The sequence below is a fragment of the Malaya genurostris genome, chromosome 2 (genome assembly GCF_030247185.1).
Source record: "Malaya genurostris strain Urasoe2022 chromosome 2, Malgen_1.1, whole genome shotgun sequence".
Lineage (NCBI taxonomy): Eukaryota > Metazoa > Arthropoda > Insecta > Diptera > Culicidae > Malaya > Malaya genurostris.
The window spans coordinates 100,572,511-100,716,689 of NC_080571.1; the positions used below are offsets into that span (position 1 = coordinate 100,572,511).

General features: G+C 36.4%; 2 protein-coding genes across 4 annotated transcripts; both read right to left on the reverse strand.

The window, feature by feature from the left end:
* Nucleotides 1-600: 600 nt before the first annotated feature.
* On the reverse strand, nucleotides 601-77,243 carry LOC131432716 (fructose-bisphosphate aldolase). Of its 3 annotated transcripts, none has more exons than XM_058599182.1 (6): nucleotides 77,086-77,242; nucleotides 67,723-67,876; nucleotides 55,405-55,648; nucleotides 41,972-42,162; nucleotides 41,470-41,898; nucleotides 601-1,406 (listed from the first exon to the last, which is right to left on the reverse strand). In XM_058599182.1, the coding sequence occupies exons 2-6, from the start codon at nucleotides 67,855-67,857 to the stop codon at nucleotides 1,314-1,316; spliced, it is 1,092 nt and encodes a 363-aa protein (XP_058455165.1). In that variant the 5' UTR covers nucleotides 67,858-67,876; nucleotides 77,086-77,242; the 3' UTR covers nucleotides 601-1,313. The 3 variants fall into 3 exon arrangements, with proteins under 3 accessions (XP_058455165.1, XP_058455163.1, XP_058455164.1); XM_058599180.1 differs by lacking the exon at nucleotides 601-1,406 and adding an exon at nucleotides 27,817-28,665 and having other exon boundaries at nucleotides 77,086-77,243; XM_058599181.1 differs by lacking the exon at nucleotides 601-1,406 and adding an exon at nucleotides 27,817-28,665 and having other exon boundaries at nucleotides 77,050-77,176.
* Nucleotides 77,244-91,402: 14,159 nt separating this feature from the next.
* Nucleotides 91,403-106,681, reverse strand: LOC131432808 (ras-like protein family member 10B). The gene is given in 6 exon segments (XM_058599335.1): nucleotides 91,403-96,181; nucleotides 96,252-96,319; nucleotides 96,440-96,553; nucleotides 96,640-96,876; nucleotides 102,420-103,296; nucleotides 106,517-106,681. Coding segments are annotated over 5 exon segments (1,020 nt in total). The 5' UTR covers nucleotides 102,900-103,296; nucleotides 106,517-106,681; the 3' UTR covers nucleotides 91,403-96,060.
* Between the last annotated feature and the right edge of the window lie 37,498 nt (nucleotides 106,682-144,179).

Here is a 144,179-nt window from a genome sequence, read left to right on the forward strand (position 1 = left end):
CAGAACGAAAATTATTTTCGAGTATAAACCAGTGATGTCCGAGCTCAGCACACGAGCTGCTCTATACCTGCAGTGTGTGCCTATTAAACTCGTGTGCTGTGCTTTTCAAACCAGACTCATGAGCGTGTGCTATTTGTGTACTGACAAGAGACAATACAAGAGCGGACATTGTGTGCTTAAAAATTATATTATATTATTAAATAAAAAAAAATACGGACACTCAACTCAGCTCGTGAGCTAGCTCCCCATTCCAGCTCATGAGCCCTCAGATGAGCCAGCATCGCGAGCTGGTTCTTCGAAGCATACGACTCTCGATCTAGTAGCAACACGGCACACGAGCGTGTCCTTCAGACTTCGTGTGCGTGTTTTTGAAAAGGTACAGCACATGGACTGTATGAGAGCTGGCTCGTGTGCTGGGCCATCACTGGTATAAACCGCACTCTTGGAAATTTCTTTTTCCTGTAAAGTGCTGTCAGATAGTTGGGCTTGGAATAGGTTGAACATACACACTTACGAGATTTGTCGATCCCGAGGAATGGATTCGAACAGTGTGCGACACTCGACCAGAATTTTCGGACTTTTTGGAAAACGCAAATTCAGTTTTGTCTGTAACATTATAATTTATTTTACGATGTTTTTCTTGTAAATTTATTGACTGTCTTGTCTTGTGATAACCATTGTTTTCTTTTTAATTACATACAACTAATGATTACAAAAATTAAAATCTAATAATCATCTTTTAGACTGGCTCGATGGTTTTGATAACGGTATTGCCATATTGCATTTCTTTGTATTGGTTTCAACATGATTTCGCATTTTCTTGGATGTACAGATTAAAAACAAAAACGATACTAAATGTTGGTCATGACTATTTCTCAAACAAAACAACTATGACACAGTGCTGATTTCGAATTTATGCCTACGACAACTTGATGAAGCGACTCGATAAGCGCTCAGTACTACAGTTTTATAATTTAGCAACTATCCCACGGTTGACAACTGTTGAACGGGTGTTGGAAACGATCCTTTTCTGTCCTGCCGCCCTGTCGGTCATCTACGAGATATTCTTTTTTGTTTTGGTATTATTTTCAGTAAACATGCATCATCCCGATTTGCGAAGTGAGTGCAACATATTTGTTTCTAACGGATACATTTATTTATGCTGAGGTTATTAGTTATGCCACGTGTGTACACACGGGCGGTCGGTGGCAGCAGAAACAGCAGCCTGTTAGTTAGTTCAGCCGACTCCTGCCACCGCTCTGTTACATGCGTGTTTGTGGTGTATGTTTTGGGGTGATACTGCGCTGGTGCTCTTAGTAGGCGTGGTTGGCGACAAATAAGCTGCCAGCTCCGGCGGCGCCAACGACACCACCACCGTACTTGCCCTGGGATGCATCACCGTTGGCCTGCAATGAAAAAAAGGGAAGAAAAATAGTTGACCCGTTAGTGGTTGGAAAATTTTGCTATTATCTTGCATTCCGTTGACGGCGCCAGCTGTAGGAAGGATGCGGATCGGATATAGACAAACGGGCATCAAGCTGTGATGTTTTTTTCTTAGATATTGTTTATGTGCAAGCGGAGCTCTGTTAGTGCTTCGAGTTTACTGCGAGATGTGGGCAAAATGTTAGCTATATTTGAATGTGTAATTGATTTGCTGCTGGTTTGAGAAAGTTTGTAATTTAAATAATTCAAAAGCTTTTAAAACTGGATTAGAATGCTACGAAAACAAATAAAATTGAATCACGGTGCATTAATTATTCTCAGACGATAACTTATATGTATTTTGAAAATTGAAGAATTGATTCATGAAATTCAAACATAAATTATTTTGGCGAAAACATTGTTGGCATCGGCCCTCGCCAAATGCTAATGTGTTGAAGGTCGTCACGACAATTGCGTGGATTTTGTAGATCGAAAAAATAAACTTCCAATCTAAATCTATTCACGAAGCATCCATGGCTCACGTCGTAGTGTTTTGAAAAAAAAAAACAAAAATCGGACTGCTCTGTAATACGGGTCATTTCCATTCCGTTAATACTTCACTGAACTTTCCGGCTGACATTTGCATCAGTATTTATCGATGCAAATCACGCAACCCCGCAGACCATGCGAAGCTAGTGTCCAGTGAAGCGTACTTCCACAAGTCACAGAGAGCACCCAAACCCAAACTGAACGTGATCGACGGTACGGCCGGTAGACAAATCAGGGCAACTGATTGGAATCAACTATTAGAATTTTAATTGCAAATCCGCTACTGATGATGCTACAGCTTGTCACTGTGTACAGGATATACGGTGAGTGGGTGATTGCTTTGGCAGGATCCAGTTTTCAGGCGAGTAACGTTCGAGAAACCTGGTGGTATTTTGTGTCAGATGTTTCCGTGATGTAGAGATGATGTTCATCTGACCATACCGCTAGGGTCAGGATTTGTTTGGAATAATGTCAGAGCACATTGCATGAAGATTATCAGAATTAGCGGTTCACAAAACGCTCTGTTGCCTCCCAGCGTTTAGTGAATTTAATGAAACATTGCGATTTATAATCATGTTCAAAATTTGCGAATTTCCAGTTGACTAAGCGGCAATCTAATTTAGCAACCCGAAAGCAGGCATACAATGGATACACAGTACGGAAGTGCATTCGTGCGCAAAACTGAAACAGATGGCCCCCATTTCAAGAGGGTTATACAGCTTTATCAAACAACGCATGACTAGACCAAGCAGGCGCGTGTATTGATCACGTGAACACCGATTTTTCCATAGTGACTTGTTTCGAGTGCTATCATAAAGTGGTTACTAATCAAGATTGTAAAGACAGATTATTGGTTAAAATTTTATTTAAAGATATACAACTTAAAAATGTGTTTTCCTATATTACGACAACAGTTACCAAACAGGAATTATACCCATCTCTAATCATACCACCGACTAATCTTGACAACCTACACCGAACGAGCAAACACAGGATAAAATAAATTTATCATCCGTAACCAAACTGACGATTAGCACCTGCGATACACACATACGCACAGCAGATTTATGTGGCCACGACGGTTGCTAATGACTTTGTTGATCATGTTTGCCTAACCGACAGGTAACGAGACTGATTATCTACAGATCTACAGATCTCGATTAGCGTCCAAGTGCAATCACAATAATGTACTACACACAGCTGAAAACACCAATCGTGGCGCGAATGGAGGGCGTTCTAACGGCAAGAGGCAAGTTCCATATTGAGAGTGGAGTGTCTAAGCAAACAATCTTGAGTTCTGGTCGCCAGGAAACTGCAGATCTTTTGTTTTGGTGTTCTAAGGAGGAAGGAAGTAAATATTTTTCGAACAACCGTATTTTAATACATTAAGCTTCAGTCGATCAAAAGTATGATTAACTAACAAGATGTGTGTAGGTTTGCCCATAAAACCGATCTGAAGAACACAACATTCGTGAAGGAACGGTCAGAGTCAAGTTGAAGGAACCATTCGATAGGATTGCTATTTAGAAGTATTTCTTCAGGTAAAAGCGCGTTCTGAAAGGGAATAACGACTTTCGTTAATAATTCACATTAGAATTTTCTTCAACAATTCTGCCACTTTACCGGTTTTTATTCTAAACAAGTTGCATGAAAGTAGACCCTGCTAGCTTAGAGAGAAATCAGTATTCAGTTCAAATACGCCATCGCTCGACATCACATTGAATTTATCAGGTCAATTGTATGCGTTCGCAGTGCTGCTATTTTGGTGCGCACGATGTTTTGACATTTCTCTAATACCAGGCCCGCACTGAGGATTTCGTTTTCGGAGGGGCCAAAAACAAGCTATCTTACTGGTGATCTTGCTTAGGTATCAAATTCTTGGTACGCTTTCAATAACCTAATTTTCAAGTTTAAGTTGTTATTATTCTTTATTAGAAATTTATATGGTGTAAATTTTATGTAAAATAATCAAGTTGATCCTGACATATGGTTGCTCGAAGTGAACTAGCAAAAATCTCTTAGTGTTGAAGGGTAAAAGATTATATTTTCTTAGGTTTCGATTGTAGATGTTTTAACAATAAGGTCATTCATCTCCTCAGACCAGCAAAACTTCCGACGCTATGCACGAGGTTGAAAATCGCACCCAGGTTGGCTTCGTGAAAGACATCATCTAACCCATGAACCCATTAAAGGGTGTAGCCGGGTTTGCATATACAAACTGCCCCCAAACAGAAAAAAAAATTAATATCCGCTGTTTGAAAGGGTTTATATTGGAGATGATTTTCCCATAATATTATCCCTTTAACTGTCATATTGCTGGAATTAGGATGATTCTTCTGATTATCATTTTATTTAAAATTTTAAACCATTCAAACCAAAAACATTGAAAAAAATTAGGAATATTTAAGGGTTTATGGGAAACCTTTCTGATTTTTTTCAGAATTTTTCAAAATGTACTTCATGCGAAAAAAAAATTTCAAAATTTTCGAATATTTTTTATTGGCGCTTACAATTTTGGTACCACTCTAGATTTTACATCAAAAATAAATCATTTATGAGTACATTACGCTGTATTTTTTTCAGACTTTTAAAATATGTGGTCGGATATAATACCAGACTTTAAAAAAATAAATCAGACTGTCTTGTTGAGCTATTTTAGGCAACTTGGTTATTCATACCATGTGATACAGAACGGCGACGAACAGTTTACCCAAAAACTGATAGTTTTTCAGATTTCGCTTAGTTTCGAATTTTTCTTGATTTTGCGCTTGGTATCTAGGAATACTTTTTTATGTAAAAGAACTATAATTTAATTGCCCTTTGGAACTTTTATTAAGTGTACAACTTTGCTTCCGCCGTTTTCCGATAGGTGACTGTACCGACTGAGGCTGGTCAAAATACATAGATGATAATGCCTTTAAAGTGAGTGTGTACAGTGCCTAACGCGGTTTCAGTGACAGTTGTTCTTGTTTTCGTATTATTCACGCTCGAAAATGTCTGTTTATGTGCCCAATTCTCGCCATTTACGGGAAGTTTTACTTTTCTGTTACAATTCGAAAAAATGCAGCTGAAGCACATGTTCTCAGAAACTTACGGTGATGCTGCTCTGAGCAAAATAGAATGTGTCGGGAGTAGTTTCAACGTTTTAAAAATGGTGATTTCGATGTCGAAGAGAAAAAACCTCCAAAGATGAACAAATAGAAGCATTGTTTGATGAAGATTCGTCCCAAATCCAAGTAGAGCTTGCCGAATCGTTAGGAGTGAGTCAGCAAGCCATTTCTAAACGTCTCGAGGCCCTGGGTATGATTCAGAAAGAAGGAAACTGGGTGCCGTACGAGTTGAAACCGAGGGACATCGAGCGCCGTCTATTTGCATGTGAGCAACTGCTTCAAAGACAAAATCGTAAGGAATTTTTACATCGAATCGTAACCGGTGGTTCGATACGATAATCCTAAACGCAGAAAATCATGGGGAATGCCCGGGCATGCTACTTCGTCGAAGGCAAAACCGAATATTCACGGCGCTAAGGTGTTGATTTGTATTTTGGTGGGATCAGCTCGGTATGATTTACTACGAGCTCTCAAAACCGGGTGAAACCATCACAGAAGATCGCTATCGAACGCAACTGATGCGCCTTAGTCGCGCGCTAAAAGAAAAGCGGCCACAGTATCAAGAGCGACATGACAAAGTCATCCTTCAACACGACAATGCTCATGGAATGATGGAAGAAAGTTGTCGCTAGACGGACAATACTTTGAATAATACATCTGTAAGCAATAAAGCTTTTAATTTTGGAAAAAAACGGCGGAGGCATAGTTGTACATCTTATACTAAATATAGCAAAAATGTGATATTGAAATTGACTTCAGTGTATTTGTAGATTTATTTGATTTGAATACAATAAATTTAAAATAAATTTAAAATGACTTATCAGTTCATAAATATGAACTTTAAACAGTACATTCAAACCAAAATAATTGGCATTCCATTAGTTCTGATTCATGTTTCTCACACTGGTCCTTCCTTATGAAATCGTCCGCTGGCAACATGTTAAATAATATGTTCAAATGATCTGTTTCCCTACATAATTACTAGCTAAATCGAGACAGACGTACGGGCGTGTGTAAATAACTTTAGGAATAAAATTCTTTCTTAAGCCCTGAACTCAAGTTGTAGATGGAAACGCATGGTATTTAGTTCTAAGGGCTAGCGATATATGATTGAAGAACTAAATACCATGCGTCTCCATTGGATGATGACAATTTGATGGAGGCGCATGGTTTTTCGCATGATTTTTTTTAAAGCCTGATATTATACCCGTCCACATTAAAAAAAAATACAGCGTAATGTACTCATAAATGATTTAATTTTGATGTAAAATCTGGTACCACTTTAGATTATACATAAAAAATAAATCATTACCCGATCAGATGGTAATAATAGAATTATAACAACTGGAGTAATTCATTTCAGAAATATTTTGTAACAATTTTTGAAATACTTTTGGCTGGTAAACTGTTAAAATAAAAAAAAATCATTACATAACAGACTCTAGCGGGAACAATATCATAACAGTATATCAACAGTTGATATGTATAACAATGTGTGTTATTTTGAGATATTTAACGAATGAAAACAGTTGAAGGTTAAAATTTATGATAACAATATAATAACAAAATCAGTTATGAAGTTTTATTTTCATTTGCAAGACTCATGATGAAGTTCATTTATTGAACAAATGAGTTCTTCCGTAGCTTTATATCGAAATATAATGATCAGAATTTAAATTCAATAATAATTGTGATACAAACGTTTCAAAATCTGTTACTATATTGTTCCCGCTAGAGTCTTTTTTGTTATTTTAACAGCTTACCAGGTAAAAGTATTTCAAAATTTGTTACAAAATATTTCTGAAATAAATTACTCCAGTTGTTATAAATCTGTTATTACCATCTGATCGGGAATAATCGGGTTCTAATAAATTAGATAGCAAATTTAACACAGAAAAACTATATACCAGCTAACCTTTAACATCGTTTTAATCCAAAATTATTGAATGATTTTTTAAATTGAATGAATAATTTATTTGGTGATCTGATTTCTGCTTTTAGTTTTTTGAAATTCTGATCTTTATATTTCGATATAAAGCTACGGAAGAACTCATTTTTTTAATTAATGAACTTCATCATGTTATTATATTGTTATCATAAGTTTTAGCTTTCAACTGTTTTCATTTGTTGAATATCTTATAAACATGACAAATTGTTATACATATCAACTGTTGATATACTTGTGTTATATGCATCTGATCGGGTACGATGTATTTTTTTTTATTTGTAAGTATTGTAAGTGCGAATAAAAAAAATCGCAAATTTTGAAAAATTTTTCCACATGAAATACATTTTGAAAAATCCTGAAAAAATCGGAAAAATTTTCTCATAACTCCTAAAATTTTCCTGAATTTTTTTTCAATGGTTTTGCTAGAGAGGTTTTTGAAAAATTTAAATAAATGAAAATCAGAAGAACCACCCTAACTCCACCAATATGGCAGTTAAAGGGTTAAAATTTTGGGAAAATCATCTCCAATATAAACTCTTTCAAACAGCGTATATCATTTTTTATGTTTGGGGGCAGTTATTATATGCAAACCCGGCTACCCCCTTTTGTCCAGATTCGACTTCTCGTTTTGGAATACACTGAAGTCTTTTTTTATTCGAATTTACGTACCGCATAAAAAAACCGCATGACTTTGAAAATTCGCATAAAAAAACCGCATAACTCTGAAACTTCGCATAAAAAAAACCGCATAACTCTGAAAATTCGCATAAAAAAGGTCGCGTAAAAAAACGTAAATAGTGATTAGTGTTTAAACCATCAATTTGAATTTAAAAATACCTTAAAACTATTCAGTAAACCCTTCTAGTTTGCAAATTTTTAATGGTAATTAACTGAAAAAATTTACTTCCGCTATACCTTTCTAGGGTAGTCTACAAAAAGTATACTATGGCAATGCCAGAAAACAGACGTCATGACGTTTCCGACCCATGGAGTCTTACTAGGCCGCTTCGGTGTACTCGTAACGGTTTCAGTTCATTATCGGGTAATTGAGCGCAAAATAATGAATCTAGGTTTCATGAACAAATACTCATCGACACCAAAAATTCAACAATATCTCCATCAGCATAGCCAAACATGCTTCCGAAATGTACTCGCGTTCGCCCGAATAAGCATATTTTTGCACCCAGAAGCAGGAAAGCTTTCCAATCTGCAGAATGTGTGCGCTTAGTAGTAATCCATTTAACATCTGTTACTTCGCGCACAGTCACATTAGAATCACCCAGATCTATTTTAACTAGTTTCGAGACTAGCTAATGAAACCGTAGTTTCTTTCGCTGAGAGCTTGATCGGTAGTGGAGTTTTACGAAACCACTATTTCACGGGGTGTAATCTGAAGAAGCATTTTCTATGTTTTTTGGCGGGTTGACCTCAAATGAGAATGTGAGAATCAATCAAATTGGCTGATTTCGGGAGGGGCCAGGGCCATCTTCAAGTTTTTCGGATATACATAGTTCTAGTTCTTCTTAGAATTCCAGCATAAACTATTGAAATTCGCTTGAAATTAACAAAAAGGCCTACCTTAGTCAGCATCATTCATTCCTCTGGCTGGAGTGTAGTAAAATGGCGTAAATCGCTTAACTTTTAAACTAACACATTCATAAAATGAGCGAATATGCAATGACATTTATAATGTTACTGTCAACCGGGTTGATCGAGCACCCAACTAAGGCGAAAATTCTAGCACTGAACCGATCGAGCATTGAAAAATCATGCAGTCAAGTAAGAATTCATTGCCCATTCCGTCATTTCGATAATGTGGGTGTTTTTGACAGAAGGCATAAAAGATCAATAATCCCTGGTGCTCTTAAGATCACGTCATGTAAAAATCATTTCAGATTCTATTGCAAGTTTAAACACAAGATATTCATCGTTACACAATCGCGCTGATGATAATGATAGTTGAAATAAGGGAACCGGAGAAGACATCAATTACGAAAAAATCGCTACTGATTTCATTGTAAATGATAAGCGTAGAAAATCGTTGAAGATCAGCCAGAAATGCAAAGAGCTCAAGAAACAATTCGAATATTTTTAGGTTTTTATTATAATTAATTAGAGTTTTGTGGTTGATTCAGCAATGACTACATGTGATTACAACAGCTTTAAGAAATTCGTCTTTTGACAGTTAATTGAATAGTTTTGCCTTTCTCTATTGAAAGGTATTAGAATTGCAGGAAAAACCGACTTTTAAACCGAGCCTTGGAGACCCATAGTGTTATATACCATTTGACTCAGTTCGACGAGATCGGAAAATCTCTCTCTCTCTCTTTGTGTGTGTGTGTGTGTGTGAAACTTACCCACATACACATCTTTTAGAAGATTTTTATACGCGCTCAATTTTCTCAGAGATGGCTGAAACGATTTTAACAAACTTATGTTAGTTTGAAAGCTACTATCGGACCATTGATCCGATTCGAATACCAAATGGCTGTGACTTTTGGTTCCAGAGATATAATGGTATAAGTGACGTAACCGACAAAACACGTTGATTTTTACCGCTCTTATATATAAGGGTGCCAATATTTTGGGATCACCTCTATTTTCGTAAAACTCTAGTGCTCAAAAGTTTCAGAAATTTTTTCATAAAATGCTAAAAAATTCAAGAGACTGCTTTGAAGAAAGAGAAAGGCATTATCACCCCACTAGGTGGATTAAGAAGGGTTTTTTTTAATTGTATTAAAGTATCTATAAAACCGTTTACACGGACTAACAACTTAGTGTGATTCTCGTATTATCATTGGTTTTGTAGTTGCATCGCAACTCGCCAAAAACAAGCGAATTAGTGTTCAAGTATGTTTGTATCGATGAGCTAATTTGATGGTAATTTGAAGGGAAAAAAGTTTAAAGGGGAAATTTGATGGTTCTAAAGTAGAGCGAAAATAACCACGTTTCTCTCACAATCTGATTCACTGTCTGGTTCAGAGAAGCAAATTAACGCATGTGTCCCAGTAAACGCAACATTTTTCCAAATCATTCGACGGTTTGGAATCTTCGTTAATCCTTCGTACTGCCGATCGCAGCAGCATACCAAACAAAACGTTTCGTCACCAAAACTCGAGCTCGGGAATTGTACCAGCAGTTTTGACGAAGTATCAAAGATGTCTGCTCATCGACAATGAAACCTACGTCAAAATTTATTAATGGCAGCTTCCTGGCCAAAAATTCCACACGACGATGGCACAAGGATATGTTTCTGCGAAGTTTCAGGTTGCTTTTATGGACAAATTTGTCAAAAAATCTGTTGATCTGGCAAGGAATATGCAGCTGCGCAGCAAAGACCAAAGTGTTTGTGATGAATAAGACGATGGACGCGAAGCTGTACAACGAAAAATGCCTCAAAAACCGCGTACTACCTTTCGTTAAAGCCCATAAAGTTCCCGTGAGTTTTGGTGAGATTTGGCGAGTTGCCACTGCAGCCGGGAATTCATCCAATAACAACGTATGTTTCATCGATAAAAACATAAATCCACCCAACTGCCCGTAGTTCCGGCTTATCGAGCAATTTTGGGCAACAATGAAGCGGGAATTTAAGAAAAGCGGATAAACGGCTCGGGAAGGAAGTTGCCTCCGGAGGTGTGCAGCATTTGACGGGAGGAATCGTGAATTTTCATTAGAATCGACGAGAAATGATTTGTATTGATATTTTACTTTGAAGTACAGTGCATTAGCTTTGTTTTGATGTATTAACCTAATTTGGACATTCGTTCCCGAGATACATATGGTTTTATTATTCCGGATTCTAAATGGACATAGCTTTATCTGTGATCATCGATTAAGCCCGAGGTTTGGGGATTTTCGGATTATTTTGTTGGTACGTATTCAAAGCTAGTGTGGAAATGCATAAGATCATAATTGTAGCTGAAGAACAACGAGAATTCAGGTTATAACTTTAGTTCTAGAATAAGTCCACTTTCCAAATTTATTTCCAGCAAGCAGCTTCTGAATTCTGGAAATTAATACTGAAATTGAATTTAAGAAATAAATTCTGAAACTGCATTCAGCAATTAAGTTCTGGTTTAGAAGTCAGTTCTAAAATTCAGGTTCGTATTCAGATCTTACATTTAGTTCTAGAATCTAGATCTAACATTCATATTTATATTTTGTTCACGAATTCTGAATTTTATATCCTAAGTCAGAATTCTGAATTCGAATCCCGAACACAAATTAAGGAACTAAATTCAGTTCTATAATCTAGTCAAGAGACCAGTTCGAGAAGCCAGAATCAGGATTCAGTTCCAGAGTTATACTAATTTGTCATTTGAGCGATTAGTAGAAAAATTTCACTAGCATAATATTTTAACGCCATTCAATTCTACTAAATATCTACTATCCCAGATACGTATTTCGAATATATTATGCATTCATGTTCAGTGTATCAGGTTTTAAGTTTATTGAAAGAATGCTGCATCCTTTATATGAAACAGAAATAGGTAGAATCCTATCAGCAGGTACAAAATCTTGATGTTTTCTTTACTCCAATTTGTTCAGGGTTATTTAATTGTGTGGTAGAAAATATTTGTCGCCAATACGACAATCTTTAGTATAAATGCACCGTTACAACTCTGAAAACGAAACAGTAAAAGTTGCGAAATTCACACAATGAACTAATATCTTTTTTATTCGTATTCTCATCTTCCAGTTATGTATGTGACATTACTCACCCTATCATATTTTATGGAGCATCATTCTTTTTCGCCACACTTGGTTCTTGAAGAGTAAACCTTTCTGACACAACGCAAAAGGGTATCGGAAATCACACACAGGTGGGTGGCATCAGAAAGGTCACATCTCTTGTGCCATGAAAAGTTTATCCATTCAATCCAACACCTGTTCAATTAGTGTATTCAATTCGAACATCTGGATCGACCATTCATCGTTGTGCAACTATTGCACCATAGTACGAACCAAATGCAATCGAATAAATATAGGTGAAGCACTTTGTTTGTCTTCCGAACACTGACCTTGTTTGCTTGTAGAAACTATTTCCAAGTAGGATGACTAAAGTCGTAAAGTTGTTTTCCTTAATGTGGGTTCGATCCACCCACAATTTCTACTGAAGACACTTGGTCTGGCATGGTCAGAGGCACAGTGAGGTAAAATTGCTAAACTTATAAACTTTCAAATTAAGCAGATCATTTTCCAATTCGGATTTAGGGACGAGCGAACCAAGAGTAATTACTTTTTCGAACTGGTTCTCCATTCATGATTACTCGTCGATGGCATTCGTTATTTATTTGTGTGCAGAAGTTTATGGCATTGTGCAGCCAAGTGCAAAAGGACATAAAAGTTTGTAATTGCACAACTCACCAACCCAGAACGGCTTCGTGTGAACAAGGAACCGATCTACTTCAAGGCCACTTCTGGGTGGCGTTGTTATTCCTTCTACAGTTCCCCGGTTCGACCGGGGTCGCCTTTGGATAAACATAATCAATCTGGGAAATGTGAATAATGTTTTTTTTTCTCTCTCTATCTGCATCGAAACCATAGTTCAACTTCGATGACTTTTTTCACGCTTTGTTTCTGTTGACTCTTAGTTTATACTTTGTGTGTGTGTAACATATGCACTGTAAGCCGTTAGTGGTTTAGTTTTGCAACCGCCATTCGTACTGAACGAAATCTTAACTTTATTGATTTGTGTTATTTTCTCTCCAATTAGATCGGAGAGCCACCGCGCCACACCGCACAGTTATGCCAACGTCACAGAAACCCAAAGAAACCCTTTTTTAATTCATCTAGTGGTGTAATGATGCCTTTCTCATATTACTTATATTTCCAAACATATCACTAGATGATTGTGTCAAAAATTCTTTTTTGATGTGGAACACATCTTTATTTTCTATATAGTGGTGCAAATCAGAAACTCAAGAAAAACTACACGTAGAAATGTTGTCAGGTTTTAAACTCTTACAGCTCAGTCTATTTTGTATCAATTATTAATATTATTTCATCATTTGATAGGAAATATTTCTACGTTTCGATTTGAATGTATCAAGCCACGTATTTGCAATTGTAAATGATTGAATTATTTATTAGTAGAGGGCAGTGTCTTATTTGGCTGCTAAAAATCTTTGACATACCGGATTTTCTTGCCATAGACGACTGTTTTGAAGGAGTAAGCGATGTATCAAAGAGAGAGCATCGCTCTGATTGGTCAATCGATGCAAAAGTGAAGCTGTTTGAAGCACACGAATCTATAAATAGAAGCGAAATTAAAGCTAACGTTTCAGTCCTACAGTAGCATGCTAGAGGTAGGTTGTTGCTAGAGTGCAAGACAAAAACATGTCATAAAACGATTTGAAGCTTTAAGGGCTAAGGCCAGTTGTTAGCGTAAAACCGTGTCGCTCGCTGTGCGTAATAATTTTCTCTCCATGCTCTCTCGTAAATGTGTAAAATGACTCTCGATGTGGCCGGGTGGCCAAGAAAGTTTTGATATTTTCGGTTACAAGTTTGACTACATCACATAAAATCCAACAAAGCTACCGCTTGTTTGGCTGCCTTGATGAGCCGATTTTATTTCTCTCTCATGTTTCGTTACGTTACCAGAATACAAGAGCAGGAATAAATGGATCCGCCATAGAAATAGACAAAAATAACATTCACTTAATTTTTATCGCGACAATATATATGTTTTTATGCACTCATCGCATCTAAACTAAATTATCTAGACATTGTTAGCATAGATTTTTGATCCATGCTTTTGAAGGCGAGATATTCAATGAACAAGTTGAATGTTGCCGTTTTCAGCTATGCAATCCTTTCTCAGAAAAAAGCCTTTACCGACCGCTAAAGTCAAACAATCATTCTGAAATTTTCACAGAATAACTAATTTTCTAAGAGATTGTCAGTTGGGTTTTTGATATTCGTCACCGTTCCTGAGAAAATCAGATTTGAAGCGTGAAAATAGACCTTTAAAACGTCCTAAAATACACTGGCCTCAGCCCTTAATTGGTATGCTCTCATCTTGTGTCATGCAAGCTCGGAATTCCATGTTAAGTCGTTTCCCCATGAGAAATTGACAACTACCCCTGGATAAATTTTGAGTGCTTAAGATTAATTTCTAGTTTATATTAGATGAACTCGATTGATAATGAGAAATAGTTAATCGCTTCAACCGAAATCGCAAGTATGTACAAAGATATAATTGCATACATTTGGAATAATGGTGCAATTTCGTCGGTTATAAAACAAATGCAAATCAAGACTAATCTCGATGAACATTAGAAAAGGTCCCAAGTGCAAGTGACAGTTTCTCTTGGTTTACTTTCTCTTTCAATTATTACGGCAAATTTCAGTAGTTTCTAACAAATTCTACAGTGCATTTCGAAAGTTGCTATAGTTGGTTTTTGCTATAATCCTATGTAAAGAGTTAGATGGGAAGATTGCTGATCGGACAGTTATACTCGAAAGAGAAAGTAAACAAAGAGAAACTGTCATTTGCACTTAAAACCTTTTCTCGTGTTTGTCTTCAAATGATGGGTTGGTTCGGATTGATTGAACTTTTTTTATTGTAGATCATTAGAAATTTTGGTTGCCTTGTTCCACATCAATGGCTCAAACAACCCCATGGGGCTGATCCTTGTAGTTTTTTTCAACTTTGAATAAAATTAGAAACTTTCTTTGGGTATGAACTAATATAACCTTTTTTTTTAATTTGTAAACAGTTAATTTTCTTTATTTTACATCGTCGCACTAAATGATTAAACACACTTTACCTTATAGTTCTGGAACTGGAAGTCGGACTCGGATAAAATTAAACAGTAACCATCGAGACTATATGAACATTTATTTGAGCCCGTTTGTGGAAATCGATCAAATCATCTCTGAGTAAATTCAGTGAGTCTCGTTTTAGAGTTTTTGACCAACATTTCCAGTACTTCTGGAACCGGCAACTTAGAACCAGTACAGCAGAAGTCAGCTCGTTCAATAAGTAACTAACATAGCTTAAAAATTGAATCAGTTTTGAACCAAATCTAAAAAAAAAATTACCCTCGCACGTACCGACGCATACCAGTTTTGCATCGTCATTTTGAATGACGATTCATATATTTTGACACTCATCGCCCTATAATTTTGTAACCGAAAGTCGGGTCTGGATGAAATATTCATTAAAATTTATAAAAAAACTCGTTTCGCCATCGCTTGTGAAAAATTACTCATGAAATTGAAAATTTTCACTAATCGCACTGTAATGCCGCAACCGGAAGTCGGATCTGGATCAACTTTTCAAGAGCTTTTTAAAGAATTTTAAGACCTTTTATTTGCTTCTTAGTTTGTGAAAATAGGTTAAGAAATTTACGAGAAATTGAGTGCGCTTTTTTCAAACATTTCCGCATATTTCCATGTAATTCCGGAGCCGAAAGTCGGATGCAAATGAAATTTAAAAAAATATATATATATGAGGTCATAAGGCCATTCATTTGATTCTAAATTTGTGAAAATCGGTTTAGCCATCTCTGAGAAACGTGTGTGACTATTTTTTTTCTTTTTTTTTTTGTGCATATCACCCTGTAATTCCGGAATCGGAAATCGGGTTGGGATAAAATTCAATAGCAGTCTGCGGGAATGAATCTGAGTTTGTGTAAATCCGTTCGGTAATCTCTGAAAAAATCGAGTGACATTATTTATCACATACACACATACATACACAGACATTTTGTGATCTCGACGAACTGAGTTGAATGGTATATGAAACTCGGCCTCGGTTGTATAGTCGGTTTTCACAGCGATTTCATAGCCTTTGTATACGAGAAAGACAAAAAAATATTCTTGAATTACTGTATTTTTTTGTAATTCTTAGATAAGTGAAGAATTACAGCTTTAAATATAACTAATTTCGAAAAAGAAATAAACTTTCCATATCTTTTCAAAGATATAGTATTTTCATCCTTCAATGCAAAATATATGGCGTAATGATGATGTTTTAAATAGGTAGGAAATGAAAACACTGATTACAATAATATAATCCTGATCTACATTAGCTAGATTAATGATTAGCACTATCTTCATGAGTTGATACTAACAACATTTTCATATTTAGTTCATGCGACTAAATGAAATCGGTGTGAATAAAATTTAAATTCTAAATGGCTGTTTGAAACATGAATGAATGCAAAGTATTTATAATGTAGTTAAATAACAGAACATACATAACATCAAACACCAGCGTTTTCTTACAATGCTTCATTTATTGTGAGAGTACAATGTTTCAAAATATATAGCGAGAGTACAACTTTCTGCCATTTTTCTGGTAAAACTCATAAACCACGTTGGAAAAATGCATTTTCTTTAGATTCGACGAATGAATCGATCCAGTTTTTGGTGGTTTCGTAGTTTTTGAAACTGCTCTGACAAACCCTGCGCCATGGATTGAAGCAAATGGCAATCGGGTGGAGTAATGTCTGGTTAGTTTGGTGGGTAGGGCAGAGCTTCTTATTGCAGCGTTGACAAATAAGCTTTTGAAACTTTCGAAGACTTGCATTGCCATGAAACAAAACAAAAACTTTGTCGTGATGTTCTTGATATTGCATGCGATTTTCTTGCAATGCTCTGTTCAAACGCATCAAGTGTCGTCTGTATATGTCACCTTTGATGGTGTAACATGTTTAGAGCAGCTCATAATAAATAGCGCCCAGTTGATCTCCATGCACTTTTTTGGTTGTCCGGGACGTTTCTTGTCTTCCATGTCACAATTTGCAAATTGCAAAACCGCGTAAAACATTTTCTGCGCACTTTTTTCGTAATTTTTCAGTTTTCCACCCATATTTTATTTTGTTCTTCTCTTATTAAAAACTTTGCGTTCATTCTTAAAATCGAGTCGAAAAACATTTTTCAAAAATCCACATTTTATGTGCAAAAATGTCTATTACTCTCCCATTTTTACGGATAGTACGATAATCTTCATCAGTTGAAAGTTACAACATATCAAAAAATTTAAATATTAAGATTATCCCCTTTTAAGAAAATTGGCACTAAATTGATATTTTCAAAATAAAATAAAAAGCTTTTTTCCAGCCAGCTTTAATCATTATTTGAAACAATGCTGAAAACACCAGATCAATCACTCGATTTCGATATTCTGGATTGGTGCACAGCTCTATCTGCAACTACTTTATACTTGTCGAACGAGAGATGTTTCTACGCTGGAAATCATATTTCCAGCGCATATATAAAAGACATGGAATAAATCTTACAATTCTACTATAGTTGGAAACTTTTCCAGGCCATGACGAAAAGAGGGATGTGTGGCAATTTGGCCGATGTAATTCAATCAAAACTAACGAAATACGTCTACTATGATCCGAAAGCAGAACTGAACCGAAATCAAATGTCAACCAAAAGATTTTCAATATCGTATTTCATTTTTCGTTTTCCTTTACTTTCAGAGTGAATTAAAACTTTAAATTGAATCAATGAAAAGCTTCAAAAACATCATTTCTTTTCTTCATTGTTATACATCTCACTTAAACCGAATCCCAGGCGTCACCGAAAACCATCCCCAACAAACCCAAGATACGATGATGTATTTTTTTCAGAAACAAACGGAAAAGAATTCTTTTTTCTTGGCTATTGTGAAAAGCACGGAACGCCACGGCTGCCATTTTCGTCTTCGTAATTGTATTATTTGTACCGAAAGTTTCTAGCAGATGCCAATATCCGACTAATCCGAATCCGACTACAAACACATACGGGCTACTAGGAAGGTCAGCCAGAAGCGACAAGGACATTTTCTTTGCAGCGCGTGCATCGAATCGATATCTATGTGCCGGTCCCGTGGAGACTACCGAACGAATGTTGAATTTCGGTTTGGTGAGCTTTTTTTTGTCCGTAACTCGTACGAGGAACTAAACGGGAATGTCGTGTGAGTTTTATGTGTCTGACTGGAGATTGGACCGGGAGATAACTGGTTTCGTGCGTTGGCATCATTGCTGGTAGATAACCTATATAGATATCTATATGTAGGATAAGATTGGTCACACAGTTCAAAAGCATCTATCAAGAGGTCAGAAAGTTGGAGTGGGGTTGGGGGTTGGTAGGTAGCACGGTTCGAAAGCATTTGTGTTAAAGGGAAGTTCTGTGAAAATGGGGTTGCACGCGCTGGCATTGTCAATGGGGATGACACGATTTGTGAAAGCTTTGCCTGACACCATCCGGAAGGTCGTATTTGTATCTGTGCATGCTTTATCGGATGAAGTAAATTTGGAGCGGTTGTATCATGATAAAACTACCAGCTCTACTTCTAGTGTAGCAATAGGATGTAGGTTGATAACCTATTTCAAAGACCAGATGAGTTCACATAAAACTAAAATCTTTCAAGTAATATTAAAGCTTTATATAACATCTTTGTGCGAATAATTCGCGTTCCAATGGAAAAACTTAACGGTAGCTGAAGATTCTTCGAAACACTAAAACGATGCTCTAATGTTCAATACAAACCGAACCGAAATTCAAAATATATCTACCACGCAAATCGGTATCATTCGCCTTCAGTAAAGTAAAAAAAAACCGTCAGAGCGACGAAAATGTAGAAGTGTCATCAGATAGCTAATGTCTTTCGGTGATCTACTTTCACATCTTCAAGCAAAATGTCAGTTCAGCTCTGACATCAATCAGCCAGCTGTCATTTTATGAACTGAAGAATGGAGACGCGAATCGGTTTGACAGACGTTCGCATTGCTTTGTATTTGCTACACTGTACAAAAAAACCAGCTGAAATCAGTTCAAGATTTTCACTTCCATACGTAACAAAACGATGCTTGTTCTCATTCGTGTGCGTGCGTTACATAAAATATAAGCAATGTAGAAATGGGAAACGAAACGGAACGCCACTTGTCAAAGGCTAAGGTTAGAAAGAACAGTTTCTGCTCACGTTATCGATGTAACGGCTGTAACGTGATCGATGTATGTTGACAGTATCGCTTCAAATCAATCCAATCGCAGACGGTTGAAATGACAGCATTATCCGGACCACAATTCGTCAATTCGTTTCTGTGAGTGGTTTTGGCATACAAGTTGCCCATCAATGTTGGATTTATTGGCTTTAATCGAGTGCTGTGGGGAATCTTTGCTCTATAGGCGCTACTGTGCAATAAACCACTACATGTGTTATTAAAACAAGAAGCATTATCTTGTGCATACCGTCTTAAGGTTACAGGGCTTTGGAGCAGTCCCCCATTAGATTATACTACTAGCCACACTCGCTTGTGGTCTCAAATGGTTACGTGGGATGAGTATTTACTAGCTCCTAGTAACCTAACTCTCACCTGCAGTTTTCCTTTCAAAACATTCAATGTGAGCTATCCTCTTCGTGAGGAATGGTTGTCTGGTTGTTTGGAACGACAACTTGATGAACACATAGTTTGTTATACGGACGGTTCTCTGTTGAATGGTCGTGGTGGTGCTGGTGTCTACTGTCTTGAAATGAGACTAGAGCAGTCTCATTCACTTGGTAGATACTGTACTGAGTTTCAAGAAGAAATCTACGCGATTCTGTGTGGAGTACAATCGGCACTTCAGCAGAGAATCTGTGGTAAACGAATTTATTTTTGTTCCGACAGTCAGGCAGCTTTAAAAGCACTCAGTTCGAATGATTCACGGTCGAATCTAGTGATCGCATGTTGAACTCAAATTGAGGACCTCAGCATTTCAAATGCTGTTTACTTCTTATGGGTACCCGGCCATTCTGGTATTACTGGAAATGAATGGGCTGATGAGTTGGCTAGAGCTGGTGCAACGAATGATTTCGTTGGTTCTGAACCAGCTTTACCACTTTCAACTAGTTGGATAAAGCACAAGATTCGTTCTTGGGTTGCATCCAAACATGCCAGCTATTGGCGCAGCTTGCAAACATGCGTTCAGACAAAAGCATTTCTACCAGATTTAAATCTGAAAATGTCAAAGTGTGTATTGCATTTTTCCAAGCATCATTGCAGTATTCTGGTCAGAGCTCTGACTGCACATTGCAAACTTAATTATCACATGGCTACTATTCAACGTGCTGAGTATTATTCGTGTGATTTGTGTGAATGCGATTATGGTACTTCATATCATCTGATATGTAACTGTCCCGCATTGACGCAACTACGTATCCGGGTTTTTGGTTCTCCATACATGGTTGAGTCTGTGTATGCGGAGCTAAAATTGAACGATATTCTCTCGTTTCTCACCCAATGTGGTAAGGAGCTATAGTCAGAAGGGTTCATCGTTCTTTCTGAAGTGAATCAATCCTTTCTGTATTCACCTTAAATAGGGTTTAGCAGATTGTTTGGATCCTTTAGGGGGTACCGAATTTATTTCTGCTCGTACGCGAATCGTTCTGCATTCTTCCGGGAGTGCAGAATGGTGTCGCTTTTGTAAGATCTCTAAATCCTCTCGGGGGTTGGAGGTTTTATTAACAGCAGACTGTTCGGGACCTCGTAGAGGTTCAGAATTTACTTCTGCTTCCACTAAATGTGATTCCCAGCAGATTGTTCAGCATCCCTTAGGGGTGCAGAATTTACTTTTGCTTTTATGTGTTTTTGTGTCGTCAATTTTCCCCATCCTCCTAGTCCAAACCTTACCATTTCCTTTCAATCATTCCCTCTTATATATCGGGAAAATGATGCTAAAAACAAATTGATGGCAAGGCACAAATCTCCAAATATCAAGGGGAATGTGCCACTTGAGCCAATTTTTTCTGATTCTTGATGATTCCTGCATATCAATGTTGGATTTATTGGCTTAAATAGAGTGCTGTTGGAAATCTTTTCAAATACATAGCTGTTATCGGGGATAAAATTCTCGCCCAGCTAGTTGTTTACTAGATATTTATTAAATATTCGTCAACTAAAGTGAACTCTGATTGGAGTAAATTTTGAATGAAATACGAAAGGATGGAAATTTTTTATTCAGAATTCCACGTTGAATCGCCAAACCCGCGACACCTAAGGAAGAGAATGATTCGCCACAACAAATCAAAACAGGAAGCATCGAACGGATTTAATGTTTCCAGTCCTGTCTGACCAAATTCCGGTTGATACAAAATCGTTAATAATCACCAGGCGAAGATTTCCATAGGAAATTGTTGATGCATCGTGACCAGACTTTCGTCGGAACTCTACTAAAATGCAACCTTTCTGGTAGACAATCCAGTCGTCTGGGAGCAAATCTGTCCGCCTTGAATCAGTTGGCTATACTACCTAACTATTCCATTCCATCAGCTATTGCTCACCTAAAGCCCCAGTCTTCTTTTAAAATAACTATCCACCTCTTAGCAAACTTGAAAATACAGAACAAGTTTCGCGTGTACTTTTGAGCAGAGTGAAAGTTCACACGAAACTTGGTCCTGTACTTTTAAGTTACCGAAAGAGCCACGTGTACTATAATTGAACTAAAACTAAACTTTAGAAAAATTTATCCTACTTCCAGAGAATGCAGGAACTTGAGCCATAAGTAATGTTGTGTAAAAGTGTATCAACAGAGATAGAATTTCGAGACAAATCAAAAATTCTTATTTGAATGATGTAAGATTTACTTATTGAGTAAAGTTAGCAATCAGTAAGAATGATCGAGTGATATCTGATTGACGTTGTTTCTCCATTTTTAACTAACTTGGGAAGGCTCAACTAGACTAAAACTCTACAGATTTATTTTAGGAGAAAGGCAGGCAAAGCGGGGTCAGGATCAAAGCGGAGTTTTCTTGAAATTTCTTCTGGTTTATGGTGCCAGTTATCGAAAAAAAAAATTGAATTTGGTTTTCAAACACTCTCGAGCTGTATCATGCATTTTTGTCAATTTTCTTGTAGAAGTATTATATTTATGACCCTAGTTATTTGCTTCGGTGTGTCGTTTTAATCGTTCAAAATTTTCAATCGCACGTGAAGTATTCCAAAAAAAAGTTTCGTTGTATTTCATAGTGCTCTTTTTTGCACTTCAATAACGTATTATGTATTTCGTTTCCGAGCATTATTGTGTTTGATACGAGTCGGAAAGAAAAACGGTTTCTCGGGGCAAAACGACATGTAATCTTACTTCGCTCGAAAGGGGGCAAACTCTGGTAAACCATTCTAATACAATTTCTATGAGCCAAAAAACAATTTAATTTACTTTATATTCATCGTAATCGTTTCTTTAATTATTTATTTTTCGACAGAATGTTGCGCAAAATTTAATTTTCTACTCGATATAATTGTTATGAAGTTTTTGTAAAAATGAAATTCAGTGATGTCTCGTGATAAAATTTACTGGTTGTGCATTGTTTGTCTGGTATGATATCAGATGTAACAGCAAAGATAAACTCAAGATGGAGTAGTCTGCGATTTCTTATGTATCATTTGAATAGGACCCCTCGATGAGCTCGGTTCACTGTCAGTTTCAGTCTGTTGAAGCAAAACAACAAGCGTCTGATCGCTAGATGCGTCGTAACTATGACAATGATTGTTTATGTTTGAAAAAATATCAAGTTACAATATGAACGATATTATGCAATTTTGCTTCATATCCTGTCATTCTTACGATAAGAAAGTAAAAACTACTTATAACCATTGCCTAGAATTAATTTAGTTTGTTATTTCATCATCCCATGAAGCATTAAAGTCAATTGGGGCATGAAATCATTATGTGCTGGATGTAAACATATGCTAGCTTCCTTTGTAACTAGTATTGTTTCCATGGCATTTTGTCGAAACTAGTCGACGCTTATTAACGGAGGGTAAAAAAAATTACATTATTACTGAACTAACTGCGGTTCACGATTACTGACCCAAAATTTTTCAATGAATCGTATGGAACATTGTAATCTTGAGTTTATTTTTGGTAACAGTTCGTTGTAAGTGAAAACTAAATATTAAGGTATGAATATTCGCTTGGATTTTTCAATACAAAGAAATAGCAATACACTAAGGTCTCTTTTTACACGGCTTTTTTTACACGGATTCCGGAATTAACACGGTTTTCGCAATAACCATGATTTCTGATGAGAGTTTAAAAAGCACTGTCATTTGTTTTTTTGAGAAAAATTTAAAAAAAGGGAACAGGTTGTTTGTAAGAAAACGATTATGAGAGTTAATTTAAAGTTTGAAAGTTAACTAAAATCATTCATTCAACAATTCACGGGAGTATTGACTGTCGTTCCATAAAATGATTAATCAGTCTTCAGATCTTGAATCCCTGTCGTAAATTACACGACAACGTCTCTTCCACTCAGTTGTGGTGTATGATGTCAGCATCGTCATTGATATCATCGAGAATTTCGTAGCGTTGAAGAAATAGTCGGATCTACGAATCTCTTCAACTCTTCATCATATCGAGAAGTAATACTGTACTATTATTTATACCCATTTGAATGATATAGCTCTAGTAGTATTATGAGTTACGCCGAGTTTCTTCAGCATGACACATAGTAATACCTTTTCTAATTTGATTCATATTCATCTCTATGAATTCTTTCCCTTTGATTCTGTCGCTGCGTGCATAGATCTTCCTCCAATACCCATGTCTCCCCACTCAGTTTAGTTGAGAATGACTGTTAAGATCGTTAGTGTTTACTACACATCGTTCCTTCGGAATCGAAAAAAACTTATTCTCAAGCTTTTTTGTAGTGAAAGTGTTTATGGATTCTAATTGTTCGTATTATCGTTCTTTTGAAAACTGAATGCATTATACAGAAGGCATGAGCCATTTAGAATAATTTGTTTATCGTGCAACACGTTTCCTAAGTATTCTAATTTGAATTTGTCATCCAATGTGTTTTATCAAGTATGACTGGACCCTCCTCGTAACCTCTGGCTGTTTTTCAGATTTCCGTTTTTTTGTGAAACAACAGTCACATTTTCACCGTTATGTGCACCTTGCATAAATTTGGGGGTTAAGAAATAAACTTTTTTCCCCCTTCAAATTATCAAAAGTTACATTTTATCCAAAACAAAACGAACAAATAATCAAATTTACGATTTTTTGGAATTATTACGTCATATTTTCCAAGCCGTTTTGTTGCACGATTCCGCAACTAATACGGTTTCTTTTACACGGATTTTTTTAACACGGTACGTAACCCCCGTGTAAAAACAGACCTTATTGTATACTTCTGAATGGGAATATGCGGTATAAAACTTATTTCGTATCATCGATACAATAGAATAATTCGGTCGTTTCGTCGTTGCAACTGAAACAGCAATTTGTTTTCAACTGCTATAAGCATAAGCCACTGAAGTCCCCTACATGGGGCAGGAAATTTTTTTATCGTTCTAAACAATTACTTAACGTGATAAATTTCTAAAGATAAAAATAGTTTGTAGTCGGGTTATTAGTTACTAAAGAAAAATTATGATACGCAATAAATATTTCATTTGAATAGTGACAATAATCATTAAGACCCCCTACCACCCCTCTCCCCAGGTATAGAAATTCTGTAGCCTGCTTGTGTTATTTCATATTTTATCTTGTTTCATCTTGTTATATTTCATCTTATTTTTATCCTCATAGGATTTATGTCCTCTTAACACAAAAAAACAGCAAAAGAAATTGGACTTCTAATGCAACTTAAACAGTGAGCGTAGAAAGTAATCACAATTGAAATACAATGGTATCGTCTGGAACAATGCATTTTTTGTAGATCAAAGAACAGCAGTATTAGCCATCATGTTTCAGTCACATTGCATGTCATCTTTCACAGTACTAGTGGGAATAGCAGAACGAAACCCTTTCTTGGAAGATTAAACCAATCAACTCGTGTATCGCCGAATCACGAAAAGAAATAAAATTAGTTTGATTATTTTTCCGTTGCAAATACGTCGATTTGATTCTAGATAGTTCAAATCATCAACGGATCAGAAAAAAACTGTTCGACACTAACAAAGAGGAGATCAAACGATATCAGAATATTTTCTTCCATTGTAGCATTTTTAGACGTATATCACACCACCAAACAGACATGTCAGATAAAAAAACTTCAGACACGATTGTAAAAGTCTGCAGATCTAATAAAATGTCTGCGGGCTTTCATCTATTTATATATACCAGAGCTTAAAATTGTCACGCATTCTCAATGAAAGGAACCATTCCAACAACCCCATCTTTAATATTTTTCTGTCTCATTCGTAAATGAGCGACACCAGAACAAACGAAGAGAGACGAAACATTTTCGTTTCACATTGAAAAAATGAGAGAGCATAATTGCCAACGTCACTTTTTGCTCTATGACAAGACGAAACCAAACTTACGTCTGCAGGGACCATCAGCAGAATTTCAATTCACATTCGTTCATCGATGTATTGAAAATCTGTGACGCTTGGCTATAAAGAAAGACAAAAATATGACAAATCGAATAATTACATCCAAGAACCTCTTTGGAAACCAAAATTACTACAGAATCGAACACCAACAGGTAAAAATCATTGTGAAACCTTTTTCTATCATTTTCGATTCTCAAAGCTTCGGTTGAATATCGACACTGCACACTACAAGATTTTCATTGAAAACCGCAAATGTCTGAAAGTGCAAATGAAAGAAAGAACACAATTTTTAAACTACTGTTCCGCTTATGTCATTGACTGGACATGGATTTCGTTCTCATAGTTTCCAAGCGAAACTGAGTTACATTAATATCTCGTCATTTTCGTATATTTTGATTCCACAAAAATGACTTTTATTAGCTCTGATTGATATATACAAAGATGAACGTAGGTATGTATGTTTGTATGTTTGTATGTTTGTATGTTTGTATGTTTGTATGTTTGTATGTTTGTATGTTTGTATGTTTGTATGTTTGTATGTTTGTATGTTTGTATGTTTGTATGTTTGTATGTTTGTATGTTTGTATGTTTGTATGTTTGTATGTTTGTATGTTTGTATGTTTGTATGTTTGTATGTTTGTATGTTTGTATGTTTGTATGTTTGTATGTTTGTATGTTTGTATGTTTGTATGTTTGTATGTTTGTATGTTTGTATGTTTGTATGTTTGTATGTTTGTATGTTTGTATGTTTGTATGTTTGTATGTTTGTATGTTTGTATGTTTGTATGTTTGTATGTTTGTATGTTTGTATGTTTGTATGTTTGTATGTTTGTATGTTTGTATGTTTGTATGTTTGTATGTTTGTATGTTTGTATGTTTGTATGTTTGTATGTTTGTATGTTTGTATGTTTGTATGTTTGTATGTTTGTATGTTTGTATGTTTGTATGTTTGTATGTTTGTATGTTTGTATGTTTGTATGTTTGTATGTTTGTATGTTTGTATGTTTGTATGTTTGTATGTTTGTATGTTTGTATGTTTGTATGTTTGTATGTTTGTATGTTTGTATGTTTGTATGTTTGTATGTTTGTATGTTTGTATGTTTGTATGTTTGTATGTTTGTATGTTTGTATGTTTGTATGTTTGTATGTTTGTATGTTTGTATGTTTGTATGTTTGTATGTTTGTATGTTTGTATGTTTGTATGTTTGTATGTTTGTATGTTTGTATGTTTGTATGTTTGTATGTTTGTATGTTTGTATGTTTGTATGTTTGTATGTTTGTATGTTTGTATGTTTGTATGTTTGTATGTTTGTATGTTTGTATGTTTGTATGTTTGTATGTTTGTATGTTTGTATGTTTGTATGTTTGCTTGTAGTACAAAATTTATTCGAGTACCATAAATCCTTTTTCTAAAAATCAGATATAGTCTTTAAAGTATTTGTGGAGGTGGGTGTAGTGAAAGCCTTTAAAAGGAAGGTTTAAGGTCTGCGGCCAGTGTGTTTCAGGAAGTTTGAGAAGGCTATTTTCACGTTTCAAATGTAATATTCTCAGAAACGGTGACGAATATCAAAAAAACCTAACTAACAATGTCTTGAAAATTAATTTAGATTGTCCTATGAAAATTTCAGAATGATTCATTAACTTCAGCGGTTGGGAAGGTCTTTTTTCTGAAGGAACAATTGTAGATCTGAAAACGACATTATTCGACTTGTTTAATAAATATCTCGACTGCAAGAGATTGTATCAAAATTCTACCCTGACAATGTCTAAATAGATCATTCAGAGTGTAACAAATGCCTCAAACATGAGAAGTGTAAGATAAAATTGGTTGAATTGTACAAAAAATGGTACTTCACGACGAGTACAGCATATTTCTAGCAACTAAATGATGATCACAAAAATATTAACAAGAAGAAGAAGGAATAAGTATTCTTAACAGAGGGAAGTGTCATTGAAATGAAATGACAAAGAAATCATATAATCAATGTAAGTTATTAAAAAGTCTGTGAAGTAAATTTTGACGAAAAAATTAAAATGAAGTACATCGTCTCTCAGGATAATTTTAAAGATTATTCCATTCTTCAACATATTAGGTATGAATATGTACATAATTTTAATTACTACCAAATATATGAGCCAAATTATATTAAAGGAGGGGGGGGGGGGGAATTATATTAGAGCGGCCAAAATACCTCCCCATACGTTATCCCATTCGTACAATGCACAAAAAATGTCACAGAATACACCTTAGTCCGAAGTTTTGCCCAGTTTTTCAACGGTACAATATGTCACTAGATTTGATTTTTGTCAATAGCTTTAAAGTGCATACCTTCAAGCCATGGATTTGTTTCTAATTCGAATTATATTTTAAAATTCTTACCTGTGACGTAATATGGAACCTTTGTAAAACTTTTTAGAAATATTACCAATGTTTCTCAAACCAGTAGCTATACTATTATTAGATGGAGAAAATATATAAACAAAAGGATCATAGCACTTAGAGCAAAAGAAAAACACCATGCAGTCAGCCAATTATAATGTATTTTTTTTACGAAGCCAATAATTTTTATTAAAACAAGCTCACTCGAATTAACAGTCTAGCAAAATTTAAAAGAAAAAGATAACATTTGAATTTTGAACAACTCTACCACAAATTTAAAACACATTTACACCAGAAACCTGAAGCAATAGTTCCCTTAGAAAGTGGATGCGACAACACAAGTATCCGCGTTTGGTTCTGAGCCAACCGTTTGTGGTGCCAAGTGCAGTTTTGCTGTACCGATGCCAAATTCGTTTCCCAGACGACGCGCCACTTTTAGCCGGGATTGCTTCAGCCTCCTTAGACAAAAACGATTTGAAGGTTAACTTTCTATCACTACAAACTAAACACCGTAATTTTCTGTGCCAATGTCTAGGTCTGATTCAAAAATAAAAATAAAAGTCCGGTAGTAGACCACGTTGTTATTTTTCTGCCGGCTGGTCACCGGGTCCAGGTTGTAATTCCGGAACGGTCAGTGCACGTGTTGTGTTTAGAACGAAGGTAAATAAACATATATGTGGGTGTGTAGGTCTGCCATGTGTGTTTGTTAGTGGAAGTGAAAGCGCATTTAGAATGCTCGATCCACAAGTCTTTTGTTGTTGCCAACGCTGTCACCGCCATTTGTGGATAATGTTTACTTTTCATACAGACAGTGTCGTTTTAAGTATTAACTAGTTTGACAGTTGTTCAGTTGCTGCTACCGGTGTTCCTGCTGTTGCTGCTGTGCTGCATCTTTTAATAGGCATGTGCTTTCACAAACAGACTGGCGTTGGCAGCGTAGGAAGGAATCGATCCGGCGACGTATTTTGCTTGACATGCCAATCCGTTTGCCTGAATTTTTAAAGATTGTGGTTGTGGTGGTTGTGGTTGTTGTTTTTGTTGTGATTAGAATCAATTGTTAGCACTGAATTTATTTACAGGGTGAAGGATGAAATGGTGAGGACAGTTATGCATTACACGAGGGATAGATTTGTTGAGGTATAAATGGCTGTCAGTGGAACTGTCTGTCATGTTTGTCATCATTACACTCGAGCAAAACAGTTGTCTTCTCCAATTCTCTCAAATTGAGAGGAAAAGCCTTAGTATTACATTCCCGTAGTGGAGTTTGACCTTTTGTATCAACAGACTTTGCAGCCGATTCAGAGTGTACAGAACCAGTGCATGGCTGGTGCTACGATTTTACTGACACTACGAATCCTTCCAGGTCGGGGCTCGAACATACGACAACTGGTTTGTTAGACAAGTGTCCTATGCATTGAACCGCCAACCCGGGACGAGAGGTACAATCCTCAAAAAGTCTGTATTGATTTTTGGCTTCGTTGACGGCGTTGATATCATGACACACTACTTTGAGATGATGATGGAAACATACATCGGACTGAAAGCCGAGGTGAGTAATGCGTCTGAGAAACCTACACGAAAGGACGAGACTCTAGGGAAGAAAAGTGGCGCCTCCCTCCACGAAAATTCATAGATAGCGAAATCATCGATGCGGTTGACGAAATCATGTATTTTGACCGCCGGAATGATACTTGCAGAGTAATATTGAATCGTATTTGAACAGGACACGTTGGACTCAAATACTCTCAAAGTTTTAATGATTAAATAAGAATTGGAACATTTACAAATCGATCATAAGACCATATGTTCTCTTTGGCCAGAAGACTTTTGATGTAATTTTACATCGATTTTTTCAACTGTGATTTTTTATCATCGGTTAAAATTAGTGATTTTTTAAAAACGGTAATTCGAATTTCGCGGAAGACAGAACTCTCTCGGATTATAATGAAAATGAACTCTCTCGGATTTCGGGAAGACATAAGAAGACATAACACAACGGATTATAATGAAACTTTCTGTACATGGAAACTGTCTCACAAACGACCGCATTTCTGAAAAGGACCAAAGGCTATAGTTGAATAATGACAAATCTCACACATATCTTAATGAAAATATTGACAAAATTCTTAATCGACTTCAAATTTTTTTCGATGTAGGACATTGAAAAAAAATTTATGTTAAAAATATAAAATTGACTTACAGAAAATAAAAACATTTGATTTGGATAAAATTTTAAGAATAAGAAGTTTTTCCGCAAATGGTCTGTCTCGTTCAAATTTGAATTTATTATCCCGTGTATTTTTATCTAAAACTAAACTCAACTGAAAGTCTATATCAATCAAGATTCTAACAAAATTTAATCTGTTATAAAGGTACACTAAATACCTTATTGCCCGATATTAAAAAATCTGTATTCCTCTTTATTTAGGATATTCACGATATCTACGATATTATTGTTTTTCGCGATATTTCCGATATTTACGATATTTACGATATTGACGATATTAACGATATTTACGATATTTACGATATTTACGATATTTACTATATTTACTATATTTACGATATTTACGATATTTACGATATTTACAATATTTACAATATTTACGATATTTACGATATTTACGATATTTACGATATTTACGATATTTACGATATTTACGATATTTACGATATTTACGATATTTACGATATTAACAATATTAACGATATTTACGATATTTACGATATTTACGATATTTACGATATTTACGATATTTACGATATTTACGATATTTACGATATTTACGATATTTACGATATTTACGATATTTACGATATTTACGATATTTACGATATTTACGATATTTACGATATTTACGATATTTACGATATTTACGATATTTACGATATTCACGATATTTACGATATTTACGATATTTACGATATTTACGATATTTACGATATTTACGATATTTACGATATTTACGATATTTACGATATTTACGATATTTACGATATTTACGATATTTACGATATTTACGATATTTACGGTATTTACGATATTTACGATATTTACGATATTTACGATATTTACGATATTTACGATATTTACGATATTTACGATATTTACGATATTTACGATATTTACGATATTTACGATATTTACGATATTTACGATATTTACGATATTTACGATATTTACGATATTTACGATATTTACGATATTTACGATATTTACGATATTTACGATATTTACGATATTTACGATATTTACGATATTTACGATATTTACGATATTTACGATATTTACGATATTTACGATATTTACGATATTTACGATATTTACGATATTTACGATATTTACGATATTTACGATATTTACGATATTTACGATATTTACGATATTTACGATATTTACGATATTTACGATATTTACGATATTTACGATATTTACGATATTTACGATATTAACGATATTTACGATATTTACGATATTTACGATATTTACGATATTTACGATATTTACGATATTTACGATATTTACGATATTTACGATATTTACGATATTTACGATATTTACGATATTTACGATATTTACGATATTTACGATATTTACGATATTTACGATATTTACGATATTCACGATATTTACGATATTTGCGATATTCACGATATTTACGATATTTACGATATTTACGATATTTACGATATTAACAATATTAACGATATTTACGATATTTACGATATTTACGATATTTACGATATTTACGATATTTACGATATTTACGATATTTACGATATTTACGATATTTACGATATTTACGATATTTACGATATTTACGATATTTACGATATTTACGATATTTACGATATTTACGATATTTACGATATTTACGATATTTACGATATTTACGATATTTACGATATTTACGATATTTACGATATTTACGATATTTACGATATTTACGATATTTACGATATTTACGATATTTACGATATTTACGATATTTACGATATTTACGATATTTACGATATTTACGATATTTACGATATTTACGATATTTACGATATTTACGATATTTACGGTATTTACGATATTTACGATATTTACGATATTTACGATATTTACGATATTTACGATATTTACGATATTTACGATATTTACGATATTTACGATATTTACGATATTTACGATATTTACGATATTTACGATATTTACGATATTTACGATATTTACGATATTTACGATATTTACGATATTTACGATATTTACGATATTTACGATATTTACGATATTTACGATATTTACGATATTTACGATATTTACGATATTTACGATATTTACGATATTTACGATATTTACGATATTTACGATATTTACGATATTTACGATATTTACGATATTTACGATATTTACGATATTTACGATATTTACGATATTTACGATATTTACGATATTTACGATATTTACGATATTTACGATATTTACGATATTTACGATATTTACGATATTTACGATATTTACGATATTTACGATATTTACGATATTTACGATATTTACGATATTTACGATATTTACGATATTTACGATATTTACGATATTTACGATATTTACGATATTTACGATATTTACGATATTTACGATATTTACGATATTTACGATATTTACGATATTTACGATATTTACGATATTTACGATATTTACGATATTTACGATATTTACGATATTTACGATATTTACGATATTTACGATATTTACGATATTTACGATATTTACGATATTTACGATATTTACGATATTCACGATATTTACGATATTTACGATATTTGCGATATTCACGAAAGTTTATTTTCCATGGAATTTTCGATGATAAGGACTTTTAGTTTATTTCAATTTTCAAAAAAAAACACTAAATAAAAAATTCTGTTCGGACAAGAAATAGGATGTAGACCAGAGGTTCCCAAACTTTTTTGAGTCATGGACCCCTTAGGCCTCAGACCCCCATCAACAAATTCCTTTCAAAATTCAATTTCTTACTTCTTAGTATTGATGTAAAACACTTACCAATTTCTGCGGATGGTCAAATAAACACAACTTTTTAGCGTAAATATTTCAAACAACAACTTATATCAAATAATAGGGGTTCGATTTCTAGACCTCGTCGACCCCCCATACTCAGTTTTCGTTTACGTCGACCCCCGCAAAAAGAATCTATATACACTCCAAAAAAATTTGAATTTTACAAGTGACTTAATCCGTCATACGATGTAATTCATAAAGACTTAATTTGTCAAATGACGGAAAATTTTATTCGGAATGACTTAATGTTAGATGAGCTTGAATTTTACTGGTTTCGACTGTAACTTGCGTTCTGCTAGCAGGTGTGACTGTATGAATTTAAATGCACCTTTCACCAGCCAAGCAGATGCATGCTTCTGTGGCTCAGTCGATTAGCAGACGTACTTGCGATCCGATGATTCTAGGTTCGAGTCGCGGTTGTGTTGCTATCAATATTCTTTTTTTATTTCAATGAATTCGATGTTATGGAGTTTTAGACACAATATTAAATGTTCTTTCACGTAAATTTTCGTGAACTGCGACGCTCCATCTATGTGCATCTAACAAGATGTAAAATCACAGCTTTTTTTTAGGGGTCTATATCTACCACTTTGGGAACCCCTGATTTAGATCATGTTCGATGTACGTTCTATCATGCCTAACCGTGTTTTAGAGCCGTGTCTAACACATGGTTCAGAGTGGCGAAATGGTAGCGCGTATGCACAGAATGCATAAGAACGTAGGTTCGAGTCCTGCCTCTGAGCGTATATTTTTCCAAAAAATTATCTTTTCTGTTAAGTTTTTCATTCATTTGGCTTCTCCAATATACGTTTTCACTCAGTCATTGCGAAAACCAAGAAATCGTATTTGTTATGAAGAATATTTTTTCCTTCGAAGTGTCCATCATGAAATGTATGAACGGTCGGTAGGGAACCTATCTTAGGATAAAATTTTATCAAAATCTAAAATGTTTTTTTTGTAAATCGATAAGGATTGTTCTCAGTAATTTAATTTAAAAATTTTACTTATTTGGGAAAATCTCTCATACAATAATTTTTTGTAGGATGTGTCATTTTGCGACGATAACTATTTGAAATTAAAACTGGTTGAAAAGTTTGATCCTTTTCAAAAGACAATCTGGATTAATTCTGGAAGGATGCAACGTGGCTTTTTGTGACAAAGTCCAGAAAGATTCATTCAAATCTGAGGGAGTGTTGACAACTGCGACTACGATTTTGCGTGATATTCGTCATATCATGCCCATGTAATGAATACTTGAAATCATGTGTACAAGGAGAACTCATCATTACTACACCTTCCACGTTCATTAAAATGACATTATATTTCAGTAATGACACTTTTAATGATCGTGTAAGGTCCGGTGATGAAGTTTTTTCTCTCATTTTTTTCATTCTTGCTAAGATTAAAATGAGATTAAAGAAATGCGCCTGTAGAAATTTTTTTTCACTACATGCCTACTACTCTCAACGGGTGAGGACGTTGTATCGTGTTAGTGAGGGAAAAATTTGATCCGATCTTTGGCGACTCGACCTTGCCAACCAGCGAGATTTTCGCTTGTAGTCCAGTGAAAAGAAAGTCCATTGGACTTTAAACGAATATTAACTAGCTAAATATAACCTAAGTTGCTGTGCCATCAATCGGTTACAGCTCAAGTGAGGTGACGTCGACCAGAAGAAAAAAGTAAAATATATTTTTCCGTCCAGTTTTGAATAAAATGAAGCAGAATAGAAGATAGTAACGGCACGAATTTGATCTCTGGTGATGCAGATTTTATCTTCAATAATAATTTTTTTTACTATAAATTAATACACATCCAGGAATGAAAGAAAAAAAATCGAACGCTTAGATTACTACACAGAACCGTTAGTTGAATCTTAATCAATAATTTTGTCCTCTTTACAGTGACTTTTGAGTGACATTTTTGTGTTCCAAAACTCCAACACGCTCTAATGTCAGTGAATAATCAAAAGCAGCAGTTCCAATTAACTCTTCCAGGGGTGATGTAATTCCGTCATCGCTAGCTCAGTTATTTTACGCGTTGATTTATGGTATCACTTCCCACGAGGAGTAGCTCCTCATACCGAACCGAACGACGTACAGAACTTCGCGTGTCACCTCACATAAACAAAACCCGGGGGCAGCCACGTCCATATGCTTGCTGTAAATGTAGTTCCCTCCCCGGTACGGTAAACTGATTGCATTTACTAGTTAACAAATACTCGAAATTCAGGTCTGAAGTTGGCGTGCAAACGATGCTTGAAAGGCGTGTGCCGACGTCACGAGTAAGTTCCGTGTCGATCAGCTGCTGGAAGGTAAAATTGCGGTATTATGTCACCCGCGCGCCGTCGGCATTGACCGAGATTTCCGTGCCATTAGGGACCACGGACGTTCTACGGTGAACCGGCGGCCACCGCAGGCAACGACCAAATCTCCAAGACGAGATATAGATGCTACCGGTTGGGGAGAGTTGGGCCTGAGGGTTTGCTCTTGGCCTTAGCGGTAGCGATAGGATATTGATCATTCTCAACAATCGTCTGGTTTCGGTGGGATGGGTAACTTGGAGGACAGAACTCTTTCGCACGGAAAATGGTGCGACTTTCCGTTCGGCCGTTGTGTGCGGAGCGCGTCGTCGGTTTTTTTTGTTCGTTTGCAGCAGTCGGTGGGAGTCACGAATGTCACGTCGTCGTCGTCGTCGTCGGCGGCGGCAAGCGTAATTATTTAATCGTGTCGTACGGTCAGCGAACAAGATGCGATGTCAGTGATAATAGGGACTGATGCAACAATGGAAGGAGACCGCGGCGGCGGTTCAACAATAAATGGAATGAAAACAAGAGTAAATGGAAGACAAACACACGCAATTATGAACGTTCAAGGTATGCTATTTTTTTTTGTTTTTGTTTTGTGCAACTGCATCTACAACAAGGAGGAAGGGTAGAGAAGCGATGGCCACGGCGCGAACGGTTTATGATCTTTCAATCTTTCTCGGAGGTTGGTAGGTTGGCGTAATTGCAGGTAATGCATTCCATATGGTTGACAAAGTGGATACGCTAAGTGATTAATTCAACCGATGATTTATTGCTGCTGCGGGAATCAGAATTCTAGCCTAGCGGACAGTTGATATATGGGAATTTTGTATATTGTGAGCAAATCTACATTTTCATACCTTCATATTTGTTTTGATATCTGATCTGTCGAAGGTGAAATTAAGATTGATCATGGATTTATTGATGGTTTTTGCTTTTCAAAATTCACCAGAGCTATGAAATGCAATGGTTTAATATCATTTCCATGTACATTCGAACTATGCTTGAAAATTTTACTGTTGCAATGATACAATACACAAACTTAACCAAAGGAAGTTTATTATTAGCGAACATCCAACATAACTGAGAGTCAAAAGCGTTAAGACACACATTTTAAAGGAATATAGTTGGCCTTGAAAAAATAATCTACAAACGGCACGTTCAAAGTATCTGGCAACTGTTCAATGCATTTTAATAAAGGTGCTTTCTGGAATGTGTTTTCACAAAAGAACACAATTTTGAATACTTTACACCTAACTTCGGGGCTCCGTTCAATAATCCAATTTGAGGTAAAATGTTTGGACGAGTATAAAAGTTCAAACATATAAATTATTTATCTTGAAAATTATAAGAGCCAAGAATTTCAAAGAATTCAGAATTTATTCCGAATGTGTTGAAAAATTTGTTTAAAAATTCGCTCAAAATTTGTTAAAAATATTTTCTAATTTACCCATACTTTAAACAAAACTTCGACACGATTCCGAACAAGTTTTGATCGTACTTTGAGTAAGTTTTGAAGAGAATTTGTTTTCTAGCATAATCGTTTTTGAAAGAACAAATTGCTATAAAATTTTGAAGCCATTTCGAAAAAAAGTTGAACACATTTTGATTAGATTTTTTAATGAACTATGCACAAGGTCAAAAGAAATTTAATTGACATTTTAGTTTGATTTTTTTTAAATTCGTTTAGGACAAAAATTAAGAAACATTATCTGAATTATATAATAGTTCGAAAAACAACTTGAATAATTCTTAGTAATCACGTTTTCGAATACATTTTAATCTATTTAAAAAAAAAGACTCCTACCAATATTTTGACAAAATAAACTATGTTTTCAAACAAAATTAACCATATTTGGACAAACATAAACTAATTTTGAACTAACCTTTTATTAGCTATGAATAAATTTTGAACAGCCTTTAAGTTTTTTTTTGTTTATCGATTATTTGCTTCAATTTTTGGACAATTGTTATTAGATTTTATTAAATTTTATTGTTGAATCACTTCTCTGCATTCGATTTTTTAATGTTGTTTTTACAATTTGCTCACCATTTCTTTACAAACCACTGCAAATGTTTAATAAATTTTACAGAAAATCAAATTAAATTTGAAGGAATTAAATTTTTACGGAAATTGGAACAACTTATGAATTTCTTTTTCAAATTTGTAGCTTATTTACTACTTATTTTGAACACACTTTGAGTTTAAGGAAACGGAAACAAATATAATAATGAATCGAATATATTTTGAACAATTTGCTGACTTGTCCCTTTCGATAGAATTCAATCAACATTTGAGTACTAATGTAAGCAGTCGCTTTCAAAGTTAAATTTTTTTTATCATTTTTGTGTAATCGTTTTGTAATGTTTTTGATCTTAAGTTTTACATTTTTTTCTGATTACTATTAAGTTATTCAAGAGGCATTCCGAATTTGATAAAAATTTATAATTTATGTATATGCTTTGGTTGAAAATTCGGATGGAATTATACTGAAACATTTTGACGAAAAAATTAGTTGATTTTCTGATTCTGGTTAGATATTTTTTGAGCCAACTAAAAAAATCTTACTTTTGCTAATTAGATTGTGCTGGCATTTCTTAGCTAAGGCACACTTCATATCCATTCAACTAATTTTTTAGTTGAATTAGAGAAATAAAACGTTGTTTTCAACCAACATAAATGGTTGAATTGGTTTCTGCAATTTGCAGCTATATGGCGCTCTGTCACCGAAAAAAAGTTAACACCGTAATGACTACTAGCCACTAGATGGCACACTACTACCGAAAAAAATTTCAGTCGCGGTTATCTTTTCTATATTGGCAGGTATAAATACGATGTTGTATTGGAGAAAAAGACATAAGCGAAACGTAAACTTCTTTTTGAAAATTTTACTTCTAAATCGCTGTTTTCTTCATTCGACTTCGCGAAATCGACTCTCTCACTGAAAACTTTGAGCACTCGGAAAACAAAAACCGAATACAAGTAGCACACCAAACGGTCTAGCCCGGAAGGTTGGAAGATACAAAAACCATCATTTGACATATACAATAGAGTGCAACATTCGAAACTCACTTCACTGTTCCACGTAAAAATACACTTGAATAAATACACTTTCCACTAAGAGTTTACGACATTTTTACAAATCGGTTTAGAAATTTATATATGGATATATCGTAACATATACGAAAAACATCTAAACAATTTGCAAGCAGCTTCAACAAGACTGTCCTTTTTAGCTTTTTAATGGATTGTTTTGCTTTGACACTTCTCATGAGTTTTTGGCTAATAAACGTGTTAATAAAACCCATTTCATTTTTGTTTTCTTTGTGCTGTCCTTCTGTAATGATGGTGATAGATAAATAAAAACAAGTTTTCTGATTTTAATAACAGAATTAGTTGTCTATGAGAATTTCGTGTTGGATTGAAGTATTGATGGTTTGTGTCCAGGATATTTGCCAACTAAATACATTCATTAACAATAAGAGTTTTTTCAGCAAAGTAAATTCTCAATTTTAACTAGTTTTATAGTTATTTAGAAAATTTTGTTGTTAAAATCAACTAATTCAAAAACAGTAATACGAATTAGGCGCAGAGCTAATTTCGGTCGTTCCGTGTTCTGTCATTAGATAGTTCAAATTAATAGGAACCAAGTATTGGGAATCACTGAAGGATTATTTTGTGAAAAATATTAAAATTGTTTTGAAGAATTAAAAACTCATCGGTAAACTTTTCGCACTTTGAAAAAATTATACTATTTTTAGACCAACATGAGAAAATGACAGAAGAGCCAATGTGTACACAAAGCATTTTATTTTTTTGATACAATTCATTTTTCCCCGGCCCAATTGTGGTCGTGCAGCGGGGACTCTTTATTTTGATAGAACTATTCATGAACTATCACTTCTATTACGAAATTGTTAAATCATGTTTACAAGGAAATTTTAATCAAGGTCATAATTCAAAAGTTTTATTTTCCTAACATTATTGTATTTACGTGTTTCGCCTAAAACTGTTGAGAAATTTTCAGCAACTACAACAAGATTTATTCGAATCAATTTTAATCTTAACATTTCGCCGTTTTTAAATTGTCACGACCGTTTCGCCGTAGATTTCCGTCTAATAAATTGTTAATATTGGAATACAGCTGTGGTTTTTACGTTGTTAATATGAACTGAATTGTATTACGATGTAGTTTTCAAAATCATAGTAATGGCAATCGCATATTTGGTGGAAGCCAACTGTAGTCTACTGCTGTTAGGCGGAACATTGTTTAGGACATCATGACTATCAACATTTGCATGAATGCCGTGGAACTAAATTTCAATAGCAATTAATGTATGCAAGCGACATTCAATTGGGTTGTGTTCTTTAACAACACAAAGCACAAACACGATAGCTAACATACATTATATCCGAATATTATCGACAGAAAACCGAAACCATTATGTATAAAATCTCACTGTTGGCGTAATTCAGTATTTAATTTACTCCTACTCGCCATAAACAAATAAGTTTTTCAACGTAACCACAAATAAGCGCGATGGCATGACAGGATGCCGGAATGTCTATCGATTAATCGAGTAATCCATTAATAACACAGATATTCCACTGAAATTTAATCGATTGGTTTAAAACTAATGTTCGATTAATTCGAAAAATCAAGTACTAATAATCGAGTGATTGATAGGGATATGTTAATTGATTTAAATTTTACCTAATTAGTTCCATAGATTATATTTAATTATTCAATAATCGAGTAATTCAGAAAATCCGACATTTTTATCTATGGCGAATTCACAGTGCTAGCAGATTTGCGGGCGCGAAACGACTGTTTGCATATAAGCAGGGCGTATTTTATTTTTATCAAAACAAAACGAATTGCAACAATTTTCTGGTTAAGTTTTCGATCAAGATTATAAATTGTATTGTTTCTAACTATGTTTCGAAGGGTTTTAGTTGTGAAATAGCATTTGTTTTTCGTCTATTTCAAATGTTGATTCAGATTTGAAATTCTTACAAATAATTAAGTATAATTTTTAGTGTGCCTAAAAATATATTGTAATATTGAATAAAAAAAAAGTATAATTTTTATTCGGAGTTCAGAGTAGAAAAGCCATAAATGATCAGGAGCTAGATGTGGCGTAATCGACAGTGTGTTTGTCCTTCAAGTTTAGTTGAGACGAGTTGAATGGATTTTTATTGAACCACATCGTACTTAACCATTTGTTGAAAAATCAGACTTTGAGACATTCCAGATTTCTTCTATGGAATGAATCTGATTACAAAAGGACGATAGATGTTCTATTGTCTAGTTTTAATGAAACTACTTAAGACAACTTTGTAAATTAATACGGTTTCATTTCTTAAAATTTCGAACACTTGTAGAATATTAGCATAAGTATAATTTGAATAAGTGTATGGTATCATAATTCTAAAAGCTGATAAAGTATTATTTTCTTCTTAAGTACACCGAACCATCCATACCATGAACCTTCGACCGATACTCATAAAGAGACCAAGACTTCAATAAGCAAACACGGGAAATAACTAAACCCAATTGTATGGAATAATATGTTTCCGGAAAGGACATTATGTTCATTAGGGGGAAACCATTAAAAGTTACTTCCACCAACATCAAATCGTCCGCACCGTTTGATCTCCTTCAACCGCTATTCACCAGCTATTGTTTCATCATTTTCCTCTTTTTCATCAAAACAAAATTTCCTTTCACAATCCATTGCAGCCGCAGTCAGTTCACATTCTATATGTTTATGTATTGTTTCTAGAGCTTCCCCAAGCCCTTGTTCGAGCGGCGGTTGCTATCAGTGTTCGCCAATGAAACAAAAAAAAATGAAAAAGAAGCAAATCCTAGGGCGCTGCAGCAGCAGAGGAGATTGTCTCCCACATTTCAAGGCACCATCGTGTCGCCAATCCGTTATGTACTCGCAGTCAAAGTGCGCGGAAAATAACCGAGGAAAAAATATTTCCACGAAGGACAGATCGGATTTCCTTGCAACCAGTCACAAACGAGGCGCGGAAGAAAATCTGCTCCCAAAGCGGACGGACGCGGAAGGGCGGGCAGCGTCAGGTTGAGAAGGAATTATTTTCCATTCAACGAACGTTTTTTATTTCATATCCTGCTCATAATAATAATAATAATAATAATATCAATAACTGTTACCATTATTATGATTCTTATTATTATTATTATTATCATCGTGAACACTCAGACAACAAAGAGTGAATGTCGACAGACAGTGATTGATTGTCAACCAATAGGTCACGGGTGTCGATCCGTGGAAGGAAACGTTTGCTCCACCCGACAGAACTAGTACCTCCAGAGAAAGGATGAAAGATCATTGTCGTGGCATAGGATTGGGGTAAGTTTTTGAGCTGGAGTCGAGGAATTCAAAACAAACGACTCTTACCTTAGCGCGCTTGATGAGCTCATCCTGAGCGGCCTTGATGTTCTCCTTCTTGCCACCCCAGGCACGCAGTACCGAGGCCTGCAGGGCACGTCCGTACGAGAAGGTCAGGGCCCACGGTCTCAACAGCGGCACCTGGTTGATGGCGTTCAGATTGACGGAAGCTTCCTCCTCGGACTGACCACCGGACAGGAAGGTAACTCCGGGAACGGCAGCCGGAACGGTACGACGCAGAGCCAGCACGGTAGACAAAGCGATTTCCTGAGCCGATGGTTTGTTCGGGCAGCTCTGACCGGCTGTCACCATGTTTGGCTTCAGCAGTGTACCCTCCAAGAAGACATGGTGATCGTTCAGTGCCTTGTACACGGCGGCCAGAACGGTTTCGGTAACCTTCTGGCAACGAATCAGATCGTGATCACCGTCAGGGAGGATCTGTGTTCGAATTGGGAAAGAATGCAATTTACTCATCTAGTTATCTGAGTGCCCTGGCGGGTGCCACACTTACCTCAGGCTCAACAATCGGGACAATGCGCTGCGACTGACAGATCGAGGCGTAGCGAGCGAGAACGTTGGCATTCTCCAGGATCGATTGGTAGCTTGGGGTGTTCTTGCCAATTTTCAACACGCAACGCCACTTGGCGAAGTCACAACCGTCCTTCTTGTACTGGGCACAGCGTGCACCCAAATCATCCAAGCCTGATAAGAAGAAGAAGAAGAAAAAACACATTACCAGAAATTAATTATAATAATCTTTAACGAACAGATAATCAAGCATAATATGAAACACGTGACAATAATGGAACCCTGATTTCATGGCCGATTATTTTTATCGTTTCCATCCGGTTTTTTTTATTACTATCCGCAGAGATAATTACGGCTACATGCGGCACGGCACTCATCCGAAGTGTTATTTTTGGAGAGTGTCCATCAAATGAAGTGTGCAGATTTGTCCAAACAAAGCTTATCTGGTAAAAACTTTAAGCATTAGGAGGGACCCAGTGAACGTTGCTCACTTCTGAAATCCGCATTTATTTTATATCCAGTTAAAAATAAATGAAACCGAAAACCCTAAACTTACATAAATCGTGCAATGGAGAAAATGTACTACCCAAAAGACATGGCGAGGAAAATAACACGGATTTAAATGGGACTGGTTACTTAAGCAAAACTTTGCATCATAGGAAAAACTACGACGGGTGCTCGATAAGTTTTAAAATAAGAGCAATTATGAAATTAAAAGCAGAATAGTTGGCAGCATCCCGATCGACTTTATCTAATTCGAATGAACTTTGACACACGTTTTCAAAATGATATGGCCAACCATTTGTTTTGCACGGATGGAGAGACCATTTCGACTCAGGACTGATTTTGATAAAGAAGGGATGTATTTTTTCATGCACCATCTTCAAATCGTTTTCATTCGAAAAGTGCAAATGATCCAAAAAAGTTGACCAAGACGAATTTGTAGATAATCGATCGAAGTAACGAAAAACTACATTAAAAAACCTGTCTTAATCCACCTAGTGATGCAATGATACCTTTCTCAAATTACTTATATTTCCAAAAATTTCACTGGAAGATTCAGTAAATAAATTTCTATTTATTTCTATTTTGAATAAAATGAGAAACTTTCTTTGAGTATAAACTAACATAACGTTCTCAATTTGTAAAAGTTATGTCAAGTTAATAAAAATTTTACTTTTTTTTTGCGTCGTCGCACTATATGACTGAACACACTTCGCCCTGTCGATCAGGATCCGGAAGTCGGGTCCGGATGAAATTAATCAGCAACCGATGAGATTATAGGATTTTTTATTTTTGCCTAAGTTTGCGGGAATCGATCGAATCGTCTCTGAGAAAATTTATTGAATCTCGTTAAGTATAGCCGAAGTCGGTTCGTTTAGTAAGTAAATACTAAAGCCTATAAATTGAATCAGCCAAATCTAGAATTTTCTTTAGTACCAGAACGTACCGACGTGCACCGGTTTTGCATCGTTATTTTGAATAACGATTTGAATGTTTTGACACTCATTACCCTATAATTTCGGAACCGGAAGTCGAATCTAGATGAAATTGCACAGTATATTTAAAGACAATGAGAGCTTTAATTTGAATCATGATTCGTGAAAATCGGATTAACAAATGTGACCCTCAAACATTATATAACAACTTAAAATAAAACTCTTTCGGGTAAATTGTAACAAAAATAAAAATTTCTTGATTACTTTTTCAAACCGCTGTGTTTCGGTAACGGTAGCATATAGCAGAATTTTATTTATTTATTTTTTATTTATTTATTTATATATTTTAATCAACAGACAAACTAAAGTCCTAATGATTATTTCTAAGAATATTCAAAAAATTCGCTTTTATTCTGCTACGAGGAAAATGGAAATCGAATCCCATCGATACGCCATTGAAGGTTCGCTGCAATCCAATAACGGCACCGTTGATTCCGTAGTTAGTACGACGTAGAGGCATTCTGAGGAGGTTGTTGTTGCGAAGAGCTCTAGAACGAACGTTGATGTTGATTTCACTAAGTAGTGCAGGGCAATCAATATTGTTCGTCAAAATATCGGCAATCAGCATTGCACGGAACAGATCTCGGCGTACTTGTAGAGTATCGAGTCCGATGAGCATCGCACGGCTTTCATAACTAGGCAGCTGGTGAGGGTTATTCCAGGGCAAACGACGAAGAGCGAAACGAACGAATCTGCGCTGTATTGATTCAAGTCTTAAAGCTCCATTATGAAAGTGAGGGTTCCATACTGACGAACAATATTCGAGTGTTGACCGTACAAGCGAGCAGTAGAGAGATTTCAAACAATATATATCTGTGAATTGCTTGGCGGTTCTCATGACAAATCCTAGACAACGAGAAGCTTTTGCCACGAATTTTGAATAACATCTTTTTTATTGGAAATTCAGCGTACTTTAGTAAAATTTTGTTGAAAAATATAAAAAGATTTTCAGCAATTTACATTTTTTTGAAAATGTGTAACTTTTTACAATATTATTTCTCCATTATAAAAATTTGACAGTTATTTATTTTGAGCTTTAGCTACAACATATCAAAAAATCAAAAATACATTTTTTGAAATGTTTGAATATTTAAAATATCCAAAAAATGTTTTTCAAAAAATGTTCAAATGTTTTTCACGGTTATGGAATCACCGTGAAAACCAACTTTTGAACCGAGGCCCGCAAGGCCGAGTGTCAAATACTATTTGAGTTCGTCGTTCATCATCGTCGTTCAGTTCGTCGAGTACGCAAAATGTCTGTGTGTGTATGTGTGTATGAAGCGTTTTTTGCACTAAGTTTTCTCGGATATGGCCGGACCGACTTTCACTTAAATTCAAATTAAAAGTCTTGTAGTCCCATACAAAATTCCTGAATATTATCTGGATCCGACCTCCGGTTATTAAATTATGGGGTAAAATGTGAAAATAAATGCACCAATTTTTATCGGAGATGGCTGAACAAGTTTTAACATTTGAACAGATTTCAAAACTTGAATTCAAATGAAAACTCGTTAGATTCTACATTAAATTCCTGAATTTTTATTTCGATCTGACTTCCGGAGTTATGGGGTAAAATGTGCAAAAAAATGAAAATATGTGAATTATGTTTTCTCGGAGATGGCGCGACCGAATTTCACAAACTTAGATTCAATGGTCCTTCACGTTCCATCATGGTCCTTCACGAAACTGCTAAATTTCATATGGATCCGACTTCCGGATTTATAGCGTGATTAGCGTAAGAATTGAATTTTAAAATTACTCACTTTTCTCAGAGATAGCGTGACCAATTTTTAAAAACTTAAGATCAAGTGAATGGATTTACGGTCCATTACTAAACTTTTGAGTTTCATCTGGATGATTTCTCCGATTCCGGAATTATAGGGTAAAGTATGTCTATAATGGTATACCGTCACTTTGAGTGGCGAAACAAAATACGAAAAAAAACTTCTAAACTAACCTCAAGACTATTTCAATCGGTAGTCATCCTCAGTAAATGGCCTAACAAACCTATTTCGGCTATCCTGGTTTCCGTTTTCCGATTCCGGAGGCACCGGAAATAGTGAAATTTTCCCAAATTGATCTCAATTCTCTCAGCGATGGTTTGACCGATTTTTACAAACTTGGATTCAAACGGGAGGTTTTATACCATCACTTAAAAAAAGGCGAAAAAACTCCAATTGATAGTTTTTATCAGTAAACGATCGAACAAACCGATTTCGGTTATCCTTTCAAGAATCGAAGAAATCTATTTTGAAGAATATCACACTATTATACATGATAGTATGATTGATATGAGAAAGGCCTCATTTCACCACTACGTAGATTGAAACAGGTTTTTTTTACACAGTCCTTACAATTACCTAAAACATTGCAGAAGATACCAAATCGATCGAACCCATCGTTTCTGGGATATCTATTATTGCAAATTTTCAAGGAATGTTTTTCTTTGTCCCTTCTCAAAAGTAAGGCTAGAGTTAAAATGGCAAACTGCAAATTGTGTCGTTTGGCCATTAATAACGCTTATGGCAAATTTGAGCCAAATCAAAAACTACAAAAATTGAATTTAGAAAAAAAGGATCATTTGCAGTGGAATTTGATTTGGTTTTATTTGATGGCCGAAATATTTTATTTCGAATATACCGGTTCTTAGTTCCGGAAGTACCGGAAATAGTGGTCAAGAACTTCAATTTTCTTCGAGATGTCTGAACTGATTTTGTCAAAATAGGCTCATATAACAGGTCGTATAGTCCCATAGGCTGCTATTAAATTTCTAGTGAAACCGATTTCTGGTTCCGGAGCATCAGAGAAAAATTCTTAATAAGCTATGTTATCATACGCTTCACAGCCAACGAGCAAACAGATGAAGAGCAAAGATCAAAGTGAATAAATCAGCGAAAAATTAAAAAATGGCAAGAAGTACGGTACCATTCACATCACTGTCATGCATGGTCCCCTATTTTTCAGGAAAAAGTTTTGTAATTACTCTGAGTTGTATTACCTTTGCAAAAGACTTTAGTTTTAAAAGATAGAATTGAGACTCGAGGTGCTTTTCAAATTCTCTTTGACGATTTGGAAATGTATTGAATGTAATGAAATGCTTTAAAAAATTGCCAATTGCTACATCGTTGTCGAGAAAATTTTCCCAAGATTAGTCAAACATTATTCCGGAACAGTTCTAGATTATTTTCATGGCTATATTTCATGATTTAGTCTTTAACTCCTCATTGCATATCCGTTCATATGGAACTGAAAACATGCCAAAGTAGTTGAAATTACGCACGAAACTATCATTGTCACCTTCCGCAGCTGAGGGTCTTCGGCGTAGGATAACACAGAGCAAAACTAACACACCAACCGGTACAGGAACGGCGTAATACATCAGCTATTATTATCAGCTGCTTTGCAAACAGTCAACATCCCGGTTCGACAGAATTAACCCACAAGTGGGTGGGTGATTGCATGCAGAGAATGATGGTTGGTTGTGATCAATGAATGGTGTTATAATTGCGCGACCGATAGCAATGTTGTTGTGAAGTAAATTAAATGAGGCACTAGATTAGGACAGGGTACAGAATAGGGGGAGAGAAACCGACCGAAGTGTTTGTGCTTTGCGATAGCGAAAGCAATCAGGATAAACAATGAGTTTGCTTTGCACGCGAAACAGGCACCGGTTGTTGGTGCAGTTCTTTATAACCAGGCGATCTTTTCTATTGCTTCCCTTCGTTACTATGCAACAGTAAGCGCTTATGCAAATAAGGGGGTTTTGTATAGAGTTAATTGGTATTAATTGAGCAGTAATGAGCATATCAGGAAACAATCGGAACAGCATCCTAACTTCATCTGAACTTGCTTTTCTATTTGCGGGAAAAATTTGACAAATTCATTTCCCATTTCAATCATTTGGCGGGAAGCAATAATTTGAGATATGGTTAAGTGTTTATTCAACTCAATTTGTTTCAGAATAAAGTCAAATTTTTATTTAGTAACTCTGAGCTGAGCTGAGCTGAGCTGAAGTAGATCGCCCGTAGTTGCACTTCGTGATTGACCGAATGAGTGGAAATGTACAATGAACCAAGAAAATGAAGCTTGGGAGAAACAAATCATTTTCACTGTACATACCCACTCACTCCTAACTTTTTATTAAATGATCAATAACGACGCTGGCTATGACCAAAGGCTGTGCTACTGAGGGAAAGGAAGGAATTTTAGTCCGACACTCGTTGTTTCTAGAGACCGCGGGTACCACTGTATCTCCACGAGCATCACGGGATAGGAGATTTGTTAGTAAGGAGGGAAAGAGATCCGGATCTGTTTTGGTAAACAATATGATCTCAACAAAACCTGATTTTCGATACTCGAAATATAATAAGAAAAATATGAAATATCTCCAAGGAACGATCTCACCAGTATGTCTTTTCTCCCATTCGCTCTGCTGTCAAAAACGCGAGATGAAACACGACCACTGAAACAATAAAATAAAAACACTTGCGTATGGGCCCTTTGCAGAACAAACCCTAGACATTCAGTCTGAATGACATAACACGACATCGACAACTTTCACACATTCCATAGAAATCCGACAACACCGACAATGACATGCAGTATAATTCTGATTCCGAGTCACAACTACGAATGTCAAAATTTAGCCTCAGTGAATTAACCTAATTCAGTCAAATGTCCTTACGTGAAATGGTCTTCAACGAAGTGACCATCACCGAAATGGCTTTCGGTAACATGACTTCAGTGAAATGATCATCATCGAAATTGCCTTCAACGAAATGACTCTCAGGGAAACGGTCGTTGCAGAAATGACCTTCGATGAGATATTTTTTTTTTGGCAAAACGACTTTCGGCGAAATGGCCTTCTCTGAAATAAAATTCAGCACAATGGCCTTCGGTAAAATAAGTTTCGGTAGCATGGCTTCCATGAAATGACCTTCAGTGATGTTGCCTTCGCTGAAATGTTTTTTTTTGGGAAACGACCCTGAGAGAAATGACTCTCAGGGTAATGACCGTTGCAAAAATGACCTTCGGTGAGATGTTTATTGACAAAACGGCCTTCGGCGAAATGACCGGAAAAGTATTATTCGACGAAATTATCTCTGGCTGAATGACCATCTACAAAATTAACTTTCATGAAACGACCACGAAGTGGGCTTCAACGGTGTGTTCTGTGACGAAAAGCTTTCAATGAAAAAAATTCTGCTCGATGGTCTTCATTAAAATAACTTTCGGTATCATGGCTTCTAAGAAATGACCTTCAGTAAAATGACCTACAGTTAAATGACCTTCGACGAAATGCCTTCCGGCTAAATGACTTTCAGCGGAATAGCTTTCAACAAAATGTGCTGCGGAAAGTGACATTCTGTTAAACGAGTTTCAGTGAAATGACATTCAATGAATCATCCCTCCGGTCAATGATCATTGGTGACATGGCTGAAAGTTACTTTACCGAAGGTTTCCGTTGGAACGGCTTTCAGTAGATTGGACCCCGGTGAAACCATATTTGACATTATACATTACGGATTTCGGCTTTGACGAAATTAGTGATGAGCGAGCGCTTACGACCCGTTCATTAGAACCGACTCGTAGCAATTGAGCGAACGAACCACGGCTCTTCAAAGTTCAAACACGGCTCTCAAGAAGACAGTTCGACATGTAGATTGCGGTGTTGTTCAAACGATAATGTTTTATAATAAAGCTGTCAAAAATACATAGGAACATTCATTCCCCAGTGAATTTTCGAAGAATATTCTGTTGGAATAGGAGAAGAAACATAGATAATTTTTAATTGTAATTTCAACTAATTTACGTCAATGTTCCGCACACGTACACCCCTAGTTGTGAAATACAACGTTAGATCGCCCATCCCGCTCATATATTTCCATGGCTCTCACACTTACTCTCTCGAAAAGGCGTTCAATTGAACCAGCTCTTACGAAAAAGAGTTCGGTTCAGAGCCGCTCATTGAAATGACTCGTATTGCCCATAACTAGACGAAATGGATTTCAGATAAATTTATAAAAAATAGCGTTCCGGAAAAATTACTTTTGACCTGTAGCGTAATGGTCTTTGTGAAATGGCTTTTGATAAAGTTATATTCCACAAAATTGTCTTCGGTATAGATACCGTCGGGAAAAATACCTTCGGAGAAATTATTTTCGGTGGAACGGCCTTCGCCGAAATAACTTCCGATGAAGAATCTCGCATTACATGGTCAAGCAACTTTTGACGAAATGGTTCGTCTTTGTGAAAAAAACATGTGCTGATACGACTGAATGAACTAAACTGATGAAATGATTTTCGACGAATCGATCTTCGAGGAGAAACTACGTTTGATGTTTGTCTCGTTTCGTTTTTAGCACGGTTCGTTTTTGGTAACATAATTGTTAGAATATGACATATGTATTACAAAGATGACAGTATTTTCGAATTAAAAGCAATTCTACATTTCTATTGATTTCAACTTCCAATATTTGCTGGGAGAACCTAACTTCTTACACCCATATACCATTCGAATCAGTTCGTCGAGATCAGCAAATTTGTGTGTGACAAATAATTCGAGCTTGAGCTTGAGCTTGAGCGACCACCCCTGGATGCTACTCCGTTACTGATCGGGATTAGCTGAAATTGTACAGGGAGTTTTTAGATGATCCGACCTGGGACTGGTAAGTCTTCCTTCAATGTACATCTTCTGGTAATCCCAGAATTCATTGATTAGTACCGGCACCGGCTAGGCCTGAACGTAGATCGTCTAAGAAATGGGAAGGGATGTTAGTCCAACACTTGTTGTTACTAGAGGCCGTATATACTACTGCGCACTCATCAAGTGTCACGGGAGAAGGATATTTGTTGGTAAAAATTTCAGTATTGGTAGTATTCGCGCACGACTCAGTATGTTCCGGTTTCAAGATGCTCGGATGCACCACTAAACTCACTGACTTCCCTAGTGAACGTTTCAACAATATCCTATATTTAAGTCCCGGGAAGTCTTGATTCACAGCTCTTATTCGAGGAAACTGGAGAAAAATTTGCAATACTATCGCGTAAAGAATAAAAACTTCCCTATTTAGACAAAACAGTTGATTCATTGTATTGACATATTCTAAGCAGATGTTATAAAAATATAAATTATCTCTGTTATTAACTTTGTAATATCAATGGATTTGAGCATTAGGTGGTTTTTATCATTCAATTTACAATCCTGAAAGACAATCAATAACATGGAAGAAGAAAACATTCCAAATAAAGCTTTTCTCCGAAGCTAGACGGAAATTGATAGGTTGAATGAAGAGATAATGTAGTAAAATATAGTAATCAGAAGTGAATTATTTCAATCAGTTAGATATTGAAAATATCTAATAACTGAAAGGAAAAAGAAACTCTTGCAATTGACGCCTTTACGACATGAATTTTGCAGCGCACTACAAGCAACTTGAATTGGACAGTTCACTTTCGTGCATCACTCGATACAGTAATGAACCGCCTGTTAAATCTGAAAAAAAATCTATTAAACGGAAGACGTCGGTACTTTTGTGATGCGATTCGATTATCATTGATTTCAAGCGTTACGTTGTTAGTAAAGAAAATTAAAGTTAGACGCAAATGCGATATGTGAACCATCGGAATCGCAACGCTTGTTGGATACTAATGAGAATGACTTTCCCTTGGAAAATGGAGAAAAGTAATTTTATCACAAACAATGAACAAAACGTAGAGATGCTTTCTTACGTTCTTACGTGAAGTTTAACGAGAATGCGCTTATGAAGGGAAATGTCAATTTCCAATTTTCTATATTTCAATCAGTTCATGAATTCAATTGCTTATATGTCAGGACTCATGTAGTAGATAAAAACTACAAGGATCAGCCCCACGGGGTTGTTCGAGCCATTGATGTGGAACAAGGCAACCAAAATTTGATCTACAATCAAAAAGTTCAATTAATCCGAACCAACACCGAACATCATTTGTCTTGATTTGCATTTGTTTTATAACCGACGAAATTACACCATTATCCCAAATGTATGCAATTATAGCTTTGTACATACTTGCGATTTCGATAATTAATGTCGTTTTCGCTTGAAAAAACTGAAGCTGACCCAGGGTAGTTTCATCAAACAAACATTTTTCACGAAACTGTAATGTTTTCGCACTTAGCAACGAGGGTTTGAGCAAACCTGATATAAAAACCAGGTTTGAAACTGACTCGATTTTCAGTTCAACAACGTTGAAACTAGGTTCGAAACTGGGTTCAAACAAACGGTTTGACAGCAGTTAGAGTGAAAACAGGGTTAGGTTTGGCATCAAGCGAAAACGACATAAGAATCTCTTCGCCAAGCTTGTGTTCAAGTTTTTTATGCAAGCAGTTTTTTAGCGTTAAGTTTCTCTACCATTCTGCGATTTCGGTTGAAGCGATAGACTATTTCTCATTATCAATTGAGTTCATCTAATATAAATTAGAAATTAATCTTAAGCACTCAAAATTTATCCAGAGGTAGTTGTCAATTTCTCATGGGGAGACGACATAACATGGAATTCCGAGTTTGCGTGACACAAGATCAGAGCATATTAATTAAGGGCTGAGACCAGTGTGTTTTAGGGCATTTTAAAGGGCTATTTTCACGCTTCGAATCTGATTTTCTCAGAGACGGGGACGAATATCAAAAAACCCAACTGACAATCTCGTAGAAGATTAGTTTAGATTATTCTGTGAAAATTTCAGAATGATTGTTTGACTTTAGCGGTCGGGAAAGTCTTTTTTCTGAAGGAAGAATTCGCCTTCAAAAGCATGGATCAAAAATCTATCCTGACAATGTCTAGATAATTTCATTTAGATGCGACTAGTGCATAAAAACATATATGTTGTCGCGATAAAAGTGAAGGGAAAGTTATTTTTGTAAAGGTTAGTCGATTTGTATGGTGGCGCTATTTTAGTTCCCTGGAAACGTAACGAAACATGAGAGAGGAATAAAATCGGCTCAGCAAGGCTGCCAATCCAGCGGTAGCTTTATTGGATTTTATGTGCTGTAATCAAACTTGTAACCGAAAATATCAAAACTTTCGTGGCCACCCGGCCACATCGTGAGTCTTTTTACACATTTACGAGAGAGCATGGAGAGAAATGTAATACGCACAGCGAGCTTTTAAAACTTCAAATCGTTTTATGGCGTTTCTCTCTTGCTGTCTAGCAGCAACCTACCTCTAGCTTGCTACGAGAAGGACTGAAACGTTAGCTTTAGTTTCGCTTCTATTTATAGATTCGCGTGCTTCCAGCTGCTTCGCTTTTGCATCGATTGACCAATCAGAGCGATGCTCTCTCTTTGATACATCGCTTACTCCTTCAAAACCGTCGTCTATGGCAGGGAAATCCGGTATGCCAAAGATTTTTAGCAGCCAAATAAGACACTGCTCGCTACTAATCAAAATTTCAATCATGTATAATTGAAAATACGTGGCTTGATACATTCAAATCGTAACGTAGAAATATTTCCTATCAAATGATGAAATAATAATCATAATTGATACAAAATATACTGAGCTGTAAGTGTTTAAAACCTGACCACATTTCTACGTGTAGTTTTTCTTGAGTTTCTGATTTGCACCCCTATATAGAAAAAATAAAGATGTGTTCCAAAAAACGAGAGGGTAATGTCGCAGACATAATCGGGTGACGTACATACGAAGAAAATGCTAGAACTGATAGCTGGACCTGAATTCTGAAACTCAATTTTGATACTAGATTCTGCAACTGAATTTTGAACTTGAACTTGAGAATTGTATTCTGAAATTGCATTCTAGAACTGAATTCTGGATCTGGATTGTTGAACTGATCACTGAATCTGTGTTCTGCAACTGATTTCTAGACCAGGATTCTGGCTCGGTATTGAATTCTGAATCAGAATCCTAGCACTGAACCGTCGACTGAACTCTGGACCTGGATTCTGGTCTGTCACTGAATTTTAATTGCGGAATTTCGGTCCAGACTTCAGTTTTAAAATTCAGCTCAAAAACTCCATTCTTGAATCCAGATCCAGGAATTTAGTTCAAAAATCGTCACAACCTAGTTCCTGAATTCGATTATTCTTCTGGAAATGTGGTACTAAATTTTGGATCCAAATTATAGACCTGGAATCTGGAACTTAATTGTGAACCTGTTTTCTGGAATACGTTTTAGAACTGAATTCTTGAAATACAATTGAATTTTGGAAATGAAGTCTGGTCTGACCGTCAATTTGATTTCTAGAATTCAGCTTCGAAATACCGATCGAAATCCAGAATTCATTTCCGAAATTTAGTTCCAAAGTCCAGGTTTAGATTCTAGATTCTGATCTCTTTTTTAGATTTCGGCTCCAAAATCCACGCTTAGAATCCAATTCTGAAATTCGGTTCCAGTTCCAGAAGTCTGGAACTAAATTCTGGCCTTAGATTCTGACCGAGGAGCAAAAATTTTTCTGGATTCTGGAAATGAAAACAAAAATCTGGTCTTGGATTCTGGAACTGAGTTCTAGAACTGAACTCTAGAATTGGATTCAGGACCTGGATTCTGCTCTGAACTGAACGAGTCAACTACGCAGTATCAATCATTTAAGAAAACTTTAATTTCGAGTTATTTGAGCTTATCTCATACTACTGAAAATTATATCACAAATTGCTGATCTCCGATGACGTGAAGAAAATATTATGTTGATGCGTTAGGTAAAACAAGAGATCAAAAATCATAACAAAATTTGTTATTTAAAAGCTTAGCTTTAATCCCCCTCTCGAGTTTAAAACCTCGTTTTTACCTTACAAAATGTATCCTATAACTAGAAGCCTTATAAAATTTTAAATGTTCTCCATTAACGCCAAAACGAACAACTCTTACAACCGGGATGTCCGACAAAGCCATCGCAAAGTTGTACAAATTAAATTCTGCTTTTACGAACCCGACCGAGTGTAGTTCACTTCGAATAAAACCACTTTTACGGTGCAAAAAAACTTGTTCGTACTGTTTCTGTCCGTAGTCGGACTGCCGCCCATGCTGCCGTGTGTTTAAAGTTATGTGATGGACAAAACAAACTGAATGACACCCCACAATTTGCCATGACCGTGGAAACGAGATTTTTCATCACACTAAACTTCCACATATCCAATCTTCCTCGGCCTTTTCAACGCTTCAGAATTGATTTGGTATGAGAAAAGAATATCTTAAATTGTTTTTTTTTAGAAGTAAAACCTCCAAAGCACGGCACCAAGACATAACTTTCGCCGTAAGCTGATTGGAACTTCAATTTCATATCTTTGGTTAGACCACTTCCGTTGATAAGCTTCGTTGCATCTTGCGAATGGCGCTGGATGGCGAATACCGGCTGTCTTCTAGAAGCAATGTAAATAAAGGGCAGACTGTTACCCGTATAAACATTCCGTTTCATTCCATTGTGTAAAATGTTCGATCCGTTCTTGCTATCAGCGTTATTTCGAAACGGATTTGCACCGTCACACAGAGGTACTGATCGATACTTAATTTTCCATTGAACAGAAGATCCTTGATTCAATCTGAACCTGTATGTGGTGCTCAGAAAATGATCCCAGCTGACTCTAATTAACCCATATTTATTGTGAAAACCGCCCATAGCCAACATTCCCGTTCCCCTAACAAAGCTAGGATGGGGAAAAAATAAATAGAACTGAACAGAAAATGACTTGCCCTGCTTCGGTTCACTGTAGCACGAATGCACGATGATGAGGAAACATTACTCTCTTACTTTTCTCAACGTTCGATGAGTTAAGATTCATGTAACCTAATTAGGAACCCGTTTCCGACCGACTCCCTCAGGCTCGTTCTGCTTAATTAGAGTGAATCCTTGTACTACGTCGCGTCGTAACATTACTCGAGATATAAAAAAGGAAGACAGAAAAAAATGCACAAGGAACTTACCCTGAGTGGTACATTCGCCTTCCGAGCCGTACAGATCAACGACACCCTTGTCGACTTTGATACCGGCCAGGATGCCCTTCTTCTTCAGCAGGTCAACCAGCGGGGTACCGTCATCGGCCTTCTGGTAGAGCGTCTCGTGGAACAGGATGACACCGGAGACGTTCTCCGAGATACGATTCTCGGCCGTAAACAGCAGCTGGCGGTACTGGCGACGGTTGTCCTCGTTGTTCTCGACACCGATATCCTGTGGATGAGCAGTGAAATAGTACCATTATGTTTCACGGGTAAAAATAAATGGTTTCAAATTTGTGGGAATTTTAACAAACAAACAACTAAACAAAAGCATATGATGGTAAAACATGAAAGAATGACGTATTCTGCACCGAACAATTTGTTTTCGTACGCAAATTGAAACGAATATTTAGTCGATTGAAATTTAAACCGCGATTCACCGCCAGGAATCACATTTTATTCCGTTTTATTTTCTACTGAAGACGTACAGTTCACATTCAGCTAATAAAGAACGGTTAGTTAGTGTGTCTTTTATCCTTACGCTTACAAAAAAACGTGTTCTCATGCTTGGCCGAAGGTTGATGTAGTGAGCGAAATTTGAACGGTAAAAGTAACAGAAATCAGTTGCAAAACCTGAGTTCAAAATCTATCTTCAGAATCTTGGTCCAGAATACGGGAAAGCACATTCGAGAAAAATTGCTTCATTCCTTGGGACCTTTTTCTCCCCACCAAATTGATCTCTCCACAGATGGAATTGAGGAATTATTTTTTGCTCCCTAAATAAACAATGAGGGCGGTAAATCAAGTTTTGCCCCTGGCGCAAATTTCTTTAGGTACTCCACTGTATATATGGAAAGTTGAAAGAGAGCATAATGATCTATGTTGGGACAAAATTTCCTTCAAATAAATTCAGTGTAGGATTTGATAAGTGTTTTTTTTTCAGTATGGTAAGGTGTTCGGTTACCGGCACCCCACTGTAACTTTTAACAGAAATCAGATAGCGCCATTATCTACATGGGTCTCCCGCAAGGCTCATGCCTCAGTCCGCTCCTCTATAATTTTTACGTGAATGACATTGACAGCTGTCTAGTAACCCCATGTACACTAAGACAATTGGCAGATGATGGCGTGGTTCCAGTTATTGGGCCCAAAGCTATTGATCTGCATAAACCATTGCAAGATACCTTAGATAACTTGTCCGTTTGGGCTGTTCATCTTGGTATCGAATTCTCTGCGGAGAAAACAGAGTTAGTCGTCTTTTCAAGAAAGCATGATCCCGCGCAGCTTCAGCTCCATATGATGGGAAGAATGATCCAACAGGTTTTAACTTTTAAATACCTCGGGGTGTGGTTCGATTCCAAATGCACGTGGGGAGGACACATTAGGTATCTGATAACGAAATGCCAACAAAGAGTAAATTTTCTTCGAACAATAACAGGATCTTGGTGGGGTTCTCATCCGCAAGATCTAATAAAATTGTATCAAACAACGATACTTTCAGTGATGGAATATGGATGCGTTTGTTTTCGTTCCGCTGCAAACTCTCATATTATCAAACTTGAGCGAATTCAGTACCGTTGTTTGCGAATTGCCTTAGGCTGCATGCATTCGACACATACAATGAGTCTTGAAGTTCTGGCGGGAGTTCTTCCATTAAAAGATCGATTTTGGGAGCTTTCATCACGCCTGCTAATAAGATGTGAGGTGCTGAATCCCATGGTAATTAATAATTTCGAACGACTAGTCGAGCTTCGATCTCAAACAAAATTTATGACAGTATATTTTAACCATATGTCACAGGAAATCAACCCTTCAAGATATATTCCTATCCGTGTCAGCTTCCTAAGTGCCCCTGACTCAACTTTATTTTTCGATACATCCATGCAGCGTGAAGTGCGTGGAATCGCGGATCATCTACGCTCGACGGAAATCCCAAAAATATTTTCAAGTAAGTTCAGGCATATTGACTCTGAGAAAATGTTTTATACGGACGGATCGCGAATTGAAGAAGCGACAGGGTTTGGTATGTTCAACAATAATGTTTCGGCCTCATTTAGGCTTCAAGAACCTGCATCTGTTTATATAGCAGAGCTAGCAGCAGTTCATTATAGTTTGAGTGTAATCGTCACATTATCTCCAAACCATTATTTCCTCTTCACAGATAGTTTGAGTGCAATTGAAGCCATTCGCTCAAACGCTGCTGGCAAAAATGAACCGTTTTTCCTGGGCAAAATAAAACAGTGCCTGAACGACATATTGAACAATAATTATCTAATCACTATAGTCTGGGTCCCGGCTCATTGCTCCATTCCTGGCAATGAAAGAGCCGATATTTTAGCCAAACGTGGTGCTATTGAGGGTGAAATTTATGAGCGACCGATTGCTTTCAACGAATTCTATAGCTCGTCTCGCCAAAGAACACCTGCCAGCTGGCAAGCATCTTGGGATAGAGATGATCTGGGTCGGTGGATGCACTCAATTATTCCGAAAATATCGACAAAGGCATGGTTCAGGGGACTGGATGTGAGTAGGGATTTCATTCGTGTGATGTCCAGACTCATGTCCAATCACTACACGTTAGATGCACATCTCCTTCGAATTGGGCTCTCCGAGACTAATCATTGTGCTTGTGGCGAAGGTTATCGCGATATTGATCATGTCATTTGGACATGCGTGGAGTATCGTGATGTCAGATCTCAACTAATAAATTCCTTGCGTACCCAAGGTAGACTATCCAATAACCCAGTTCGAGACATTCTTGCTTGTCGTGACCTTTCATACATGAAACTTATTCATCATTTCATAAAGAAAATTGGAGTTTCAATTTAATAAAGGCCCCTTTTAAGACTTAGTTCTGATCCCAGCTGCGTCCATGAGTTCAACCAATAGCTAAATTGGAATAAAAATTATGTAATGATACAAACAAACTCGAAACAGTTTATGAAATTATCAACAAAATGTCTGAAAAATAACAGCTTATTTTATAATTTATAGAAGTTAATCGTTTGGTTCAAATAATATTTCCGAGTAGATTTCATAATTAATGACGAGTTACCTAAGATGATATTTAAGCTATAAGAGAATATGTTTTAATAAATTCAAAACGTTGTGACTATGTTAGAATTAAATTAGGATAAGAATATTATGTAAAAGTGATGCTACGGCGAAGAAAAACTTATGTAAACTGCCTTAAGAAATAAACGTATTTATGGAAAAAAAAGATAGCGCCATTCCGACAAATGTCATGTGTGTGTAATAGCAGCACGTTATTTTTGTTCCGAATACCAAAGTAAACACTTGTACTTTTTGATGCGCTCAAAAAAATTTAATTGCGTGAAAATCAACACAAATATTTTTTCTGACTTTTTTTGTAGTATCATAAATTGAAGCGCATCAATCGAAAAAGTCAGAGATCAGATCAGAGCTGCTTTGCAGCAACTTTGCAACTTTGCACGACGAAGATTGAAAAGCTTATGTCACTGGACTGCTGCTAACCAGGCTTTACCAATCATCATATATTGAGTGTCTGAGAGCCGATCTGTCATAACTTAAATTCTTTTGATATCACACGCACCAGGACGCTCATTGATTGCCGATGCGATTGATATTATCTTCATTTCTCCTGTCACTCCGAAGTCCGATGGCTTTTTGCGAAGGACAAGGAACTTTATCAATTTATGTTTATGTTAGTAGTCTCATGGAATTTTTTTACTTCAACAGGGAATAGGAGAATGAGAGAGAGAAACAAAAAAGTCGCCTGTCTTTGACTGAGTATACTTCTACTTGGTCATAGAACTATCGAGTATCTCATTTGACAGACACTTTGACCGTACCGATTACAGTTGATGATAATTTTAGTCAGTCTGTCAAGGTCATTTGACACAACTGACAATTCTCAGCTCTGTACCGGATGCTATCAAAATTTTTGCAACCCCAGTTTTTTTCGTAATTTTCAAAATGTCGGCCGATTTCGGTTACCGACACCCCATTTTTTTCGACAAATCATGAAAAATTGTTAGTGGTATGCAGTGATGCCAAATGTGCAAATTTGTCTATAAATTATCAAATTTCGTAGATAACTTGCAAACCATTTTTCGTCTGAAGACTTTTTACAGACTTTGGAAACTTCGATTGTATGCAGACATTTGTCAGAATTTACTATAGTTATACTTATTGTATTACCTGGCATCTCTGGTGATGGGTAACACGTGGACGAATGGACAGCTTCAATACATCTGTCATATAAGCAAAAACTTTGGTTCTCTGGTTCTGTTAGCCATAGCGACTCCAAACAAATCGTCAAAGTTAAGGAAAACGAACTTCCAAGCACTGATTAATGCCATTAAACGTTGCTTAGTAGATAAAAAGCCCATAAATTTGACTGCAGTAACGTATTTAATGCCGCGAAGCCGATGGAAGACCGGCCAAATAAACACCAAAGGCGCCACCATCCAAATCATCGGCCAAGAGAGCCAAGGTGAAGTCACCATCAGACAATGAAGACTTTTGTCCAAAACGCCTCCGAAAAGAATAAATTCCGTATTTTCTTTGAAGAACTGCAGTCTTTACTAATGTTTTTTTTCCATTTTTAGTGAAATTTCTTGGGGTGCCGGTAACCGAACACATTTCTTGAAATGGCCAAAATTTATCGTTTTACTAAATTGATAATAAAGTTTTTTCAATCAAACTTAGTTTCTGAATTAGTTTAGAGCTAGGGACTTTAGCTTTCCATTGATGTATATATGTCCGCATAATGTTCACTTAGTCAGAAGCTATAAGCTTGAAATAAAAGTGTGCCGGTAACCGAACACTCTCCCCTACTGTTATTCAAAAATTAGACTAATTTTGTGAACATCACTAGCACAACTAGTTTTTGTCATTCTTAAACTAGTTTATTTTTTGTAAAAAATTGGTAAAAAACCTTTTTAATTTTTAGTGGTGTAATGATGCCTTTCTCATATTACTTATATTTCCAAAAATATCACTAGAAGATTCTGGCAAGAAATTTTTTTTAATCTTGAATAAAATAAGAAACTTTCCTTGGGTATGAACTAACATAACCTTTTCAATTTGTAAACAGTTATGTCAAGTTAATAAGTTTTTTTCTCTATTTTACATCGTCGCACTAGATGATTAAACATACTTTACCCTGTAGATGTAGCCAGAAGTCGGACCCGGATGAAATAAATCAGCAACCTATGATACTATGGGAACTTTTATTTGAGTCTAAGTTTGTGGGAATCGATCAAATAATCTTAGAGAAAATTTAGTGAGTTACGGTTTTAGAGTTTTTGACCACTGTTTTCGGTACTTCTGGAATCGGAAACTTGACACCAGTATAGCCGAAGTCGGTTCGTTTAGTAAGTAACTAATAGAGTCTACAAGTTGAATAAGTTTTGAGCCAAATTTAGAAGAATTTTACCCTCTTTTGCATCGTCGCACTAAATCACGGTGTGCAATTTTAAACACACTTTACCCTATGAAAGCATGATGAAATTCAGTAGCAACCTATGAGACTATGAGATTTTTTATTTTATGAATAACATTATTAGACACATACTAACACACATACATACACACTTAGCCTTCCGGGCCAATTTTCACTAGTCAATTTGTCAAGTGATTGTATAAACTTTTTTTATGAAAAAGGCAATAAGTGTACTTTCATAGAAAAGTATCGTTATCATGATTTTGTGGTAACACTAACAGGTAGGTACATATTGAATAAAAGATTTTTTCACTAACTAACAGGGCTTGCAAATTGAAGCAACGAATATGAACGAAAGGATTTCACCATCTGTGCTATTCACACACATTCGTATGTCAGGTAGAATTCACAGCGCAACCCAAGCCAGGAGGGCTGCTTCGTTCGTTCATTAGTTCATGAATATGCCCGCTTGCTGAGACCTATGCTTCATGAGGTTAGCATTTGATGAATGGTTCTCATATTGTAGATGTCTATGAGGAAACTAGTTTCATAACTTTTAGTTCCGATGAATATTAATTTAAAGAACATTGCTTTTAGTGTTTCTCGGATATATACACAGTGTAAACTGCCAAGAAACAAATTGATCGTTTTGAAAATGGGCTCAAATGCAAAACTTCTGCTATAAAATGTTTAAAGTATGTTTGAAATGTGATCAAATTTGGTCCTGGAATGCGAACATTATGTTAAAAATGATTTCTGTAAACCTACTTTTTAAAAATAAACCGTAAACAATGCCTATATGACTTTGCTTCGCGTCTTGTAGCACACCGTGAGGCAAGGTCTTCTTTCTCGTACAATACTAACGAGAGCGAACCCATCATTTCATTACATTGTCATGGATTGCTTAGTTCATGTGTTAACTGAGACTGAGAGCACAGACAATTTACTTGGCAAGGGGAATTGGTCTGCTCAGTAGCATATACTCTCACGCATCCAGTTTCTCTCTAATATAGGTCTCTCATTCAGCTATGTCAAGCAAAGTGTTCACAGCAGATATTTTTTGTTGCTTCGTTCGTTTGAGGATTCACAATACAAGCCCTGATAACTAACAAGATATGCCAACTAGATGAATTTGCCAGTAAGTTTTATAAAAATGTGCACCTCGTTTCGACATCACTTGTCAAAAAATACTAATGAAATTGAAAATTTTCGCCTATCGCACTGTAAAACCGGAACCGGAAGTCGTATCTGGATCAACTTCTTGGGGAAATTTTAAAAAATTTCAAAAGCTCTCAGTTGCATCTTAGTTTGTGAAAATCGGTTAATTGAGTGCGCATTTTTCCATAAGTTTGTACATATTTACTTGTAATTCCGGAACTGGAAGTTGGATCCAAATGAAATTCAAGAAAATTGTATGACGCCATATGACCTTTCATTTGAATCCAAGTTTGTGAAAATCGGTATAGCCATCTCTGATAAAATTGAGTGACATCGTTTGTCACACACACAGACATTTGGTGATCTTGACGAACTGAGTCGAATGGTAAATGACACTTGGCCCTCAGGGTCTCGAATCAAAAGTCGGTTTTCACAGTGATTGCGAATTTTTGCGAAAGAATAGTTTCGAGTACATCACATTATGTAACTTATTAGGACGCACACTTGATTTGGTTTTTATCCCGATAAGTAGCCAGACTAGAGTCGATCGTTGCCCTGCCCCGCTGCTTCCCGTAGACAGCCATCATCCACCGCTTGGTATATATATCCCTGCAAAAAAAGGAAACGCACAACTTTCGTCAAACAGTAGCAGCAGTACGGTGCGCCCATTGAATTATCGTTCGATAGATTTCTCTGCTCTTTCGGATCATTTGAACAGTATCGATTGGACTTTATTGTTCTCAACTGGCGATGTTGATGATATGGCAGATGGTTTTTGTTTGGAGATTAACCGATGGCTTGACCTAAACGTTCCTCGTGTCAAACCGCTCGTTTCCCCTGCATGGAGTACGACTCAACTGCGTCGTTTGAAACGTGAGCGCAACGCATTTCAACGTAAACTACATCGTCAACGGACCTCTCTCAATATTTCTAATTATCATCGATCAGTCAATGCGTATAGATCACTTAATGCTAGCTTGTATAAATCGTACGTCCTTCGAATGCAATCTAATCTAAAACGTAACCCACGTAGTTTCTGGCGGTTTGTGAACTCTAAAAGGAAATGCTCATCCATTCCGGCAGATGTTTTTCTTCATAGTGAGGTTGCATCGTCAGTTTCAGAATCCTGCGAGTTGTTTGCAAAACACTTCGCAGGTGTTTACTCAGTAAATTCGACGTCTTTAAATGAGGCTGAAGAAGCTACCACCTACGTTCCCGTGGATATGGTGAATTTGAGCACTTTTATCGTTACTCCAGAGATGGTTAAAAAAGCTGCAAAAAAATTGAAATGCTCGTTCGCTCCCGGGCCTGATGGATTACCCGCTGCTATTTTAACTCGTTGTATTACTGCTTTAGCAGGACCGCTTAGCACTATTTTCAATCGATCGTTTGAACTAGCAAAATTTCCACTTGTATGGAAACAATCATTCATGTGCCCCGTATTCAAGAATGGGGATCGACGAAATGTGGCAAATTATCGCGGGATAACCAGTCTCTCTGCTTCTTCAAAACTTTTTGAAATTATCGTCAGCGAGGCTATCATGGATCGTGCAAAGAACTACATCTCATTCGACCAACATGGGTTTATGCCAGGACGATCAGTAACAACTAATTTAATTACGTTTACGTCAAAGTGCATCGCTTGCATGGAGACTAAGGCACAGATGGATGTTATCTATACGGATCTAAAAGCTGCTTTTGACAAAATTGACCATAAAATACTGTTGTGCAAATTGTCTCATCTCGGATTTTCTGCTCAGCTTGTGTCGTGGTTAAACTCGTATCTTTCTGGTAGGATTTTACGAGTAAAATTGGATAATTGTACGTCATCGCAATTTTCGAATTGTTCTGGAGTTCCACAAGGCAGTAATTTGGGACCATTGCTATTCACACTGTTCTTCAATGATGTTTCATTGGCTCTGGGAGATGGTTTCAAACTGATATATGCAGACGACTTAAAATTGTATGTCGTAGTTAGAACTGTGGAGGATTGTCGGCGACTACAGCATCAACTACAACTCTTCGTCAATTGGTGCTGCGTGAATAAACTTTCCATCAACGTTTCAAAGTGTCAGGTGATGACGTTTCATCGTAATATGCATCCTGTTAAATTCGACTACTGTATTGGTGGTTCAGTCCTGACTAGAGTGAACCTGGTGAATGATTTGGGAATACAAATGGATGAAAAATTGACATTCGATTCACATCGATCATTAATAATCACGAAAGCGTTACGTCAATTGGGATTCATCTCTAAAATCGCTAAGGAATTCAAAGATCCACATTGTTTGAAGGCTTTGTACTGTTCACTGGTTCGGCCAATCCTTGAGACCGCGTCAGTTGTTTGGTTTCCTCATCAAATTTCATGGTGCATGCGAATTGAACGTGTTCAAAAACGCTTCGTTCGTTTGGCACTGCGACACCTGCCGTGGCGAGATCCAGCAAATCTGCCACCCTATCCTGATAGATGTAAACTAATTGGTATCGATACTTTGCAACGTCGCCGAAAAATTCAGCAAGCATTGTTCGTCGCAAAATTGATTAACGGAGAGATTGATGCACCTGAGTTACGTTGTGAAATGAATTTTCGGACACCGAGTAGAACACTGCGAAATGCAACTCTGTTTCAGCACAGATTCCACAGGACTCTTTTCGGATATAATGAACCGATAGCCGCTTGTATTCGAACGTTCACTGCAGTCGAAGATCACTTCGAGTTTGGTGAATCATCTAGTCGCTTTGCTAGTAAAATTAAACGATGTGCCATTATGTTTTGACAATGTTTTACAATATTTATTTTTATGTTATATATTTAGTATGTAGTTAGCCGTTTTAAGATTATTGTAGTTGTTTTGTTCTTGTTTTTGTTCCTGTAACTGTTTTAAAAGATGGTGGTTTTTACGCCCGTATGAGAATGACAAACAAGACTCAACTCAAATGAGCTTTTTCCCACCCAATCTGTCCATTTAGATTCGTTTATCCGATGGACATAAACAGAAATAAATAAATAAATAAATAAATAAATAAATAAATAAATTATTAATTTTAAGTTTTCATTGTTTTAGTTAGGTCCGAACGAGCGAAAGCGAGGTCAGACAGCACACGAACAAAAATGATTTGGCGAAGGCACATTAGATATTTTTTGTTTACACTCAGTAAACGGAAAATACCGGAAATATTTGCATAATGAATCAATCTTTATTCAAGGTAGTATCTATGAAATAAACGAAGGGAAATGAAATTATCCGTTTTTTTAAATATGAGGTATATCAGAAGCACAATTGTAGGTTAACAAAACGGGTGTTATCATTATTATCTTTTGTTTGTCCTAATTTTAAATCAATTCCAATTACGATATTAAGAAAATCAACGAAGCATTTCAGGGTTCAGCAAAATGACTCTTTCAGCTAATTGTCTTTCGGCGAAGCGGCTTTCAGCGAAATGGCTTTCGGCGAAATGACCCTGACCCGAACTAATTGTACCTAGCACGCTATCTAAGTTTCATTATTTGATCCTTTTTCAGAATGGCGATTGAATTTTACACAGGCTGCTATAGAGAACTCATACAATTTTAAATATTTTGTTGAATTTTGGGATCTGGTACAAGATTCGTTTATTGGAAAAAGTAAGAAAATTTATTACCTTTTGTTCAATCAAAATTTAAATCATTTTTGGTCTCATAAGATTGGTCAACATATCACCAATATCGAGATATGGAATTGATTTCGGTTCTGTTGAGATTATTTTGAACGCAAGAGGAATAAATTAAAATGCAGTATAAATGCTATTTCTCATCATAATATTATCTGTACGGTCTTCCTAGTAGAAAGTTACGAGTAAAATGAAAGCGGAATTGAAAATTTTCATATTTTGAAAAAGAATCTTGGGTGGTGCAAAATGAACAGAGGTGGAAAATGATTTTTCTCATACGAAAATTTATAAATGATTTCACAAATAAAAATTTGTTTGTCCTTGTATTTTGACAAATAAACTTACCAGGATCATCCTCGCACACCCACGCCTCTAGTTGCGAAACACAACGTTAGATCGGTAAAACTGAACGAAAATGAAATGTTTTCTCTTTCGTCTGGCGTTAAAATTGATACTCGAACGGTTATCGTTCCCTTCAAAATGGATGCTAACTGATGGCATTCAAAACAAAAATGTGCAAAATTTCAGATATACGATTCTGGGTTTGGTCATGAATATTATCTCTTAATTATTTCTATTTTATTTGAAATCGATTTGGAAAATGAACTCCGACGAAATGACAATCAGCTGAACGGATTTCACTAAAATGATCTGAAGCCAAATCTGAAGTTTTTGATGATATCATGTCATTGTTGGTTTCGGTATTACTTTTCGAGTTCTTCACACATTTTCAGTCATCATGTGAGGACTTCAAATTAGATGACCAAAGAACTTCTTCCGGAACATTTTGAGGTTGAACATAATCTCAACCCAGTTCCGAATCTTTCATAATCAAACTATATGATTTTCAAATTTCGTCGTAGATTTCTCGGATATCCCTAAAAATACTAAAAGATCAGATTTTTCAAATGTAAACAATAAATCCTGAATTTTTTTCAATAATTGTAAGAATTACACCATTTAAAGTATATCCATTACATTTATCAGTAAATTTTTTAGAGATTAAATTTGTTCCAGAGATTAACAGGGTTTGAATGTGGAGAAACCGTTTGGTTCGGACAAAGTTTTTTGAAAAAATAACCGGGTATCCTTGTTTATTGCTTATCTATTGCTTCTCGATATAAATAGAGAAACTATACATGAATTCTATATGATTTTTGATATCTGCTTCGGTGCTTCCGGCACCGGAAACCGAGAACCAGTTGGTTTAACCGACGTGAGTTTCACTATCGATACATTTAATTTCGATGCTGCTGACATTTTTGGCACGGAATTTGTTGCATACCGTATTGTCGTGTGTTATCACGTGTACATATTTTAGTACGATATAAACACTGAAATTTAACATGGTTTGTAGAATTTCTGTTTAGTATTAAGTATAGAATCGAAAATTAAGTAAGAGTTCCTTTTTTCACAGAGAAAAATGAAAATTAAATTACTATTCGAAAGAGCCATCGGTTCTATTTTTATCACTGGTAATCGTAAAGACACCTTGGGTATTGTTCACATATATGAAATACATTTTGTTAGCTTATTTTGTTAGCTTATTTTGTTTAAATTCGTTACTGGAAATGGAGCTGCGTGTTACCGTATGCTTAAATTTAATAAAAATATATTCAACATATATAAACTATACTGAAACTAACCGATTTACCAAAGTTTGTTGGTTTCTTATGAGTTTTTCTCTTTGCAGTACGTATTTCTTGTATAAAGCAACTTGGCTTACTTAAATATATATTTTTAAACTTATGCTTTTTTCCAACATTATGTATTATCAAGTGGAATAGTGAAATTATGCGATTTAACAATTTAAAAGAGTTTTTATTATCGCTTCTTTTTAAGCGGCACACATTTCCCATATAACAAACACTTCAGTGTCTGTGAGAGGAATTTTACAATGTGAATCATACAAGTAGTTTCACACTGGAAAAAGTCGATTAAATCATGTTAAAGAAATAGTCATTGATCCGTTGATTGTAGGCATAATAATCAAAAGAATAATGTGGTGTACCGACTAATGATATGAGTATAGACTTAATTACTCTATTTATTTCATATAAGGTACTTACAGCGAAACGCTTGCCGCAGGTGGCGGTCGACTCATCAGCAGCCAAAATACCCTTGCCTGGAGCAACGATGGCCTTGGCGATGCGGGCCAGCTCCTCCTGGACGTCCTTTGGTGGGTAGTTGAAATAAGTAGTCATGTTGATTTGTTTGAAATTTCTAAAAATAGTAAAGAAACAATATAAGTCAATGTTGACTACTTAACTAAATATTGGTTGAAACACAATTCACCCCAATTCGGATCTCAGTTTGCGGTGATTATTAACAGATAGCTCTGATTACTAGGGGCAAACGGCAGTTACTGTGCCTCGACTAGAGTGAACAAACGATAACCGCTCGTAACGGTCGGTGCCAAATGCTGATGCAACAAGCGAACACTGTGTAGTGCGACTCGTTTCACGACGCCATGTACCACGTGCCCGACGGCGCACACGCAATACACACCGACGTCATAGATTCCATGAAATATTTCACAACCTTACTTACAGACCACACATAAGGGCAATGACGAAGCAAACGAAAAGGGGCTGCCAGTGCGACGTATTGTCTACGACTGAATCGAACACAACCAAGTGTGACGTAGCACGCGTATACACGCTACTTGACAGCGTCGCACATATGATCAAACCACTCATCGTCCCAGCGTTAGAGTGTTTGTATCAGTGCGGTACCAATTGAAATAGCAAGTGAGTTTTATTCAATTAAAAATGTGGTCGTTCTAGCAGACAAACAGCTTCGTTTGGTACCACTCGGAATCCCAACAGAACGAAACAAATTTTGCGAAAGATAAGACAATCTCAAGGTCTGAAAGAACAGAACAACATTGAGAACCAGTTCTACGAAGTGTGCTATGCAACTCAATCAAGAATTAATTATCAAAGCAAACCCGGAGGTGTGTTATTTTCCACTGGTTGAACTTGTTTGTCTGCTATTAGTTATTCTGACTGATAAGGAATGACTTTTTCTGCGTTGACCATATTTGAGTTGGTTGTTGTGCATTTTATAACTATTTATCGGAAACATGCTATGCATTGATCATTATGAATTCGTTTGTACCCACACAGTTGTCAACTGAGATTTTGGTTTGTACCGATTCTAGGAGGAACTGAGACAACGATTCTTGACATTGGAATTGGAATATTTTGTGCAAAAATGGAACGGTAGATTTACTTGGTTGAATATCAATTTCTAAATACTGTACAAAATTTATTTAACGATTCATTCATAACAATGATTGTTAAAATGTCAGGACATGTATTTCATGCCTCTTTTTCACGTTCAGTTAATCTTGCTGCTGTCTGAAAAGTACGTATTGTATATTGGATAATGAGCTTAACTCATAGCTTTATTTTAAATCATTCTAATTCAATGATTTGTTTCTCTCCCAACTGCCTTGACTAATCATTACTTAATCATTATTGAACTAAAAACTACCTAGAAATGTAATGAATTTCAATAGACTTCAAATCGTTTCAAGCAATTGCAGTAATTCTAACAACAATTAAAAGATAAATTATTTAAGATCTACCGTTTACATCTAAAAAATGGGGTATTTAAATGTTTTAATAATATGTCCAACGAAATTTGGAAATCATATGGTTTGAATATGAAACATCTATAGCAGGGTTGAGGTTATATCAGTAATCCTCAAAATATTCCGGAAAAAAGTTTTTGATCACCTAATCAGCAGGCCTTACTTGGTCACGAAAAATGTGCGAATACCGCTTTCCGACGTTCAGCAAAAAATCCTCGGTTGAAAGTCCACATTAACGAATAAACTCTTTGATTGAAGAATTTCTCAAAGAAGAATTTTAGGAAACTCTGAAGGAAAACTGGAAACGACTAAACAAATTTGAAACATTGAAGATTATTCAAACAAACTGTAATTTGCAGAAATCGCAAAATAAAATTTTTAAAGGATTTTCAGAATAATTATTAAAATTAAGAGATTTTTCGAGTAAACCCAAATTACTTTCTGATTAGTGCTCAAGTAACTAAAAAATTAAAGTATTTTCTCATTTATACCCTTCAATGAAATTCTCGTCATACCAATCTTTTCCTTTCTAATCGTCAAACGATTTCAGTACTTTTCAAATATTTGACAATAATCTGGATGAATTTAAAGATATTCAAAATTTGTGAGATATAAAACTGATTAAGTCGATACACTGGATTGTACTTGAAGAATTTTGCTGGAATCAAGAATAAGCAGTTATCAAAAAGTTATCGATTTTGAGAAATATTTCCATATTTTTTCAGCTATAGAACTTTGGCAGATTTGAGAGGTAGAATTTTAAGATACTATTATGAAATAATCAGGAAGGAATTTAAATTTGGTGTAAAGAAAAAGCGTGAACTTTACAAAGGATCAGGGTCATTGTCCCGAAAACCATTTCACTGAAATCCGTTTTGATAATATTTGTGTCTCAGCCCGTTTTACAGACCAAGAATTGTATATTTGAATATTTGCTTATTTTGATCAGAATCATTACTTCATGGATGTTTTTCAGAAAAAATTCTCTCTTTGTAGAACATCCAGAATTGACCCACAGAATGAGATTCTAGGAAGACTATTTGAGTAAATTGATTACAAAGCAAGAAGATTATTTTCCGATACCTTTCCTTCGACTGAGTGCAAGTGCAAAATTGACAAATGTAGCTTTGTTTCTACCCGTGTGCTGTCCGATTTCGTAACTGTTCGAATGGGTCCAACTGCCAAGGTAACCAGCAAGCACTTATAATCGCTGTAAAGTTGCCTTTTATTGACATCGAAAATTTGCAATCTGAAAGTTCATCTGTTGTAAAAAAAATCAGAATTTTGCTTTCTGTATGCACACTAGCCATAAATAGCCGTATATTTTGTTAAAGTCAGCCCTAATTCAGTCTCAAGAGCGGTTGAAATGCCAATTAGTGATTATTCGCTGTTAGTATCAGCGATTATTTGTGACGTTAGTAGGTGTATATTAGTAATCTTGGTAAGGTATATAATCTTGGCTTTGAATAGACTGAGTGAACAAGGTTTTATGCCTCCGAACCACCTTAGCAAAATGGCTTTCGACGAAATGCGAGGTCTGTTCAAAAAGTACCCGGAATTCTCATCTTTCTAAAAAAATATTTATTTATTCGTCTACATCTATATGGTCCCCTTCAAAGTAATCCCCCCTAGATATAATACACTTATGCCGGCGTTTTTTCGAGTCTTCGAAACACCCCTGATAGTCACTTTTTGTAATGCTCTGTAGCACTCTCAGCGATTCTGCCTTTATCTCTTCAATCGATGAAAAACGCTGTCCTTTCATGGGTCTCTTCAACTTTGGGAACAGGAAAAAATCACACGGAGCGATATCTGGTGAATAAGGAGGTTGGGGCATGAATAAAGTCTTGTTTTTAGCCAAAAAATCACGAATAAGCAATGATCAAAATTCAGCAGTTTTGGAACGAATTTTGCTGCCACTCGTTTCATGCCCCAACATTTGAAAAAATATGATGGCATGAGCCAACTGATATGCCAACTTCATCTGCAACTTCTCTAATAGTGATTCGGCGATCATCCATAATCATTTTTTCCACTTTTCCCACATTTTCATCGATTATTGACGTGCTGGGTCGACCGGAGCGTTCGTCGTCTTCAACGTCTTCGCGGCCATCTTGGAAACGCTTATACCACTCGTAAACACTTTTTTTTTCATAGCAGACTCACCGTAGGCTCTCTGTAGCATTTCGCACACTTGGTTACACTTTATTTCATTTTTCACGCAAAATTTAATACAAATTCTTTGACTCTTCAATTCTTCCATTGTTTAAACTAACAAAAATCGCCGAGCTCAAAAAAACACGTCTACATCAGCCGCTATAAGACAGAATGTAAACAATGAATACAGCTGAAAATTTCACCATACATTAGGGACATATGTACCAACACAATAAAAAAAAATTTTGACCACCGGACTCCCAGACGCGCGCAATTAAAAAATTCCGGGAACTTTTTGAACAGACCTCGTAGACTATCTAAAAACGAGCAACGAATCTTAGCAGTAATTTTCAAATGACTCTTGAATAAATTTATTATGATGAAAATAAAAACTTAGGGAAGATGAGTCGTTAAGAAATTTGATATTGCCTGAAAACTGATTCACAAATCAGTGTAACTAATATTTTTTATAGACAGTTTTCGGCAAAACTATTTTTAGGTAATTATTCCTTTAGGAATTTCACACGTTATGGATTGAAAGGAGTTTGAAAATTCACCTGATTCGAGCTTTCTTTTAATGTTTTTCATTCAATGTTTAGATAATCAAATTTCGTAATAAGTTCATATTTTTGTAGATATCGTGTACGGATACCACTGATCCGCAGATTTTCTCGAAATTCGTCGATCTAGCATCGCTGTTTAGTAAATTAAATTATTTTAAGACCAGAACACCCAGTTTTAACCAACACGACACTGCAAATGTTCATCAGAATGATACCAACAACAATACAACGTTATTTATTCTTCATTGTTGTTTCATTCCGAACTGTTTTCACATTTTTGACGATAATTAAATGGTAATGGAAGAATCTCCCTCAGCTTTCAGAGAACATTTACTTCCGAACATTGATATCATTAACTGGCACAAAATTGAAATAAAAACAAAAGAATTGAAGCTTACAGGTGACGCAGTTCCACATATGATGCAATTCCTAAAAACTTCATTCGCCAAATGACTGCAATTTTCAAGAATGACTTAAGTAGGTAGCAAACATACACAGCCTTCCACAGAAGCAGCTGAATTTACATTTTTAAACATTCAAAAATATATCAAAATGGATGCAAAGTATGTTGAATTAACTGTAAATATATGGCATATTTGAGGCTCGAATATGTACAAAAGGTAATTTTTGAATGAAGATATTTTTTTTAACTAAATCAATTCTCTTTACTTAATTCTTTTACCATTTTGTTGCCAGCCTACTTCGACACTGAAAATTCAAAATTATTGTCAATGAAAGAATCAAAATCAATAGTCTCATATCCGTTTTTTTTTACTTTCTCATTCGTAAATGATCGCATCCAAAACAAACGAAGAGAGACGAAGCATTTTTGTCTCTCACTGCAATAAAAGACAGTATCAATGTCAACGTCACTTGTTCCTCTACGATAAGACGAAACCAATGTACCGTCTGGAGGGGAAATCTGTCGAATTTCTAGTCTCATTATTTCCTCTTTATACTGAAAATCTGTGAAATTTGACTGTCTAAAGTGTCTAAAATATGACAAATCTAAACAATTGCACCCAGAACCTCTTTGGAAACCAAAGATACTGTAGATGCGAGCACTGACAGGTAAATGTCTTGATGAATCTGTCATTTTCGATTCCAGAAGCTTCGATGGAATATCGCAATCCGAAAATAACTGAAAGGACATAAAATAGAAAGAACACAATTTTGAATCTGTTTTTCACTTCTTGTCGTTGACTGGACATAGATTCTCAAAATTTTCAAGCGGAGCTGCGATTGACATTTACTTTTTGTTATTTTCGTCTATATTGAGTGAAATAAATTGACTTTCGTTGGCTATATTAGCTATTCCCTTTTATGCTATCGTGCGGTTTGCTGATTATTCATGATAAATCAAAGTGGTAATTTAGCTACAAAATCGTACTTTCTTCATATTCTTGGTGAAGAACCTAAGGGATCTGAAACCAGAAGCACAAGCCTTTCGAAATTCACTTGCCAAACTTAGAGAAATTGGACCGCAGATGGTCATCGTCATTCAATTTTTTCATGATGTCGTTTGTAGACATTTGATACACATTTTTTTAATATATACAACCTCTCGTTTGTTCCGAAATGTGCAAGACAGAATCTTCCTAACGGTTACCCGAAACGGCGGGTAATTTTTGAAACAAATTGTTTGTCTGGTGAAAAGTATCTGATAATGCTGCGATAATCATTAGGTTCATCTTCCAGCTGTTATAATTCCCGTAGGATTTGAAAATTACAAATGTTTGAGTAAATCAATTGAACCTACCAAAATCACGCAAGTTTTTAAGGGCATGTTCAGCAGTGTTCCAGTTCTAGATGCATAATTTATGTCAGTTTTAAAATTTGAATCTAAAAAATTGTAACAAGAAAAACTGGCAGCCCCAGCAGTGTTTTACCCGTGTTTCAAAAATACAAAAGAATAATACGGTAGTATATACCAGTTTTAAATTTGACAGTGTAATACTGTTCGAATTAATAAAATAGAACGGCTGGCTGGGGATACGTTTGTTTCAGTTTTAGTTCTGTTATAGATCGCCCATATAAAACTTCCAGCTGCTGAATTTGCTCTAAGAATCGCGTTCAGAAGAGTAAACGTTATTATTTTTACTCCATTTGTGTTTGGATTGTTTCAGTTGAATTTCAATGAAATAAAATTGAGTTTCAACTGATTCAACTTTTAAATCACACGTAAAATTAAGTCATTTACGAAGGATACCTTTTGTTGCAGCTGATTCAATGGAGGTATCATTTAAACTGTGTTGGACTCAATCGTTCCTCATACACAGAAAAAAACTAATGAAATTTACATGACACGTAAATCAAATGTAATATGAAATTTACATCAGTTGAATAAAAAATTTGATTAAAAACCATCATCAATGTAAACCTAAATTAGAATCCACACTTAGAAAAAATCGTGTAAATTTACGTCTCTATAGATGCACATAAAAGGAGCGTTGATATTCACTTGAATTTACATCTCAAAGCAAGTAAAAATGATTCATATCATTAATTTCGCTGCTAACTTAGCAGAAGTTGATATCGAAACAGACGCAATCTTTATTTTTACATGTTAAAAGGTGTAATGCTATGTCATTATCTAAGAAATAATGGCATGCTTGAATTTACGTCAAATATAAGTTTCATTTTTTCTAAGAGTGTGCATTAATTTTTCAATAAAAATAAATATTTTAGATTTATTGCTTAGTTTTGCTTCTGAAGTATATTGAAAAATGAATAACAGTGAAGTAATATTAAATTAAACTTCTTGTTCAAAATATGTGAATAAGATGATGATGATGATGATGGTCCCGCCTCATACCCCTACAAAGGTGTGAGCTGGACGATTTATCTAAATTATAATGAATATTGCATCACATATTTTAACCAGTTAACTAAATATAAAACGATTTGGTTAATCCAGCATGTATAGATTCTTCTTCTAAAGTACAACTGAGAACCAGAAAACATTCAAATATTTCCGATTTACTATCCAAGGTTACTCAAGAAAATTTCCTACCCGGGAAGATCGTTGATAAGCAGAAAATGTACTAAATATTTGTATCTGTAACGTTTGTAATATGATATGGTAAACTTCAACGTTATTGTGTTTAAAAGTACAAAAGTCGAAATTATGAATCAAACAACACACACAGAGAACTTGAACGCGATATAAACATTTACATCTTATTCATCAGTTTTCAATGTCCAAAGACCTCAAATGAATAGAGGAATGAGTTTCTGAAAATATAATTCAACAATAACTTTGAACAATATATTTCCTGAAATAAAATACTACCACAAATCTTTTCCCTAAACACCCTTCATTGTTAGCTTGACCCGCAAGACAATGGAAACTGCCAAAAACAAGACTGAATGAACTATGAAAGCTACTGAAACGATGCCAATATAAGAAACGTCATTGGTTGCAATCGTAGAAAGTGAAAACGTCTTTTATTTTTGTTTCATTCATAATTTTTCCGTCACCACCCAGTCGGTTACATAACATATCATAGTCGGTGTCCCGAATCTGCAAAGGCGTAAGTTTTCCCGTTTGTTTTAAGGAATTGTTATCGAACTGTGAAACAAACCAATGCAATCCTGACGGAAAACATTAAACAAGCAATGTTGTTCTAAAATTAGTTTATTTTGAACTGCGAAAAAATTATCTAAACGAAAAAAGAACCGACATGCGCTTGGTATGACTTTCGGGTCAGGAAACCGTTGACCGTGCATCCGCCAAAGTAAAACGAAATGCCGGCATATGCGCAGTACAAACTAAATTGGTCGATACATTTTCGAAGGCATTCTTAACACACACTATCAGTGTGGATAAAAACAAAAGTGCCCTTGAAACTTTCTCTCTGAAAACAGGTCTTCCAAATTACAAAACTGCTCATCAGTTGGACTAAGACAACAGATATCACACGCTCTATCAACGATTTATAGTCGATTATCGCATCATTGTAAAAAACAAAACTATCAAACCGACAGAATTGGCCTGACCTCAAACTATCTACGTTGCTAATAATTGTTTTAACATTTTATTTCCCTGCATCGCATCGTTGAACGTTGATCGCCCATAGCATGTTTACTTTTTCTCATCATTCCGTGACGTAGTCAGACGAAACATTTGAACTTGACCCAAGGCCAGATAAGGTCGTTCCTATCTTCTAGACATGCTGAGCATTGCTAGATGTAGCTGTCAGACGGAACCCGTTTGAACATCCCGGAAAGGTAGATGGTGAACTATTTTAAATCCCCATGAATGTTTAAAAGAATATAAATTATGCCTTAAAAAACATAATTGTTTGCGGAAACAATCATCAAATTGCATCAATATTTTAGGACTCGGACTGACGGACTGAGAAAAATAGGTGTAATAATCATTGTGATTTGTATTAAATCCTCTTGGTCAGTCACCATGCCACTTGTTAAGAATAATCAAAAACCGATAAAAATACGGATGCGCAGAATCCATTTTGTTCCACGACATTGACAGAAGCCTCAATGAATTCCGAAAGCAGTATTTGAGATATCCCGATTTCAATTCCAAGGAAACCTTCTAGAAAAGGTAATTGAAAAATAACGTCCCCAAGATTCCCTCACACATCGGAGTGAGCTTCCGAACGCAATGAAAGTGATTTCACGCCGCAAATTACACATTGTCAGAGGTCAACTAAAAGATGCTACCTCAGACTGGAGGAGAAAGAGGAAACGGTTAGTCGCCGCCTACCGCCATACAGAATGGGTCTGTGAAAAGGAAAGTGATTTTTCCGGCTGAAGGTTACAGCAATGTCACGCCATTGTAGTGAAAATCACACGAGCGATTTGCGAAACTCACGCGAATAAACTTCTTAATCTGCAATAAAAAAATCTGCTGGAAACCACCGAAAGTCACATTGGCCGCACACCGCAATGGTGGAATCTTCATACACTAGACAGGAGCTTGATAAAGATTACGACATTGCCTATAAAAATTGCGAATAACTGTTGAGTAACCGCACGGGGAACGTCCTCCGTCCGTATCAATTCCCACTGTTAAAACCACCAGTGAAATATCTCCGAAAATAATCACCGCCTACCGTTTAACTGCCCAGGATAGGAAAAATTCAACTCACTAAAATTCACCAAAAAACACGAGCAAATTCGGCTTCTTTTCGACCTTTACTGGAAGGCGTGCACACACAGTTTGAACAAACGGAACGACTAGAAGCAGAATTTTGAGCCAGAGTAAGACGTCAAAAGGTTGAATGAAGGTCGCGGTTGACACAACCGACGGCGCGCTCTGCCGGTAAACCGGGTTACAACCGATCTGACGGCTGAGTGTAACGTATCGGTGATAACAGGCGTGCGATGTTTCTCGCATAAAATCCGACACTCATGTGCTTACAGCGCCATCTAGACGAAATTTTTGAGTAACGATGGGTGAGCGGTAGCTAAGACGGTAGATTTTTTTTTCAGAAAATGCAAATTAGTTCCGTTCACACAAGTAAATCACACTCGGAACCGGAAAACTACGGTTCCGTTCAGTAATCTAATTTTAGGTAAACTGTCTCCAAGTATTTTCCAGGGGGTATGAAAGGTGAGATATGTATATTCCACAGTAAGTTATACTAACTTAACTTTTGAGTTTATTGGCAAAAATTCCGGTTGAATGCGATTTATATAAATTTAGATTATTGAACAAAGCTTTCGTTTTTACCCTTTGTGTTTCAACAAGAGAAAGAGAGATTCAAAGAAAAGATTCAGATCTACCTAAAATTAATTACAAAATAGTCATATAATAGGTACTTCATTATTTTATGTGTACATTCGAACGAAAAAACGGAGAACCTGGTAATTGCAAAAAATCAATATTGAATTTGTTGTTTCTAGTCTTGACTGTTCACCTACAAGTAATGAATTCAACTGACATAACCATTCTGATTTTCTCATAATCGGATGGTTGGAAAGGTTGATGGTTTTGAATGGCTGCATTGTCTCAAAATTAAAACAGCAAAACTGAAACCAAATCCTATTTGTTTAAATCAGCAACGCCAGCAAAGTCATATTTTCTAAATCGATTTTAAACACCACTCTTTCGGTTGGTAAAAAATGAGTTTCAGTTGAACTCAACTACTGAAAAAAAGTTGGAACTATTTGGGACTAATGTCTCCCGACTTGTTGTTATGATTTTTTGTTCAAAATACATCTTGTAAAACCCACCGGCAGATCTGAGTAATCATAAAACAGAATTGTGACGCCCAACTTCTATATTTAAAATTACGAGGTATTTTTTTGCAGATATTTTTAAATTGTTCCTCATCGACCTCATCGACCCAGTGATTCCGTCAAGGAAATAAATTCTTTTGTTTTGACTTTAAGGAGTTATATACATTTTGGCTCGAGAATGGAAGGTCATTTTTTATTACTCTAAGAAGAGTGAAAATGATTCCATTTCAACTTAATTAAGTTTACTTTTATTTTTTACTTCTCTCTGTTGCAATTTTCTCGTCCACAAAATTATCAACCGTGACTCACCGAGGGCCGCTCTTAACGGATTTTCGTTACATTGGGGTGTTTCCCGCGAACCCACACGGACAGAAAGATGCGGCCATCATCGATATGTGCCAGCGCCACTTAAATAAGTTCCAATGCACCAACCATTTCCGACTACCATTTAGAGACATACGCAGAGAAAAATATTGTGAAAGTAACTAAATTTTGGTTTCATGCAGTGACAAAAGAAAATCTGATATGAAATTTAAAATATTGTTGCTTGAAGCTACAAAATAAGATATTTGATTTCACTCAGTGCATTAGTTTTAGGAAATATTTCATTAAAAATAACAAATAGTTTACTTGCGCGTTCCGGTCAATTTCTTGGGAAAAAATTTCATGGTATATTTAACTTTCACAAAAAGTTTAAAACGAACTAGCTTTAGATAAAGGTAATATTATTAGTTCTTTGAATTTATTAACTTAAATGAAATGAACGATAAGATTCAAACCTAAAAAAATAGTATTTCAACATATGCTTTTGTTTGTTAAAATCATACATTTTTGATTGTCATTATTATTAAAAAGAGATTTCTTTCAAACTAATTTTCAAGGTCATTTTTCAAACTAATTTTATTTAGATTTCTATCAATTTTCAAATTGTTAATTGTTTTCAATAGCAGTTGGGCCCTTTTGTCGTTGGACGATCAAATTGTTCACATGCCACAATCAATGATTCGGTGCTCCGTTAATCTGATCAAGATAAAATTCCTGCATCAAATATTTTCTGTAAAAAACAAGTTTTGTAATGTAATGCAAGTTTGGTAATATGAATTATCCATACATACATTTGAACCGTTAAAAGATACCAAGAAAACGAAAGAAACATTACATTGAATAAAATACATTTATTTTGTACATGATCATATAACTATTTCAGGTTTGTTTGTATCAGTTCATCACTTTTATGTAATATCATATAGTTGGCTATTGGTTGAATTCATGGAAGAGAAAGTCGTCTAACATAAAATAAAATTTAAATTGGAACTTCAATGGACTTAATGAAATGATAAAGAAGTTTCACGAAAGGAAGGGCACGACAAGCAAGAGTGTCGCGAAGTGGAACATTGAATAGTCTACCTTGGGTACGCAAGTTGAGATCTGACACCACGATACTTCACGCATGTTCAAACGACATGATCAATATCGCGATAACCTTCGCCACAAGCCCAATGATTAGTTTCGGAAAGTCCAATTCGAAGGAGATGTGAATCTAACGTGTAGTGATTGGACATGAGACTAGAAATCACACGAATGAAGTCCCTACTCAAATCCAGTCCCCTTAACCATGCCTTTGTCGATATTTTAGGAATAATTGAGTGCATCCACCGACCCAGATCATCTTTATCCCAAGAAGATTGCCAGCTGGAAATTGTTCTTCGGCGGGACGCGCTATAGAACTCGTTGAAAGCAATCGGTCTCTCATAAATTTCACCCTCAAAATCATCACGTTTGGCTAAACTATCGGCTCTTTCATTGCCTGGAATGGAGCAATGAGACGGGACCCAAATTATTGTGATTTGATAATTATTATTCAATATGACGTTCAGGCACTGTTTTCTTTTGCCCAAGAAAACCGGTTCATTTTTACCAGCTGCGTTTGAGTGAATAACCTCAATTGCACTCAGACTATCTGTGAAGAGAAAATGATGGTTTGGAGATAATGTGACGATTACACTCAAACTATAATGAACTGCTGAACATTGATTGATATAGTGCAGCCTAGTATGGAATCCATATAACACTATTAAAGAAGAACGCATTGAATCGATACAATAACAACTTCTTTAATATGCACTTCGTAAATTAAACTGGACAGCATTTCCTCTACCATCATATGAAGCACGCTGCATGCTCATCAATATACAAACACTTAAAGAACGCCGCGACTTTGCAATGCTTTATTTTATCAGCGACATTATTTCTCAACGCATACAATCAGCTCAATTATTATCGCAATTAAATTTTTATATACCTAGTCGTCAACTACGTTCCAAGAAATTATTTTCAGAAAAGCATATGTTACTAGAACAAATTATGCAAAATACAGTCTAGTCAATCGAATAATGCGCCATTACAATCAATACTGCGAACATCTTGACCATACTATGTCAAAGAATCAAATAAAATCTCAGCTTTGTCGTAGAAACAATGCGTAGTATGTAAGTGAACATTGTAAACAATTTATATGTAGTCTACATTTGCTTGACAACATAAATAAATTATAAATTATATATTATAAATGATAAAATTAACCAATTTTTTTCTTGATATAAATGTAAAACACGATTGAATCAACAAATAGGTTGCCAATAACTTCAACTTAACTTTTGTTGACATGTAATAAATTGGCTGATTTATTTCAACGATAAAATCTGCCGAAACAAACCAGTTTTTCGTTAGCCAGGATGAAAATTTGTCATCAAATCAAATAGATATAATTGTTTACACGACTTTTTGTGTCTCGGCAGTAATGTTTGGGGCATGGTTTGTCACTTAACAATAATTTTCATTCTTTGCTGAGTAAGTATCGTGATGATATCAAACAACTCGGATCAACCGTTATAGCACATTAAGAAGTAGTCACATCATATTACTTTCACTAGCAGCAGTGGTGTTAGATGTATTAAGGAATGAGAAACTGTCCGAACCTTGTACCAGTTTTCCTTTAATAACTTTGTCTACAAACGTCGGATTGTTTCGCGGTCTGCTAAAGTTTTCTTCCTCGTTAAATTTCCTACGAAAATAACACATGCACTGATTTATAGAGTTCATAGGTTGACCTCCAGCCGATTTTTTTGTAAAAAGTGAATTTCTCCATACTAAATCCCATACAAACCTTAAACCTCGGGCGCGAAAATAAAGTTTCTTCGATCGAGCTAAAATTTTGCATAATGCTTATGAGACCCAAAAGGACCAGGAAAAGTTTGGTGGACCTGAAACCAATATTTTTTCCCACCCTAGTGCTCAACCAATTCGAATGCATATTCATTATTACTGATTTAGTTCTGTGTGCTCCCTCCCAACACGCAGTTTTTTTTACATAGGTAGATTGAATGCAATCGCAGCTTGTTTAATAGGCAATGCGTATTTTGTTTAATAGGCAATGTTGCCACCATATCATCTTCCACTTGGCGTGATTTGTCAGCATCAGATCCTCTTTTAGAATGCCAAATACCAAACAAATAATGTCTCGAAAGTGAGCACACTATAAGCTAAAATTGTAATAATTTAGAAACCAACAACCGAAGACGCGCCAGGTTAACAAAAACATGCACTCACTATATTCAACCTAGCGCGCTTATAGGCAAAATCTGGCAGCTAAATTAACATTAAACTTTTACTATAGACTACCCCCAACGCACTGGTATCCTGGTTACCTCAGGAATTTTGTGGGAAGTCAGTTGAATCTCTATCGGAAGATAATATAATCCATAAAAATAGACACAAAAACCACATATAGCTCAACCATCATTTTTGGACCTTTAACTACACACACGAATCCAACAACCGGCAGGGTTTCACGAATTTCGATTCAAGTGTTAAAAGGTCTTTCAAATACGACTTTCAGTTCCGTAGTTACAGGGTGATACGTGAAAAAAATATATGAAAATATGTGCAATAATTTTTATCTGAGATGACTTGACCGATTTCTATAAACTTAGATTCTAATGAAAGGTCTAAAAACACCAGAAAAAATGTTCGAATTTATCTTGCTTCGACTTCCTAATCAGAAATTATAGGGGGATTAGCGAAAAAATGGATGGAAGCTAAAACAAATCAGCATTATCTTGAAACTTGTTCTTAAATTTCTCTAGTTTGTTGATCTGAGTAGCAGATGACTAAATAATCTCACTCCAGCTATACCGGTCTCCAGTTTTCGGTTCCAAAAGTACCAAAAGCAGTGATAAATAACTCCTAAATGGAACTAAATGACAAATTTGAGGTCATTACTCACAAACTTATCTCACAGAACTTTACTTAAGTTCGAATTTCGAAAATGCAAATAACATAAAACTCGCCGGGACAGCGCTACCCGTAAAAAAAATAAACAGCATAAACAATTTTTTCACAATTAGATCTATGGGTTACAATACATTTTAGTGTATCTTGACAAGTTTTTTTTTTCATTTCCAACGATTTAATATATTGTTTCTACGATTCACAATTGAATTTATTGTACACGTGGTGTTTTAAACAATATGCAAACTGTACATTTGATTGTTTTCCACGAAAACATGTGGGAGAAAATATTATCATTTGAATTGTTACGACACTATACATTCGATTGTAAAAAGCATGTTCACATTTAATTAATATAGTGTATAACAATACAATAAAATATTTTTCAATGTTCAAAGCAAAATTGTGGAAGGTTTTGTAACAACAAATCGTATTGCTTTTCTGAAATATTTTTTATTCGGGTAAACATTATTCCATCGTGTGGGCCTAACACGGCCAGTCAAACCAAATTTGAATTGAAGACTTCAGCATTTCAAATGCTGTTTACTTCTTATGGGTACCCGGTCATTCTGGTATTACTGGAAATTAATGGGCTGATGAGTTGGCTACAGCTCGTGCAACGAATGATTTCGTTGGTGATGAACCAGCTTTACCACCACCTTAGAAATAATCTTCATACTAAGCTGAGTAACAAACACTACTATCGATAAGCAGTGCTGCTAGATATATTAAAGAATGAGCCATTGTTTGGACCTTGTGTCGGTTTTCCTTTAATAACTTTTTCTACAAATGTCGGATTGTTCTGCGGTCTCCGAAGGTTTTTTGCCTCGTTCAGTTTACTACAAAAATAATACTTGCACTGATTTTTAGAGTTTATAAGTTGATCTTCAGGAGATTTATTTTCTAAGGTCAATTTTCCCATACAAACCATAAACCTCAGGTGCCTCAAAAATATAGCTTCACCGATCGAGCTAATTTTATGGGACCCATAAAAAAATTTAGTGGAGCTGAAATCAAAATTTTGTCCCACCCTAATGCACAGTTCAAGCGGAAATCTTATTTCGACGTGAACATTTCAAAAGGGCCTTAAAAAAATTGACAGATTCTCTTTGTTTACTTTCTCTTTCGATTATATCTGCGTTATGACGGAATTGTTCGTTACATGTATGATACTATTACAAAGCAGGAGATATTTTCTTTCATTCTATATGCAAATTTGGTAAGTGAACGTGAAAATTTAGAAGTTATTAACAGAAGAGAAAGTAAACATATCTCTCATTGGTTTATGTGCCCTTATGAAATGTTCACGTCGATTTTAACAATTAGGTTTTTTACCGTCACTGCTAACCTCAATCGGATGAACACATTTTGACAATTCAGCGGTATTGTTTGTAAACAGACTTTTTTGTTTGTTTGTCTGTTGATACACGGATGAGAACGTTCACGGTCCACATCGCCTGAATAGAGTTTCAAAACATTTGTTAACGATTCGTTTCAGAGATTTATTGAATAAAAGTGGTTAGTTGTGAAGTGTAAAGATGATTGTTTGAGATGTGTTTCTCGATTTTGTTTAAACTTGTTTGTAAACAGTACCGCTGAACAGTCAAGGATGAATGCTTGTTCATTTGTGACGTCACGATAAAAAATCTAATGGTCCAAACATTGTCACTCATACGGTACACAGCGAATTCAACCAAGTTTAACGATCTCGCAATTTTCAACTTCTGCAACACTTTACCATCTGATTCAAAAAAGCTTCCCAAAGAAATGGTTTAAAAACACCCCAACGCATTAATTGTGGCTTTCGGATGGTTAGATGAGAGTAAATCAACCAGTTTTATCCATGTCTTTTTCTGTATTTTGTAGAACTAACATTGCTCTGTTTCAATAATCACTACTTAATAATCACCAACTTGTTGCATGTCAAATAAGTCGTATTTATGTGAATGTAACGCATTGCAGCTTTGATATTCATAATACGTTTCATCCCAACAGCTGAACTAAACTAGAACAGTTGATCATTTACCGATGTTAATTGTTTGACAGTTTTCTACCGACCACAATTCGGCAGATATATTGGGAGCTTTCCGATCAACAATCACTAACACATTGAGCAAATAACGCACATACATTGAAGGATTGATAGGTGAGTTTTTTTTCAGACAGCCTCTGAGAACATTGAAGAAGGCATCCATTTCGTAAACATTATCGCTTATCGACAGTAGTGTTTGGTCCTGATAGATCATTGTGCTTATTCGTTTAATTTTTTTTTTGCCGAATAGATTTTAATTAAAAATTGGTATTAGCTGCTGGGATGATTCAAGCCGCATTTTTAAACACCATTTTGCAAATACGACCACAGTAAGCAAAACAAAACAACAACAACAATGAGCTGCTTTTTGTGCGGCTGCTGCAGGCTTTAAACAACCTATCTACGAAAAATGTCAGGCAATCGACAAAAGCAACGGCTTCTGTCTTAAACGTCATTGAAAATAGTTCTTTGTGTTATGTGCTTTTCGCTTTGTTTGCGTTTGTTTTTTTTCTTCAGCTTATTCATTCAACAACTACTGATAAATGTATAATAACATCGAGGCTCACTAACACATTGATATTGGTGGCAAACTTCTGTTGCGGACGATGAGAGCGCTTCTCAGTCGCGATTTCACTCAAACGGATGGCGCATGGATAGGCGGATTAAGCTTGTGCGCGTAGCAGATGCAAATTTCGTTTGATTGTGCTCGATAGGCAAACGAGAGTGACGACGGGTATTGATTGTATGGTACGAATCTACTAATTTCACGAGGAATACTTATACAAAGTGTTATCTATGCCGTATTGAGACGTAACTTTCGATATGTTAAACAAAACCAACAGTTGGAGAGGAAGTCAATAGTGTTCGAACTAACTTAAATTACTTGTTGTTGTAACATCTGATTATTGTCTATAGCTTTTATAATTGTTGTTGTGTACGTTTTTTCCTACTATTAGAATTATTTTATCGAACGACTAGCCTTTACCAATTATGTAGAACGACTTGTGCTATTTCTTTTATTACATTGAGTTTGTGTGTGTGTGTGTGTGATAGGCAGCTTTCGAGGAACAACGCCTAATGTTTCTGAGATCACAAACGACGATAGAAAATTGCTAACAAATGAGTCATAACTTTGTTTAACGGAATGTATATAACAAATGGTGAATGAGTTACCTTCAGCAGTCACTAGGGGCTAGATCTGAACTATGCGGTGGATGAAGAAGTAATTCGAAGTTTAATTTGTTCAATTTAACCATCGTGGCAATCGGCTTGTGAATTGTCCTTGTGAAACAGATTTTTTTTCTTTAACCATGAAACTTTCAATCAACACGACTTATCGAGTCACACATCAGTCACACGACTTTTCGAGTGATGTGTTACGCCAAATTCAACCAAAATATTGATCGGAAAAACTTTGTTTTTTTGCCTTGATACGCATCGCATGCAAAACCGAATAAATAGATAACGTAACGAATGGCACCAAAGCTATATAAATTACTCCAAAAGTAAAGAAATTTTGCATAAAAACATTGTGATATTGAAAATCATTGTATATGCGTTCGCTCGCTGGATTGTCGCTTTTGCATTGTGTGGTGGTGCGATTTTCTGCTGTCTGCGGCACACCGTGTTCGCTTGAGTATCTTATATTTCATTCAGCTAATGAAGCTACATATTTGATATAGGTGGTAAAACATTAGCAAATAGATTTATAAAATCATTTTCGTTTATTATTTATCAATTGATATCTAACCATAACCTCAAAAACTAAGAATTATCCAGAGTTGAATTCAGTGCCCAACCTAATTCTTCGTTTCCTATAAACCGTTTTCTACATAAATATTAATCAAACCACGGAACGTGCGATCGCAGAAGATTTGGTTGGATTCTTCAATAGATATTGATGTTCCGGTAACTAACAGGTCAGTTTAAATCATTCGACGATAGATTTTTCGGGCCCCAATCGGAGTGCTTGTATCTCGGTAGTTTGTAAATGAATTTGGCACATTTAACTTGACTCGAAAAATTACTTCGATTACTTCACACCTCGATTTTAAAACGCATTCCAAGGCTATCTCGATGTCATTTTTCTTGTTGATTATACTAAATCGCGTTCTAACTTCCTAGTGTGAACATAGGATTATATAATATTATATTATATTATTATATAACAACACAATACGATATAAAACATTTTAGAATAATACTACATAATAAAGTATAATATATCATACAATATAACATTATATATTATAATACAACCTAATATAATACAATATACCGCAATATAATTTAATATGTTTTCATTTATTGCGTAGTAAAATGATTTGAAATGTCATGATGAATTTGCAGGCATCCTAAATATTGTGAAAAAAACGGAAACGCCCATTCAATGATTCAATCATAATATTGACAATGAGTGGGAAATCAAAAATAATAATCATATTAATTATAAATAATAATAATAAATATAATAATAATAATAATAATAATAATATTAATAAAAATAATAGTAGCAATATTATAAAAATATAACTTAATATAACAGTAAAAGAATTCACTATATTCTGGAAGCTCCCTACTCAATGTTGAAAAACTATTGCTTCCTTTAAATGATTCCTTTATTCGCAGTCCCTTCAGAATGTTAGATAAATTCATTAAACAAGGAGACCAGTATTACAATTATAATCGCTGAACAGGAAACCATTAACATTTTGAATAAATAAATAAATAAATAAAATATTATAAAACAATCTCACCAGTATCCAACATTTTCATCAATGCGCTCGGGTACTTGCAGTACGTTTGATAAATTTGCCATCAGAACAACCAAACCGAAAATTTAATCGGCAATGGCTACTACCCACTAGATGGCGTAGCCCGAGCAATACATACAATGAAGGAGCGACAGAGAAAAGCAATCGCCCGCTACGAGAACTGTTTGCAAACTGGGATTCAGACTATGTGTAGCAAGAGTAAATCGTTAAGTAGCACCAATTTGATTAAATCCACCTGAAGTAAAATGCTGCAAAAGATTCGTAATAAAATTTTGAAAGTTATCTTAAAACGGCCTCCTCGGTTTAGTACGAATGAGTTGAACAGACTCACATGAATAAAATTATTAGATGCACTATCATACAGTATCAACGAAAAACTCAAGATAAGGTATGTCGTGTATCATTTTAATAGGACCCTTCGAGAATCTCGGTTTACCGCCAGTCTTCGTTCAATTATTATTTGAATCAAAACAAAAAGTGTCTGATCGCGAAATGCGTTGTGACTATGACAATAGTCGTTCATATATTAATAACATCAAGTTACAATATGATCGAAATTGTGGAACTGTTCTGCGTATCCAGTAATTAATACAAAATCCAATACAAAAAATGTAGGAAGGGTTAAAAAATCAATTCTTATGAATTAAATCATTTGTCAGTTCTATCGTTCGCAAACAATTTAAGCGCCAAAACTATATTAATCGGTCACTTGAAGAAGTTTTTAGTTCAGTATATCCACCATCATCATTATTTTTGATTTTAAATTGTTTCATGCCTTGCATACAACCTTGTAATTTTTTTTTTGACGTGAATCCGTCTTACTTTACTATGGGGTGTATTTTCAAACTTCGCCCTGTGGAAGAAAAAGTAGAACTTAATCGTGAATATTTCGAGTTATACTAAACGTAGCAGTATAATTCTCTCTCCATCTCATTAAAAATATGATCATCAATTTATGATTAAAGCTCCCTCCACTTGAAGAATATGACTTCCTCATTTGTTCGATTCTGGAGGCAGCAGAACAATCCCAAACTAAACGCTTTCCTGGGCCAACGACTAACAGAAGGCCTCCCAACCCCTGGTGGGACAAAGAGTGCTCAGAGGCTAAACTCGCAAAACAAAATGCTTGCAAGACGTTTCTAAAACGGGGAGGAGGAACTCCTCAGAATTTTGAAAAACTTATGGTTTTAGAAACCAAGTACAAGAGCATACTTCGAGCCAAAAAATGTAGCTATTGGAGACATTTTGTCGAAGGTTTGTCAAGAGATACCTCAATGAGCACTCTTTGGAACACGGCCAGACGAATGAGGAATCGTAACGTGGGCAATGAGAGTGATGAATACTCGAACCGATGGATATTTGACTTTGCTAGGAAAGTTTGCCCAGATTCTGTTCCTACGCAGAGCATTATACGGGAATCTCCTCCAAATAATGGTTTTATTAATAACCCATTTTCAATGATGGAATTTTCTATAGCACTCTTGTCTTGTAACAATAACGCTCCAGGGTTGGACAGAATTAAATTCAACTTGGTGAAGAATCTGCCCAACCTCGCAAAAAGACGTTTGTTGGAATTGTTCAACAAGTTTCTTGAGCAAAATATTGTTCCACCTGACTGGAGACAAGTGAAAGTTATCGCCATTCAAAAACCGGGGAAACCAGCTTCCAATCACAACTCATATAGACCCATTGCGATGTTGTCCTGCATCAGAAAATTGTTCGAAAAAAATATTCTACGACGTCTCGACACTTGGGTCGAGACGAACGGTTTGTTGTCAGATACTCAGTTTGGCTTCCGTAGAAATAAAGGGACGAATGATTGCCTTGCATTACTTTCGTCTGACATCCAAATTGCCTTCGCTCAAAAGCAACAAATGGCATCTGTATTTTTAGACATTAAAGGAGCATTTGATTCAGTTTCCATTGATGTTCTTTCAGACAAGCTTCACCAAAATGGACTCCCAGCGGTTATAAATAATTATTTGCACAACCTTTTGTCAGAGAAACACATGCATTTTTCACATGGCGATTTGGCAACACTCAGAAATAGTTACATGGGTCTCCCGCAAGGCTCATGCCTCAGTCCGCTCCTCTATAATTTTTACGTGAACGACATTGACAGCTGTCTAGTAACCCCATGTACACTAAGACAATTGGCAGATGATGGCGTGGTTTCAGTTACTGGACCCAAAGCTATTGATCTGCATAAACCATTGCAAGATACCTTAGATAACTTGTCCGATTGGGCTGTTCATCTTGGTATCGAATTCTCTGCGGAGAAAACAGAGTTAGTCGTCTTTTCAAGAAAGCATGATCCCGCGCAGCTTCAGCTCCATATGATGGGAAGAATGATCCAACAGGTTTTAACTTTTAAATACCTCGGGGTGTGGTTCGATTCCAAATGCACGTGGGGAGGACACATTAGGTTTCTGATAACAAAATGCCAACAAAGAGTAAATTTTCTTCGAACAATAACAGGATCTTGGTGGGGTGCTCATCCGGAAGATCTAATAAAATTGTATCAGACAACGATACTTTCAGTGATGGAATATGGATGCGTTTGCTTTCGTTCCGCTGCAAACTCTCATATTATCAAACTGGAGCGAATTCAGTATCGTTGTTTGCGAATTGCTTTAGGGTGCATGCATTCGACACATACAATGAGTCTTGAAGTTCTGGCGGGAGTTCTTCCATTAAAAGATCGATTTTGGGAGCTTTCATCACGCCTGCTAATAAGATGTGAGGTGCTGAATCCCATGGTAATTAATAATTTCGAACGACTAGTCGAGCTTCGATCTCAAACAAAATTCATGACAGTATATTTTAACCATATGTCACAGGAAATCAACCCTTCAAGATATATTCCTATCCGTGTCAGCCTCCTAAATGTCCCTGACTCAACTTTATTTTTCGATACATCCATGCAGCGCGAAGTGCGTGGAATCCCGGATCATCTACGTTCGACGGAAATCCCAAAAATATTTTCAAGTAAGTTCAGGCATATTGACTCTGAGAAAATGTTTTACACGGACGGATCGCGAATTGAAGAAGCGACAGGGTTTGGTATGTTCAACAATAATGTTTCGGCCTCATTTAGGCTTCAAGAACCTGCATCTGTTTATATAGCAGAGCTAGCAGCAGTTCATTATAGTTTGAGTGTAATCGTCACATTAATTCCAAACCATTATTTCCTCTTCACAGATAGTCTGAGTGCAATTGAAGCCATTCGCTCAAACATGACTGGCAAGACTGAACCGTTTTTCCTGGGCAAAATAAAACAGTGCCTGAACGACATATTGAACAATAATTATCTAATCACTATAGTCTGGGTCCCGGCTCATTGCTCCATTCCTGGCAATGAAAGAGCCGATATTTTAGCCAAACGTGGTGCTATTGAGGGTGAAATTTATGAGAGACCAATTGCTTTCAACGAATTCTATAGCTCGTCTCGCCAAAGAACACTTGCCAGCTGGCAAGCTTCTTGGGATAAAGATGATCTGGGTCGGTGGATGCACTCAATTATTCCGAAAATATCGACAAAGGCATGGTTCAGGGGACTGGATGTGAGTAGAGATTTCATTCGTGTGATGTCCAGACTCATGTCCAATCACTACACGTTAGATGCACATCTCCTTCGAATTGGGCTCTCCGAGACTAATCATTGTGCTTGTGGCGAAGGTTATCGAGATATTGATCATGTCGTTTGGACATGCGTGGAGTATCGTGATGTCAGATCTCAACTAATAAATTCTTTGCGTACCCAAGGTAGACTATCCAATATCCCAGTTCGAGACATTCTTGCTTGTCGTGACGTTTCATACATGAAACTTATTTATCATTTCATAAAGAAAACTGGAGTTTCAATTTAATAAAGGCCCCTTTCAAGACTTAGTTCTGATCCCAGCTGCGTCCATGAGTTCAACCAATAGCTAAATTAGAATAAAAATAATGTAATGATACAAACAAACTCGAAACAGTTTATGAAATTATTAACAAAATGTCTGAAAATAACAGCTTATTTTATAATTTATAGAAGTTAATCGTTTGGTTCAAATAATATTTCCGAGTAGATTTCATAATTAATGACGAGTTACCTAAGATGATATTTAAGTAATAAGAGAATATGTTTTAATAAATGCAAAACGTTGTGACTATGTTAGAATTAAATTAGGATAAGAATATTATGTAAAAGTGATGCTACGGCGAAGAAAAACTTATGTAAACTGCCTTAAGAAATAAACGTATTTATGAAAAAAAAAAATTTATGATTAAATTTTCAAAAGTGTGAGATAATCATATGTAACTCTAAAATTTATTTTTCTCATGCTTATGTAGGAGCTGGAACTGAATTACAAAAATAAATTCAGAACCTGTCATTTCTTAGCTAAGGCAAACTTCATTTCCATTCATTGAATTTTTAATGTGGAACACATTTTTGTTTTCTATATAGAAGTGCAAACTAGAAACCCAAGTAATAGACCACGTAGAAATGTGGTCAGGTTTTGAACAATTACAGTTCAATCAGTTTTGTATCAATTATTAATATCATGTCTCCATTTGGTTGGAAATATTTCTACCTATTGATTTGAATGTTCATAGCCATGTATTTTTAATTGTATATCTTTGAAATGTTGGTTAATAGCTAGCAGTGTCCTATTTTGTCTGCAAAAAATCTCCGGCATACCGGATTTCCCTGCCATAGTCGACGGTTTTGAAGGAGTAAGCGAGATATCAAAGGGCAAGCAGCGCTCTGATTGGTCAAACGATGCAAAAGCGTAGCTGTTAGAAGCACGCGAAGCTATAAATAGAAGCAAAATTATAGCTAACGTTTCAGTCCTACACGTAGCTTGCTAGAGGTAGGTTGTTGCTAGACAGCAAGCCAGAAAGTGCCATAAAACGATTTGAAGCAATTAGCTATGTCCTGATCTTGTGTCATGCAAGATTGGATGAAATCCCATGTTATGTCGTTTCGCCTGATTGACAACTACCCCAGGGTAAATTTTGAGTGCATAAGAATAATTTCTTATTTATATAAGATGAGCTCGATTGATAATGAGAAAAAGTTTATCGCTTCAACCGAAATCGCAGAATGGTAGTAATGGTAGAGAAACGCTATAAAAATAACTATTTGCCTACAAAACTTAAGCGATGGAACATGGAACGAAAGTGAGGTGATCGACAGGTGGAAGCAGTACTATGACGAGCATCTGAATGGCGAAGCACAAGATACAGAGAACGGTACAGGAATCAATCTGGGTGCACGCTCAGCCGACGACAGATTCCCAGCCCCTGATCTGTCGGAGATAATTGAGGAGATCGACAAGCTGAGGAACAACAAAGCCGCGGGCAATGACCAGTTGCCAGGCGAGCTGCTCAAACATGGAGGAGAGGCACTGGCTAGAGCGCTGCACTGGATGATTTCTAGGATTTGGAAGGAGAAGATTCTACCGCAGGAATGGATGGATGGAGTAGTATGTCCCGTCTATAAAAAGGGCGATAAGCTAGATTGTTGCAATTACCGCGCAATCACATTGCTGAACGCCGCCTACAAAGTACTCTCTCAAATCCCTTGCCGTCGTCAATTACCAATAGCTAAGGAATTCGTAGGACCATACCAAACGGGATTTACTGTAGCCCGCGCCTCTACGGATCACATATCCGCGATAAGACAAGTACTCCAGAAGTGTCGTGAATACAACGTACCCACGCATCACCTATTCATTGACTTCAAAGCGGCATACGACACAATCGATCGAGAACAGCTATGGCAGATAATGCACGAATACGGTTTCCCGGATAAACTGACGCGATTGGTCAAAGCAACGATACTACGTCCGAGTATCTGGGACGCTCTCGAGTCCCTTCGAATCTCGGAGAGGGCTACGTCAAGGTGATGGACTTTCTTGTATCTTGTTCAATATTGCCTGGTTGGTGGTTGACCATCGAAATTTACCATCTACAAAACGCTAATTAGACCGGTTGTTCTCTATGGCCACGAGTCCTGGACTATGCTGGCAGAGGACCAACGCGCCCTCAGTGTTTTCGAAATAAGGATGTCGGACGACAGCCCAGTGAAAATGGTTCTTGAATCTAATCCGACTGGTACAAGAAGAAGAGGAGCGCAGCGAGCAAGGTGGATCGATCAAGTGGAGGGTGATTTCTGAAGCATCCGTGCCTTGAGTGGCTGGCGACGAGCAGCCATGGACCGAGTTATGTGGAGACGTATGCTTGATACAGCAAAGGACACCCCAGGCCTATAGCTGTTAGGTAGGTAAGTATACAAAACTTGAACACAAGCTTGGCGAAAAGAAGCTTAATTGAAAATGTCGATCATTAGAAATTTTGGTTGCCTTGTTCCACATCAATGGCTCGAACAACCCCTTGGGGCTGGTCCTTTTAGTTTTTAATTGAATTAGAGAAATAAAACGTTGTTTTCAACCAATACAAATGGTCGAATTGGCTTCTGAAATTTGCAGCTATATGACGCACTGTCACCGAAAAAACGTTAACACCGTATTGCCTACTAGCCACTAGATGGCACACTACTACCGAAAAGAATTTTTCAGTCGCGGTTGTCTTTTCTATATTGGCAGGTATAAATACGATGTTGTATTGGAGAAAAAGACATAATTTTTTCTTCTAAATCGCTGTTTTCTTCATTCGACTTCGCGAAATCGTCTCTCTCACTCAACTTTGAGCACTCGAAAAACAAAAACCGAATACAAGTAGTACACCGGACGGCGTAGCCCGGAAGGTTGAAAGATACAAAAAAAACACCATTTCACATATACAATTAGAGTGCAAAATTCGAAACTCACTTCACTGTTCCACATAAAAACTTTATAACGCACAATCGCTTCAAATGCGCACAAATTCTGAATAAATACACTTTCCACTAAGAGTTTACGTCATTTTTACATATCGGTTTAGAAATTTATTTATAGATAAATCGTAACATGCGAAAAACATCAAAACAATTTGCAAGCAGTTTAAACACGACTGTCCTTTTTAGTGGATTGTTTTTCTTTGACACTTCTCATAAGATTTTCGCTAGTAAACTTGTTAATAAAACCAATTTCATTTTTGTTTTCTTTCTGCTGTCTTTCAGCGGTGATGGTGACAGATAGATTGAGTCAAATTTTCTGATTTTAATTACAAAATTAGTTGCCAATGAGAATTTCATGTTGGATTGAAATTTTGCTGGTTTGTGTGCAGAATATTCACCAACTAAACACATTCTCTAAAAATAAGAGTTATTTCAAAGCAAAGTAAATTCTCAATTTTAACTAATGCTAATTTCGGTCGTTCCGTGTCACCCGATTTGACGAGAATGGCGTGAAAACTGCCGTGCTCAATCTGAATATGTACGGATTATTGTTTAATCGGGTTGCCATGTTGCAATACAATCAGAGTATTTCTATAGGCAGGACAATTTTTAGAATCTTTTTGCGGCCTTTCCTTTACGAAACATTTCGGGGCATCACCGGGTCATTCAGCTAGTTCGAAATAAAAAAAACAGGAAACTAGAACTATGCTTTTCACATCAAACATTTTACTAGCATATTTCCTAGGAAATTTTTATCGTCTCACTTCATTGAATCTAAAAATTCCACCAGAAATGATTAAATTTATATTCATGAATTTCTTTCCGGGAACCAACATAATTAAATTATATTGATCAACAAAGCCAACGGCATTCCCATATATCATGAAACATACAAGAATCTAATTTATGGCAACCGAATGTGAAACCACGCCTGGGAAAATGTTTCTATCGAACATCGTGACCTTTCTCGAGAGTGAAACCCTTTTTTGAGCAAATTCTAAACAAAATTCTAAACTCCCCAGTGCCCATCGAGTCTCATTCCGACCGCGGTTGAGCAGCGGATAATCGATGGCCGCTGTTCATTCACCAGAAACATAGAATCCATTGTTCTCGAAAGCTGTGTTTTTGACATTCTATGAACGAACCTTTTGTTTTGGGTAAACTCGTGAATCTGCATCAAATATATCTCTTCATCCCTTCCGGAGGTGGTGGTTGTGGTGGTGTGTGTGCGCGTGTGCGTGTGTATTGTAAACGTACACTCGGGACCATCCGTTGATAATCCTAGGATTTTGTTTGGAATCCTTCTACGAACCATGATATTTGTACCGTTAAACGAGGTAAAGTTTATTATGTTCCTGTAGTTTAATGAAGTTATATCCAGAACCACGGTCAGGAAAACGGATGAAACAAGCTACCCATTGGTACAGTATTTCTTTGCCTCGTAGGTTAAACTTATCTACAAACACTTACACAGATATAGCCAGTTAGTGGTTGATGTTAGTTCGATATCACTTTTCTAATCTCGACAGTCTCGCTTGTCTTAATGGGTAATGCTTGCCGTTCACTTCTCGTCCTGCTGCTGCTGCCTAGTTGCCAAAGAGTATAATTCTACGCAGTCTGCCAGTGACACAAAAGCGTGTCAATTAGTCTCATGATAAACTGCTAAAGTATCAATAGTCAACATTGTATGGTTTTTTGTAATGCACGCTTAAATCTACAACTTCATCAACTGCCGCATTTTACTACGACTAGAGAACGATCAGATCAGATTGGGCTCGTGTTACGAAAGGGGTTCTGCTTCGCTTGCAAACACGGCAAGATTTGAACATCCCCCCACACGCCTGCGGTTGCCTCTCACTCAAACTAGCATCTCCGATGCTAAGATATTTTGCACAATTATCAATATCAAACACCAGACCGCAGACCAGTCGAAAGTTCCGACCAGCAGTTACAGTCACTACTAAAGAATTGTACACTTGTTTTTGCTTCTAATCGCTTGGGGAAACTCGAGCCTATGTGCGGTACCGCCCACCGGGTAGCCCATCAGTTCTTTGAAAATGTCTCCAATTTTGTAGTTAAATCTGTGGATGACAGAACAAACCGAAACTACTATGCTGATAGAAAACAATTAGGATTATTGCCGATACTTACTTTGCCGAGCATTCAACGTAACCACAGCGCCAGTGTTTCCGAACCAAAGTAGAAATGTCCTTTAATTCCTGAAACCACAGAAAAAAGAAAGAAAAAAAAAATCAGGTGAATGGAGACGCCTAGTTAGCTGTGGGCCTCGTCGACAACCAAGCCACTCCATCGAAATAGGGGAAGACTTTGTCTCTCACCTGAGTATGCGGAATGGTTTCGGTTACCAAATCAACCTTATTGCCCACAACCATTATTTTGAAATCACGATGACTAAAGCTCTCTAGGATTTGATCACGGATGCTGCGGCAGTACTGCAAATAGACAGAGTAGACATCATTGCTTCGGGAACTGATTTTCGGGATTGCCGGGCGGTCGAAACCACCGACGACTAACCAACCTGGAACGTGTCAAGGTTGCCCATGTCATACACCAGCACGTAGGTGTGCACCGTTCGCAACCCCAGCGGATGGCCGTTGTTCCACTCGGCGAGATTGTCGACGGGAAAGCGCCTCTGCGGCGGCACATCGATCACCATCAGCTCACGGATGCAGGTGTCGCACACCAGACAGCTGCGGTAGACCGTGCGCCGGCTGGTGCGGACGTGACTCTTCGGGAAGTCATGCTTGAAAAATTGCTGCAACGAGATTCGAGTACAGGTTTTCTGTTAGATGGACGGGTTCTGTTTGCATTCACTGTACATTTTTTTTTCTGCTGTTGATTTGCTTTGCTTTACTAGAAGCTTTTTAAACTGTGTTTGATGGTGCCATCGGAGAACAGGGCCGAGTAATCAATTCGTAATAGTTATTTGCTGCATTTGCAGGATACGGAACGGAATCGATGCGAGCAAGCAAGCGTACGCAATTGAATTATGAACGGTTCTGCTCTTTCTATTCTAGAGCTCTTAACAAATAACTCTGGCTGGATATTGATTTTGGAATTGCATTGAATTCATTTCTATTTACGTTGAGCTCGCCATCATCGACGCAGTAACGCAGCTCGAATAACATTTGTGTTAAACGGCGATGAAGGATTCATGCCGACCTACTTCAAATTATTCCCCAGACAATCATGCGTGAACTACATCGCTCTCGCAATACAGTATTGAATCGCTGTCGCATAATCAGCCGACTGCAATATCCATTTGTTCTTATTAAAATAATTACCACTAAATCATACTAATGAGCTTGCTTTAGACAAGGTAGAATTCCATGGAATAACAGTATCCTAGATTTGCTAGTGTTATGTTAGAAATATTTCGCACCGGATGGTAAGGCTATAGCCTATTGGTAAGCATGTGAAATGTGCCCCCATGTGTGGTTATGAATGAACCGATTCAAATAATGTTGAGCTCCTTCGAGACTCAAAGTTGATTGTGGATCGAGTTCGAAGATCATATGGCGGGCAGTTCCACACACACACACACACACACGACGGACTGTGGCGATTATTATATGAAACATGGCCAAATTTTTCAGTGATTGCATATGAGGCAAATGAGAAAGGCAAACAAAGCATTGGGAATGGACTACAATGTAAAATAATTAACTCAGCAAAAAGGCATTGCTGGTAAATGATACAATTAAAATTGTATCCATTATACACCTAAACCTCGGTTTAATTATGTGTGTGTGTGTGTGTGTGTGTGTGTGTGTGTGTGTGTGTGTGTGTGTGTGTGTGTGTGTGTAACAAAAAATATGCTCTCACTGGTGGCTGAACCGATTTTCACAAACTTAATTTCAAATGGAAGGTCTCGTGGTCCCATAAAGCTTGCTTCATTTAGAATTGGAACAAACTTTTGCTCATATTGTGGTGCTCCTTGTGGACGGATTTGGAAGTTCTTGGCGCCCACGTGTCAGTTTCACGTATGATTTTTGACATTACGCAAATCGACTGTACTTTGTAAACAATCAACATGGAAGCCGAAAGAAGGGAAAAAATTGTGCACAGTTATTTGGAAAATCCATTGTGGTCTGCATCTAGCCTAGCTAAAAAGCTCAAATTGCCCAGAAATACCGTATGGCTGGTATCAAACGGAATAAGAAAACATTGACGACGATTCAGAAGCCTCAAGCCAATCGTCGGAGTGGAACTGTCGACCGGAAACAGCGTGGTAAGACTTTGAAGACGATTAAGAGGAATCCTAATCTGTTTTACCGTGATTTATCCAGAAAATTCGGTGCTGCCATAGTACCGTGAGGAGAACTCGACTCCGGGAAGGAATCATGTCGTATCGAGCTAGCAAACAGCCAAATCGGACCATAAAACAGAATAGTGTGGTCAAAATTCGTGCTCGGAAACTATATGACTAGGTGCTGACCAAGTTCGTCTTCTGATTGACGATGAAACCTATGTCAAGGCTGACTTCGGGCAAATCCCAGGTCAAAAATTTTACTTGGCAACGGCTCAATTTAGCAATTTGCAAGAAAATTTATGATTTGACAGGGCATTTGCAGCTGTGGCAAAAAAAAAACGAAAGTTTTCGTTACAAATAAGACAATGACATCGAAACTATACCTAAAAGAGTGTGTCCAAAAACGAATTTTGCCGTTTATTCGATCCCACGACTATCCCGTAATGTTTTGGCCACATTTGGCAAGCTGTCATCACAGCAAAGTCGTTCAAGAATGGTATGCAGAGAAAGGGGTCCAGTTTGTTCCGAAAAACCTTAACCCACCCAACTGCCCCCAGTTCCACCCTATTGAGAAATACTGGGCAATCATGAAGAGGAGACTCAAGGAAAAGGGAAAGGTTGTCAAAGGCATCAATCAGATGACGACCTGGTGGAATAAGATAGCTAAAACGATGGACGAAGAAGTTGCGCGCTGCCTAATGAACCGTGTTACAGGAAAAATTCAAGATTTCCTTCGAAACAGTAACGAATAATTTTATCCGTATTTTTTCTTAAAAGTATGAAGAAAACGCTACATTTGTATAAAAAAAGATCTTGAATTCAATAATAAATAACTGAAATACAGGCAATTGTCTTTGTTCCAATTCCATCTGAAGCAAGCTTTAGCCTGCTATTGAATTTCATCCCGATCCGACTTCCGAGATATAGAATGATATGTACCAAAAAAATGGAAAAAATATGCACTCACTTTTTAAGAGATGGGTGAACCGAGTTTCGCAAACTAAGATTCAAATGAAAGGTCTTATAGTTTCGTAAAAATTTTCAGAACATTTTGTCCGGATCCGACTTTCGGTTTCGGAACTAAAGTGTGATGAGTGGGAAGTAACCAATTTCATTAGTATTTTTTCACGAACGATGATCAAAAACAGATACAAATCCTATAAAACTATCTGATAATTTTTTATAGTTTGCAGAGCTTTTTAATTTGTGGGCATAAAAACTCAATTCGGCACAACTGTTTCCTTCTTTTCCAGTTCCGGAAGCACCGAAAGTGGTGATGAAAAACAAGAAAAAAATAGAATTCACTTCGATTTCGCTGCAATGCTTGAACCGATTTTCACAAATCTTGATTAGAATCAAAGCTCATATTATCTTTATAGCTACTGTGAAATTTCATCCGTATCCAACATCCGGTTCCGTGTCGAAGCTTTCAAATTGGTATATAGAATGACAATACAATACCGTGAAACGTGGAAGAAGAAAACACAAAAGAAACGATGTGTGCTTTGTTCTATTTCGTACACGCTATAAAAAAACCAACCGGTTACGGATGTCTGCTACTAGTGTATGATATTGGTAAAAGACGACGCTGCGGTTGATAAAAAATTTTGCTATTATATAAGTGAGACCGAATGAATTTTTTATCTTTTAGCAGTGTTAATGTCTCTATTTACAGTATAAAAATCGAGAGAAACAAAGATTTTTCTTTGATATACGAATTTTCTCATATCAGTCACTCTTCGGACATTATGCCACACCTTTGATTCAACAGTATGCTTCAAGTTAAAATATTATTTTAAAGATTTATAACGGTTATTAGAAGAAAATGTAGCGTTGTCCACTTGTAATTAATTATTTATGCAATTGATTTCTGAAGCAAAGTATATCTTCTTTATCTGCTTTTCTTCTATATCGACATTTTAAGGGACATATTGTATCATTGTTGTGGGGCATACCACTGATTTGTTGTGGGGCATATTATACGTTTGCTCGGGCATTATGCCTATGGCAAACGAAAAACTGAGAATGAATCATTGAAAATTATGTTCCTCAGACGTATTTCAAAGAACTACCTACATTCTCGAAGAAAATTAGAAAAATATCTCAATGTATGCTTAAGGGGGGTATATTATAACACTTTACCCTACCTACTTCAATTTCATATAAAAGGAACAACATTGCAGCATTCTTTCAATAAATCTTGAAAAACCTGATACACTGATGAAGAATATAAATAATATTCGAAATTCGAATCTCTGATGCGACGTTCATTATATATAATTTAAAGTATTGTGAGATACATACATAGTGAACGTGTATAGTGACGTGATGTGGCTATAGTAGAATTAAATGGTGTTAATAAAGTTTATTCCAGTGAAATTATTCTACTAAACGCTCAAACACTGATAAATTAATAACTGTTTAATGTTTCAAAATGTGAAAAATATGACTAGTTATGATAAATTGTCCTCATCCTTTGTTTAGCTTAAAATGTTTTGATAATTTGATACTGATTTGATTGGTATTTTAGTATTTTTTTTTGAGAAAATCCGACTACAATTCAGATTTGCCGCAGATATTGTACTATTGTTTAAAAAATGTAAGCGCCTACTCATGAAAACCGTTCAGTATAGTCATTTTGTATCTCGGAACGACCTCAAACATCGTTTTCTACTAATCCTACCCGTTCCCATATTCTAATGGTTTGTAACGAATGTCGATATACCGAAAGTCGCCATCTTGGATATTGAAGCGACTTAGAAGATTCTTTTCCTGCAAATACTGATGATTTTCGTACCAAAATTATCCATTATGTTATACAAATCCAATAATACATATGGGTCTATTATTATAACATAACTATTTTTTTCGGTATAGAACTCGAAAATATTCGACACGTTTGTTTTATTTCAATATGGTGCGTAGAATTTTCGAGATATGATTGCTTGAAGTTTTGCGTTTACAAAAAATAACCTTTTTTCATCGGCCTATACTGTAAAATTGTTTAAAGCAGTGAACAACTCATTGAGTGTGAGAATGCCGTCGCAAATAGAAAGTGACAACTTCTGGTAACTTTTTTTGCCGTTTATTAAGAGTGACCTTTTTGCAGGTATTTTTTTGGCAACACTTTTTCTGATAGATCACGCGTGTCTTGTGTCATTGTTGAACTTGTTCAGTTTGATCTACAATTTAATCATGAATCGTCGTTTGGTCTATAATTTAATCATGAATGGGGGCTGGTAAAGTTGTAGGAAGATCCACTTTTTTAACGAAAAATTGTGTTCAGCTACCAAGCTCATTCCTGGTTGAATGGATACGTCAACAAGAAAAATTGCCTCATCTGGATTAAAGACCAGCCAGACGCATTGAAAGAGCTACCAATGCATCCTAAAAAAATACTGTTTGGTGTGGATTATGGGCCGGTGGCATTATTCGACGAATACCGGCCGATATGTTGGAAAAAGTGTGTCAAAATTGGATCTTGCGCATGGGCCATCTAAAGCGGAGTCGCGACCAACATTTGCATGAAATCATCTTCAAACATTCAATTATATTGATCGTTCTATCGATTCCAATAAAGGTTTCATCAATTTTTTGTGCTTTTTCGAAAATCAAATCCTATACCTCTTAAAAATCATACTTTATTAAGTCAATTATACGATTACGGGGAGCCGAATATACTTCTGCTCATACATATTGCAAATCACAACACAATAGAGTAAGACGTATAAATGTCAAAATTACAAACATTCGTTCAAAATGACGAGTTTGTCGATCGATATTTAAGAAATGTTTAGAAAATTGTATTAAACCTAGCTGCATAAATAATTTGTTCTGCTATTGGAATCATAAAAATCATGAATTAATTATTTTCCATTGTCGAGCGATTGATTCCTGCAAATCCGGCAAATATAGCCATAAAAGTATGATTAACTGCCCATGTTAACAAGCACCCTAATTGACCCTAGTTCTCAGCACCCCATGAAATGGAAACAACAGGTCGTTTCGCTTTTTTTTTTTTTCACTCTCTGCGAACACTGTCCTACCTGCAGTATACTGGTGCGTCCAACGCCGGAGGCCCCCAGGAAAGCCACCTTGAGGGGGCCTTGCATCCAAGGGGGTTCCGGTCCCTCCAGAGTGATCCGCTATGCTGAAATACACTTATGTTGTATACGAATTTCCATATCGATCGATAAAATTTTGTTGGGCTTATTGCTACTACTGGTGATGGTTGTGGTGGTGGTGGTGGTAGTGGTGGTACTTGAAGTGGTGCTGGTGGTATTTTTATTGGTGGTGCTATTGGTTTTATTATTGGTGGTGGTGGTGGTGGTGGTTGCCGCTGCTGAGGTGGTAGCAACAATGGAAGGACTAACAGCAGCAGAAAAGGCAGCGGCAATGGCAGCACTGGCCTTGCCGGAGTTTTTACAGGTGGTAATGGTATTGTTATTATTGCTAGTAATATTGCTATTATTACCATGTTCGAATAACAGTTTATTGGAATTGGTAGGCGAGAATCGATGCCACATTTTAACGACAAACTTGATTAGGTTAATGGCAAACACTTTTTTCTACTACGACACGAACTAATCGTCGTGGCAAATTTTTCGCCGCTATCGGCTCCGACTGGTTTCGACAGTTTCACTGTCGAATTGACTACTTGCCAATAGTTGCCTTATCTTATCAACGAATCCTAATTTCCAGATTCGATTTCGCAGTGCCTAGGTCCTCGTTTCGTTGGGTTATCGTCGGCGAAAAATGGCAAAGTTTCTGCGATCGCTCATTTAATTCTTGTAATTTTATTGGTTTCTCTTCTACTCCTAGTTATCACTAATCCACTTCGAATATTTTATTGTCCTCTAATACCATTATTGATGGTAGTTTTTGTATCGTTCATTTATGGTGGGCCAGCAGTCCTGACGCATGCTAGAAAGAAAAAGAAGAATAAACAGTTTAGTGGCATTTACGACTAATCAACATTCTGTTCGAGAAATAGTAAAACTATTGACCCAGGAATTCGTTTGTTCGACGCATCCTTTTAATAAAATTTCGACAGATTTTTAATTTCACATTCCTAATCGTTCAAAAGCGCAAATTTGGTCGAACGCTATGCTAAGGATAACAATTTGACAAACAATTAAACGCCTTTTAATCGCCACCGCTTCCAGTTTCTTGAACGCTAGAAGCAAGCTGTTCCACGAGGCTGCTATTTCATGCTTCGTGGATCTTTTTTCATCCTACAAAAACGTAATATGCTCCACCCGCTCGTTAATCCACCGTGACGAGACGTCTAGCTCTCCCCTCTCGAAAACGTAACGCCCCTAGGCAGAGGCTAGTCGTAAATTTTTTTCGCAACTGATAGGGTGGATCGTATAAAGTCCTGGAAAATATAAAAAAGCACAAGCCAACAGCATATCGCTATCCGCCCATGTTCTGTCTCCCATAAAGTCTAGAATATCATTACCGGAGCCGTTTAACCATTATTTCATTAGGCCTCTCTGCTCACAGCGTTAGCAGAATGGTGCAGATTGTAAGGTTATTCGTTTTCGTTTTGTACGCGTGTCGGCTGAAATCGCTGTCTGTTTTTCTTCCTCCGGAGGAAAATTTGGTATTCAAAACAAGGCGAAAGGAATTTTTTCTCAAAATTGATAAAATAAAGGCCACAGAATGGGAAGTTTAGAGACGGCAATTTTGTATAGCTTTTACATGGCTCAAATCATTAACTTATACAGTGAGGCAAAGTATTTTACTGTCACTAATTTGGTTTGTCAAACATACATTTTTTATCATTTGCAAGATAAAGAATGGAGTCCGTATACAACCTGTTATTTGACCGTTTCCATGAAAGTCGATCTAGACATCACTGTAAAAAAAGAGTTCAATTTTAGGGGTATTCGACCAATATTTTTGCTGCTTCCGGAATCGGACACCGAGATCCAGTACAGCTGAAGTCGTTTTATTTGACCATTAACTTTTGATGTGGAACACTTATTTGTTTTCTATCTAGGGGTTATAAATTCAAGGACATAAACATACAGAAAAGAGATCAGGGTTTAAACCAGAGGTGAAAATAAGCACATTTTGCGTACGAAAATGTGAATCAAGATTTTCGATTGTGAATCGAAAAACCAAGCACCGTGAATTAAAAAATTTGTTAACAAAACTAAAATTATGATATTTTTTAAATTGTGGGAACTGTACACATAGAGTAGCAGCAGACCTTATGCATACGCGCTCTTTTTATTGCCCTGAAACAAGTTTCTTCTCATTCTCAGAAGACAACCATGCGCAGGCAAAGAGCTTTAGCTGCTCTCACAAAAACTCGTACGTGCATTTATGTACCGCGGCAGAAATGAATGTACAACGCTTTGTACGTCCTCAGCGCATTTAGCCAAGAACTAGGTTCGAGTGCTCCAGTCACATAAGAATAAGCATCGCAACCTGTGCTAATTAACTCTCTGATAAGTCCCCGTCACGTTAGTAAATTTATTTTTTCTAAACTACTTCGATGTTCTCAGATAATCGGAGTAATTTTTAACATTTTTATGAACATTTATTCCGAAAAATATTTAAATAGACATATATTATCGAATTTAATTCGTCAAGATAAAAACATCTGATTTCTATACAATTAGATTACAATGAAAGGATCGTCATCATTATTCAGTATTCAAAAATCTTGAAGGATAAATAGTGGGTTGCAAGCGCAAATACAGCAAACGACTTTGAATGTTAGATAAAATACATAATTTTCAATATGTGGAATGAATCCCGTAGCCAAGGGAAGCACGTAGGAAGTTGCCATGCAAAAATCAACACAAAGTACCGGCTAAGATTTTTTCCGGTTATCCCATTCAAAGTTTTTTGCCCGGTTTTTACACTAAGAATGACTTTAAACAATTTCTGCTCTGGACAGTTCAAGTCCGGTTTTGACATACATAGAATAATGATTCGGGTTTCGTATTCAAAACTACTTAAAGGGGGTTTCAACGATAAGTTGCACTTATCAGCCGTTCATATAACGCTCAATCACTTTTTGAAATCTGCTATCCCGGGTAGGTGTAAATAGCAAACAAAGGTCAAAATAATAACAAATTTTACCATCATATCTTGGCTTGATGTCTCTGTGTTGTCAGAGTGATACTTGATATTTTCGTGATATTTCATCAAGGGATCAAGACATTGTACAATATCTGTTCAACATCAAAATTAGTTATAATATCTTATTTAGTTATTGATGAGCTATTTCAATTTCATTAAGTAAATTGACCCAGTAGTTTTATCTTCAAATAAAATACCATTTAATAAACTGCATCAGATATAATTTATAATAGCAACTCGCTTGATAAAAACAGTGTTTAGATTAACTAATGAATACCAACATACTAATAGGATATTCGAAATGTATTAGGTTTAAAGTACTATGTATTGTAGATGCCACGGCGAAGAAAAACTTATGTATATTGCCTATGAAATAAACGTATTTATGAAAAAAAAAAACTGCATCAGACTCAGATAAGAGAAATACTTAAGATATTACTCTATTCTAAATGCTAGAATATAAAATAATGAACAAATTCATCTTCTATAAATATTTTGTTCTTGGTTTGATATTACAATGACAGAATTTTTTATTTTGTTGCTATTTTCTCATGCAGACTTTGTTATGATTTTTGATATTTTAACTCTTATTTCAAACTAAATAATGTTAATTTCTACCATTGAGATGTTTGATTTTAATGACAGAATTTGGTATTGGTTTGCAAATCACTTCTACCCGGGATGTTTCAAACAGTATCACACATAGAGATTTTTGGATAAAAAGCTTTGGAAATTAATGTTTCATTCATGTCAATTCATGTTACCTTGAATTAGGCCGAAGAAAACTCTAAAATTATAGTGGTCTATAACTCCAAATTGGAACTGGTATCGATCGATTTTCACTATTTTTCGGATTCAAAAGAAAGTTCTTATGAATAGAATTTCATTAAGATCCAACTTCCGATTCTGGAATTCCAGAAATATGTTTATTAACCTCTCCGGATCAGAAAAACTCCACCAAAAAAAATTAAAACTGGCATATAAATGTACACAAAAAAAGGTTATAAATCTTCAAAACTGCTCTTACACATTCATTTCAAATTACCTTCTATGTCTATATGTCGAAGATTCTGCAGTTGAATTCTTGAATTTTACAGGTAGTGAAACTGTTAACTTCGAAGACACTTTTCAGGGCTGGAAATATCAAGATCAACATATCAGCAATTCGTAATCACTAGGGAAGATGATCGCTTGTGATCTTTTCCAATAAAGATCACTAATGATCTGATCAGTTTATCATTTATCTTTGAATCACTTCTATCAAAATCAATATTGACCTTCCATCACACAAAATCGGTAGTGATTTTGGGCTATTATTAACACTGATTCCTGTAAGATCAAATCACTGGACGATTCGATCAGCTTCGAGCTTTGTGGAAAAAAACACTTATGAGCAAGATCAGACATGAATGCCGATTGATTTACGTCTAAAATCTTGAGGGGTGTGAAAATTAGTGACAACAGTAATCCTACAGAAATTTTTAACTATCATAAGGATAACACGTGTCAATGAGACTTTTAAAATCGTGGAAAATTAGTAATTTTGTAGCTTTGGGAAGTTTAGTGATGAGTGATAAGGAATACTAAAGGAGCATGTATATCAATGGTTTTTGTCAACTTATATGCATGAGGGTGCTCAAATTTAGGAAAATTGTCAGTTTGTAACTTTCAGGAATGCTCCTTTAATAATCCTTATCACTAGAGTTGGGAAAAATACCGGTTTCATTACGTTACGATTACGAAGTTTCAACATATGTTCTCGTTTGATACAAACCGTGTTTGATTTCGCCACCTGTTGTTTAATTCGCAATAAAATGAATACTAGACGAAGGGAAATGAATGCTAGATGTAGGTTTTATGGAAATAATCAGTTGGGATCGTAATCACATTTATAATGTAAAATTAGTAAATAATATACAACACCAAATAGTGATTATTGCGTCGAAAGACTTTGTTTTACCTCCAGCTGGTTGATACTGATGCTCATGCACTTTTTAGATTAAACCCAATAAAACGCTATTTGACATGAATTTGGTTTATAGAAGTAACAGGAGCGCAGCGTTTGAATTGGCGTAGCTAAATCCTGCACTCCTGTTACTTCTGTGTAGGATATTCAAGCTAAATAGGGTAATATTAATCAGTCGCATGGCACGCTTTGTGATTGAATTTTTCTTATCATTGTAATTATTATTCATTGCAGCATGTATGTTAACACTATTAGCTGTTTTTATGATATTACTCCACCACGACGGTATTACCGAATAAATTTCAAATACTTCACGAAGCATAGAATTTCGATGCGACGGACGAAATAAGATCACCTTACGAGAATAAAATTATTGATATCGATTAATCCATATTCGAGAAAATTGAGCGGTAATCATTTTTTACGTTCACGCCACTTATACCATCATATCACCGTAACCGAAAGTGACATCCATTTGAACTAGAATGAACACAGAGTAGCATTAAAACGATCCTAGCTTTGTTGAAATGTTGTTGTGATACTAATAACGAGGAAGACATTTTTAAATTCTAAATAAAACCAAAATTTATATTATCAAAAATCATTCGTTTCAAAATTTCTTGTAATTTCTCCAAAAAAAAATGTGATATGAAAAGAGAATACTGACTATTTTTATTTACTGTGAATCAAAAAACTTCTTTATTTCCACCCCTGGTTTAAACACTCACCGTTCAGTTAATTTGGTTTCGATTTATAAGATTAGTTAGTTAGTTGTTTTAGACCGGTTCTAACCTATCGGTCATTCACCGGGGGAGTTATAAGATTAACTACTACTGGAATTATTTCTACGCATCGATTCGACTCGGATTATACCATCTATTTTCAAGCAAATAGGTCACGTGTAACGACACAAAATGATTCAATGTTCTGACAGGGTTGCTTTGATCAAATGCAAAAGTGCAACTTATGGCGTTTTCACTTGAAGCAAAACCCAACCCAAGCAACCATATGCATCATATCATTGCACATTTACAACTTTAGTAGAACATCGTTAATGTAGAAGCACAAACAAAAAAATTTTTTTTCATATTAAAGTACAATCCTTCGGTTAATTGTGGAATATAATTTCATTCAAATGGCTGCCTCGGCTGGCCTTGCAGTACGCCATACGGTCGGTCCAGTTTTTTAGTACATGTTCGATTGTATGCAGCTTTATTTCAGCTATGACTGCACGAATGTTGTCCTTCAAGGCTTGAATTATCTCTGGCTTGTCCACATAACACTTATCTTTGATAGCCCCCCAAAGATAATAGACTAACGGCGTCAAATCACAGCTCCAAGGCGGCCAAACGACATCCGAATTTCGACTGATAATTCGATCTTCGAAGGCTGTGTGTGTAACGGAACGCCGTCTTGTTGGAACTAAATGGTTTCCAAGTCTTTCTCTTCAAGTAACGGGAAGAACCAATCGCTGCTAACCATGGCGCGGTAGCACTCGCCATTGATTGTGGCGGCTGTCTCATTTTCGAAGAAAAATGACCCAATGATGCCGCCAGACCAAAATCCACACCAAACCGTCACTCGCTGAGGATGCATCGGCTTCTCCATGATAACGTGCGGGTTTGCCGTCCCCCAGATGCGACAATTTTGCTTATTAACATACCCGCCGAGATGAAAATGTGCTTCATCCGAGAAGATGATTTTTTGACAAAAATCGGCGTCTTCTTCAAGCTGATCGCAAGCCCAGTTGGCGAAGCGATAACGCATCGGATGGTCTCGTGGCTTCAACTCCTGAATCAATTGAACTTTGTACGGTGTCATACCAAGGTCTTTATGCAAAATTCGTCTCAGCGATGTCCCCGAAATGTTCAATTGTTGAGTTCGACGCTTCACTGATGTTCCTGGCGTCTCACGCACACTCTCGGCAACAGTAGCGATATTTTCGGTTGTGCGCACTGTTTTTGGCTTATCACGCGTTGGTTTGTCAATAATAGTGCCAGTTTCTCTCAATCTTTTCAAAAGAAAACGCACATACGGAGCTGACGGCGCTTCTTTTCTTCCCATTTTCATACATAATTTTCGCACACATTCCGCAACATTACCATGATTTTCAAAGTAAAACTGCACTTTTCGTTCAGCGAAAGGATAAAACTAAGTTTCTGTCAAATCAGAAGTGACGTTAAGGTTGCCAATGTCGAAATAACCGCTAGTTCAAAAAAATAGTTAGATCGCGGACCCTGTACATATTTAATACTATATTTTATTGCAATCAAACATTATCGATAACAATGCATAGAAATTGAATTGCTACATTAAATCAATGCATTAGAGTTGAAAAAAGTAGAATAATTTTTCAATTCAAATCTATCTTCGACCCCAACTGCTGTCAAATCCATACATTCCATACAGTGGGGAAATGGATCAAAAACGTGACAATTTTTTAGGAGGCATGATACAGTTGACCATGAAGCACTTGGTGTAAAATGGTCAGTAAAATCGATTTCACGTAAATAGAAGGATTGCGCAAAACGCTATCATGTTCGTTTTACCTCAAGCTCATTATTTTGTACTGTATTGTATTCAAGCTTAACTATGTAACATAAAATCGAAATACTTGCAGAAGAGTGAATAGAATGTTTCTGATGTAAAAACCTGTTTTCATCCACCTAGTGGTGTAATGATGCCTTTCTCATATCAATCATACTATCATACATATATTACTGTGGTATTCTTCAGAATAATTTTCTTCGATTCATAAAAGAATAACCAAAATCGGTTTGTTCGACCGTCTATCGATAAAAACTATCAATTGGAGAAGATTTGAGGTCGATTTAGAAAAATTATTACGGTTTTTCGCCCTTTTCAGTGATGGTATAACATTTTTAACACACTTTACCCTATATTTCCGAAACCGGAAGTCGGTTCCGGATGAAATTCAGAAATTACGTATGGAACCACAGGATCTTTGATTTGAACCAAAGTTTGTAAAAATCGGTCGCGCCTTCTATGAGTAACGTTAGAGCACATATTTTCATTACTTTGCACATTTTATCCCATAACTCCGGAACCGGAAGTCGGATCCAAATAATATTCAGGAATTTTGTATGGGACCACAAGACCATTCATTTGAATCTAAGTCTGTGAAAATCGGTTCAGCCATCTCCGAGTAAAGTTAGTGCATTGTTTGTGCATAGTTAGTGCTTTGTGCATTAACTATTGGCAGACCCTGTCAGCTTGGAGCGAAGTCAATCTTCAGTTCAGCAACGCCATCGCACGGCATCACATTCAACATATCATGTCAATTGTATGGGTGCGCAACCCTGCTATTTTGGCGCGCACGAATTTGACATTTTTCTCCCCTACTTCTATGTATAAGATTCGATGCGGGCTCGTCTGGGGGCGACATGCTCGCAAAAAAGGATGTTGCCAATGATTTGTTCGGGAAATATGAGAGCTGGATATCTTGTTAATATGATGTCTTTGCTATTGGTTAGAGATTGTTTGTGCATTAACTATTGTAACATAAAGAATAAAACAAAGCTTTGATTGCGTAAGTCATCCTTAAGAAAACGAAGTGGGTTCACTATTATATGCACTTCCGGCACCGGAACCCAAGAACCGGTATAATCAAAGTCGGTTCGTACGGCCACCAACTAACATGATATACAAACTCTACTAGTACGCACTCTAAATTACGATTTAAATGTTTGTCGTATCCGAAAATATGCAGTAATTTTTGGTAGGACCATAAGACCTTTCAATTGACCCTAAGATTGAGAATAACGGTTTAGAGTCCAGTTTATAACATTTTTTACGGTTTCTGTTCCGCCAGTTTAAGTGAGTTATTCTTGATTCAAAACTGAATTGGTCTGCTCACATTGACTTCAGGATTAAAAGAGCTTGCATGGATTTCGACCAATGTAGATGAGCTTTTGGAAAATCATTGGATCTACACAACTATAGTTAGACCAATTTTAGCATACGGATGTCTTGTATGGTGGCAGAAAGGAGAAGTTGCGACAGTTTAGTCAAAGCTAAATCATCTCCAAAGGATGGTCCTAATAGCGATGACAGGAGCATTCACGACAACTCCTACTGATGCGCTAGAGGCGCTACTGTGCATTAAACCACTACATGTGTTCCTAAAACAAGAAGCATTATCTTGTGCATACCGTCTTAAGGTTACAGGGTTTTGGAACAGTAACCCTATAGACTATGCTACTAGCCACACTCGCTTGTGGTCTCAAATGGTTACCTGGGATGAGTATTTACTTGCTCCTAGTGACCTAGCTCTCACATGCAGTTTTCCTTTCGAAACATTCAATGTGAGCTATCCTCTTCGTGAGGAATGGTTGTCTGGTTATTTGGAACGACAACTTGATGAAGTTTGTTATACGGACGGTTCTCTGTTGAATGGTCGTGCTGGTGTCTACTGTCGTGAAATGAGGCTAGAGCAGTCTCATTCACTTGGTTAATACTGTACTGTGTTCGAAGCAGAAATCTACGCGATTCTGTGTGGAATACAATCGGCAATGATGAGTTGGCTAGAGCTGGTGCAACGAATGATTTCGATGGTCCGGAACCAGCTTTACCACTTTCAACTAGTTGGATAAAGCACAAGATTCGTTCTTGGGCTGCATCCAAACATGCCAACAAAAGGATATTCTCTCGTTTCTCACCCAATGTGATAAGGAGCTATAGTCAGAAGGGTTCATTGTTCTTCTTGTAGTGAATAAATCCTTACTCTATTCACCTTAAATAGGGTTTTGCAGATTGTTTGGCATCCTTAATGGGGTACCGAATTTACTTCTGCTCGTACATACTGCGAATCGTTCTGCATTCTTCCGGGAGTGCAGAATGGTGTCGCTTTTGTAAATTCTCTAAATCCTCTCGGGGGTTTGAGGTTTTATTAACTGTGCATCGTTCATCAGAAAGAACGCACATAGTAACAAACCTAAATAGGTTTTACAGCAGACTGGTTCAGAATTTACTTCTGCTTCCACTAAATGTGATCCCCAGCAGATTGTTCAGCATCCCTTAGGGGTGCAGAATTTACTTCTGCTTTTTTGTGTTTTTGTGTCGTCAATTTTCCCCATCCTAGTCCAAACCTCACCATTTCCCTTCAATCCTTTCCTCTTATATATCGGGAAAATGATGCTAAAAATAAATTGATGGCAAGACACAAATCTCCAAACATAAAGGGGAACGTGCCATTTGAGCCAATTTGTTCTGATTCCTGATTACCCTATAACTCCGGAACCGGAAGTCGGATCCGGATGAAAATCAGGAATTCCGTATGGGACCACGAGACCTTGCATTTGAATCTAAGTTTGTCAAAATCGGTATAGCCATTTCCGAGAAAACCTAGTGAGATTATTTGACACATACACACACACACATACATACACACACAGACATTGCTCAGCTCGATGAACTGAGTCGAATGGTATATGACAGTTTCACTAGTCGGTTTTACAAGTGATTGCATAACCTTTCTATATGAAAAAGGCAAAAACGTTACATACACGCATACGCACAAACACATACACACACATTTTGCGTATGCGACGAACTGAGTCGAATGGTATATGACGCTCGGCCCTCCGGGCTTTGGTTCACAAGTCGATTTTCACAATGATTGCATAACCTTTCTATATGAGAAAGCAAAAATTCTAACAAATCAATTGCATATATTTTTAATGACAGCAGCAAACTCGTTGTACTGTTTAACCCCATTTCTTTTCTAGTTGTAATATTCTGTTGAAATATGAAGTAGAATCCAAAAGCAGATCCAATACGATCTATTAATATTGGTTCATATTACGTACAAAACATTTGTGATAAAATTGATTACATGGAACGTGACAGTAGTAGCCTGTTTAACCCGTTTTACCCCAATTTATTTCATAAATCGTATGTTTGGTTAAATGTTTTTTCGTATTCCTATAGGAGGCTAATAGCCGTTGATTAAAATCGATTGATATTACGGAAGAAGGCCTAAAAATAAGATTACAAATGAATTCAATGACCTCACGAATCTTGTTATACCGTTCTACTTGTTTATTTCATAAGTCGCATTTCTGGATTTTACTTTATTTCATAAGTCGCAGCTCTGGTTAAACTTTTTTTCACATACCGAAAAAAGGGCTAATTGCGGGTAATTAAATTCGATTGATATTACGGAGAAAGCTGTAAAAAGTAGATTCCAAATAGAATATCGTACGAATCTTTGTATATCGTTTTACCCGAATTTATTATTTGAATGCGTCTTTTGATGGATATTAATCTAAAATCCAGAAGTAGATCCAATACGAACTATCAATACTGGTCCATATTACAAAGAAAACTTCAGTGAACCAAATACACCTAATGGGAGTGACAGTAGTAGCCCGTTTAACCCCTTTTACCTACATTTGTTTTATAAATTGTATTTGTATCAGAAATTCAATTTATGGAATAAATTATGGCAAAACAGTACACCCAAACCTCCGTTTAAGTAAAAAATTATTACGTTACCTCTTATTACGAACAGAATCCCAAATAACGTAAACTTTTTTTACGAACCTACTTCGTAAAAAGAGGTTTTCGTATACAATAAAAATCATTTCCCGCTCATTTATATTCCATGGAAATTATTACAATACGGGTATTTTTGGAACGAGTTTGATGAGTAGATGTCGGAAAACGATGTTTGAGGTGGTTCTGAGTTCCAAGATGGCGACTTCCGGTTTATTTTTTTTTTTTTTTTTCATAAATACGTTTATTTCATAGGCAATATACATAAGTTTTTCTTCGCCGTGGCATCCACAATACATAGTAGTTTAAACCTAATACATTTCGAATATCATATTAGTATGTTGGTACTCATTAGTTAATCTAAACACTGTTTTTATCAAGCGAGTTGCTATTTTAATTACATTAAATAAAATACATTTATTTTGTACATGATCTTATAACTATTTCAGGATTGTTTGTATCAGTTCACCACTTATATTCAATATCCAATAGTTGGCTATTGGTTGAACTCATGGAAGAGAAAACAGTTTAACATAAAATAAAATTTAAATTGGAACTCCAATGGATTTAATGAAATGATAAAGAAGTTTCATGTATGGAAGGTCACGACAAGCAAGAATGTCGCGAACTGGGACATTGGATAGTCTACCTTGGGTACGCAAGGAATTTATTAGTTGAGATCTGACATCACGAAACTTCACGCATGTCCAAACAACATGGTCAATATCGCGGTAACCTTCGCCGCAAGCACAATGATTAGTCTCGGAAAGTCCAATTCGAAGGAGATGTGCATCTAACGTGTAGTGATTGGACATGAGTCTGGACATCACACGAATGAAATCTCTACTCACATCCAGTCCCCTGAACCATGCCTTTGTCGATATTTTAGGAATAATTGAGTGCATCCACCGACCCAGATCATCTTTATCCCAAGAAGCTTGCCAGCTGGCAAGTGTTCTTTGGCGAGACGCGCTATAGAATTCGTTGAAAGCAATCGGTCTCTCATAAATTTCACCCTCAATAGCACCACGTTTGGCTAAAATATCGGCTCTTTCATTGCCTGGAATGGAGCAATGAGCCGGAACCCAAACTATTGTGATTAGATAATTATTATTCAATATGTCGTTCAGACACTGTTTTATTTTACCCAAGAAAAACGGTTCATTTTTGCCAGCAGCGTTTGAGCGAATGGCTTCAATTGCACTCAGACTATCTGTGAAGAGGAAATAATGGTTTGGAGATAATGTGACGATTACATTCAAGCTATAATGAACTGCTGCTAACTCTGCTATATAAACAGATGCAGGTTCTTGAAGCTTGAATGAGGCCGAAACATTATTGTTGAACATACCAAACCCTGTCGCTTCTTCCATTCGCGATCCGTCCGTGTAAAACATTTTCTCAGAGTTAATATGCCTGAACTTACTTGAAAATATTTTTGGGATTTCCATAGAGCGTAGGTGGTCCGGGATTCCACGCACTTCGCGCTGCATGGATGTGTCGAAAAATAAAGTTGAGTCAGGTACATTTAGGAGGCTGACACGGATAGGAATATATCTTGAAGGGTTGATTTCCTGTGACATATGGTTAAAATATACTGTCATGAATTTTGTTTGAGATCGAAGCTCGACTAGTCGTTCGAAATTATTAATTACCATGGGATTCAGCACATCACATCTTATTAGCAGGCGTGATGAAAGCTCCCAAAATCGATCTTTTAATGGAAGAACTCCCGCCAGAACTTCAAGACTCATTGTATGTGTCGAATGCATGCAGCCTAAAGCAATTCGCAAACAACGGTACTGAATTCGCTCAAGTTTGATAATATGAGAATTTGCAGCGGAACGAAAACAAACGCATCCATATTCCATCACTGAAAGTATCGTTGTCTGATACAATTTTATTAGATCTTGCGGATGAGCACCCCACCAAGACCCTGTTATTGTTCGAAGAAAATTTACTCTTTGTTGGCATTTCGTTATCAGATACCTAATGTGTCCTCCCCACGTGCATTTGGAATCAAACCACACCCCGAGGTATTTGAAAGTCAAAACCTGTTCGATTATTCTTCCCATCATATGAAGCTGAAGTTGCGCGGGATCATGCTTTTTTGAAAAGACGACCAGCTCTGTTTTCTCCGCAGAGAATTCGATACCAAGATGAACAGCCCAAACGGACAATTTATCTAAGGTATCTTGCAATGGTTTTTGCAGATCAATAGCTTTGGATCCAGTAACTGAAACCACGCCATCATCTGCCAATTGTCTTAGTGTACATGGGGTTACTAGACAGCTGTCAATGTCATTCACGTAAAAATTATAGAGGAGCGGACTGAGGCATGAGCCTTGCGGGAGACCCATGTAGCTAATTCTGATTGTTGCCAAATCGCCATGTGAAAAATGCATGCGTTTCTCTGACAAAAGGTTGTGCAAATAATTATTTATAACCGCTGGGAGTCCATGTTGGTGGAGCTTGTCTGAAAGAACATCAATGGAAACTGAATCAAATGCTCCTTTAATGTCTAAAAATACAGATGCCATTTGTTGCTTTTGAGCGAAGGCAATTTGGATGTCAGACGAAAGTAATGCAAGGCAATCATTCGTCCCTTTATTTCTACGGAAGCCAAACTGAGTATCTGACAACAAACCGTTCGTCTCGACCCAAGTGTCGAGACGTCGTAGAATAATTTTTTCGAACAATTTTCTGATGCAGGACAACATCGCAATGGGTCTATATGAGTTGTGATTGGAAGCTGGTTTCCCCGGCTTTTGAATGGCGATAACTTTCACTTGTCTCCAGTCAGGTGGAACAATATTTTGCTCAAGAAACTTGTTGAACAATTCCAACAAACGTCTTTTTGCGAGGTCGGGCAGATTCTTCACCAAGTTGAATTTAATTCTGTCCAATCCAGGAGCGTTATTGTTACAAGACATGAGTGCTATGGAAAATTCCATCATTGAAAAGGGGCTATCAATGGAATCATCATTTGAAGAAGACTCCCTAACAATGCTATGCGTAGGAACGGAATCTGGACAAACTTTCCTCGCAAAATCAAATATCCATCGATTCGAGTACTCCTCACTCTCATTTCCTACGTTACGATTCCTCATTCGTCTGGCCGTATTCCAAAGAGTGCTCATTGAGGTTTCTCTTGACAAACCTTCCACAAAATGTCTCCAATAGCTGCATTTCTTAACCCGAAGTATGTTCTTGTACTTGGTTTCTAAAACCAAGAATTTTTCAAAATTCTGAGGAGTTCCTCCTCCTCGTTTTAAAAACGTCTTGAAAGCATTTTGTTTCGCGTGTTTAGCATCTGAGCACTCTTTGTCCCACCAAGGATTTGGAGGTCTTCTGTTAGACGATGGACCAAGAAATCGTTTGGTTTGGGCTTGTTCTGCGGCCTCCAGAATCGAACAAACGAGGAAGTCATATTCTTCAAGTGGGGGAAGCTCTTCCATTGAAGTTAAGACACTTGAAATATTACTTTGGTATTTAATCCAGTCAATATTTTTTGTCAAATCATATGGAATATTAACTGAATTAGCAATGCCTTTGTTACTGCTAATTGAGATGATGATTGGTAAATGATCGCTACCATGTAAATCAGGAAATACTTTCCAGGTGCAATCTAGTCGAATTGAAGTCGAACAAAGAGATAAATCTAATGCACTTGGACGTGCAGGAGGTCTTGGGATCCGTGTCATGCTACCCATATTTAGTACCGTCATGCTAAAATTGTCGCAAATATTATATATTAGAGATGATCTGCTATCATTGTAAACGGAACCCCACATCATTCCGTGCGAATTGAAATCTCCTAAAATCAAACGTGGAGCAGGAAGGGCTTCGACAATTTCATTAAGCTGTCGTTGTCCAACTTGAGCTCTTGGAGGAATATATACCGAAGCAATGCAAATGTCCTTTCCTTTGATGTTTATTTGACAAGCAACAACTTCTATACTAGAAGTCGAAGGAATGTTTAATCTATAAAAGGAATAACATTTCTTAATTCCTAAAAGCACTCCACCATACGGGGAGTCTCTGTCGAGACGTATAATGTTAAAGTCATTAAAATTTAAGGCTATGTTTGATGTAAGCCATGTTTCGCACAAAGCAAATACATCACATTTTTGACTATGCAACAAAACTTTAAATGAATCAAGTTTTGGCATGATGCTTCGACAATTCCACTGCAGGACAGTGATTGAATCATTTGCGGCGGATGATAAATTATCCATCAAATGATACAAAACCTGAAAGAGCTGGCCATTGAGCTGATAACTGTTTCAAAAAAGTTCTAGCTATTGGAAGGAATGCTGTTATGATGGTCTTTAGAGGTTCAGAAATATTGAATGCAGCGAAAATCCATTCTACAATTTCCGAAAATTTCAGTAATCCTGTTGGTGAATGTGAAATGGAGCCCACTGGATTATTGTCTTTTCTTGAGCTAGTTCCTGGATTGGTTTGTGAATTTGACAAACCAGGAGGCACAGTTTTTGGTTTTAAATTTGGCTTTTTAGCTTTAACACGGGGATCTTTTTTTGAAGGTATAATTTTAGGTGTCTTTTTTGGTATTTTGTGGTTTGTTAATCTCCTCTTAACAGACCCTTGAGGAGTGACAAACGAGGTATCTTCACTATTTCCGTCAGAGTCAGATTCCTCTGGCTCCGCAAGATTTGAAAAACCGTTTTCGGTTTCCAAAGGGGAGACATGTATGACCGTTTTGAGCATTTCTGCATATGTGCGCTTAGACCGTGCTTTTAAAGAAAGCTTCATTTTGTCTTTACGCAGCTTAAATGCAGCGCACACTGAAAGATCATCATGAGGGCTTTCCCCACAATAAACACATTTTTCAACATCTTTATCGCAAAGATTATCCTTATGAGGCCCTTGACATTTGATACATTTGGACTTATTACTACAGTAAGTAGCTGTATGTCCGAATTTTTTACAGTTCGTGCAATTCATAACATGCGGTACGAAAAGCCGAACAGGAAGACGAATTTTATCGATATAGACATGGCTAGGCAATGCAGATCCGGCAAATGTTACGCGAAACGAATCTGAGGGACGATAAGACTTTTTTCCATCGACAATAGATGCTGAGTACAATTGTTTGCACTCGAGTATCTTAACTCCCTCAAGCATGGAGTTTTTAAAACGGCCAACTCCATTTTTAAGTAAATCATCTGCTGTCAGACTTGCTTCAGTCACAACACCGTCAATTTCTACCTCCTTCGATGGAATGTAAACTCGATATTCAATAGCAAATAATTTACAGGTTACAATATCGTTTGCCTGTTTCAAGTCGTTAACTACAACTCGAATTTTATCTCTATTAACCTTACAGATTTCTTTAACTTCAGAGAAATGTGATGTCAAATCCTTTGTAATTTGCATCAAGTTTAAAATCTTTTCTTTTTTTCGAAGATAGACTATCCATGGCCCAGTGGTACCCTGTGGATAATGTTTAGCCCTCGGAGTATTTAAACTTTTACTAGTATCCGGAATCGGATTCGGATGATCTTCCATGAGATCATCCATTACATTAAATTTTTTTTGTAAATTAATAATACCAAAATAAAAACTTATGTTTAGTAAAATTTCAGATATAAGAAATAAAAAATAAATTAAATTAAATCTACCTTGTAGCTGATGTCTCTGTTCCTTTATCGTGAAGAACGACGTGAAGCTCTTCCAACGATTTCCAATTGGCAGTCTTTTGCTGTTTCCAATTGGCAGTCTTCTGTCGTTTACTGCTATCTCAGTTGCTCTGCCGTCGTTGTGAACACCACTGCACTTGCTGTACCTGACCCCAGGTACAGTGCTTTTGCTCTTGGTGGCGATCAAATGCGATGCTTGCAGTGTAGCACCTCGCGATATATGCCGTCTCTTTTGATCCTACGCAGCGTACAAATTCTGGTACCTGGTAGATCAGCACTGGGTTGCTTTAGCACCTCTGTGCCTTTGCACCCCTTCGTCTTCGCACCTTTATGCGATGGCACCTCTGTGACTCGTCACTTCTTTGCTCTCGCACCTCTGTGTCTCTACACCTCTGTGCGTATGAACGGGATGGCCTTCGTTGCTAGCTTTCCAGTCGGGAAACGCCCCGAATATTGCGTTTGCTATGGGCAGTTTAACTACCTGAAGCTTAGAATTGTCTCGGTAGCAGCCGTTAACTCACGAGCCAGTACAATCGAAACACAACCTCTTCGCTTGAATGATTTTTACTGAATGACTTCCGGTTTATTGATGTTTCATGAAAACTTTTATAATATGGACATTTTTGGAACGGGTTTGATGAGTACTTGTACGAAAACGATGTTTGAAGTGGTTTTGGATTTCAAGATAGCATAGTCATCTGCTCCAGGTTTTTATATCCAGAATTTCACTTCGTCATGGTACCTGTTCAGCAGTTTCAACAGTCTTGATATTTTAATCTTTTTTCTACTCATCCGACTATAATTCCTACATCTACTCATCAAACCCGTTTTGAGAATACCCATATTGTAAGGGTTTTTAAGAAATATCAATAAACAGTAAGTCGCCATCTTGGAATTCAGAATCACCTCAAACATCGTTTACCGATATGTACTCATCAATCCCGTTCCATAAATACCCATATTCTGATGGTTTGTCACGAATATCGATGAACCGGAAGTCGCCATCTTGTATATTTATACGACCTAGAACATCCTTTTCTTGCAAATACTAATAATTTTTGTTCCATAGTTATTCATTATATTATACATATCCAATAATACATACATAGGGGAAACTTTTTTTATGTTGAAAATTGCAAATAACGTAAACTTTTTTTACGTCATAATTCGATTCACGAAGTCCCGATTATTACGTAAATTGGGATGAAGTCTTATTGGATCTGATTCGGAATTGTAAATCTGAATTTAAAATAAAATTATGTTTGTGGGAAAATTGGGGTAAAATGATGTAGCACGTCATGCGATCATGGAAACTACATGTAAACTATTTTTTGAAGTTGTATGCGAAACATAGAACCGTCTTGTTTAACCAAAGTTGGTCCAAACACCGATCTATAGAACTTTTTTTCTGTAAATTCATGGAAGAAGATGATTTGGAGTAAAACCGAATACGGTTATTTGCGGTCAATCTTATTGAAAACAATCCGTTTATCGAAATTAAAGCAAAACGGGAATGATAGTGCATTTTGCGGATCTTCTATCAGCAATACGGTAAATTTTGCATAGGAAATATTATCTTTGAAAATATTTGTTTTTATAAAATTATGGAGAAAAGTCACGTGTTTGATAGTTTTTTCCCATTGTGCATTGGTTGGAGCTGGGTTCGTTTTGGCTTCAAGCGAAATCGACATTAGTTTGAAAAACCCGTTTAAATATTTTTTAATGATAGAAACATTGCGAGCAAAAACCGGGCACGGATTTTGCAATGTAAAACTCATTTAAACCAAACTTTTCAGCATAAACCGAACATAAAAACTTGGAATGCAAAAACCGGATAAAAACTTTACCGGTTCTTCCGAAACAATTGTTTTTATTCGGTTCGCAGCATGGTTCTGACCGTCCGTAACAAACAAGCAAACGACTCTGCGATCAATAGCGACCGACACCAGGAAAATATTTAATGCTAGAACCGGATAAAACCATTTCATTCACAAGAACCTATTAAGTTGTTGTTCGGTTTTCACATTTAAGGATTTTGTCCGGTTCTAGCCATTCCTAAATGTTTCCCTGAATGAGTACAAACGTCTGGTAACGGATTCGATACTCCGTCAAACTGGTTTGTTTGACTAACTTAAATTTTGAATTTAGATCACAAATGCTAAACCGTCTAGATGGTGGTGTACCAAATTTGTGTTTATCTGTTTTTAGAATATGATGCTTCGTCAGTAATAAAATTGTTCCACCAGAACAGTATGCGTAATTTCAAATGGGGCATAATTAAATGCGAAAATAATCAAATATATCACTAGCTTAGCGGTTCAAATTGAACTGTTTAAGTTCGCAGTAAGCAGTTCAGTTTGAACTGCTTTGCACTGACGAGTCTAAGACGAAACGTAAAGATTGAAATGGGTTATATGCCCTAGTGCAAAATAAGGTTAACCCCTAAAATAATCAAATATATGTTCAAATAAGCCAGCTTTCGTCTTATTTTATCATTATCATAGCACCTCAATGATGCCTTTCTCATATAACTCATGTTTTCATAAACATTACTAAGGCATTTTTCAAGAAGCTTTTATTTGAATCTTCCTTAGCAACAAAAAAGTTTGTTTGAGCACTCACCAGCATAACCTTTCCAATTTATAAAGAGTTTAAGACAAGTTTGTAGGAAATCTTAGTTTTTTTGTCTTCTTGCTCTACATGACGGTATAAATTTTAAACACACTTCGCCTTGTTGTTCCGAAACCGGAAGTTGCTCCGAACTAAAGTCAGTAGCAGTCTTTGAGACAATGAAAACTTTAATTTAAGTCTACATTGGTGAAAATCTACTTAGCCGTCTCCGAGAAAATGAAGAAAGTCCCGTTTTGAGTTTTGCCCACTATTTGCAGGACTTATGGAACCAAGAACTGGGCATCGGCATAGCAGAAATCGGTTCGTTTTACCAGCAACTAACACAACCCACACATGGAAACAATTTTGAACCAAATTTAGAAGATTTTTTCCGTTTTTGCCTTTACCATAAAGAAGGGCTATGCAATCAATGTGAAAATCGGCATCTGAACCGAGGCCCGTAGTGCCGAGTGTCATATACCATTCTATTCTGTTCGACGAACTGAGAAAATGTCTCTATGTATGTATGTCTGTGTACGTGATAAAAACCCACGTTTCCCCGAGATGGTTGATCCGATTTTAACAAGTTTAATATAAATACACTGAAGTCTTTTTTATGCGAGTTCACGTACCGCATAAGAAAACCGCATAACTCTGAAAATTCGCATAAAAAAGTAGCATGAAAAAAGTCGCATAAAAAACCGCATAATAAAGACAGCATAAAAAAAGACCTCAGTGTACAGCAAATTCAGTAGTTTGCATTTAAATAAGAATGTGTAAAGATGAGCTAATTTCTCAAAAATAGTAAACGAACCCATTCATTTCACAGGTTAGGAAATTTTCAGTAGTGTTCTAGTTCTAGATGCAAAAGAATGGTAAAAAGGTAAAAAGGTAAAAAGGTAAAACGGTAAAAAGGTAAAAAGGTAAAAAGGTAAAAAGGTAAAAAGGTAAAAAGGTAAAAAGGTAAAAAGGTAAAAAGGTAAAAAGGTAAAAAGGTAAAAAGGTAAAAAGGTAAAAAGGTAAAAAGGTAAAAAGGTAAAAAGGTAAAAAGGTAAAAAGGTAAAAAGGTAAAAAGGTAAAAAGGTAAAAAGGTAAAAAGGTAAAAAGGTAAAAAGGTAAAAAGGTAAAAAGGTAAAAAGGTAAAAAGGTAAAAAGGTAAAAAGGTAAAAAGGTAAAAAGGTAAAAAGGTAAAAAGGTAAAAAGGTAAAAAGGTAAAAAGGTAAAAAGGTAAAAAGGTAAAAAGGTAAAAAGGTAAAAAGGTAAAAAGGTAAAAAGGTAAAAAGGTAAAAAGGTAAAAAGGTAAAAAGGTAAAAAGGTAAAAAGGTAAAAAGGTAAAAAGGTAAAAAGGTAAAAAGGTAAAAAGGTAAAAAGGTAAAAAGGTAAAACGGTAAAAAGGTAAAAAGGTAAAAAGGTGAAAAGGTAAAAAGGTAAAAAGGTAAAAAGGTAAAAAGGTAAAAAGGTAAAAAGGTAAAAAGGTAAAAAGGTAAAAAGGTAAAAAGGTAAAAAGGTAAAAAGGTAAAAAGGTAAAAAGGTAAAAAGGTAAAAAGGTAAAAAGGTAAAAAGGTAAAAAGGTAAAAAGGTAAAAAGGTAAAAAGGTAAAAAGGTAAAAAGGTAAAAAGGTAAAAAGGTAAAAAGGTAAAAAGGTAAAAAGGTAAAAAGGTAAAAAGGTAAAAAGGTAAAAAGGTAAAAAGGTAAAAAGGTAAAAAGGTAAAAAGGTAAAAAGGTAAAAAGGTAAAAAGGTAAAAAGGTAAAAAGGTAAAAAGGTAAAAAGGTAAAAAGGTAAAAAGGTAAAAAGGTAAAAAGGTAAAAAGGTAAAAAGGTAAAAAGGTAAAAAGGTAAAAAGGTAAAAAGGTAAAAAGGTAAAAAGGTAACAAGGTAAAAAGGTAAAAAGGTAAAAAGGTAAAAAGGTAAAAAGGTAAAAAGGTAAAAAGGTAAAAAGGTAAAAAGGTAGAAAGGTAAAAAGGTAAAAAGGTAAAAAGGTAAAAAGGTAAAAAGATAAAAAGGTAAAAAGGTAAAAAGGTAAAAAGGTAAAAAGGTAAAAAGGTAAAAAGGTAAAAAGGTAAAAAGGTAAAAAGGTAAAAAGGTAAAAAGGTAAAAAGGTAAAAAGGTAAAAAGGTAAAAAGGTAAAAAGGTAAAAAGGTAAAAAGGTAAAAAGGTAAAAAGGTAAAAAGGTAAAAAGGTAAAAAGGTAAAAAGGTAAAAAGGTAAAAAGGTAAAAAGGTAAAAAGGTAAAAAGGTAAAAAGGTAAAAAGGTAAAAAGGTAAAAAGGTAAAAAGGTAAAAAGGTAAAAAGGTAAAAAGGTAAAAAGGTAAAAAGGTAAAAAGGTAAAAAGGTAAAAAGGTAAAAAGGTAAAAAGGTAAAAAGGTAAAAAGGTAAAAAGGTAAAAAGGTAAAAAGGTAAAAAGGTAAAAAGGTAAAAAGGTAAAAAGGTAAAAAGGTAAAAAGGTAAAAAGGAAAAGGTAAAAAGGTAAAAAGGTAAATATTAATTGGTATAAGATTTTGATGAAAGCGACAGTTGCTCAGTAACATTATTTATGTGAATAATAACAGTTTTATAAAAATAAAGCAGTTTTTCTTTGTATTTGTTCTTAATAAATAAACGAATCGCAGTGCTGCTATTTTCGTGGACTACCGCAATATTAAAGCAATTAAAAATCTTTCCCGAAGGTGGAAGCACGTTTTCGCGAAAAACAGCCGTGAATACAAATGAGCAGCCTAATTTGCAGACGAGCTGTCGTCGAACAGTGGATGAATGATGAATAGTTATTTCACCGCATTTGAAAACAGTTATATAAGTTGAAAATTGAAATTTCTGACAAAAGAGGCGGAGAAGTTCATCATAGACTAGCTGCTTAAATGAATTTGGTTGGTGAGTTATTTCGCAAGATACCACAAAATAATTATGCCGGCGATGGTTAGAATTAGATTTGAATAATTCACAACAATTATAAAGCTGAACTTGTTACTGCCAGAGTTGCTGTAATCTGGTGAAATCTGCAATCTACATGTTTAGAACCAGGGAACTAATTGGATAATCGATGCTCAAACAGTAATGAATGAAAGCGGAATTGGAGTTTGCGGTTGAAGAATGGTGCTTTTGGAGGCTGGAATTCTCATGGATATTAATTTATCGAACCACAACCCATAACTGGAGAGTAGTCGAGTAAACTGAAATTCCAATTTCAAGTGTTCTTGAGGAAGCATGTCGTTAAAAGCGTTTCATGGTGTTTGCATAAATGGAATACAAACAGGAATGCAAATCTGGTAAGTTAGAGATAATTTAGCAAACAAACTGTATTCATCACAAACATCAGGTTTACACTACTGTTTAGAAATTCGAGTCAATGCAACCACGTTCAAATCACATTCGCAGCCAGCATGTGAACCAGACTACTGAAAATGTCGCATTGTGTCAAACAGCTAAGAACGAACAGATTACATATGTTGCAAATCCCGCCTACCAGCAATCCGCACATTCCAGCTGGGATCATTATCCTCAAATCTGATCAACATCATAGTCAGCAATATCCACAAAGCTCTGCCCAGGCCAAATCCACAGCCGCTATGCTCCATTTCCACTGTTTCGGTATCAATCCAGTCACAACCACAAAACGTTCGAGAGAATCCCTTCGATGTAATACAATTTAGAATCAATCGAATCAATCACACCGGTAAGGATTTACGAGACGTGAATCCACCCGCCCACAGCTGCGAAGCTTCGAATGGTTGGACGAGGTTTTTTTTCATGACGAGTGAAAAATAAAACGAACAACAGTGGAAAAAACGGAGAATGTTACTTTAGGCGATTTACAAATGCAAACAAAATATTTTCTCTCATGATGATGTTATCTGAAACATGTTTATAATGGAAATGTATGAATCTGTTTTAACGAGGTTAGATATGCTTCGATGAACGTCATTCGGAGAATGATCAGTGACTGATTAAAGAGGTTCTGATGCCCCCCCTAAGACCCCCTAAGACCCTGGGCCCGAGGGTACGTGCCCCCGCTGCCTCTCTGTAAAAGCTTAGAATTGCATGAAACGTCGAGATTTAGTGTCATTTCGGAATTTTTTTTTAAATCGACTTTCTGGGACTTCTAGGTCCCAGAAAGTCAATTTTTTTCAAAAAAAAAATTGTTGAGATAGCACTAAATCTCGACGTTTCATGCAATTTTAAGATTTTCGGCATCAAAAAAAATGTTCGATTTCGGAAATTTCATGTACTCCCCCCATATGGCGATCAAAAATTTTCAAACTTTAACCGCTGGGCAGCACTCTTTACCCATGGCCGATTTAGCTTAAATTTTGCATGACCGATTTAGCTTAAATTTTGCAACGATGGCCGATTTAGCTTAAATTTTGCAACGCTTTATGAAATTAGAGGTGATCCCAAAAGATTGGCACCTTTATATACATTGGAGCGGTAAAAAACAACGTGTTTTGTCGGTTACATCACTTATACCATCATATCTTCGGTACCCAAAGTCGCAATCATTTGATCTTCGAACTTGATCAATGGCCTAATAGTAGCTTTCAAACGAGCCTAAGCTTGTTGAAATCGGTTCAACCATATCTGAGAAAATTGTGCGGTAAAAAAAAAACAACGCGTTTTGTCAGTTACGTCATTTATACCATCATACCTCCGGAACCAAAAGTCACAGCCCTTTGATCTTTGAACTAGATCAATGGCCCGACAGTACCAGGGTAGGTGAAACAAAGGTCAAAATAATAATAAATTTTACCATCATATCTTGGCTTGCTGTTTCTGTGTTGTCAGAGCGATACTTGATATTTTCGTGATATTTCATCAAAGGATCAAGACATTGTACAATATCTGTTCAACGTCAAAATTAGTTATAATATCTTATTTCGTTATTGATGAGCTATTTCAAATTCATTAAGTAAATTGACCCAGTAGTTTTATCTTCAAATAAAATACCATTGAATAAACTGCATCAGAATCAGATAAGAGAAATACTTAAGATATTACTCTATTCTAAATGCTAGATTATAAAATAATTAACAAATTCATCTTCTATAAATATTTTGTTCTTGGTTTGATATTACAATGACAGAATTTTTTATTTTGTTGCTATTCTCTCATGCAAACTTTGATATGATTTTTGATATTTTAACTCTTATTTCAAACTAAATAATGTTAATTTCCAACATTGAGATGTTTGATTTTAATGACAGAATTTGGTATTGGTTTGCAAATCACTTCTACCCGGGTAGCTTGCAAACGAGCCTAAGTTTGTTAAAATCAGTTCATCTCTGAGAAAATTGAGCGGTAAAAATATCTTCGAAAAGTGCACACACATACACACACAGACATTTTCCGATCTTGTCGAACTGCGTCGAATGGTATATAACACTATGGGTCTCCGAGGCTCCGTTCGAAAGTCGGTTTTTCCAGCAATTCTAATACCTTTCTATAGAGAAAGGCAAAAACGAAAACAAATAATTATCAAATGATTTTTTTTTCATAAGCTAAAAAATTTTATTTGCCTTTTTAAGATATTTTTAAATTCAATTAAAACCAGAAAATGTATGAACTGATCATAAAACATGTTTTTACACAAAACTTCACCGTTTTGGCATTAAACATGCCTTAGCTTTCGTTATATGAGGTCGAGTGTCAATCAAAAAGTGCAAATTTAGTCGCGTAAGCTTTTTCTGTCATAGATTTGCTTTATTTTGATAGGCGTATATTTTTGATGATGATTTTGATCCGTGCATTCTTCCTTTTAGTAGAGAAAATTTTAAACCTGAAACTTGTATTTACTTTTTGATGCAAAAAAGTATATATCAGTGGTTTGAATCGACAAAAACGAGAACTTAATTCTCTAGCTGCTAAACCGTTGCACAGTGATGCCTCTTCATACAAAAGTTGGCAAAAACCATAAATACATCGATAAACGTCAGCTGGATGATTTTTTGTTGATAATTTGAGGTCTCTGAACATATTTCCATCTTGATAATGTATGAAAAAATATTCGATCCACCTAATAGTGACATGATGCACCGTTCGCTACGGAGCGGAAAATGACGACATTTTTTAATAAATTCACTTGTGTATTTTTTTATCTCGTGATTGATTTGGAGCTATCACTAATGTTTTAGATAATGATTTAACCTGTGTGGAAAATTCATACAAAGAAAAAAATTGTTTTCCTTATACCTTGAAAACATCATTTTTTTCCAAAAGGGCTTATCTTATTATGTTTATTTTCTGATATGTTGTAACTTACAGCTGATGAACTTTATTGCACTATGAGTAAAGATGGAAGAGTAACAAACGAAAAAGTGTTTTATTTGTTTTTCACTAAAATATTGATTTTTGAGAAATGTTCTGCATTTTGGATTTTTTTAAAGTTTTTGACTCGATTTTATGAAAGAACACAAACTTTTCAATAAAATAAGTACAAAACAGAATTTGGTCGAATACTTTTGGTTTACTAATAATAGTGGATTTTTATTATATTAAATTATCTTATTAAACTATGTAAAATGACGAAAAAATGACGCTGAGCAAACATGCAAAAAGTGGTTTTCGCGGTCCAAATTTAAGATTTTTTATATGAACTACAAGAAAGTTCCGGACAACAGAAAAACTGCATGTGGTGGGATCGACTGGGTGCTATTTATTATAAGCTACTCAAATTAGGTGACACCATCACTGGTTCCATATACATATTACACTTGCTGTGTTTGGACAGAGCATTGCATGAAAAGCGGACGCAATATGAAGATCTTCATGGTATAGTATTTTTGCTACATGACAATGCAATGTTTCGAAAATTTGAAGTTTTTTTTGTAATTTTCTGCCCAGTCGCTATTTTTTATTAGACATTGTTCCATACGGTTGCCATTTGTTCCAATCCATGGCGCATAACTTGTCAGGTCAGTTTCCAAAACTACGACACCACCAAAAATTGGATCGATTCATTCGTCGAATCTGAGAAAATGGAATTTTTCAAACGTGGTATCCGAGTATTACCAGGAAGATGACAGAAAGTAGTACTTAACGATGGACTATACTTTGAAAAACTTAGCAGAAAAAACGGTACTAATGTATTCCAACACCTGATATATTATAAACAGATCTATATAATAACATTTGTATAGGTGTTTTATGTTTTGTATTTTATAAATCTTCTGATTTTATTTATCACATAGCCGTTTATTTAAATTTTACTCGCACCGACTTTTCATTTACAAAAGTATAGCCCTTGTTTCTGTGATTTTTATTATCGACCCCGCAAACAATTGAAAATAACCTTCAAGGTGCAGAGATGTGCAGGATCGCATACTGGTTTTAGAAAAGTAGAGAAAAAATGCTATAAAATCAAATACTATTGAACAGTGGCAGCCCTTTCCTACCTATATTGAACTCTAATCGCAAAACATCATCATTACGCCATATATTTTGTATGGAAGGATGAAAAGAAAGTTTACAATACCCTATCTTTGAGAGGATATGCAGAGATTATTTCTTATTCAAAAATTTTTATACTTTAAACTGTAATCCTTCACTTATCTGATAATTCAACAAAATTAATACCGTGCAGGAAAAAAATTTTTTTTTTGTTTTCGGATTTCTGCCAGCTTGGCATCACTGTGCGTTGATCCGATATACAAAGTTCCTTTGGAGAACTCGTTCACAAAAATATACCTCGTGATTTGATCACAATAAAAAATGTGCAAAGCCTACTACGATGAAAGTTTATTTCAACAACTTTTTTCTCTTAAGAGATAGAAAAACGATGTCTTCTATAAAGTTTTAGAACTTCTAACGAAAAAAAACTTTGCCGAAGAAGCTATAGGTCTAACGTAAAAAGTTTCGAATATATGAAGCATTTTCGTTTGAAACCACTTGAAATCAACTTTTTGTACATAACTTTTTTCGGAAATATTTTCAGTGTCTACTATGTTCGAGACAATTACTAAAAACGCAAAATTGCACATTTTTGTTGAAGACTGTGCACGGTTTGGCCTTTTCCTTAAAAAGTTATTTAACATTTAAACTTCTATATACACTAACTTTAACCACTAATAGGAAGCAGGGTCGCAGACCAAAAGGCACATACATATACTTTTTAGAAAGCTTAAATCAAGTAATATAAAGTTACGAAGTGTGTAGCGTGTTTGACGGATGGAAATTTATTTGGGTCTATTTTGCTCTGAAAATAAATTAATAGCAAGTGGTGTAATAATTGCAATTCAGCGAAAGGAAGAATAACTTCGAGATAAACTTGCTTCATTTAAAAATAGTTAAACTTTTTATTGGGGTGTTATTAGAAATTACACAGAAGCAATTTTTACTAAGGGTCTGAAATAAGAATGTTTTAGCAAGATGTTTTTCAGTGTTTCTGGTCAAGTCGATTAAAAAATCATTTAATGTGCTCGTTTGAGTGAGAATATCGTTTGAGTGTTCGAGTTTGAGTGAATATGACAAATATTTTACACAAATCCAACTGCAATGACAGAAAATGACGATGCCGTATCTAGATACAGAATGAATAATTCGATTCAAAATTTAATAGTCACTCGATGTTGAACAATCGTTCGCATCACACGCGAATAGTTCCATAGGGTTCGTAAAAAAAATCTGCAGAGAAAATACACTAGAAACTATTTTCAAACTCAGTTTACAAGTTTTGCTATGGTAGCATTACTTTTTCCACTCGCCGCCTCGTGCGCTGTCGTCGCCGGGCCACTAAACCACGCCCTCTGGCACGGTCCCTATATATACGATGTTGTATTGGAGAAAAAGACATGAACGAACGTAAGCTTCTTCTTGAAAATTTTTCTTCTAAATAGCTGTTTTCTTCATTCGACTTCGCAAAAACGACTCTTTCACTGAAAACTTTGAGCACTCGGAAAACAAAAACCGAATACAAGTAGTACACCAAACGGAAGGTTGGTAGATACAAAAAACATCGTTTGGCATATACAATTAGATTTTCAGTAAAATAAATTCTCAACTCTAATTAATTTCATAGTTATTTTGGAAAATTTGTTGTTAAAATCAACTAATTCAAAAGCAGTAATACGAATTAGGCGCAGAGCTAATTTCGGTCGTTCCGTGTAGAGAAATAAACATTTTGTCGGTTACGTCACTTATACTAATATATTTCCGCAGAATCGGAAATGATAGCTACTTGATCTTCGATTCACAACCCAATAAAAGCTTTGAAATCAGCTTAGGCTTATTAAAATTCAGCCATTTTCGTGTAAATTGTGCAGAGAAAAAATTCTTTAAAAACACACACATACACCCACACAGATATTTCCGGTCTCGTCGAGCAGAGTTGAATAGTGCATAACACTAGGGGTCGCCGGAGCTCCGATCAAAAGCCGGTTTCTCCAGCAATTCTATTACCTTTCTACAGAGAAATGTTGAGGTGAACAGAAATAATTGTCATGAAAGTATCACTCTTTTCTACCTTGTCATATTTTCTGTGATTACTTTGATTTTAAAAGTTGTCTAATTGAAAAGTTGCTTACGGAATCCCTTTCCCAAGTTGTTCTAGTTTCAGCGTGCGACAAGACTTTTTGTTTAGTTCATAGTTTTCATTTGGCGGAAGTCCTTTCGCTTGAAGCACACGAAGTTCTATTTACCGTTATGTCTATTCAATGAGTGATTTTTTGAAGAGTGTCACTAAAACTACCAGTATTTTTAAGTGCCTCATACTAACTTCTCTACCTTCATCAGGGCCGCCATGAGGACGGGGAGGGGGAATTCGAAGATGTAAAAGTGTTTCTTATTCTTAATAATGAAATCATTCCGTGGGACCTTTTTTTTGCTCTTTAATTCGGAGATGGAGTGAAATCTATTTATTTTTCGTTTTGCTCACCAATCAAACGACGTGACCCGTAATGTTACAACCCCTCGGGCCCAGTTTTCTTTCATCGGCCCTGACCTTCCTCTAGCCGACATGTGATCGCTTCTGCAGGATATTCAATTAGTGTGTCACGCCCGAAGACTGAATTAATACGTACTGCATATCATGTTGATTGGCAAGTTCTAGTAATAGAACAGAATACTGAATGGTAATGCAATCTAACGAAGCAAATAGTATAATTGCTACCGATAATTTACTGGACAAATACACACTCCGTTCAGCGCGTTGAGCATATTGTACCAGGCTACGGAAATTTCTGCACCTCTTGAACGATATCTAACTTCAACAACAGGAATACACATGATTTTATTCGTATTCCGTTCATTAGCGAAGATATTTTAGATTTTGTTTGTATGGCTTTGAACTATTAAGCAAATAAAATATGCAGATAACCCATTTTTGCTTGAATCTAATTCTATAAATGTATTCATGCCGCTCTGTGAGAGCTGCGTTTGTTTGTTTGAATAGGAAAATGTTTTCCATTCAATGCACTTCAGCGTGGACAATAAAAACATGGATAGCAAAATCCAATTTCGGATTCGACAATTGCGATATCCCCAACCCATAGAATAACGTAACTTTTAATCTGGAAATAGAACAAGCTTTGCTCTATTTTTTCTCCATCGAAACCTGACAAAGTTGGCTATGAATTGCAAATCGTTCATCAAGAAGACGGTTTGCCTTTGCGGCCCAGACACCCATTGCTTCATGATTTCTTTTTTTTTTTTGAAGCATATCCTGTCATTTCTATAGAAAATCCTTTCATTTGTTTCGGGCTCTTCCACCAGCCATCCAATCGTAGAGGCATTCACTACTTTCAGAAATGACACCGGAATACCACACAGTATTTTTCACATTTCCAACAAAGTTAGAAGGAGTGTCGTTGTCCAACTGATTCCTAGGAATATCGTCTCTGATTTCTTTAATAATAAAGCAGGTTCAGCCTCGTCGGTGAAATGTTCCCTCCCTCAAGGCACACACGTTCGAGATGACACACCGAACATCGGAAAAACAAGTGGCAAACGAAAGCGGATTCCTTCAGGCGGTGCTTTGTAGCATAAGCGTAATAAATTCCGGCTACAAGTATTTGTTTGTCAGACATGAGCTATTTTATGATGTGACATCGGGTTGGGTTCCATGTGTCGGTTGATACATTCCTTGGCTTGGCTGTGCAATCCAAAGGATGATGAGACTTTTGATGCTAAAGAACTGCATCAAAACAACTATAATTGCAATCTGAATGGCGGTGTGTTCGCACACGGTGGGAGCGACCACATTGGACGTCTTCAAACTTCAACTATCACCAGTTGAACAAAACAAAACTAGAAAACAAAAATCCACATCAAAGGACCTAACTGATAACGGAATGACGAGCTGTGTCGTTAGGAACAGTATGCTTTTCCGAGCAATGTATGAGTTCATAGTCTATAACGGATTCTTATGTTTACCATGCCGGAAGGTTGAAACAAATGTATCAAAGTGCTAGATATGTCATTTCAACGCACCAAAGGTCGGTCGGATCTTTCATCTTTGTGCCATACATGAAGTATTTATCACAAATAGCCATTTTGAATAGTTTATTATTTGGGAATTTATCTAGACTGTATTTTAAATCCTTCGTCCTACAAAAAAGTGTTGTGTGGATGACAGTTACATAATTCGAATAAAAGTCAATTAACAAAAATAACTTTTTTTTTTTGACGCAATTCTATTTCAAGATACGTATTTCGTTGTTAACAATGTTACAGATTGTTTGGGAAAGCTGTCCCAGACAGAATTTGGCAACTACTCGTAACCCTACTTTTGACGGTTCGGATAGTAAACGACCTTTGCCTCTATTTTCCGACATACCAGAGACTTGAAGGATTTGCATTGAGATAATTAAGTTTGACTACTCTGGTAGAAGGTAAAAGTTTAGTTACGATATGTCTTCTCCAGACACGTACCTAGAGAGGGGCAGAAATTTCATGTTATTTACACATTCATTTTTTATATAGGTCATAAAACTTTATGGCAAAATATTTGCGTTCTTTAAAGGAAAATATTCGGGCGACAAAAGTTGGGAAATTATTTTGGGTGCTAGTGCTCCTTCCGATAACACCATGAAATTGTAGTTTGGAGAGTTTCGTGGAGATCGAAACTCCACTGTCGATAAAACTCGCGGTGTCAAGCCCTAGAGAGCAGTGTCATCACTACATACAATGGTACTGAATTTTTACGAAAAATAAAGGAGCGCGAGTCAACAGATCCCACAGATGATAGTTTTAGGGAAGCCGCACATGCATATTCAGAACAATAAAGATGCAGATTCGGTTGGAGCTTTTGTGTCAGTTGGTAACTGTTGACGAAACCTGGATTCATTATTATATGCCTGAGAACAGACTGTCTACCCGACAATAGACTGAAGTCGGCACGAGTGCTCCGAAGCGAAGCAGGTCGACGGAGACGTCATGAAGTCGGTTCTCTAGGATTTTCTTTCTATACTTTTCGATGAAAACACAGAAAGAAATAATGAAAGGGTGCAGCCGGTTTTGCATATAAAAACTGCCCCCAAATAGAAATTGAATTGATATAACTTGTTTGATAGGACTTGTATTGGAAATGAATTTCCCACATGTTTAACCATTCAACTGGCCTATTGGTGGAGTCTTCTGATTTTTATTTTATTTAAATGTTTCATAAACCTCATTAGCAAAGAAATGGGAAAAAAATTCAAGAAAATTGTCGTTATTATAGGAAACCTTTCGGATTTTTTTCAGATTTTTACCTCTTTTTCTATATAAAAAATAGGTATAGAATTCGCTCAAACTTTAGAAAAATTCTCCGAGGCCAGGAGGGTCGAATGTCATATACCAATCGATTCAGTTCGACGAACTGAACAAATGTCCGTGTGTGTGTGTGTGTGTGTTGTCAACTAAGAGGTCGAGATCTCAGAGATGGCTGGACCGATTTTGATCAAACTAGTCGCAAATGAAAGGTCTCCCCGTCACCCAGAACGCTATTGAATGGTTTTGAGATCGGATGTTCACTTTTTGAGTTATAAGAAGTTTTATGTTTTTTTACAGTATCTGTCACATTTGACCTTGAAAACAGAATATGTTTTTAGACTTAGATTCCACACGGTAATAGCTATTCAACAAGCCATAGATTCCATTCCGTCCATTTTCAACGGAGATATCGACATTTTTGTATAAGCGACTTTTTCCCCTTTTCCAGTCGTAGGAGTTTTGAGCGCTGTATGACAAAGCAATGCTTGGGAGCAACGTGAAACACGATTTTTTATACTGCCACATACAATTGTTTCTAAGTACCAAAAAGACTGTGTACAGCATCCTTTTTCATGACATTTCACCTCGGACTAATTTTAGCACGGTTCGTTTTTGGCAACATAATTGTTCGAATATGATATATGTACAGATGATGGCAGAATTTTTCAAGTTGAAAGCAATTCCATAATTATATTGATTTAAACTACTTACAGCAATAAATGCTGCAAGAACATAACAACCACATACCATTCGAATCAGTTCGTCGAGAATAGCAAATGCGTGTGTGACGAATAATTTCACTCAATTTTCTCGGAGATGACTCAATCGTTTTCTACAAACTCAGATTCATATGAAAAGTCGTATACTACCAAACAAGGTTCCTGAATTACGTTTGGATCCGACTTCTGATTGCGGAACCACAGGATGATATGTAAAACGAAATTAAAATAATGCAATTCATTTTTCTAGTAGATGGCTGAACCGATCTAAGATTCAAATGAAATCTAAGAATCTACTATGATTCAAGTGAGAGGTTTAAAAATCCTATAAAACATCTTACTTTTTAGTCAGATCCGACTTAGGTTTAGGAGATACAGGGTGATTAGTATAAAAATGTCCATTTCACAAAAATTAATCAGATTTATCGGGTTGGCAGATTTGGATAGTCGATTACCAAATAAATTTATTTCAGTTTAAGCGGTATTCGTTTTTGGATTCGGAATGTACCCCCAAAGTTTAATTCACACTACAATTTCTCAAAGATGTCTACACACTCCTCAGGTGAATTTAACTGATTTTGGCTACACCGATTCTAGAATACCGGTTCCAGTATCGAATCGTTTCTCAAAGCTCAATCATTTTCTCAAAATTTCTCGATCATTTTCGCCAAATTGAACTTCAAATACAAAAATTCAGGTCCCATACAAAATACAAATCCGGACTTAAGGTCCCATACAAAATTGGTGAATTTTATCCGATTCTGGAATTACAGATGATGAGTTTTTAAAATTCATACCGATATAGAAGATGTAAATTGTTTGGCGTATTAATTTAAGGCCATTCGAATCATTTTGGGTTATGCTAGTTCCTAAATATCGGCTCTGGAATAACCATAAATAATTACAAAAAACTCTAAAGTGCAACTTACTTCGACATCTCATGGAATGTTCAATCGATTGTCACAAGTTAAGATGGAAATTCAATACGATTTGCAGTTTCGACATTATAGGGTAATGAGTGATTAAAATCTCAATTTGCCGTTTAAAACGACGATAGTTAAAATAATGTCATGAAAACTAAAACACCTAAGAATATCCATGCAAAAAACACATGCGGATTGATAAAAAAAAGGTATCATCTCACTACTAGGTGGATTAATCACGTTTTTCAAAATGAGTTTCATGTAAAAAAATGTTCAAAAATACCACTCTAGATTTTACATAAAATATAAATCATTTATTACGCTGTATTTTTTCAGATTTAAAAAAAAATGTGCCCGGGTATTATACCACTTTTGAAAAAATAAATCAATCGAAAAACCATGCGTCTCCATCAAATTATCATCAGATGGAGATGCATGGTATATAGCTCCGAAATCATGCACCACTCACCTTCAGAACTAAATACGATGCGTTTCCATCTACAACTTGAGTTTAGGTCTTGAGTATAGAAGTAATTGAAGTTCAGGTCTTGGATATTGAAAAAATTCGTTCCTAATGTTATTTACACACACCCACGCACGCCTGGCACGATTTACCTAGCAATGATGTAAGGAAAGCACTAGTGAACATGTGTGCCAGCGGACAGTTGTAATTCATTAGTAATTATAACTCTCTATGAACAAATCCAAGTTAATGTTTGTTGCTGTTTTGATGCTAGGCCAGTTCATGATTATGTTGTTGATGACTAATTGAAACAATCCAACGTCATCTATAGCATTCCCTGTAATGATTGTGAAAATTCATACATTGGAATGACAACCAATCAACTGAAAACCAGACTCAGTGGTCATCGATGCAACATCCAAAAATTAACTGAATATCCACCACCACACGCAGATGAAGAAATATCCAGGCTAATCAAGATGAAGAAATATCAAGGGGAAAAAGCAGCACTCATTCATCACACCATCAACGAAGGACACAATTTTTTATTGGAGAAAACAAAGATCATAGATCGATCTTTGCGATCTACAGCTTTGCCTCTGTTGGAAATGTGTCATATTTCCAATACTACCAAAACAGTTAATCATCGCACCGATGTACAAAGCCTCAACACCACTTACGCTGGTATTCTACATTCTATCAAATACGATAAGAAATGACAATTCTCCGATTAAGGTGAAATGTAGCGGAATGCGAAAAACGCGTTTTTGATCAATTATTCAAAAACTAGACCGATTTTCGAAAAACCAAAAACACTTAAGTTTTCGAAATCAAATTTATTATAACTAAGTATTCTTAGAATTTTTAAATTTTGCTTTGCCGAGCCGTAATTGGTTTTTGAAATGTATAAACGGTTACTGTTCCGTTCCACGGGGATGAATTTAGAACTGAAAAGTAGTGTTTGCAGCAGAATTCCACAAAGAATCTGAAAATGCAACTCAAAATTATAAAATTTTAGCCAAAACAACCGAAAATTGAAAAAGTTTACATAAATTATTCCGCATTTTTTTTATTGCTTGCGCGCTGCTGTTTCGTATTGAGGTGGTGTGAGAAATGCACGGTGGACTCGGTTGCATTATATCGTGAGTAAAAATAACAAATCAAATAATGACGCGAATTTATGCAGCATTAGGTTTTGTGTTGAAATGAGTTGAATACAATAAAATGGGTATTGTACGAAGTCGTATATTTTCTAAGTAGCTGTCATTTATAATGCTAATAATGTCCAACTCTGTTGAGTTCAATGCATTGATGTTGCTGATGCAATAATGCTTGGCTGTGTAATATCGTAAAACAGGTATTATTTTAGATTGTAGCAATTTTTATAGCAAAACTAAAATTTCAACATTGACAAGCTACTGAATGAAATGAATACAAGCCAATTATTATCGTTCATTAACCATATATACAAACAAAGTGATAAACATTGAGGGTCAGCTTCGAGCCAGTCAGCATGGAAAACCTATTGGAATTCATTGGTTTTTCAATTATTATGAATACAATGAATCAACGCTTGATTTTGCTTTCAAAATCGATTGAATAATAATGAACAACGAAATAACTTTATATTCAATTTCGTGCCCCAAAAATAAGCTTGAGAAAAGATTCACTAAATAATTTTAACTGCATGGTAAGATGAACTCATACGAGTCAAGTAAATACTTTTACGTAAATTCTTACGTATCGAAAATACTTAATGTTCTCTTGTCTTCAATCGTTCTTTTGAAGAAGAATCCATGCTTGCTACTAAGCTCACGCATACACATGGTTAGCAAGTTATTCAATACATATACATATAACCTCATGTTAATCATTCATAATTACTCATGATTTATAGCTCTAGTGTAAGAGTAATCACTAACAATAACGATTGAATAAGCATATATTCAAAGTGTGAAGGATTCAAAAATCCATTACGTCCAGTCTTTTTTACAAGCCAATATAACGAGAGGTAAGCCCACTGCGCTCAATCATTGAAAAATGTTCTTGTTTCTATGTGTCCATTTTTCTTGGTACGCTTTGTGCGATGGTTCGTTCAACTGAAGCGTATAAAATTTTGCGCGCATTTTAAGACGCTACATTTCACCTTAACACCAACACTACCTTACTCTACACAGCACTTTGCTGAGCTTTTCAACGATAGCGTTACTTAATAACGTTGATAACAGTTCCACTGCAACTATCGGGCTGATCGGACGCAAGTTCGTGTTTCTCCAGTGGTGCGGTAAATTGTTTTATTCCGCTTTCAAGGTCATTTCGTATTCTATTGTCTGAATCAGTGCGGTCGAGTGATAGTTCGAATTAATCCGTCTTCAAGGTCAATTGTGAGTTGTGTAAAGAAGCACTGTGTGGTACCGTTAGCCAGCGCCCAGCTGGGCGCTGCTGCTATATTGTTAACAAATACATTGGACAGTGTATAGTGAAAAAACGTATAAGATTCCATTGTACAGTGCAGAGACTGCAAAAAAGTGCTTTTTCCTCTAGGAGGTTTTTTGCACTTTATTGATCAGGAATATCCACCGATTGACTAGGACCGGGCCTTGTCTGCCGTTCACCCTTTGAGAGCTAAAGCTAAGTATTTTTGCCTTTTTCTTTTTTCCCCCTGTTCTTCAATACCACTACATTTGTCCTCCAATATTTACCCGCACGGACACATTTCCGTGCCATGACAGAAGGCACAGAATTGCCTGACCTCCCTCCAGATGACAAAATGGAATCATCTTATAGCCAAATATCTCGTGTAAAAAATTATCCCGATGGACTTGCACTCCCGGCCGGACCGTATGCGGTTTACATCCGGACCAAAGCCAACGGTAAAAAATTGAATCTTCTAAGACTTTCTGAAGACCTGTCCTCGCGATACAATACCGTACAAAAAATTGAAAAAGTACGCCCGGACAAGCTTAGGGTCTTGTTAGCCAGTGCAAAACAGGCTAATGAGATCGTTCAAAATGAGCATTTCACGCGGGAGTATCGCGTATACGTACCAGCTCGCGAAGTCGAGATAGACGGCGTGATCACCGATCCGAGTCTGACTTGCGAGGACGTTCTTATGCATGGGGCAGGCGGTTTTAAAAACCCCTTACTCAAGAACGTTAAGATACTGGACTGCAAGCAATTGCGTTCAGTATCGACCGCTGAGGATGGCACTAAGTCCTATATCCCATCAGACTCGTATCGGGTGACTTTCGTTGGCTCGGCTTTGCCTAACTACGTCCTCCTGGACCGAATTCGTTTACCTGTTCGCCTTTTTGAGCCGCGGGTCATGAACTGCACTAATTGCAAACAATTGGGACATACAGCATCCCATTGTTGCAATAAATCCCGGTGTATAAAGTGTGGAGGGAGTCATGCGGATAACTCCTGCAGTGGAGACAATGAAAAGTGTCTCTACTGTAAGGAGGGGCCGCATGACCTCTCTGATTGTCCCGCGTACAAATTGCGCCAGGATAAGATGAGGCGTTCACTTAAGCAACATTCAAAGCGTTCTTTTGCTGAAATGTTGAAGAGTGCTACGCCTCCAGTAAACCTGTACGCTTGTTTGGCAACTGACGAGAGCGAATATGATGACCCCCTCGAAGGTACATCTTCGGCTGTCCCTCTTAGCTCATCATACAGAAAGAGAAGAAATAAATCTTTTCAAAAGCTCCCTAGTAAGGGTTCGAAGATGTCCTCTGATGGGTCTCGAAAAATTACAACAACTGGTAGTGATGGCAAAAAACCAGAGAGAAAAGCTCCAGGCCTTGGAAAATTGAATTCCGAGCAAGAATTTCCATCACTTCCTGGGACTTCAAAACCCCCGAAAGTCCCTAAAGATCAGTCAGAAAATTTACCAAATACTGGGTTTGTTAAATTCTCTGATATTGTGGACTGGATCATGTCTACTTTCAATATTTCTGAACCTCTTAAAAGCCTGATAATGGCTTTTATTCCTACAGTTAAAACATTCTTGAAGCAGTTGACTGCAAAATGGCCCCTTCTTTCAGCGATCGTATCCTTCGATGGCTAAGACACCCACCGAGGTCACGGATACAATCACTGTTATACAGTGGAATTGTAGAAGTATCATCCCAAAAATAGATCCTTTCAAATTTCTAGTAAATAATCTGAAATATGACGCATTTGCATTGTGCGAAACTTGGCTAACTTCTGAAATACCCTTAAACCTCCACGATTTTAACATTATTCGTCTGGATCGAGATGATTCCTATGGAGGAGTACTTTTGGGGATCAAAAAGTGCTATTCTTTCTATCGCATTAACCTCCCCTCGATACCAGGTATTGAAGTTGTCGCATGTCATGTTACAATCAAAGGCAAGGACCTTTGCATTGCTTCCATCTACATTCCCCCAAGAGCCTCGGTTGGGCATCGGCGGCTCAATGATATCATAGAGCTTCTTCCCGCACCGACGTTGGTTTTAGGAGACTTTAACTCACACGGTACGGGATGGGGCTGTCTTCACGACGATAACAGATCAACTATGATCCATGATATCTGCGACAACTTCAATATGACAATCTTGAATACGGGAGAAATGACACGAATTCCTGCACCACCAGCAAGACCAAGTGCGCTAGACTTATCCCTTTGCTCGACATCGCTACGGTTGGATTGCACGTGGAAGGTAATCCCTGATCCCCACGGTAGCGATCATCTGCCTATCGTAATTTCAATCGCCACCGGATTAAGACCATCGGAAACAATCAATGTTTCGTATGACCTCACACGAAACATTGATTGGAAATGCTACGCAAATTTGATATCTGAGAATCTAGAAACAACACAAGAACTTCCTCCGGAGGAAGAGTACACGTTTTTGGCTGGCTTGATTCTCGACACCGCGACTCAAGCTCAGACGAAACGTGTACCCGGCGCGAAAACTAACATCCGTCCCCCCAACCCGTGGTGGGACAAAGAGTGCTCAGAATTAAACGCGGAGAGAACTTCATCATTTGTCGAGTTTAGGAAAAACGGAACACCTGATAATTTTAGAAACTACGCGGCATTAGACGCTAAAATGAAAAGCTTGATTAAAGCGAAGAAAAGCGGTTATTGGCGTCGATTCGTAGACGGATTATCGAGAGAAACATCAATGAGCACTCTTTGGAACACAGCCCGACGAATGCGCAACAAAAACACCACAAACGAAAGCGAGGAATATTCTAACCGCTGGATATTCGATTTCGCTAAAAAAGTATGTCCTGACTCTGTTCCGGAACAGACAATCATGCGCGTCGCTTCATCAAACAGAAACGAAACACCGTCGAGTTCTCACTTGCGCTTTTATCGTGTAACAATAAATCTCCGGGGTTAGACAAAATCAAATTCAACTTGTTGAAAAATTTGCCTGACTCTGCCAAAAGGCGCTTATTGAATTTATTCAATAGGCTTCTTGAGGATAATATTGTCCCACATGACTGGAGACAAGTAAGAGTTATTGCCATTCAAAAACCAGGGAAACCAGCCTCCGATCACAATTCGTATCGGCCGATTGCTATGCTTTCCTGTATCCGGAAATTGTTCGAAAAAATGATTCTGTTTCGTCTAGACAATTGGGTCGAGACTAATGGCTTACTTTCAGATACACAATTCGGCTTCCGCAGGGGCAAAGGAACGAACGATTGTCTTGCGTTGCTCTCAACCGAAATTCAAATGGCATTTGCTCGTAAAGAACAAATGGCGTCAGTTTTCCTAGACATCAAGGGGGCTTTTGATTCAGTTTCCATAAACATCCTATCTGAGAAGTTGCATCAGCATGGTCTTTCACCAATTTTGAATAACTTTTTGTATAATCTGTTGTCCGAGAAATACATGTATTTCGCGCATGGTGATTTGTCGACAATACGATTCAGTTACATGGGTCTTCCTCAGGGCTCATGCTTAAGCCCCCTTTTATACAACTTTTACGGGAACAACATTGATGAATGTATCAACACATCTTGCACGCTAAGACAACTTGCCGACGACAGCGTTGTGTCTATTATAGGACCCAAAGCTGCCGATCTCCAAGGACCATTGCAAGATACCCTCGACAACTTGTCGACATGGGCTCTTCAAATGGGTATCGAGTTCTCCGCGGAGAAAACTGAGCTGGTTGTATTTTCAAGGAAGCGAGAACCAGCACAATTACAGCTTCAACTAGGGGGTGAAACCATAGCTCAGGTCTTCACATTCATGGTGGGGTGCCCACCCAGGAGACCTGATCAGGTTATACCAAACAACGATATTGTCCGTGATGGAATACGGATGCTTTTGCTTCCGATCCGCGGCGAACACTCATTTCATCAAGCTGGAAAGAATTCAGTATCGTTGTTTGCGTATTGCCTTAGGTTGCATGCAGTCGACTCATACGATGAGTCTCGAAGTGCTCGCGGGCGTCTTACCGTTGAAAAACCGATTCTGGGATCTCTCATATCGATTGCTAATCCGATGCGACATCTTGAATCCGATGGTGATTGAAAACTTCGAAAGGCTTGTCGAGCTCAATTCTCAGACCCGTTTTATGTCCTTGTATTTTGATTACATGGCTCAGAATATTAATCCTTCTTCGTTTGTTTCCAATCGTGCTCATTTCTTGGATACTTCTGATTCTACTGTGTTTTTCGACACATCCATGAGAGAAGAAATTCGTGGAATCCCGGATCACGTGCGCCCTCAAGTGGCCCCAAATATTTTTTATAATAAATTTAGAACAGTCAACTGTGAAAAGGTGTTTTACACTGACGGTTCAAACATCAACAGGTCCACAGGCTTCGGCATCTTCAATCAAAACATCACCGCTTCTCACAAACTCAATGATCCGGCTTCAGTTTACGTCGCAGAATTAGCTGCTATTCAGTACACCCTTGAGATCATTGAAACCTTGCCCAAAGACCATTACTATATTGTCACGGACAGTCTAAGCTCAATAGAAGCTCTCCGGGCAATGAAGCCAGGAAAGTATCCCCCATATTTCCTGGGGAAAATACGGGAACACTTGCGAACTTTATCTGAACGGTCTTATTTAATATCGTTAGTCTGGGTCCCTTCGCATTGTTCCATTCCAGGCAATGAAAAGGCAGACTCATTGGCTAAGGTGGGCGCATTAGAAGGTGATATTTATGAAAGACCAAT

What these genes read in the sequence shown, in the direction of transcription:
- LOC131432716 (XM_058599180.1), bottom strand. Translation starts at nt 67,857, where the DNA reads ATGACTACTTATTTCAACTACCCACCAAAGGACGTCCAGGAGGAGCTG. An exon ending in CCTGCGGCAAGCGTTTCGCT is followed by an intron (nt 55,649 to 67,722) that starts GTAAGTACCTTA and finishes GCTCATCCACAG; the next exon opens with GATATCGGTGTCGAGAACAA. An exon ending in AGCTCATCAAGCGCGCTAAG is followed by an intron (nt 28,666 to 41,469) that starts GTAAGAGTCGTT and finishes TTAAAAATTCAG; the next exon opens with GCAAACGGATTGGCATGTCA.